General features: G+C 45.1%; 1 protein-coding gene across 1 annotated transcript; it reads left to right on the forward strand.

The window, feature by feature from the left end:
* Positions 1–1,352: 1,352 nt before the first annotated feature.
* Positions 1,353–43,728, forward strand: SUDS3 (SDS3 homolog, SIN3A corepressor complex component). Its single transcript, XM_030860398.2, has 12 exons — positions 1,353–1,638; positions 4,125–4,194; positions 6,776–6,831; positions 8,648–8,719; positions 10,808–10,827; positions 12,066–12,222; positions 20,632–20,727; positions 21,666–21,727; positions 21,889–21,910; positions 23,086–23,191; positions 37,100–37,184; positions 40,660–43,728. The coding sequence occupies exons 1-12, from the start codon at positions 1,497–1,499 to the stop codon at positions 40,756–40,758; spliced, it is 987 nt and encodes a 328-aa protein (XP_030716258.1). The 5' UTR covers positions 1,353–1,496; the 3' UTR covers positions 40,759–43,728.
* The last annotated feature ends 100,451 nt before the right edge of the window (positions 43,729–144,179 follow it).

Below are 144,179 nucleotides of genomic sequence, written 5' to 3' on the forward strand. Positions count from 1 at the left end.
TTGCAGCATTCCATTCTGAAAATTCTTGAGTTTTGTTGGGAGGAAGAATCCCTCACAAGTACAGGCAAGATTTTAATTACAACAAGGTAGAAAATAACAAATGTTAAAATAAACGGGATGAGAATATATTTTTACACTTTGAGGAGACTCTGTGGGGGCCAATTCAGAGATAAATTTGGTCACAAAGGATCTGAGAAGGAGAATACTGGGTTCCAGTCTGGCTTTTACATCTGTGTTCAAGTTTACTGTTTGTACGTTACTTTTTTTTTTCTATGGAGACTTGGGTGCAACGTAAAGAGTAGGGTTACTTTGGACAAACCATTAACCATCCCTTTTCTTGCTACACACACCAAGACAAAGGACATCCTCAATTTGTTCATTAAGCAAAGCTTATAACACCGTGTCCCCTTCTACTCAGAGATAATCACACAAATTAATTCATGCAGATATTCAACTCTCTTGTTTTCCAAGTTACCAGCTAGCACCTTCCTTTCCTGAGCCTAATTAACTTTCTGCAGGCAAATGTTCCACTTGCTCAGTTGAGAGTTGGTTAGCAAGTTATTGGATTGGGGAAAACCACCTTTTAAAAAATTTATATTCTGAGAAATATGAGGCAGCTGTACTGTAGAGGACCTGGGTCTGAGAGTCTAAACAAGGCAGCCTGGACGCCTTTTTTTTTTTTTAAAGGCAATTGACAGCTCTTTTCTTATCTGTAAAGTCGGGATAATACCGTATTGAACAAACCTACACAAAAAGAAAGGACTCCCACCGACTGGGAAAATACAGTTTTACTGACCCCAGGATGGAATATTAGCATTCTCGTTTTTATTTTAGTTCTTAATAAAGCTCTAATCAGTCAGGGGAGGAGCCACGCTCCTTTTCTTCGGGATGATTACACGAACTCTAAATGTCTAGGTTTCCCGACCTATAAATGGGATGGTTCATGTCGTTCACCTGTTTAAATTAAAGAGACCACCTCCACCTGCCAAGAGCCCTTCAAATCTTCTGCCTCACAAGTCCCTTAAAAAAAAAAAAAAAACTCTTTAGTTTTGGCTCCAGGCGACGCCTAGCGGCTGTTTTCGGAAGTGGCCTCTGAGCTTCGGGGTCCTTGCCGCGGTTGGGCCTACCCAAGGATTTGCCTAACTCCAGAGAGCCGTCTCCGCCTTTCTCCACTACCCGTTGAGGATTTTAAAGACGGCGATGAAGGAGATGGGGTTAAGGCGAAGGGGGCGTCAGGCGGCCTCTCTACTCCCTCTAGGATAGCAGAGTCAGGCGGTCCTCGGGCAGCTCCCGACCCGGAAGTCGCCGCCGGCGCGAGGTCCCCGTTGCCGAGAGCGAGCGCGCGGGGCGGAGCTTGGCGAAGACAGGGAAGGGGTAGCCGCGGCTCCGGCTCTTCGAGTTGGCGGCTCCCTCGGGCGCTGCTACGCGGACGTGGAGTCCGCAGGGCGCGCGGCCGCGGATCCCGGGTGGCACGCTCAGCTGCGGGCAGAGGCGACATGAGTGCTGCGGGGCTGTTAGCTCCAGCTCCGGCCCCGGCTGGAGCGCCGCCGGCTCCGGAGTACTACCCCGAGGAGGACGAAGAGCTGGAGAGCGCCGAGGATGACGAGCGCAGCTGCCGGGGCCGCGAGTCGGACGAAGGTACGTTTTCCCGCGGGCCGGACAACCCCGGGCGGGGATGGGACAGCAGTGGGAGGGGGTGGGGCTGCCTGGGAGAGGGGCGGGGCGACCTCTGGGGTTTGGGGGCGGCTGGAGGGGCCGCCGGGAGGAGCGCGGCTCCCGGAAGTTATCCCGACAGGTGCTGTGGAAGGCGAAGCCCTGAGGACGTTTTATCCCTACAGTTATGCGGAGAAGGGCCTTAAGAAGCTGTTGTCAGAGCTGTAGTTCCCTTTAAGATTCTGCCCCTCTTTCCCCAGCTGTCTCTGAACCTCAGGTCTTCACTGGTTGGAATGAGAAAGCCATTCATTGGGTCCACGGAGTACTCTTCTCTATTTAGTTCCTGAGAGGCTCAGAGCAAAGCCCGGTTTAGCTTTCTAGTTACCAAGGTGCCTCTCTCCCCCTACCCCGGGGAAATGCTTAAGTCAGCCCTACTTTGGGCAGTGCGGGACAGGTTGGTTAAAAGTACGAGGGCTGGAACCAGGCAAATAGAATTAGGTGTAAATTTGGCTCACTGAACCCAGCTTAATATTAGACAATTTATAATACTTAGCTTTCCGAGCCCCAGTTTCGCCAACTGCAGTGAGGCTGTCAGTAGTACCTACTTATTAGCGTAGGTGCGATAATAAAATGAGATACAGGTGTAAAGCACGTGGCTTGGTCCTTGGTCTAATATTCAGTTTTCACCATTGGGGAAACAGGCACGGGGTTGGGGGGCGGGAGATAGGGATTTGCTTAATGGTCCTCAGGTGTTGTGTTTTCAGTTCCACACTCTTTACATTATGATTACTGCCTCTGAGAGCCTGGCTTTTCAAACTGGGCTTTATAAGCTTGGTAAGTTTGAGGAACACTGGAATGGAGGAAGGAGCTGGCTGCAGGAGGAGAAAGATGAGGAAACACGAAAGGGCAAAAGAGAAGAAAAGAGGAGATAAAAAGAGACGAACATATGGGTGAACAAAATAGGGCCGTGGAATAAAAGCTAGACCAGCTGTTTGGAATCAGGAGTATGTTTTATTCATCTCAGTTCCCCAAGTGCCAAGTACTGTGGCTGGCTGGCACGTGACTGCTCTGGGTCGGCTTCTTCACTGAAGGAGGGGGAAAGGTAGGTGGAGGATTGAGTCTGCAACAACCTTTAAAAAGTCAGCTGTGGGCTTCCCTGGTGGCGCAGTGGTTGGGAGTCCGCCTGCCTGTGCAGGGGACACGGGTTCGTGCCCCGGTCCGGGAAGATCCCACATGCCGTGGAGCGGCTGGGCCCGTGAGCCATGGCCGCTGAGCCTGCGCATCCGGAGCCTGTGCTCCACAACGGGAGAGGCCACAACAGTGAGAGGCCCGCGTACCGCAAAAAAAAAAAAAAAAAAAAAAAAGTCATATGTATGTGAAGATACGAAATTGAAGAAATGAATTACAATCTGGTTAAACTACATTTGAAGACAAGGCTTAACCAGAGAATTTGAATGTGAATCACTTGTACTGTTTTTTAATGCCCACAAGGGGGAGTAGTGAAGCAAAAATTGATTTTTGTTCCCCCACCTCAAGTAGGGCTGTTGAAGTTAGGTAGACACTCCAGCCGTTTGCTTATTCTGAAAACAATGTTTACGTAGAGAATGGACTTGAGGACACGGGGAGGGGGAAGGGTAAGCTGGGACGAAGTGAGAGAGTGGCATGGATATATATACACTACCAAGTGTAAAATAGATAGCTAGTGGGAAGCAGCCGCATAGCACAGGGAGATCAGCTCGGTGCTTTGTGACCACCTAGAGGGGTGGGATAGGGAGGGTGGGAGGGAGACACAAGAGGGAGGGGATATGGGGATATATGTATATATATAGCTGATTCACTTTGTTATACAGCAGAAAGTAACACAACATTTTAAAGCAATTATACTCCAATAAAGATGTTAAAAAAATTAAAACCAATGTTTAAAGTGTTCTGAAACAGTTTCTGTTTGATCTTCTTGTCTTCTTCCCTCTCCCTTTGAAAATATTCCGGTTATTAGAGTTCCTTTAATTGTTTTGGATTCTCCTTTGTATATATGATGTAAAATCCTTTAGGGGTTCAAACTGGCATTTACCAGAAGAGAATGTACATATTAGGTTGTTTAGGAGTAGTGAGCAGGGCTTGCTGCCTGTAGTTTTCCAGTCTTAACACCCACATATCCTTTAACTGAACTGCCAGTGTTGTTTCTTCTGAAGTCGCAGCCTTGACTGTGACCACCTGTGTCTGATGCACTCTGTTCTCTGGCTGCACTTCAGATAAAGGCAGGCTCTTTGGATGAATCTGGCTGTGTACAAGTTGGAAATGGCGTTTTCTTTTCTGAAGTAATTAGATGTAATATTTTTCATTGATGGCTTCACGCAGGCCTGCATTGAGTATAAATTCATTTTATAGAAGTTTGTGAAGTGTCACTGTGTCAGGTGATACCAACTCTACGAATTACGATTTTAACAAATCTTCCCTAATTTTTTACACAGACACTGAGGATGCTAGCGAAACCGACCTGGCAAAGCATGATGAAGAAGACTATGTAGAAATGAAGGAACAGTGAGTATGGTTTTTACATTTCTTCTTTGGAATACAGAATTGACAAGGGCATCTTTAATAGTGATTTCGTATGTATGGTTTTCACGTAGTGCTTCCAAAGACCATGCATATGTGTGCAATTTCCCCCCTTTAAATTTGTCACATTTAATCAGTCTTCCTGTGATAAGAATCTTTTGAGGGAAGGCTAGAAAGAATCTGGAGGGAAATGTTCCTGGGAAATAAGGCCATGTAACAGGAGAGAACCCTTGCCTTTTTTTTTTTTTTTTAATGTGAAGACCACTGCCCAGAGGGGGGAAATGGTGTTTCACAGCTCCTTGGTTCTTAGATGGGCGTGACCCCACCTGAGCACTGACTACTAGCTGGACGGCGATGCCTGGAGAGCTCAGGGAGACCAGGATTGGAGAGCAGGGCTCCAGACTCCTCCAGTGCCCTTTCCCCTTACCCGCATCCGCACCCAGGCCTCCAGCAGAGCCACGCCTCAGAGAAACTAAAACCACTCCCTCTAATCGGAAACTTCTGGGCAAAACAGTATAACAGATCTGATAAGTATGTGTGGAATGTATTTTGAGGATCTTGATTCTGTTTTTTAAATTCTTTGCCATCAAACTGGATGATCCACATTCCTTTCCTTATAGAATGTTTTCTGTATACACGAATGTTTTGTGACCATCATCTGGATTCTGTCATCCTTTTCACGCTTTGGAATCCAAAGGGGAAGCTCAGCTAGATCTGACCAGTGCCAAATAAAGGATTGCTTTAATAACTGATGTGATTTTTCTCACAGCTTCAGCCCTGAAACTGTGCTGGCTTTTTATTTTACTTGTACTCTCTCCAGGCTTCTTACTGACTTACCTGGACCCATTTGAGATGTATTTTTACATACCTATTCTTTTTCCAAATCTGAATTTTGTTGTTGTTGTTTACTTCTTGAATCTGTTAATACTCTCTTTCAAAGACCTACTAAGAATTCAAAGACGTAGTCTGGCACACTCACTGTGGTGGAAAATTATATACGGAAAATTAAACACCATTTCCCCCCTCTGGCCAGTGGTCTTCACATTAAAAAAAAAAAAATTAAATATTGGGTTCCAAATATTGACTTCCTGTGTGCAGCTTACTCATCCTTTCCCTCTCCTATACTTGGTGTGTTTAAGTGAACGTACCCCTTAATATTTGATGGTGTAGAAAATAATTTTGATTAAAATTGAATGCTCTTTGTGATTCAAGATGAGCATTGAAAGCATCAGCATTCTCCCTAAAAGAATCAGGCCTTGAGACTTCCCTGGTGGTCCAGTGGTTAAGACTCCACTCTTCCAATGCGGGGGACCGCGGGTTCCATCCCTTGTCAGGGAAATAAGATCCCACATGCTGGGCAGCGCAGCCAAAACAAAAAACAAAAAAGGCCTTCCGTGTAATTCTGAGATTCTGCCTACTCTTCCTCAGCCTGTAGACAGACAGGTTGTGTTTGCAGCCCTTACTGGAGTGATCGAGAGGCTGCTGTGCCTGTTACCTGTTGGACTGGTTGCAAGTCCTGTTTCTGTCACTGTGAAATTGGGGTTTTTGGGTTTTTTTTTTTTTTGCGGTACGCGGGCCTCTCACTGTTGTGGCCTCTCCCGTTGTGGAGCACAGGCTCCGGATGCGCAGGCTCAGCGGCCATGGCTTACGGGCCCAGCCGCTCCGCGGCATGTGGGATCTTCTCAGACCAGGGCACAAACCCGTGTTCCCTGCATAGGCAGGCGGACTCTCAACCACTGCGCCACCAGGGAAGCCCGGGGGGTATTTTTCTGGTAGAAGCAAAAATATTGCTGAAACGTGACTGACGTGTGAAATCCACCATTCAAACAGACTTACCAGGGTATATATAATTGCCTATAATCCATTCACCGTGAGGGGGGTGAAAACATGCCAGGTTCTTTTGCTTTGTGTGTACTGTGTGTTCTTATCCCACTGGGGCTGCAAATAAATCCTGCATTTTAACTTTTGTTACTGAATTGCTGTCATTTCTCTGATCATAAAAGAGAAGTGTTTTTAAAAATGATGTGAAGGTTTATTAACGCAGTGCTTACACAGCAGTGCTGTCTATATAGAAAAATGTGCTGGAGGCATAGTCTTATTCCTTTGGAACTTATGATCTGATTGTAGAGTTGATATGAGACCTGCATTTAACGCTTTTTACGTTTTCGTGTGTATGTCACGCTTCTGAATCCCCAAGAAAATGGCTTCACACTTCCAGTCTTTCTGTGTGTGTTCTTGCCTAACTGTGTTTATCATTTATTTATTTAAACTTGCATGTCTTCGTACTTGTAGATTTTAGACTGATTCTCTAAAGGTGAGAGAACACCGGAGAATCTGCAAAGCTGGGATACCATTCAAACCACAGATCCTTGTCCCTTTCTGATCCCTTTAGCTGTGGGCACATTTTAAACCACCAGCAGACTTTAGTTTTCTCTCTCCCTGAGGGACATTAATGACATTTCCATGAAAGCCCAGGTAATTTCTGCATGTAGATTATTATTGAATTGGGTATTGGATATTTTTGTCTCTGAGTGTGGCTTTCCTTTTTTTTTTTTTTTTTTTACAGGATGTATCAGGATAAATTGGCTTCTCTCAAGAGACAGTTGCAACAACTGCAAGAAGGTTGGTGTGTGATTTAATCCTTCTTTTCTAAACATACTTCCTAATATCACACACCTTTGAAATCTGTGTATTTCACTTCTCAGTGAAGTGGGAGTGATTTAAAATTTGGTCTGGCTGATTTTAGCAGTCAGCAAAGTGGCAGTTTTCAGACTTTTGAAATCTCAGTTAAGGCCTTCTGCAGAGCAAGAACTGGAAACCGCCATGCCTAAAGCTGGCTGTTTTTAGGAGAGATGCTGTTACTAAGGATAAATATAATTGTACTGTTCTTTCTAAACGGAATGCTAACGAGCTGTGGGTCATTCTCACCGTGTTTTCTCTTTTTACTTTGTATACTACAAGTGGGTAGTGTCTTGTCCAAGGTTGTTTGCTGTCAGAGGCAGTTCAGCACTGGGTGAAGAGCACAGGCTCTCCATTCCTGTCGCGGGCTTGAATCCCACCTGCACTGCTTTCTAGAAATTTGACCTTGGGCATTTCACTGTCTCTTGCTTAATTTGTCTTCTAATCTGTGAAATGAAGAAAGTAGAGGCAGGTGAGATTGTGTGTGAGGGGCGACCAGCACCGCTGGGCACCTGGTGACAGCCCAGCGTCGGTGGCTGCTGTCAGTAACTCTTCAGCTTGCTTCTGTGGGGTCCCCGGCACTGAAACTGCTTCTCCATGAGGTACTTCCATTGCTTGGAGCAGCCCATCTTATATTGATTTCTCCTTCATAGTGAAACATGTTCCTGTGACTTGCAATCACACACCTTTGTTTTAGTTTTTCTTCCGATGGTAATGGAAGTATTGCCAGAGAAAGAAATACGTCCCACTCTAGCAGGTCTGTAAAGTGTGCCTGGCAGGGTTGAGTGGGGGATTTTGAAAAAGGTACCATTAATATAGCCCACTGGGGACTTCCTTGGTGGCGCAGTGGTTAAGAATCCGCCTGCCAATGCAGGGGATACGGGTTCGAGCCCTGGTCCGGAAAGATCCCACATGCTGCGGAGCAGCTAAGCCGGTGCGCCACAACTACTGAGCCTGCACTCTAGATCCTACGAGCCACAACTGCTGAGCCCATGCTCCACAACAAGAGAAGCCACCGCAATGTGAAACCTGTGCACCGCAACCAAGAGTAGTCCCTGCTCGCCGCAACTAGAGAAAGCCCGCGCACGGCAACGAAGACCCAACGCAGCCAAAAATAAATTAATTAATTAATAATAAAAATCCGTATATATAGCCCACTGAAGCATTGTCATCCGAAAACACTTCCCACGCTAATTGGGACCCTCATTAGTTGCTCAGGGAAGAGCCCTTTGGTCAGATGCTGTACTGAGCTGTCCAGTAATGTCACTAGCCACACGCGGCTATTTAAATTTAATTAAATAAAATTAACAGTTCACTTCCTGGCTTGCACTAGCCCCATTTCACGTGCTCATAGCCACATGTGACTCGGGGCTGTCATACTGGACAGGGCAAAATAGACCATTTCCGCCGTTGCACAGCAAGTTCTACTGGATGGCGTTGATCTAGACCTTACTGAGGGAGAGTGAGCTTTTTCCAGGAAAGGGAGGCCCGCAGACCGAAACTGGCAGCGAGTGATGAGAGTCACTGGTGGATGGGTGCAGCTTGCTTCTACTCCTCACTTGCTAGAGAGTCTTAAGGCCACTGGTTGGGGTTTCTGCTCTGCATCTTGCTTGGGAACCAAGTTACCTCTACTCACGGGTGCCTTTCCATGGTGTGTGTTTTACTCTAATGTTATTTAAAACATTCAGTGTCGGTGCTAGAAAACCAAAATGTAGAGCAGTTTGATCTTCATAGTAACTATTTTGTAAATCTCAATCAGGTACATTACAGGAATATCAGAAGAGGATGAAAAAACTAGATCAGCAGTACAAAGAGAGGATACGAAATGCAGGTGAGGCCCTCTCTTAACTGGAAATAAATCCTCGTCAAATTTTCCTCCTTTGGCTGATCATCGATTGGGACGTAATGTGGCCAGAAGAGCCATTCTCCAAAACGTGTTTCAGCTATCCCATTGTGGGGCGAGTTTGGGCGCAGAGAGACTCCAAAGCTGCACTTACGTAGGACTGTTCATCTTCTTCCCCAGTGAGTGGCCTTAGGCTGCTGTCCTTTCACTTTCTGATCCATTGACTTTCCAGCTTTCTATGGATGGAACCCTTCTTTGTTTCCTTCAGTGAGTAGATGCCCATGTCCGTCAAGGCACAGAAAAGGAGCTGCAGGGAAGGTGGGCGATAGAGCTGCTGTGGCGACCCAGCACCCCTCTCCCTGCCCCACTCTAAGTTCCTGAGGCATCTCCTCAGGCATCTTTAAAATCCTCAGCCTTCTTCCTGGAGCCCCTTTTCAGCAGGAATAGGGGGTGGTGCTGTGGAGGCTGAGGTCCCAGGTTGAGGGCTTCCTCCCATCCCTTAAGGGCTTAAGCCTTTTAGCACGCTTCTGCTCTTGGAGCCTCAGTTTCCCCATTTGGAGAGAGCGCTGCTAATATCTCGTGGAACTGGTTTGAGATGTAAGGAGGGAAAGAAAATTGATGTGAGCCATTTCTCTTAAGCGAGCACTGCAGGGTGAGTGTTGATTTGTCTTCCTGAATTCTGCTCTCAATCCTGTGCTTGGTGTCTTTCATAAACATCCCCCCCACCCCTGCCCCCAGGTGAAAATGCAGAGGGGCTCCTGAATCAGTCACACCTTGAGCTTGAAAAAGCACAGTCCGTGTGGAGCTGATCCACCTGCTCTTGTTGTGTCTGGCGTCTGGCTGCTTTGAAACAACCACCACCAGCTCCGAGAGTGCTACGTGTTGCTTGACTTGCTGGTGCAGAGGTGAAGTCTCCGAATGGTGCAGACTTCAGATATCTGGCCCGTTCACACGGGTACGGGTCTGCAGCAGTCAGGAGTGAGTGTGTTGGGCTGGGTGCACTTGGGTTCATGTGCCTCACGCTTCCCGGTGCCAAGGTGATGAGGATTTCTGGGGGTTAGAAAATAGTGAGTGGCTGGTCCGTTTTCCTCAGTTTTCTCATTGAACAGTTGATGGATGTCTAGATTCTTCATCTCGAGTTCTTGAAACGCTCAAGGTTTTATATGTGACTGTGCATATGTGCTCTTTTATGGGGTGATGGATCCATAGGCTCCTTCGGGTCTGCAAAGGAGACCATGGTTAGATGGGAACAGCACCCCCTGGAGTTACTGCTCCACCAGCAGTCTTTGTGGACCGTTTGCAGCAGCTCAGATGTCACCCAGAAAAGAAGCCGTGGACCTGTTTGGTTTCACATGCTCAGTGTGCACAGGACCTTAGAGTCGAGAGGTCGGGGAGCTGCTGAGTAAACAGGCGCTGGTCTGGCGCGCAGTGGGTGCTCAGTAAGCTGCTGATACCGGGCAGTGGATACTCTGAGGTGTCTGAGAGGGGCTTGGTGAGCGAAGGGGCCTCAGAAAAGGCCTCAGGGAGGAGGCTGCAGTAGTCTGAAACTCTGAGTTGCGGTCAGAGACTAGAGGACATTGCAGGTGGAGGCCTGGGTGTGAGCAGAGCCGCAGGAGGGCTCGGGACCTCTGCCCTCTGAAAGCTTGGGGAATGCCCTTCCTCACCACGCAGAGCCCTGTGCGAGGGGCTTTAAAAATATCCATGTTGCCTCTGCTTCTGGAGTAACTGCATTGCTCCTTCTCCCTGCCCTGCAGGACTGCTGAGGGTGTGTACTGAGTGGAAGAAGGGCTAGCTTCTAGCTCTTACTGATTTCGCCAGGGCAGTTTGGTTTCTGCTCGCTTTCACCCTTGGGCAGAGCTGCCAGAGCGCATTCTGTTCAGGGTCAGATTTTAACTAGACACGCATGCTTCTCACATCCTACCCCTTCACATATATCAGCAGCTTACTGACGGAAACATTTTCTCCTTGCAGCCGTGTTTTCAGAAAGCAATTACTGCTTCTAAATGAATCCTAACGTCACTGTCTAGAAAGGTGGCATAGCCTGGTGAATCTAATTGCATGTTTTATCTCTTTCAGAACTCTTCCTCCAGCTGGAAGTAAGTACCACGGGTCTTCTGGGCTTGCAGGCTCATTCTGAGACTGGAATCTTGCTCTCCCAACCGATCCAATGGCCTTTCCTTCCATTACCACGTAGACAGCTGGGAAGCCCCCCGGAAGCCTCCATCAGTGTTCTGTTTGACTAAAGGACATTTGGTCTCAGTTCAGAAATTCCATCTATTCGTTTGTTGGTTGGGCAGCTTCTGCTTATCACAGAGGGGCTAGGGGATACTCACACTTGACCGCTTTCTTGTCGACGCTTATCTCACGTTAAAGCCATTTGGGAGTATGTCTGAATTATAATGGCCTAATAGTTTGTTATATTGGTCCTCAAAGCAGCCTGGTCTCTGAATTGGCTCCGTTTTACAGCTGAAACCCTGGTTGGGTCGGAAAGATGGATTAAGATCTTTCACTTAGCAGACGTCTGAGTGCTGGTTGCATGTGAGGTGCGGCGCTACAGGCAGAGATGAGGGCTGGAATCTTGGGTAATGTGCTTGCTCCCGGGGGGCTGGTGTGTGTGTGGGGTGCGGCGGGGTCATAGTTTATCAAAGCCGCGTTATGAGAGACGGTGTTGGGACTGAAGTCAGTGCAACACACACGGCCACAGCCCAGGGGGTCACAGGGTCCACAGCCGTAGCCCACCAGGAGCCCCCTTGTTCTTCACTTAATGCAACAGTGAGATTTGGAAAACGGATGCGTACGCATTTATTTTACTCAGTATAATTTCAGGGTTTGGGTACCTCGGGGTTCAGGCACCTAAGAAGTGATCCTGTCCTCTCGTTGGCCTTTATCTTACTGTAAGCATCAAAAAACAATAGAGTAACTCAGGCCGTCTTGACTTGGTATCCTGTAACTATTTTAAATATAGATATTTCATCTGGAATGTACTATTTTCTTTGAAATTGTGTCTTCAAGAGGGTTTATTTACTGTTTCTGAGAAACTTACATTCTGTTTTCACATACAATCCATAAAATACAAGATGTGGAAGAGAGGAAATAGATGTGAGTCACGAGTGAGGTATGCACATAAAACCAGAAGTGTGGTTCAGTTTCACACATTTGTTGGAAAACTTGCTCCCAGACACCCTGTTTCTGAAAGTTGGTGTGTTGACTGCAGCTGTTTCTCTTCTTTCTAGTAAATGTATTTCCTCTGTGCTTGTGCACAGAGCCAGGCTTTGTGTTGGATCCCTGGCTGCCAGGGTCATGTAGCCCCAGCCTGTGTTTCTCTTTTGCTCAGACTGAACAAGTGGAAAGAAATTACATCAAAGAAAAGAAGGCGGCAGTGAAGGAATTTGAAGACAAGAAGGTTGAACTGAAAGAGAACCTGATTGCCGAGCTAGAAGAAAAGAAGAAAATGATTGAAAATGAAAAGCTAACGATGGAACTGACTGGAGGTATGAAAGCACCACAGAGCAGGGTCCTGGGAGACCCAAGGGGGACCCTGGGGGGAGGGCGGTGCTCCGGTGCTGACTCCTGTTGGTTCCTCAGCACAACAGAGTGAGCTGAAAGGAGGGTGGGCTTTCATACGGTGGGTCAGAGTTATAGCTCTGTCTTGTATTGGCTGTGTGACTTCAGTCAAGCCACTTAACCCCTCTGAGCCAATTTCCCTCTCTGTAAAATGGGGCTGATCGTATCTTATCTCACAAAACTGTGGTTAGAAATACGAGTGCCTAGTACAGGGCCTTGTACATAACAGCCGCTGGGTAAATTAAAGGGTAGATCTTTAATAGTGACTGCAACTTCTGGCTTATACTTTATTTAATGTAATTCCTGGGTCGACTGCTATTCCTATCTTGGTTATATTCACAAATTACCCTGGTCCCTCTGTGGTGGTAGGAATCCCTCTGCTTGTTTTTTTTCGTTCTACCTTCATTATGGAAAAAGCATTGTCTTCCTTTGACCCGGGTGTGAGAACAGAGGCTTTGGCTGTGTCATCTGTGCTGTTAGATCCCTTCGCCCCAGGTGTTACTGTGAACATTTCAGAAAGAGTTGTTACCATTTCAGCTGCGATAGCTAAACTGAACTGTTCTCATGTAAAGGCAGGAAAGTTACGTTAGACTCGGAGCCAGTCCCTCCCTGGCCTTCTAGGATTCAGTCATCCGCATATGGGAACTCAGCAGGTTGTAGGCAAGTTTAAGGGAGAGGCAACATGGGCTGCCTCTTCTGTTGCCATATGTAGACCAACAATGCTGAGAAGGGCACAGGATGGGAATTGGCTTGAACTAGCTATTTTGGAACTTGGCAAAATTTCTTTCCATCAGCAAATATCGCAAGGCACGTCAGTGGTGAGTTTGTCACTTGGGTATGTAAGTGACATGCCTTCGGCACACCCCAAAATTTCACTCTTATAATCATGTTCAGAAGGTCCTGGGGTTCTGGCATGTCTGATTTTTGTCGGGGTCCTTAAGAAATACATTGTTGTTATGTAAGTCCTTGGGGCTGACTTTGAAACTAAAAGTAACAGTTAAGAGCTGTATTTCCCCTTTGGTATTTCTGGTACTGTTAGCTAACATGGACCTCCCATTAACACAAACTTCTAGCTCCAGTCCCCACGATGCACCGATGATCATGTGGTTGCGTCTAAAGTAGGGGTCTGACTCTTGAAAAATCTCTCTTCTGATACACCGTCCTCATTGAAAGACTTGGCAAAAGGAATGAATTCCTTGCAGACCACTGGCAGTGGCTCAGAAATGTGTTTTGGTGAGAATGGATGCTGAAACAGCATCTTCAGAACAGCACCGTCTTATTCTTGTTGAAATGTTTTTTTAATTAAACTGCAAGCACATTGGTACCTTGTCCGGTCCCAGTCGGTGTGCCTGTTTTCTGACCTGCACACCATCTTCTCCGACGGTGGCTCCGGCTGGCATTGACGCCTCATCGCTTTCCGTTAGAGCCACCAGATGCTCAGAGCCTTCATTAGGCTGGTGGGAAATATTGTCAGTTTATAGCTGCTCCCTTTCCATCTGCGGGGAAGGCTGTCATCACCTCACCTGTGATTTGGCAGCCTAATTATTGACAAGCGATAGATGTTGTTTGGCCAGGCAATTTTACAGCTGGAATCTTAACAGGGACAGTAGGCATCCTCAGTGACTTGAGTGGCCAAACCTGCCAGGGTAGAAAAGACAAATAAATGCAGGGAAGTCATTTGTGATGCAGTAAAATAGATTACAGAAGTGCTTAAAGCTATAGCCATGGCCATTAAAGGTACCGATGTCCTTCCTCAAGCCGTTTGGTACCCTCGGTATGGAAAGCACTGCCAAGGTAATGATGGAGCGTCTAAAGAGAAGGCACTGGAGCTAGAAGGATAATGAGCGCTTCCACAGATGGTGCTGTTACGGTGTCGACTTAAAGGTCTGGTTTCCTTCCTCTCACCGAGTGACTGATTTCACTTCTGTGGATTGATGCCCAGTATCAGTGTTGCCTAGCTCTGCCCAGAAAACATACTTCCTAAAATCTCCTTCTCCAATTCAACATGAAGATCTCTTGAAAAACAAAGTGGAGTATGAGGCCGATGAGAAGCTTAAACCAGATAACACATTGGAAACAGGCGTAGCCAGTGACCTGCTCTGTCCAAACAGGATTTCCGCCTTTCCAGCCATCTGTGGGAATTGGTGGGACGTTCTCTTCACTGCCTGAACCACTGGTGGAGAACCTGGGACAGCTGGGTTGTGCAGGCAGAAAAGTGTACTGTCGGCAGAGGAAATGGGATGGATTATAGGTCGGTGATTCCCCCACCTTGAATGCGTGTGTGAGTCAGCCAGGGGTCTTGATAAAATGCAGATTCTGGTTCAGGGGGTCTCGGGTGGAGCCAGTGATCCTGCATTTCTAACCACCTCTCCGGGGCTGGTGATGCTGTTGGTCAGACCACACTTGGAGTAGTGAGATTATAGGTAGAATGACCCGAGGGTGACTTTTCTCTGCAGCTGAGGCCACGGTTCTCAGTAACCCCAGGAATCAACGAGAGCTTCATGAGCTTGAAAACGTGGGGCACTCTATCATTTTTAATTCATGTGTCCTCTTACCTTACGCCAGCCACCTTTTCTCCTTTCTGCCAACCACCCGACTAACTGCCACTTTATCTTTAAGTTTTTGCCTCACCAGGGGCATCTTTCAACCTTCAGGCCCCTGTGGAAGTTATTCATGACCTCAGTAAAGCCTGTGAGGTTCCTTTAGAAGACACTGGATTCAGGGGACTTCCCTGGTGGCGCAGTGGTTAAGAATCTGCCTGCCAGTGCAGGGGACACGGGTTCGAGCCCTGGTGCAGGAAGATCCCACATGCTGCGGAGCAACGAATCCCATGCGCTCCGTGGGAGCGCTACTGAGCCCGCGCTCTAAAGCCCACGAGCCACAACTACTGAAGCCCGCGTGCCTGGAGCCTGTACTCTGCAACAAGAGAAGCCACCGCAATGCGAAACCTGCACACCGCAACGAAGGGTAGCCCCCGCTCGCTGCAACTAGAGAAAGCCCGCGCACAGCAACGAAGACCCAATGCAGCCATAAATAAGTAAATAAATAGTTAAAAAAAAAAAGATGTTACTGGATTCATAGCGGGAGGCATGTGTAATGATAATATCAAATAGAAGCTCTGAGTGTTTACATCGAGCCGGGTATAATATAAAAATACTACAGCTGCCGCTGAAGGCTGACAGATGTGGTTGAATCCCAGCCCAGACATGAACTTGGTTCTGTGGTGGAGTTGTGCCATTTGGCAAGGACACGATAGATCCCGCTGTGGAGGTTTGGTGTAGAGGTGAGAGGAGATGGTGCCCCGAGTGGCTGGCACGCAGAGTGCACACTAAGGGCTGGGGAAGCTGTGACCTCATTGAGCTCCTGAGACTCCTGTGATGACTTGGCGGGGCAGGAGTGCAGGAAGGGAGCCATTTGCTCCAGTGCCCCAGTGAGGTGGTGCTTAAGCCAGACTTGGGCCCCAAGCGTGTTCTCTTAACCACCGCATTATACTGACTCTAAATCCTGTGGACTCATGTGGTCCAAGTGCTTCACAGAATGAGGTTGATAGGGAAGTCTCTGTCCTCGAGGAGCTCATGTCCTCATAGTTACAAGACCGAGACGGTTTCCATGCTTTCCCCAGTGTGAGGTAGTTTTGAGAGAGGGGGATCCTACATAAATGAAGGTAAAGATGTGTCGAGCTGGTTTTCACTGACTGTAAAACATCAAGAGGCACGTGTGGTTATACAGGAGCAGAGTCACCGGAACAGGTGCCCGCGAGCAGGAAGTCAAGGCGAGGAGAAGAGGCCCCGCACAAATGTCAGGGGAGGGAGGGTGGAAGAGGGGACCTGGATTTGGGGTGGGATGGGCTTGTCCCCAAGACGTTCCTTCTTGATGATGCTGTTGTGGAATCCAGGCCATTGAGCGGGGTTGAGGATGCAGAGCGGTGGGCCTTGATCAGTTCACTCTTGAAATGCACCCCTGTGTTACGGGCAGCTGTGGCCTAATGGAAATTGGTCCCTTCGTTCCTACCCTGGTTTGGTCCCCGATGACCTAACCCTGATTTTTATCCACCCCCCCCACCCCCCACTTCAGGCCCCTGTTTGTGGTCACCATGCAGCCTGGATTTGTGATGTTGCCATTAGAGTGGGGTGTCCTGGGGTTTGGTCCGGGCCTTCAGTCCAGCCCCGTGGCTCGCTGCCCCTGGTTTGGGGGTAATTGCCCATCGGCTGCAGTGTCGGCTCTGCTGAGGCTTTTCTGTCACATTCTTACTTAAAAGGATGTTCCTTTGAATCCCTGCAGCTAATTTTTTTTTTTCAGCAGCTAAACAAGTGTGAGTTTGTTTTCATGGTGCAAGTATGTTAAAGTGACGTTAAAGTGAAGCTTTTACTGCATCTGTGCCCTGTAGGCGGGTGGGCTATTGGAGTGAATGACTCTGCCTTGAGAAGCGCAGAGCCAAAAGCCAGCCAGTACCCCATAGTTGTGTGTTAAAAGGTAATTAGCGTTATCAGGACTATGTCTCCATAGGGCTGTGGCTTAGTCCTGCCTCATCCTGCGCTCCCATTTCTTAGCCAGCAGGCCCATCTGGAGAGCAGACCAGTAGGATTTACACGATTCAAGGCCACGTATACATAGTGGTGTGGAGGGGAGTTGTGCACCTGGTCTCATCGCTTGCTTGGTGTTTTCTGTCACGAATGCTCCCCTGCCTCTGGTTTAATTGTTGGACGTTCAGTTAGATTCTGCACATTTTATCCTCACTTATTCACAGGAAGCAGACCTACAATAGGCCTCTGGATTAGGGAGGCTTTCTGGTTGAAGCCAGTTGGAGATGCTTTGTGCTTGGTGCATGATGTCCGAGAGGAAGCTACTTCCTGCTGGAGTGCCTTCTCCAGGGTGGCCACACTCCAAGGTCTGAGTTTCAGTTCCAGAAGTTTGGGTTTTGTCAGTGCACCTAGATTGAGCCCTTGGGGCTCCTGACCAAACTCCCAGGAGACAGATGTTAATAAACCCAGCCTGACATATATACAATGGAATATTACTTAGCCATAAAAAATGAAATTGAGTTATTTGTAGTGAGGTGGATGGACCTAGAGTCTGTCGTACAGAATGAAGTAAGTCAGAAAAACAAATACCTTATGTTAAGACATATATATGGATTCTAAACAAAAAAAAAAAGTTCTAAAGAACCTAGGGGGCAGGACAGGAATAAAGACACATGTAGAGAATGGACTTGAGGACACGGGGAGGGGGAAGGGTAAGCTGGGACGAAGTGAGAGAGTGGCATGGACATATATACACTACCAAACGTAAAATAGATAGCTAGTGGGAAGCAGCCGCATAGCATAGGGAGATCAGCTCGGTGCTTCGTGACCGCCTAGAGGGGTGGGATAGGGAGGGTGGGAGGGAGACACAGAGGGAGGAGATATGGGGATATATGTATATGTATAGCTGATTCACTTTGTTATAAAGCAGAAACTACCACACCATTGTAAAGCAATTATACACCAATAAAGATGTTAAAAATAAATAAAAAATAAACCCAGCCTGCCAGCCTGTTTCTTCTGGTGAGAAATAGGATTTCCAGGCGCACTCAAACCCAGGTGGTCAGTACATCCCATCTTTCTATGAAAAAATCGTCCGTAGAAGCCGACCATGCATACGTGGCTGGGATTGGAACAAAGTGAGTTAAGTAGGTAATCTTACTGTGTAGTTCCGGGCTGTGATACTTACATGTTGCTCTTCCCCTCGAATCACATCCTCCACCTGGACCCCTGGCCAGGACTGCTCCCTCCTCACTCACTCTCCTGGCTGGTGATGGGGACATGCTAATTAATTTTAGCGGCTTCTTCAGAGCACCTTCCTTGTGCTGAAGTAGTCTTTTGGGTAAACTGGTGAGGTTATTACCGTGACTAGACCAATAATGTGGATTGATTTTCACCATCTCATACGGAGAATTCGATTATGCTTTCTGCTTTGTGAGTGATGGAGTTATTTTTTTCTGAGTTTTTTGGCCATGGTCAGACCAGCTTTTTCCCAAATCCTTTCAGCTCTACCTTTGCTTGCTTCCATCATGCATCTCCCACCCCCGGAGGGTAGGGCACACTTGGTGCCTTTTCTCTGGTGCTCTTTGGTCTTCCAAATTAGGTCTGAATGTTGCAAGCCTCACTGTTGACATCACTTTCCTTCAGGTGTATCACTTCTGTTCCAGCTGTTTGTGCTTTGACTTTTCAAAAAGATCTTTGTATGATTTTTTTCCTGGCTAAGAACATGATAATAAAAACTAGCATTGATTGAACTCTTATTATGCCAGGCACTATGTTGAGGGCTTCACATGTATCATCTCATGTAATCTTCACAGCACCCTGTGAGGGAAGTGTTATTGATATTTCCAGTTTATGGATGAGGAAACTTGAGACGTAAGAGTATTTACGCAGCCTGCCTTATGTCACACAGCAGCCGCAGGGATACCCACCCACCCGGCCAGTAAGAAACTGGAGAAGGGTGGCATCTCAGCATAGGGTAAGAGATGTCTTTTAGGGAGAAGGCTCCCCTTTCCCAGGGGTGGGTGCGTGTTTGTCCTCCTTCCGTCCCCACTTCTGAATACACCTTTATGAATGTTCATTAGGTCACTGGTTCTGGTCACTTTACCTCCATTCCTAGGGGAGAAAAGTCAGTATTGCCCATTTCTCTTCTGCAGAAATGCCTTTTGACTTTGTTCGCACAAACCAAGGCCTTTCGGGTCTCGGGAGTTGCCGTGGTGGACGGGCTATGTTGAATTCCCTAAGGCTGTCCTGTCTGCTCTGCACATAGGATGCGTAGTCATGAATTAACTGCATCTCATCATCAGACTTGACCTCATCTAGTTGTTCTGCAGGAAACCCCGTGCAGCCAGCCCCTCCCATGCGCCAGAACGATCGCTCGGCGTTGGGGTGGAATCCATGCATCCGCTGGGGGAGTGTCCCAGATGCTGGCGGTTGGTGGTAGGGGTTTGTACAGATGCTCTGCTTACTGGGAAGGTGGCGTGACTCCGGGAAAGCCATCACAGCAGGGGCAGTGTTGAGCTGCTCTCCGAGGATGTTGTGTAGGAGTCTCTGGGCAGAAAAGAGGAGGGTAGGCGGAGGGCAGCACACACAGGCTTGAAGGCATAGAAAGTAAGGTGCCCTTGGGTAACAGAATAGCTGAAAGCTTGCTCCCGGGCTCTCTGTGAAGGAAGGAGAAGGGAGGGAGACCGGAAGGGAGACACGGCCTTTATTCCGTAGCCAATGGCGAGCCATTGAAACATTTCATAGAAAGAGTGATGTGCTAAATGATCCGGTTCATGTCTTCCGAAGATCCCTTTGAGGGAGACAGGGTGTGATGAGGGGATGGAGTTGAGAGGCCGTTCACAGGCAGAAGTGTCATTATCTGGTGGGTCTGATGTGTGGGTGAAGAAAGACAAGTCACAGATGACAGTTGGCTCCGGCTGGGAAGGGTGGGTTGTTGGGGAGATGGCCTTGGGGCCTGAGACATGGGGAAGAAGTGGGTTCATGTGGAACCTGGAGAAGAGTGTGTGACATCATGGGGTGTGGGATGCCATGCAGCGGGGTGGGTGGGGCTGGAACTGGTGACGGGAAATTCGCCGGGATCCAGGCCGAGAACTGACTGGACCCCGCAGAGCACCAGTGTCTAAGGAGCAGGCCAGCAAGAAGAACTCCAAGGAGGCAGAGCAGGAGAGGAGAGATCTGTGTGGCCGCTGCGGGCGGCAGGCGGGGGAAAAGTGTGTGGTGAGGGGTGAGTCGAGGAGGAAGAAAGGAGGCCTTTCTCAGGAGCCCTCAGGGTATCAGTCTGGATAGTCAAGCAGTCACAAAAGGTTATAAAGTAAAATGAAAAGAGCCCAGGTTTGTAAATCTCATGTAAAAATGTTGGGCCTGAGGCCAGAGGCCTCTCAAAGGGCCTTTCATGCCGGTGGGCTCTGGTTTACCCACTCTCTGTGGGAACGGCGGGAATTAGAGAAGACCCAAAGGTTCCTTCTGATCCCAAGAGCCTACTGCTCTGTGGCCTCTTGATTTGAGGGAGGGAGAGGAAAATATCTAGATTCCAGGGAGCCAGAGAGATGCCAGCCGTGGCTGCAGTGGGAGGCTGCAGGGCGGGGCTGTGTCTCAGAGAGGGGTGTGCTCTTAGGTCAGCAGGTCTGAGTCTCCTGAGCACAGACCTCTCGAAAGTCTGATACGGTGTCTGACTCGGGCCATGTGTGGACCAGACGTCCCCGATAAAACACTTCTGATTGGGTGGCTCTGGGGCCGATATTCTTACACTGCAAATTCTTGCTGACTTCAGGTTGGAGTTGGATAGATTTACCCATTCCATTCTTGCCACAGATTCTATGGAAGTGAAACCCATCATGACCAGAAAGTTGCGGAGGCGACCAAATGATCCTGTCCCCATCCCAGACAAGAGACGAAAACCTGCTCCTGATATCCGTTGCATCAAGCCTTAATCACTTTTCTTCCTTTAGACTGTTGAATCCTTTGCTTTTCCATTCGATAGAATACACATGGCCGTGGTCCTTCAGAAATTGTCATGTTTGGCTGGAAAGCACATGTATTTATCTGGGAGGTAGGGGATGGCCATTTTATGATTGGAGTCCTCAATTGTTACTGCTTTGAGTGGGAGGAATTTATAGACAGCAGTTATTTGGAAAGGGACTCTGTGCTGGTTTTGACACTCACTGGGAGATTCATGTGCCTTAGATTTTCCCATCTGTGAAATGAGGACCGTAATACTTGGCTTTCGTACTTCAGTCAGCTATGTCCCCCAAACAGTGGATTGCAAACTGTTGTTTAATTAAAGCAAAAGATCTCAGTCGGACATCAAGAAGCCCCTTTAATCATAACAGTGGGAATGGGAAGGGGACACATGGGGGAGTGTTGTTTCCATCGTCTCGAGGAGATAATAAATAGCCATTTGTACAAAATGGTTTTATTTGTCTGCCACGAGGAAGGGGCATAACTTCACGTTCCCTTCATCTTATCAACTGAGAATTGAAGCTGTTAGGCAAGATTAATCCTGTACCTGTGTGGAAGTCTCAGATCTTTGGAACAGAAGCACTTCACAGATTGAGGATGAAGTTCTTTACTGTGGCCTGGGCGCTCACTGTTGTTGTAGTTACCTATGGAGTCTCATTTCACCTTCTTACCATAGAAGTTTGTAAGATGGGGGGGGATGTGAATTCTTTTAGATACCTGGCTCCATGACATTTAGTAGGAAGATCAAAAAGTTCCAAGAGGCAAACTGTAGAAACATGGTGGAACATACTCTAACTTTGTAGATTCTCAAACGCTGGCACCATTTTGTTTCTTTCTATTTGCTTGGCAGCCATCCTTTTCAGACACGTTCCTTTAACTCTGAACACCCCAGCTAAACTATTTGTTAACAGATGAACAGATCATGGAGGATCTGAGAACGTTAAATAAGGTACAGTTCGATTTTTTTGATTCATTTGAAAGCGTAGGCTTGATGTGGGTTTTCTGCTTTATTTTGTTCTCATTGCTACTTGTTAAATCACTTTTATACCTTTGACACCTTACGTTGTATCTGAAATGATTTTCTCTAAGATTTTTTTGTTCTTCTTACAGCTGAAGTCACCCAAGAGACCAGGTAAGTGCACGATGTTGCTGGCATTCGTGCAATCTTTTTATCACATTGTTGGAAAAGCATGCGAATACCTGACAGGAGGTTGTTGCAGTTTTCAAAAGCAAAATGTTCATCATTTGCCTAAGAGCAGTCATCATGAAAACTGGAGTGGACCTCATGTGTACCCTCCCCTGATTTATTTTTTTTTAATCCTGCTATGTTAAAGTTACTTTGTCTTTTCCTTAGGATTTATTTTAAGAGAGACATTTCCTTCTTTGTAGGCATCAGGCATAAGATTTAAGTGCACATGCATTTCTGAAAATGAAACCAGAAGGGTTTTGCAGTGTGAGTTGCTTTGTGGAGTTCAGTACGAGGCACGCTTACCCAGTGGCTTTTCGCAGCTGCTTCTGGTAACGGCCTCTCGGGCTGCTCCCAGTTCCAGCTTACAGAGGAGACCCACCCAGTGTTCGGGGTGCTTCTGTTTAGAGCAGCACTTAAGGGTCGTTGCTAGGCTGCAGAATAGAATTCTGAACTGACAAGCCTTTTTTTTTTTTTTTTTGGTTTTAAGCGCTGCGATTACTTACACATCCCTCTACCAGCCAAGTCTTGTGAAAGAAAACAAGATTCTTCTCGCTCTAGATAATTACCTTCTGAGAGCTGCCATGGTCCACAGAGACGTCCTGAGTTTCTGAAGGCCTGGTGGGGAGAGGGTTTTGTGAGTGTGTGAATTTAGATGATTTGAACCCACTGCAGTTATCAGCAGTGTGTTAGCTTGATTCCATACATGCCCAGTAACCTGCCCTGCTTTGTAATAAATATTTCTAGAAATGATTCCATTTTTATAAATTTAAAGAGATTTTTCTAGTTCTTGCCATTGGAGCTTCTGATGGTCAGTGTTGCCACAGTCCTACTCTGAGTCACCTTGGGCAAACCCCTTAGCCTGTCCGAGCCTTAGGTTTCAGCTTCCCTTCTGTGTGGTGAGGTTTCTCTTTGCCTTGCCTTCCTCACAGAGTTGCTTTAAGGATTCAGTTAGATGTGATGTACAAGAATTTTGTTGAATTCCCATTTATTACAACTGTAAGGACTTGATCATGATTGTTTCCCCCGTTTTAATAGCATTTCAGTGAAAGCATGTTAGCTGGTGGACTTGCATGCTCATGCCACACTTAGTCATTGAAATATCTCTTTGGTTCCTCCAGCATCCCCATCCTCTCCCGAACACTTGCCCGCCACACCTGCAGAGTCTCCAGCCCAGAGGTTTGAAGCTCGGATAGAAGATGGCAAACTGTACTATGATAAAAGATGGTATGTTCTTGGTAAACACAGATTACTCGTTAGAATCTCAAAAGAACCATTTGGAAATAGGGCTGGGGCTGTCTATAGTTGTTATTTCAGAGCGTGGCTGCTGCTTAACTAAAGGTAGAGGAGCATTTAGAAGTTGTCAGGAGTTTTGGATCCATACGGCTTTTTAGCTCTCTGAAGGCAGTGCTTCCCCAAAACGTGCTCTTCTGGTAGTGGCCCCCCTTCTCTCTCCATGCTGCTCTCACCATACTAGAACTTGTGGTGCCCCTGACTGGCATCAGGGCTTATGTCCCCCTCTGCCCCCTCTTAACTGCACCCCTGTGTGCTAAAATTAATAGGAGTTCTGTGGAAGAAAGGATTTTGTGGTCAGATGAGTTTGGGGGAATGGCCATGTTAGCTAAGACCAACGGGTTTCATCATTGTAGCACTCTGGGTCCTCTGATATGCTAATGTACACTGTGAATTTCTGAGATATTATTAGGTGTTGTTTATTTGACTGAGGTACCCTTTTGCATGCAACATCCTGCAGCACGAGTGTTCCAGGAAAAATAATCAGGGGAGGTGTATCCTAAAACGTTACTAGTTTAGATTGAAGACGGTTTGAAACCTTCAGACCACCAGCGTTTTCATTGGGAAGAAAATGGCAAAACAATGTGAAAAACAAATACTCATGCATTTACTCTTTCAACAAATATTTACTGTTTGCTCTGTGACTAGGCGTTCTCCTAGGTGTTAAGTCACCGGGACACTGCCACCTTTTCTTTAAATTCGAATTTCTTCCTTTTATTCATTGCCCACATGCAGGCATAGTCTCACTCAGGTTAAGTCATGGCAGACACATAATTGCGTACTGCCTTTCCACTTGTTTATATGTTTTTCTGGGTTATTGTATGATCTCTGTAATTGTCATTTATAATGGTTATATGATTTTTTTGAGTTTCAATATATTTATTTAACCCAAAATTCCAAAATTAAAGTTGTGGTTATTTTGAATGTTTTGAACTTTCTTAAAAAACCCCAACACTGTGTTAGTTGATAACCTTATAATATTGTATTTCTGAAGTTGGGAAAAAAGCTTAGAGACCTCGTGATGCCTAAAATAAATCAGTTCCACCTCTGAGGCTGCAGTGAGTTAATAACACATTGGAAGATGAAGGCTGGCTCTGTCTGTAAACCGGATCTTTTTTCTTTAACATTTTTATTGGAGTATAATTGCTTTACAATGTTGTGTCAGTTTCTGCTGTATAACAAAGTGAATCAGCTATATGCATACATATATCCCGATATCGCGTCCCTGTTGTGTCTCCCTCCCACCCTCCTTATCCCACTCCTCTAGGTGGTTGCAAAGCACCGAGCTGATCTCCCTGTGCTATGCATCTGCTTCCCACTAGCTATTTATTTTACATTTGGTAGTGTATATATGTCAGTGCTACTTTCTCACTTCATCCCAGCTTACCCTTCCCCCTCCCCATGTCCTCAAGTCCATTCTCTATGTCTGTGCCTTTATTCCTGTCCTGCTCCTAGGTTCATCCGAACCTTTTTTTTTTTTTTAGATTCCATATATATGTGTTAGCATATGGTATTTGTTTTTCTCTTTCTGACTTACTTCATTCTGTATGACAGACTCTAGGTCCATCCACCTCACTACCAATAACTCAATTTCGTTTCTTTTTATGGCTAAGTGATATTCCATTGTATATATGTGCCAAATCTTCTTTATTGTTTGATCTTTCGATGGACACTTAGGTTGCTTCCATGTCCTGGCTACTGTAAATAGAGCTGCAGTGAACATTGTGGTACATGACTCTTTTTGAATTATGGTTTTCTCAAGGTATATGCCCAGTAGTGGGATTGCTGGGTCGTATGGTAGTTCTATTTGTAGTTTTTTAAGGAGCCTCCATACTGTTCTCCATAGTGGCTGTATCAATTTACATTCCCACCAACAGTGCAAGAGGGTTCCCTTTTCTCCACACCCTCTCCAGCATTTGTTGTTTGTAGATTTTTTGATGATGGCCATTCTGACTAGTGTGAGGTGATACCTCATTGTAGTTTGGATTTGCATTTTTCTAATGGTTAGTGATGTTGAGCATCTTTTCATGTGTTTGTTGGCAATCTGTATATCTTCTTTGGAGAAATGTCTATTTAGGTCTTCTGCCTATTTTTGGCTTGGGTTGTTTGTTTTTTTGATATTGAGCTTCATGAGCTGCTTGTGTATTTTGGAGATTAATCCTTTGTCAGTTGCTTTGTTTGTAAATATTTTCTCCCATTCTAAGGGTTATCTTTTCGTCTTGTTTATGGTTTCCTTTGCTGTGCAAAAGCTTTTGAGTTTTATTAGGTCCCATTTGTTTATTTTTATTTCCATTTCTCTAGGAGGTGGATTAAAAAGGATTTTGCTGTGATTTATGTCATAGAGTGTTCTGCCTATGTTTTCCTCTAAGAGTTTGATAGTGTCTGGCCTTAAATTTAGGTCTTTAATCCATTTTGAGTTTATTTTTGTGTATGGTGTTAGGGAGTGCTCTAATTTCATTCTTTTACATGTAGCTGTCCAGTTTTCCCGGCACCACTTATTGAAGAGGCTGTCTTTCCTCCATTGTATACTCTTGCCTCCTTTATCAAAGATGAGGTGATCATATGTGCATGGGTTTATCTCTGGGCTTTCTATCCTGTTCCATTGATCTATATTTCTGTTTTTGTGCCAGTACCATACTGTCTTGATGACTGTAGCTTTGTAGTATAGTCTGAAGTCAGGGAGTCTGATTCCTCCAGCTCCGTTTTTCGTTCTCAAGATTGCTTTGGCTATTCAGGGTCTTTTGTGTTTCCATACAAATGGTGAAATGTTTTGTTCTAGTTCTGTGAAAAATGCCATTGGTAGTTTGATAGGGATTGCATTGAAACTGTAGATTGCTCTGGGTAGTAGTCATTTTCACAATGTTGATTTTTCCAATCCAAGAACATGGTATATCTCTCCAGCTGTTTGTATCATCTTTAATTTCTTTCATCAGTGTCTTATAGTTTTCTGCATACAGGTCTTTTGTCTCCTTAGGTGGGTTTATTCCTAGGTATTTTATTCTTTTTGCTGCAGTGGTAAATGGGAGTGTTTCCTTAATTTCTCTTTCAGATTCTTCATCATTAGTGTTTAGGAATGCAAGAAATTTCTGTGTATCTTTAGGATTCTCTATGTGTAGTATCATGTCATCTGCAAACAGTGACAGTTTTACTTCTACTTTTCCAATTTGGATTCCTTTTATTTCTTTTTCGTCTCTGCTGTGGCTAAAACTTCCAAAACTATGTTGAATGATAGTGGTGAAAGTGGACAACCTTGTCTTGTTCCTGATCTTAGAGGAAATGGTTTCAGTTTGTCACCATTGAGAATGATATTGGCTGTGGATTTGTCATATATGGGCTTTATTATGTTGAGGTAGGTTCCCTCTTTGCCTACTTTCTGGAGAGTTTTTATCATAAATGGGTGTTGAATTTTGTCAACAGATTTTTCTGCATCTATTGAGATGATTATGTGGTTTTTATCCTTCAGTTTGTTAGTATCACATTGATTGATTTGCGTATATTTAAGAATCCTTGCATTCCTGGGATAAACCCCACTTGATCATGGCGTATGATCCTTTTAATGTGCTGTTGGATTCTGTTTGCTAGTACTTTGTTGAGGGTTTTTTTTTTTTTTTTTTTTGCGGTACACGGGCTTCTCACTGTTGTGGCCTCTCCCATTGCGGAGCACAGCCTCCAGACGCGCAGGCTCAGTGGCCATGGCTCATGGGCCTAGCCGCTCTGCGGCATGTGGGATCTTCCTGGACCGGGGCATGAACCCGTGTCCCCTGCATCGGCAGGCGGACTCTCAACCACTGCGCCACCAGGGAAGCCCTTGTTGAGGATTTTTGCATTGATGTTCATCAGTGATATTGGCCTGTAGGTTTCTTTCTTTGTGACATCTTTGTCTCGTTTTGGTTCCAGGGTGATGATGGCCTCGTAGAATGAGTTTGGGAGTGTTCCTCCCTCTGCTGTATTTTGGAAGAGTTTGAGAAGGATAGGTGTTAGCTCTTCTCTAAATGTTTAACAGAATTCTCCTGTGAAGCCATCTGGTCCTGAGCTTTTGTTTGTTGGAAGATTTTTAATCATAGTTTCAATTTCAGTGCTTGTGATTGGTCTGTTCATATTTTCTGTTTCTTCCTGGTTCAGTCTCGGAAGCTTATGCTTTTCTAAGAATTTGTCCTATTTTTTCTAGCAGGTTTTCCATTTTATTGGCATGGAGTTGCTTGTAGTAATCTCTCATGATCCTTTGTATTTCTGCAGTGTCAGTTCCTTCTCCTTTTTCATTTCTAATTCTGTTGATCTGAGTCTTCTCCTTGTTTTTCTTGATGAGTCTGGCTAATGGTTTATCAATTTTGTTGGTCTTCTCAAAGAACCAGCTTTTAGTTTTATTGATCTTTGCTATTGTCCTTCATTTCTTTTTCACTTACTTATGATCTGATCTTTATGATTTCTTTCCTTCTGCTAACTTTGGGTTTTTTGTTCTTCTTTCTCTAATTGCTTTAAGTGTAAGGTTAAGTTGTTTGAGATTTTGCATGTTTCTTGACGTAGGATTGTATTGCTATAAACTTACCTCTTACAATTGCTTTTGCTGCATCCCATAGGTTTTGGGTTGTGTTGTTTTCATTGTCATTTGTTTCTAGGTAAGTTTTGATTTCCTCTTTGATTTCTTCAGTGATTTCTTGGTTATTTAGTAGCGTATTGTTTAGCCTCCATGTGTTTGTATTTTTTACAGCTTTTTCCGGTAATTGATATCTAGTCTCATAGCATAGTGGTCAGAAAAGATACTTGACACGATTTCAATTTTCTTAAATTTACCAAGGCTTGATTTGTGACCCAAGATATGGCCTATTCTGGAGAATGTTCCATGAGTGCTGGAGAAGAAAGTGTATTCTATTTATTTGGATGGAATGTCCTATAAATATCAATTCAATTCATCTTGTTTAATATATCATTTAAAGGTTGTAGTTTCTTATTTATTTTCATTTTGGGTGATCTGTCTGTTTGTGAAAGTGAGGTGTTAAAGTCCCCTACTATGATTGTGTTACTGTCGATTTACCCTTTTATGGCTGTTAGCATTTGCCTTATGTATTGAGGTGCTCCTATTTTGGGTGCATAAATATTTACAATTGTTATATCTTCTTGGATTAATCCCTTGATCATTGTGGAGTGTCCTTCTTTGTCTCTTGTAATAGTCTTTATTTTAAAGTCTATTTTGTCTGATATGAGAATTGCTACTCCAGCTTTCTTTTGATTTCCTTTTGCATGGAATATCTTTTTCCATCCCCTCACTTTCAGTCTGTATGTGCCCCTAGGTCTGAAGTGGGTCTCTTGTAGATAGCATATTTAGGGGTCTTGTTTCTGTATCCATTCAGCAAGCCTGTGTCTTTTGGTTGGAGTATTTAATCCATTTACATTTAAGGTAATTATCGATATGTATGTTCCTATTCCCATTTTCTTAATTGTTTTGGGTTTGTTATTGCAGGTCTTTTCCTTCTCTTGTGTTTCCTGCCTAGGGAGTTCCTTTAGCATTTGTTGTAAAGCTGGTTTGGTGGTGCTGAATTCTCTTACCTCTTAAAATAAAGATTTTAATTTCTCCATCAAATTTGAATGAGATCCTTGCTGGGTAGCGTAATCTTGGTTGTAGGTTTTTCTCCTTCATCACTTTAAATATGTCCTGCCACTCCCTTCTGGCTTGCAGAGTTTCTGCTGAAAGATCAGCTGTTAACCTTATGGGGATTCCTTTGTATGTTATTTGTTGCTTTTCCCTTGCTGCTTTTTTTTTTTTGGTGGGGGGTGGGTTCGCAGACCTCTCACTGTTGTGGCCTCTCCCGTTGTGGAGCACAGACTCTGGACGCGCAGGCTCAGCGGCCATGGCTCATGGGCCCAGCCACTCAGCGGCATGTGGAATCTTCCCAGACCGGGGCACGAACCCGTGTCCCCTGCATCGGCAGGCGGACTCTCAACCACTGCGCCACCAGGGAAGCCCTCCCTTGCTGCTTTTAATATTTTTTTATTTGTATTTAACTTTTGATAGTTTCATTAATATGTGTCTTGGCATGTTTCTCTTTGGTTTTATCCTGTATGGTACTCTCTGTGCTTCCTGGACTTGATTGATTGTATCCCTTCCCATGTTAGGGAAGTTTTCAACTATAATCTCTTCAATTATTTTCTCAGTCCCTTTCTTTTTCTCTTCTTCTTCTGGGACTCCTATAATTCGATTGTTGGTGCATTTAATGTTGCCCCAGAGGTCTCTGAGACTGTCCTCAATTCCTTTCATTCTTTTTTCTTTATTCTGCTCCCTGGCAGTTATTTCCACCATTTTATTTTCCAGGTCACTTACCCGTTCTTCTGCCTCAGTTATTCTGCTATTGATTCCTTCTAGAGTATTTTTAATGTCAGTAATTGTGTTGTTCATCACTGTTTGTTTGCTCTTTAGTTCTTCTAGATCCTTGTTAAATGTTTCTTGTATTTTCTCCATTCTGTTTCCGAGATTTTGGATCATCTTTACTATCATTACTCTGAATTCTTTTTCAGGCAGGCTGCCTATTTTGTCTTCATTTATTTAGTATTGTAGGTTTTTACCTTGCTACTTCATCTGTAACATATTTTTCTGTCGTTTCTTTTTGTTTTTTTCCTCTTTTTGATGGTGGTTCTGTATTCCTATCTTACTGGTTGTCTGGCCTGAGACGTCCAGCACTAGAGTTTACAGGCAGTTGGATAGAGCTGGTTCTTGGCGCTGAGATGAGCACCTCTGGGAGGCCTCACTCCAGTTAATATTCCCAGGGGTCTGAGGTTGTCTTTTAGTCTAGCGGTTTGGACTCGGAGCCCCCACCACAGGAGCCTGGGCCTGACCTCCAGCCTGGGAACCAAGATCTCACAAACTTTGTGGCATTGTTTAAAAAAGAAAGAAAGAAAAAAGAGGAGCAGTACAATATCAAAGAATAAGAAACAGGGCTTCCCTGGTGGCTCAGTGGTTGAGAGTCTGCCTGTCGATGCAGGGGACAGGGGTTCATGCCCCGGTCCGGGAAGATCCCACATGCTGCGGAGCAACTAGGCCCTTGAGCCATGGCTGCTGAGCTTGCGCGTCTGGAGCCTGTGCTCCGCAACGGGAGAGGCCCAACAGTGAGAGGCCCGCGTACTGCAAAAAATAAAAATAAAAAAGAATAAAAAACAAAATAAAATTAGATAAAAAAATATAGTAGGAAAAATAAAACTTTAATTGGGGCTTCCCTGGTGGCGCAGTGTTGAGAGTCTGCCTGCCGATGCAGGGGACACGGGTTCGTGCCCCGGTCCGGGAAGATCCCACATGCCGCGGAGCGGCTGAGCCCGTGAGCCATGGCCGCTGAGCCTGCGCGTCCGGAGCCTGTGCTCCGCAACGGGAGAGGCCACAACAGTGAGAGGCCCGCGTACCGCAAAAAAAACCAAAACTTTAATTGAAGCAACTGCAACAAGGTAAAATAAAACCACAGCAGGGAAAAGAAACAAAAAGGTTGGGGGGGGACAAGCCAAAAGGAGAGAACAATAACAAAGTATAAAAAATAAAATAAAATTCGAAAAATAAAAACTTTATTAAGAAAAATAAAAATATAAAAGAATCAACAACAGTGAATTAACAAGGTAAAAGAGAACCCCAATCTAAAAGAGGAAAACAGAAAAAAAAAAAAAAGTCTTGCCTAGGGGGGTGGAGTTTGGGCAGGGGTGGAACTTGGGCAGGAGTGGGCTTTAGGGTGGGGCGGGACCTAGGCCGGTGGGCGGGTGACTGTGGTCGTGGGGCGGGGCCTAGGCGGGGCAATGGTCAAGCGTGGGGGGACTCTGCTTAGGACCTGTGCAAGGGGAGAGGCTGCACGTGGAAAGGAGGGCCTCTGGAGAGTGGAGTTCTGAGTTTGGAGGTAGTGCCCTGCGGGAGGCTGTGTGGGTGGCGTTTAGGCCCAGGGCGTTGGAGGGGGTCCCCCAGTGTAGGGGTGGGGCCCTGGATGGGGGTGTGGGGAGGGGCTTGGGCTCTGTGAGGCAAGAGGGACGCCTCGAGGGCAGGGGATTAGGACCCTGCCTGCTGGGTTCCCTTGTGCCTAAGCAGACAGGGAAAGCGCTGGCCTCCCCCACCGTCTTCCCCAGGGTCTCCCTCGTCACTGGACCCCTAACCGTGGATGGGTCCCGCTGGGTGTAGGAACTCCTCCCCTCCCCCAGCCGCCCCTCAGGGGTGCTGGTCCCAGAGGTCTGGCCTTTACTTTTGTTCCCCCTTCCCTCCCTCCCACTCCTTCAGGACCCGCGTGGCTGGAGGCCGCCTCAGTGGGCAGAGGATCAGGCCCGGGATCTCAGCAGGTTCCTGGGGGCCCAAGTGGGCAAGGGGAACCTGGCCACACTCCCTTTTTTTTGTGTGTGTGTGTGTGTTATGCGGGCCTCTCACTGTTGTCGCCTCTCCCATTGCGGAGCACAGGCTCCGGACCTGCAGGCTCAGCGGCCATGGCTCACGGGCCCAGCCGCTCCACAGCATGTGGGATCTTCCCGGACTGGGGCACGAACCCATGTCCCCTGCATCGACAGGTAGACTCTCAATCACTGCGCCACCAGGGAAGCCCCCACACTCCCTTTTGATCCTCTGCCCTCCCAGTGTTCCCCCAATTTCCCCCTTGGGGCGAGGGATCCCTTCCCCTCCCCCAGCCACCCTTCAGGGGCACCAGTCCTGTCCTGCCTCCACTTCTCCTCCCCCTTCACTCCCCCCATGCCCCACGTCCTACCCAGCCCCTGGGGGTTCTTCCTGTCCGCTTAGGTGTCTGTGGTTCCCCACCGGTGTCTGGTAGGTGCTCTAGTTGTGAGGAGACGCGAATTCTGCATCCTCCTAGTCCGCCATCTTGACTCCGCCGCCTGTAACCCTGATCTTAGTGACTTCTGCCCCTGTCATTTGACGACTGTTTTTCTAAGAGGCCAGTTATGTTGTGTCCTAACATAGCTTATCAGAACACAGCACCACTAGGTGGCAGGCCCTGACAGCTCAACACCCTGAGGGGCAAAATAAAATGAAAAATGTTTCTAATAATGAAAACCAAATAACCTTTAAAGATCAAGCCCACACATAAGAACCATCTTCAAAAATGATAAGATTTATCGCTAGCATTTTTACGGATCTGTGAGCCTTAAAGCCATGTGATATTTCAAATGATGTTCGTTTTGTCATTGCGTTGCTTCTGATCTTCCTCCTTCTAAGGCTTAATCCTTAGACTTTGTGAGACATGTCTTGAGGATGAAAATGCAGTAAAATAAAATTCTTGTTTTTCTAAAGAAAGGACCCACGGTGACTGGTGTTTCATAATGTAGACAGTGGTCAGGTGGGGTGTGGTAGATCACCTAAGCATTTTGAAGGAATGTCACAATCACTGTCTTTCTCCCAGTGGCGGCAGAAATCTGTCAAGTGTCTCGGAGCATTTTACTATTTATAGTGACTTTCAAGTTGCTTACTCTCTTGTTAAATATTGAGACTGTTGTTTGCTGTGTTCTGTGTGTTTGCCATCTTTGGCCTTGGAGGTCAGGTTCATGACTCATCTGCTGAAAGGCAGGTCCCCCCCCCACCCCGCCCCCTGCATCTGGAAGGTGTTTGCCAGGAGTCCTCTACAGGACCGGCCTCTTGCGGCTCACCAGGCTCCTGATGTTTGGCTTTTGTGTCCTTGTCAGTTTGGAGGCTTTCATTCTTCCTTCTTTTCCAGCAGTTGTGGCCTGTGGCTGAGAGGTCGGCTGAATCACTTTCTGCTCTTTCCAGTGATGTGGAGTATTTTGGTGAAACAGTATTTCTGGTAAAACATGTTTCATTCAGTTTTAATGACCAGCAAAATGAGCGTGGTTCGGGCTTCCCATCTTGGCCTGAATGCTCATCAAGCTACATTTCTTTTGGAGAGATAAGCATCTTCCCTTTTCCTGGGTCTTATACTGCTTTTAAGACATTTTATATCCTGTAAGTTTTCCTCACATTTTGATTTGAACCTTATAACCTTTCTTAGAAAGTACTGCGAAAGTAGCTGAGATTTTAAAGTAACTCACTGATGGTGCCGGTGGACTGTTTTTTCTTTCCTCACTTTAAATCCAGCACTGCTGAAGTGAATTCAGTGAAGTCACCCACTTGCATGGGTGGATTTAACCCTCCGGCCTTTGCCTGACACGAGAGGTTATTAACTCAAAACAGTGACTCTTTACAGCTAGAATCAGGATTCCTTTAAGTCCTGTAGTTGTAACATGGTATTCATGGGTTTTTTTGGGGAAATGACACATTAATATCAGTACAGTAGGATACAAAATTAAATTAATTCTACCCCTTCCCTGCCCCACTTTTTGACCCACCTTCTAAAGAAATTGCTTTTTTCCATAATAGTAGCGGTGGTTCTATTTTGTCAGGTTTAACAGTAGAGGCAGAGCTTTAAGAACTTAACTGTAGGGATTCCCAGGTCAGGATTTCCATTAGTAATAAAGTCAATTTGACATTTGGGGCTTGTTCTCTGAGGCTATTTAAAGTATTTTTTTCAGTAGAGATGAGTTGTAGCTTGTAAAACAGGTTAATTGGCAAAAAAAAAAAAAAGTGATAATGTACATTTTTACTAATTTAACTTTATTTTTGTATTTTTAACATTTTTTTGTGTCTAAACATATTCTGAATCCCCCCTCCTTTTAATTAGTATTTAGAAATCGGCAAGTAAATTTGTATGTTACGGTTGTCATATACTTTTTGGTTTCATCTTGAAACCGCTGCCCCAGCATGAGCACTTTAATTTCTGAGGACTTATTTTTTTTTTCCCAGGGAATTTGGGTAATTTACTAGATTTGATATCCAGGGATAATGGTTCCCCAAGACCATTGTGTGGTGCCTGACAACCGCTGGAGGTCCAAGGGCCTCTGCTTCGCGGGGACCTGGGAATCAGCTGGTTTGGGAAACACGCTGGCGAGCTCTCCTGTGGAGCCCAGGGAGCACATGGAGCACTGCTGGGCATTCAGGCCACCACCATCCGGCGGTCCCAGAGCAGGCGGATTTGGGAGGTGGCCAGCTGTGCAGGTCCCAGACCGCTTCCCAGGGGTAGTAGGTTACATTGCGTGGTTTACTCCTGAGGTTTACTTTAAAGCCAGTCGGATGGGTTGGGGTTTGGGTGCTGAGCGCATCTGAGGGAAAATGCAGCACGTCTCAGGAGAGTTGTCCGGCTTGTCTCCCAGAGTTGTCTTTAACAGACACTAAGACATTAATTTGTGACATTAAGTTTTCTTCCTGCCCTTTGGCTACTTCGGTGTTTTTCAGTACCATGACTTATAAGAAAGTACTATTTACTTTTTGATTACAAGTAATACCTGTTTATTCTGGAAAGAAGAAGGCTATGCAATAAAAAGAATATCATTATTTTATATTTTTATAAAACTTTATATTTTTATGAAATTTTAATATACACTTAATAGAGATTTTAATATAAATTTACTAATTTTTATGTATGTGTGTATATGATACACATGTAACACGTATTATGTTGTATTACGCACACAGGGACATAATGGACGTAGTTTTTTTCTTGACTGAGCAGTATATTGACCACATTTCCACACTAGTAATATACTCCTACACCACACCCATGACCTTTCTTTATTTAGAAAGTAGTATCAGAATGACTTGAGGCTAGTTGCATGTTGTTTTGTGTTTTTATCTCTCTAATAACTCACAACCCCCATAGAATAACTGTGAATGTTCTCCCCTTCTGTTTTTTTTTTTTAAATGTTGAGCCTTCTTTTAATGTATTTATTTTAATTTTTGGCTGTGTTGGGTGTTCGTTTCTGTGCAAGGGCTCTCTCTAGTTGTGGCAAGCGGGGGCCACTCTTCATCGTGGTGCACGGGCCTCTCACTGTCGTGGCCTCTCTCGTTGCGGAGCACAGGCTTCAGACACGCAGGCTCAGTAGTTGCGGCTCACGGGCCTAGTTGCTCCACGGCATGTGGGATCTTCCCAAACCAGGACTCCAACCCATGTCCCCTGCATTGGCAGGCAGATTCTCAACCACTGCGCCACCAGGGAAGCCCTCCCCTTCTGTTTTTATTCTAACCATTACTCAAGACGTTACCATTTACATAGGTTGGTTGGCTTAGATGTGGGAGGGAAACTCAAGTTTGAGTTTTCTGTGAACTAATTGAACCTTTCTTCATGCACTTTGTTAATTCAGACCTTGTAATATTACATATTTAGCATAATGGAGGTCCTCTGACCCAGTTTACCAACTAATCCCTGGCCAAAAGCAGCTTTCAAGCTGGGTCTAAACCAATCTCGCTGTTCTAATTGAATTTATGATTTGATTTCTTTTAACGGTGTTCTCAGGAAGTAAATTGACTTGGAAACTTGAGTTTTCCGCTCCTAAGTAGCAGGTTAAAGAATGCTTAGAACCTTGACTGGAAAAAGCCCATTGTGGGAGTGAAGTACATCCTTTACTGTGATATCTTAGCAGTGGATTATTTCACTGTACCAGCAAAACAGAGTCTGTCTTCTTCCCCCACAGAAATAATGGTTAGATGCAGTGCTTTGCTGGGAGATGTGTTTTGGTGGAAGTTATATGAGTTAGTGGGTCTGTTAAGCCAACTCTTTGCAGCCAGAATGAACCAAAGGTTATCTTGACTGAACTGGGCTGGCCTAGGCCAGGGCTGCCAGCAGCAGCTCAGCTGATGTTTCCAACTCCTGTCACCCAGTAGCTGCTCCTTCCTCCTGTGGCACCTGTTACTGACTCATTTGGGCTTTGGCCCTGGCTTCCTCATTTTTCATCCTCTGCCTTGTCCCTGAACTTGTAGAAGAAGGTGAGGGTGGTCCTACACTACAGAATAGATGCAGGGACTGAAAGGGGGGAGTCTGTCTTATCTACTTCATTCAGAGCTGCTCTCCCGACTGACCAGGCCAAATTAGATACCCTTTGGTGCAAGTCTAACAGTCAGAACTTCACCTAGTTAGTACTTGCCAGGTGTGATTATTTCATATTTGTCACTGCCACTGTATTTGAAGCTCCTGACGGCAGGGACCTTGTGGCCTTCTTCACTGTCCACTCCACCCTCCAGGGTGGTCAGTGGTACACAACAAGTGGTGAATGAGTATTTGCTGAATGAGTGATCAAAGTAAGGACTGAATTTGGCTTGCCTTCTTGTTGATGACTTACTTGGACAAATAGAAAATATATAACGGGACAGTCTGTTCAAGCCCACCTGTTCATTTTGTCCACCCAACCCTCCTCAGTGTTTTGGGGTGGAGGCAGAAAGTGGGGACAGAGGTTTTACTTAAAAAATTATAATTTACTTTTTGAACTGGGTCATATAGTTCAAATAAAAAACTAAAATGCAGAGTTTTCCAGCCTTTTCCTTGGCCCCCTTTTCCACTCTGCAGTGGAACCAAGAATGTAATTTTTAGACTTAGAAGGAGATTAGGAGGTCATCTGATCTAATCCAAGGGTGGAAGCCTGTAAATTAAACCTGAAATCCAGGCTGTTCCTCAACTATAAATTAAGATTCCTTTAATTATATTTTTTGTTGTGTTTTTTTTTCTTCCCTCCTTTGTGGCCTTTTCTTTATTCCTTTTCTAAATTTGGACCCTTAACAATACTGTACATTTAAAATTTGTTAAGAGGGTAAACCTTATAGTAAATATTCTTACCACAAAAGGAAAAAAAAGCCACAAAACAGTAGTTATAATAGAGGGTGGGAGAAAACTTTGAGAGGAGGTGGATTATGTTTATGGCCTTGATGGTGATGGTTTCACAGGTATGTACTTATCCCGAAACTCATTGAGTTGTATACATTAAATACATACTACTTCTCACATGTCAGTCATACCTCAATAAAGTGGTTAAAAAAATAAATGTGTGTCTTTTTTCCCGCAGGTACCACAAGAGCCAGGCCATCTATCTGGAGTCAAAGGACAACCAGAAATTGAGTTGTGTGATCAGCTCTGTCGGAGCCAATGAGGTAAGACTGAACCTCTGTCACCCTTTAGGAAAGCAAAATGGGACAGACCTGCAGTGTGAGTGCCACCAAGAAAGTACGGTGGAATCACAGTGTTGTATGTGGGTTAGATTCTAAAGTCAGCACTTTCAGGCTGAAATTGCACATAGGCAAAATCACCCTTAAAAATTCCTTACCTTGCATGACTACAGTTTATGCGGGTTTGTGTAAGCCTTGTGGTTTTGTGAACTCCCTGCAGAGTAATTGAGTTGGGCACCACTGAGATAGACTGCAAGAAAGAACACAAGGCAAGTTGGTGTGATGTCTGTGCATTCAAATCCTGCTGCTTTTTGAGGCAGCCATCTGCTGAGGATGGGACTTGCCATTGGAGCATACTCTGTCTTTGCTCTTATTTCTCTCGAGCTTTCATGTGCACTCAGATTTGTTTCATGCTCTGAGGATCTAACAAGGCACCTGACACAGGGTCTGGCACACAGTAAGTGTTCGGTAAATGGGTGCTGGCCTGATCTGACCCACACACTACTCTTCACCTGCTGTCTCTCTAATCCGACGTGTCCTGTTGTGCTTCTGAGCAATGAGCTACCAGGCTCATACCCTTAGGGACTGGTCTCCTCCATTCTCTCTTATAGGATGGAGTCTGGTTGAAAGTCAGCTCTGAGGGTCATGCTGAAGGATGATGTGACTACCCTGTGAGTTCTCCGGCTGACCCTTCTTTAGGAGGGTGTCAGCAGTGTGTAACTGGTATTGTTAGTAGTCAAAAAACAGTTTAAAACGTTAATAGCCTGTTTGGCTTGATCTTTTATCAGTCCACAAATGTCTGCAAAGAAATTGATTTTTATGTGTCTTCCCTCTGTAACTTACTCGTGCCAGAGCATAGTAAGTCTAATGAAGCTGGATTATGAAATAACATAAGCCTATTCTATTCTCCCAGCTTCCTGAATTGAAAATGTGACAACTCAAATGTGACAACTAGTTAGCAAAATGATTGTTAACTTAGAAGTTAGGGAGAGCCTTCCAGATAAATCAATGTCATTTTCCTCTGGGCTTGCAATCTGTGTGTCACCCTAAGCCAGGTCGGAACAGGGCATCTCAGAGAGCCGCTGCCCTGGCAGGAGGCTTTGCAGTTTCACAGTGGAACACGTGTGCCTGGCCATGTGGGCTGCTGCACAGAGGGTGTGTGGCCTCCTCGTCCCTGAACCTAATTTCAGAACCCATGCGTTATTCTCTGTGACACCTCAGGACTTTTCAGGAAAACAAATGCAAGTTAGATTTTTTTCTCTCTCTCTGTTGAAGATTGTCACCCTTTGACATAATAGTTAGCGAAGTCTGACAAGGAAACGGTGACACTGAGACATGTCTCCTGGAAGGGAGAAGCCTCAGTGCGTCGGAGGCTTGCAGCGGGGAAAACATTTCTCACTTCTTGGAAGTATTCCAGCTCATTTTTTCAGGTGAAATCCTAAGTAACACTGAAGCTACTTGGCTTCTGCATAACTTGACTCTGAGCATATTCGGTGCGTGGGTCTGAGCATGTTGGTGACTAGCTATTCAGCCCTCCTTGGGGTCAGTTTTCAGTTTAAAATGGTTCTGCAAGGTCCTTTAGAGGCTCAGCTTCAGGTGAGGTCTTTATTTTTAAACAAGTGTATTTGACTTTATAGTCTCTTTGTTGTTAAATAATCCCAGTAAGGAAATAGAAACTGAGAATAGCTTTCTCTTTTTCTGAATAAGCTTTTTTTTTTTTTTTAATAAATTTATTTATTTATTTTTGGCTGCGTTTGGTCTTCGTTGTTGCGCGTGGGATTTCTCTAGTTGTGGTGAGCGGGGCTACTCTTCATTGTGGTGCACAGGCTTCGCATTGCAGTGGCTTCTCGTTGCGGAGCGTGGGCTCTAGGTGCGCAGCCTTCAGTAGTTGTGGTGTAAGGGCTTCGTTGCTCCGAGGCATGTGGGATCTTCCCGGACAAGGAAGCGAACCTATGTCCCCTGTATTGGCAGGCAGATTCTTAACCACTGTGCCACCAGGGAAGCCCTGAATAAGCTTTTTTTTTTTTTTTTTCCCGGTACGCGGGCCTCTCACTGTTGTGGCCTCTCCCGTTGCGGAGCACAGGCTCCAGATGCGCAGGCTTAGCGACCATGGCTCACGGGCCCAGCCGCTCTGCGGCATGTGGGATCTTCTCGGACTGGGGCACGAACCCGTTTCTCCTGCATCGGCAGGCGGACTCTCAACCACTGCGCCACCAGGAAAGCCCTGAATAAGCTTTTTATAAACCTGATAACTGAATGGGCAAAGGTGGAGCTGTATCTGTAAACTTGTACTTGCATATATAGGTGAGATGCAGATCTTTAAAAAATTTATGCTTTTGTCTCCATCTGGTCACGTGTTAATAACACGGATGAGAGAAGGGGTGAGAAAGTGGGGAACCAGGTAAGAAGAGCAAGGGGCTTTGATGTCAGGCGCTAGGATTCCCATTGGACAAGTGGACTCAGCCTTGCTCTTCTGTAAAATGGAGGTGATAACAGTACTTACTCCATAGGATTGTTCTGAAGATGAAGGAGCTTGGTCAGTTTGGTCAGCACAGTGTCTGGCCTCCAGTAATCTCCCCCGCAAGTGGGTCAGGTGACCGAGGTGGCAGCTCTCCTTGCCCTCCCTGGCTGCAGGGATGCCACATACTGGGTGCACTTGGCAGTTCTGGCAGGCCCCATGCTGGAAGAGCTCATTTTCAGTTCTAGGGAAGAATACATCTGCCCTGTACAGTGCCAGACATCTGATCCCATCTGTGGGAGAATGATGCGGTCAGGAGGGAAGGACTGTCTTAAGCTAATTTGGCCTTCTCAGCATCCTCATTGGGCCTTCGCTCACCCGTGGGCATTTCTTTTGTTGTTAATTTTTCTATCTTTTGCTGTTATGACCATTAGCCTTAATTGCCAGGAAACCAGAGAATTGAAAGGCTATACTATGGAAGTCCCTAGGGGCAAGGAAAGTATTTTCTAATTTGATTGTAAGTTTATGAATATATGTGTCTTGAATGTTGATAATGCTGTAGTCATACCATATCAAAAAGAGTCCTTAAGGGGACTTCCCTGGTGGTCCAGTGGTTAAGACTCCACACTCCCAGTGCAGGGGACACAGGTTTGATACCTGATCGGGGAACTAAGAGAAGAGCCCACCTGCTACACGGTGCAGTCTAAAAAAAAAAAAGTCTTTAAGATGAAGGCAAAAATGGAACTCAAGAACACCGTGGTTTCCATTTTCTTACTTAAAGGTGTAAGAGAGATGGCTGGGAGAAATGAATTCAAGGGTGATGCCTGCTCTCTGCAGTGGAGATGTGCCTTTAGAAGGCCAGAGGTCAAGGCCTGTGAATGCCTCACGGGTTGACAGGAAGAGGTTGCCAGCTGTCTGGCTACACCTAATTCATGCAAACGTTCTGATTTGCCCCTCAGGATTAGCCTCTCTCATCCTGTTCCTTTTCCATCTCCCCTGCAGATCTGGGTGAGGAAGACAAGCGACAGCACCAAGATGAGGATTTACTTGGGTCAGCTTCAGCGCGGGCTCTTCGTGATCCGCCGGAGGTCAGCGGCCTGACTTTCTCCAGTGTTGTTCTTCCCTTGACCCCTTTTCTGGAATGGTTTTTGGTTTTGTTTTGCTCTTAATAGAAAGTTTTTAACTTGGGACTTGCTACTTGCTTGGCCTTGGAAAATGGAGAACACTGTGGTGGATTCTGCAAGGCGCCCTTGTGGCCAGGCACTTCCCGCCTTTGTGTCATTCTTTCCCTGCCTCGACTTCTTCCAGTCATCCGTCACCATGAGACTATTTTACTTTCAGGAGAATTGGGAGTTTGCTTTACTGATTTCTTTGTTTTTTGCTTATACTTTGTCTTTTTTTTTTTTTTTTAAAGCCTCCTTTGAGTTTGAAGGGACGTCTCTCTTAATTATCTGTAGGTCTTGCTGTCATGAGGAGCGGGAAGGGATACCCTCCTCAGTGCATTTTCATGTTTTAAATCTGATTAGTGGATCATGTAGCTACCTTCCTTGTCAAGCCCAATTCACCATTTCCCCAGAAGCTTGGGGCAGAGATCCTAGCAGAAGGAGATTAATTCTCCTGGCTCTAAGCCTTCTCAGAGAAATGAATGCCTTGTGTAACATCTGACGTATGCCATCCATTCCACCGGCTGAAAGACAGAAAAATTCGCCCGGGAGACAACGTGCACTGCAATAAATGGGGTTGAGGGAAGGGGGCGTTTCATATCATAAAGTGCTGAAGGTTCCATATTTTAAATGTTGTTTAAAGCAAGTGGTTCATTCAAACGCATTTGTTCTAGCTCAGGCTGGAACAAGAAGCGGTCATTTTCAGAAGCTTTCGTTTGTAATTCCCTCCTCTCTCCTGCTCCCAAGTAGATGAGGTGGCACCTGCCGCCGGCTGGTGATCCGGGTTGTCTGTGGTCGGTGGGGAGGTGAGATGGTTGGTGGAGTCATCAGTGATCTGTAGACTCTCACTGGTAACTCACATCGCACTCTTCTCGCTGCTGATGCCAGTGTTGTGCCTGGCCATTCCGAACCCATGGAACCTTGTCGGCACTTCCGGGCTCCCAGGAGATCTGGCCCAGGTTGCAGACGAGGAAGGCCGTTGGCTGCCACTAAACCTGCACTCCCCCTAATGAATCCTGGTGAAACAGCCTGCCCTGCTCCCTTTCCCTCATTCCCATAATGAGAGAAATAACTCACTGGGTGATGATTTTCTTGTTTTGTTTCTAATATTCTAGTTGCCACCTTAAGATGTTTAAAGTATTTGGGGTTAGAGCAAGTATTAGCATCTCTATGGGCAATCAGTAGACCTTATACATCCTAGGAAATCTTTGTAAGTAATTCCCTTGGTCTCAAGTGATTGTCTTCGTGTTGTCTCTTGATGTACACACCCCACAGCTAGTTGTAGAGCTGTGATGACAAGTAAATCACCTTCTCCAGAGTCCTGGCTTCAACAGAGGCCAAACTCTACTGACTCAGAGTAAAGACTTGTACAGATACATTTTAGTTTTCATTTATAATCCAATTTTCCTCTCATTTTTTTCTGGTGTTGGAGTCTCATTTAGGGAACAGGACAAATGATGCTGTTTATCAAAATTGCCTGGGCGTTCTGAGTTTCTTCTCTGCCTCCCAGCCCCCCATGATTATGATATTTGCAATAGTGAACCGGATCGACAGTAAACAGGGGCTTCACCTTTTGTTTCTTCTTGGCGGCCTTTGCTGTAAGGGAGGCTCTCTCTTGATCGAATTGTCACTGTGGTGTGTGTTACCTCCCATAATATCAGGGAGCTCTTTGTTATCCCCTTGTGCCCTGTGATAGAAATTTATTTAGATATGTTTAGTGTGTGTTGCCATCGAAGGTGGTTTATTTTAATTTTTAATTTTTTTTTTTTTTTTTTAATGATTATCTTGTCTTCCTAACACTGCACCAAAGTTTGTTTTTTGGGGGAAGGATTGTATCGATAACTGCTTTTCTGCATGGATGCAGCAGCAAGTTGCCTTGTTTTCTTGCCTTGTCTGGTGGGTCCTTTGTGCTTTCATGAAGTAACTGGTGATTTGAAGACCGGGCACTTTACCCTTTTCAGTAAATTTGAGGATGTTTGAGGCCACACTTTGGCATGGTCGCAGCCCCACCGCTGCCTTCTCAGTATCCTCACAACCTTTAACAATCATGGTCTAGTGAAAATGAGGGAAACCGTAAAGTACACTTGAGACACAGCACCGTAAATTATATTCCTGATCCCGGAAGACTTGCTTTTTATTGAATCACTCCAGGGATGAAAAATCAGCAGTTCTTCCCCTCAGACAGGGCCCTGTGGTGACCTGGGGTGGAAGAGCCCCCTTGTTGGGAGATGGAGGTGCTCTTGTGATGGGCAAAATCGAACGAGAGAAGGAAAAAACAGACTGAGCTTCCTAGAATAAGAGGGGCCTGGCTTTTAGCCCGGGTGGCTGTTCTTCTTCCAAAACGTCTTTGTCTCTTCTTGGACTCCAGGGTACTGGATAAATTACCAAATTCAAACTGTTTCCTGCAAGTGGTAACTTGCATAAAGTTTGGTCCAGACAGTTCCAATCAAGCACCTATACATGTGTTAATCTGATCAAGAACCTGTATGTGTGTTACTCTGTTCAAGAAGCTGTATGTGTGTGATTCTGATCAAGAACCTTTACATGTGTTTCGTTCAAGGCATCAGCCTCAGGTATTACACACAGTGTTTGCTTTGGGTGTGGCCTAATGTTTATTTTACCTCCACTTGGGGGTTGTTGTGTGCTTCCCTCAACTCCCTCTCTAAGCCAGTGTCCTCTTGAACAGTTTCCAGATTTCTGTAGCCATACCAAAGTCAGGATGTTTTCATTCATTCATTCGGATACCAGTATTTATGGAAGTCTAACTACCTAACTTACCTTAAGTTTTGAAAAAAACCCTTCAGACTGGGGCCAGTGTAAGATCCCAGAGGCTGGTCTGCAAATCAGGCTACTTGTATTGGTGTGTGAGACCCTGCGTTTAGGACTGGGTGACTTTTCTAAGAGAAATATGGGGGGGGGGGGGATTGGTTCCATTTTTTTTTTTTTAACCTAACTTGGGGCTGGGTGGGGGGAATCCTATTTTTTACAGTATTTTTGTTTTTCTATTAACATTTCCTTTTATCGTTGGATTTTTTACTAAAATTCCTCCTGATATAAAAATTGTTTCTAATCTGGGAATTTGAAATCTTGCTACTTAATGTTGCACCATTTTTTTCCAAAGAGTTTAAACCACTATAATACCAGAACATGGCAAAAAATAATAATGATAACTTAGAGCCATTGCAAGCAGTTGGTGGGCTTTTTTTACAATAACATCATTAACTGGTACATTAAATGTTCTGAGAGGTGAATGTAACAAGTAGAGGGTTTTATTTTTTTTTTTAATGACAATAAACTTTGAAAGAGAAAACCAGCACGTAGTCTGTATATTTTTACTAAAATTATATCCATTGACTTGACAAATGATTTAAATTTATTTTAGGTTTTCCCTCCAGCAATTGGGAAGGAAGGAAGTTGGGGAAGAGGGAGGGACCTACTAGACATTTGCTCGTTATGAAGCGTGAGATATGGAGTGATGTCCAAGACTGACTCTCAGGTTTGTAAAGATCGGTCTAGGGGTGTCGACCCTTAAATGTAGCCAGCTGTCTCCTGGTTGGAGAGGATAAAAGAATCTGATTAAAAATGGAGTAAATAGGGACTTCCCTGGTGGCACAGTGGTTAAGGATCTGCCTGCCAATGCAGGAGACACGGGTCGGAGCCCTGGTCCGGGAAGATCCCACATGCCGCGGAGCAGCTAAGCCCACGAGCCACAACTACTGAAGCCCGTGCATCTTGAGCCCGTGCTCCACAACAAGAGCAGCCACTGCAGTGAGAAGCCCGCGCATAGCAATGAAGACCGAACGCAGCCAAAAAATTAAAAAAATAAAGTGAATAAAATTGACCTTAGATAGGAAAAACCTTAAGGTAAACTGGTCTGATGAAGAGGATGCTATTCATTGGGTACTCGAGAGCAGGACTTGCCAGTCTCACCAAACATCATGGTATTTCCACAGCTCCCAGCGAGTAAAGTGATAAGGCCGCTTGCTGCCACTGGGGACTGACGTCTTGTGCTTGCAACCCAGTTGTACTTGTAATACCCATTGGGAAGGGCTGCTTCATGCTTTGCATAATGGAGAGGGGCAGTCACGATCTGAATAATTTTTTATTGTAACATAACATTCATACAGAAAAGTGCACAAGTCTTAACTGTAGCAGTTGTTTTCTCAGTGTGAACACATGCACATAACCAGCATCTAGACCAAGAGACAGTGTCACCAGCGTCCATGTAACCAGCATCTAAACCAAGAGACAGAGTCACCAGCCTCCATGTAATCAGCATCTAGACCAAGAGACAGCGTCAACAGCATCCATGTAACCAGCATCTAGACCAAGAGACAGCGTCAACAGCATCCATGTAACCAGCATCTAGGCCGAGAGACAGCGTTACCAGCGTCCATGAACTCCATAGGCTTTCTTCCAGTTACCACTCCTTGCTAGGGTAACTACTAGCCCTGACAACTTTTCTCTGTTTTAATCATCTTAGCCTTCAAGCTCTTCAGGTCTATGGATCCTTCCATATTTGTTCTAGAAGAGCCAAGTCCTTGATGTAGGCTAGGGACTGCTGACCAGGAATGCAAGAGCTGGCAGCAAAGGGTGTGGCTAAGTGGGAGAGGCCAAAAAGCAGACTCAGGTCAACCATTTTGCCTTTCTGTTTGTTAACCGGGGCTTGCCCTCGACGTTAGTATCCGCCTTTAACTGAGTACTCTTTATACGTCAAATATAATCAAGCCAAAACTTAATTCTCCTTTGAAACCCAGAGGTCAGCACTGTGCCTGGTCATAGTAAGTGCTCCATGAATGTTAGCTGTCAGACAGTGTTAGTGTCAAATGATGGGCCAAGAGAGGCAGACTGGTTAGTAAGAATGGCTCCAGTTCTTGGCACTCTGCCCTTCACCTGCATCATCTCATTGAAGCCTCATGACAACCCTGGAGAGAATACACTGTTATCACCAGTTTTCGGAGGAGGAAAGAGATTCTGTTAGTCACAGAAGATGGTTCAGTAACTTTTCCAAGGTCACACACTGAGTGGCCAAGTCCACATCTTTTGGAATCTGAGCCAGCTTTCCTGCCTACTATCCTTTGCTCTCCTTTCCCAAACTCATCTGTTAAAATCACATTCAGCATTCTCACCTTTCTCTTCCAGTGCTTCCCTGGGAGTTTGCTTTTATCTGTTCTCACCTCTTGGACACACATCCAGAGCAAATTTTAGAGGTAAAAACACTCTTATTTTGTGGGACCCTTCCCCTTGCCGGATAACTCTGGGGTTCTCCCTTGGCATTAGAGTTGAGAGAGTCAAGTCCCTGGCCAAGAGATTGTTTCCTTTGAAAAGGCACAAGTATGACAGTTTCACAAAGGAAGGAACCGTTTAGAACGTGGAGAGTAATGGGTCTGGATGGAGCTGACTTTATCTCATAAGCGACGAGAGAGACTTTGGAGGGAAGCACATATCTGTATTTTTCCAACTCACTTTCTTCCTGCCTTTCCTATCGTCTGTAAAGTGAGGAGGAGAGGTAGGAGCCACTGAGAGCTGGACGTCGTGCACCATTACTGCGCTCTGGAGGTCAGTGGACCTTCCCATGTCACATCCTGTGGAGTCACCGGCTGGAAGAGCACACGGTTCTATGTCACCTGCAAGCTGCCTGCTCAGCTCCTGCCAGCAACCTGGGCAGAAGCAAGAATGGAACCAATTTCTGGTCTCTCTCACAAGTGTTAGAGACTCTCCAAGCCCCATCTTTGGGTAAGCACTTTCCTAGCTTTTAAAAAGGAGGCATATTGGGACTTCCTTGGCGGTCCAGTGGTTTAGACACTGCACTTCCATTGCAGGGGGCACAGGTTCGATCCCTGGTCCGGGAACTAAGGTTGCGCATGACACGTGGTGCTGCCAAAAAGAAAAGGCACTAGATGGAATAAACTAGAAACGTGGGCACCAGCTCACTCTTTCTGGACGTAATGGCATGGCAAGAAATATATTAGCTGTAGCAACTTTAGTGTTAACCAGAATATTTTTGCGAATAGCTATGATTTTTAAGACAAAGAGATACATATGTTTAGGAGGACCCCTAGGGGAGTGAGGTAGATAAGATACAGCATAGGTACCTAAGGTACTTAATCCCTTTACACATTTTCTCTAATCTGCGTTTGCTCAATTCCCTGAAAGATAGAAATCTATAAAATAGCAGAATTCGCTTTACAGATAGGGGAAGACCAATAATCAGAATTGTAAAGATTCTCTCCCCTGTTTCCCAGGAGCTGGAGACTTAGCAGTCTGTGTTCTGGTTTTCTGGTATCTGCTCTCTCTGTGCCGAAGGTGTGGATGGTCCAGGAGTTGAAGCAGGCAGTATTCAAGAGCCAGCTAGGAGAGCCGTGTCAGGAGGTCAAGCAGGTGCTGAGGGTGGAAGTACAGCAGCCTCAGGAATACAGGCAAGGCCCTGCAGCTGATCAAGAATCCCTCATTTCACCATTGGGTGTTTACGGAAATGCAGTGTGGCGAGCAAAGGCTTAGAAATTAGTGTTTGAATCTGGCTTTGCCGTTTAACTAGTTGTGTGGTCTTGGGCAGCGTAATCCCTCTGAATCTCAGTTCCCTCATCTGTTAAGTAATATCCACCTCGCAGGGTGATTTTGAGAATTCTGGTATTAACACATCTACTACGTACTACGTGCCAGGCATTTTACACATATTAACTAATTGAATCCTTATAATCCTGTGAGGTAGGTAGTACTGTAATCCTCCTTGTGTAGTTGAGGAAATCGAGAAACATTAGGTAATTTGCCCAAGGTCACACAGCTGGTAAATGGTGAGCCAGGATACTGAGCCCAGTGGTCTCTCTTGAGTCCCTGCTCTCGTTCACTGTGCTGTACTGTGAGGTATACATGGCATAGGACTGGACACGGAGTGCCCAGTCTACGGAGACTGGCCCTTCCATTGTCATCCTGCTGCCATCCAACTGCTCCCTATCCTTGGGTGTTAGTCTGAGTGCCAAATCCTAAGAGACCAGAGCAATTCCTGGGAAGCTAGTTGAGTGCCAACAGACTGTGAAGATAAAGCTGGTGGCTTTAGAGATCATGCTAAGCATCAGCTATAAATGGGTTGTGAATACCCAGTGTGTTGGGTTGAGAAGGATTCTGAGGCCCAAGTCTGGGTGGAGTGGGAAGTAGTAGCCTAATCATTTACTTTTGCCTGCCATGGGCAAGGGAGCTGATTTATTTGCCATCCTGATTTAGTGTGACCCCTTCATTTTGAAGAGGAAAACATCTGAGGCCCAGAGATGATAATGATTTGCCTAAGGTCATATGGGTAGCTCTGGGCAGTGCACGGTTAGAACACGGTTGGGACAATTATTTGAGTACTTACTTGCGTCAGACTCTGTGCTCGGAAGCCTGGTGGACAGCCCACTTGATGACCTGGCTAATTTGTCTCAGTGGGTTCATTTTTGCCTTTGTCTGTGCCTGCAGTAGAGGTGATGGGGCTCCTGGGTTTGTCATCCTGATTTGGCCACTCATTGACCTTGGGACATTTACTTAATATCTGTATGCTTCAGTGTTAGGGCACACTTGTCCCAGCGTGCTTGGGACTTTTCTGGGTTTAGCTCTGAAAGTCTGAGGAACCCCCTCAGATACTGGCAAACTGGGGCAGCTGGTCACTCAGTTTCCTCCGTAAAGTAGGGGTGAGAATTGCCCCTGGAGTTCCTTTGAGGATTAACTGATTTATTTTGGGTAAACCTTAGAGGTAGTGTTTGGGACATAGTAAGTCCTCAATACATGTTAGTTGTTAATTGTTCTTGTTTTCATTATTATGGGAGCCCAAGGGTCCCTGCCACAGAATGGTTTCCTGGAGAGGTTCATTCTTATCCCAGACAAGATTGGGAACCCTGCCATGATCATTTGGTCACCTGTAGCCAATTGCTTGGGATGTTTTTTCTTTTACTTGAAACAGTCAATAATCATGAGCTTGAGAATGTGATAGTCATTGCATTCAATTCAGATATTTATTATGCAGCATCTGTTGCATGTTACCTAGTGTACTAGGCTTTTTTTGGGGATTCAGAGACAGAAGCACGGTTCCATGGTTGTCAGTAATTCTAGTTCAATGTAATAGGTGTGGGGAATGGACGGGAGTGTGGGTGATGGAGAAAATAACAGCAGCTGACATTTATTGAGCATATGGTTAAGGCTTCATGTGCACCATCATTTATTATTCATTGTAATCCTGTGAGGTTGTTACTATGTATCTACATTTTACGGATTGGGAAGCTGAGGTTTTGAGAGGTGAAGAAACTCGCCTCAAGTTCAACCAACTCAATTCCAAAGCAGGTCTCACTGACCCAGAGTCTATATTCTTATTAACCATGAACGCTTTGTAATTTCTTCTGAAAGAAAAGAAAATTTGAGCTTGGCCTGAAAGCTAGGCTGGCCTTGAGCAGTGTCCGTGGCTGGGAATAGGAAATAATAAAGAGGAAATGGTTTGAGGGAAAGCACAGAGGTGGGACAGTGGGGACATGTTTAAAAACTCAAAGAAGTGTGTGTTCAACAGTCAATCTGGATGAATGTGCTTTGAACTTTAAAGCCAGTTTGCTCCCCAGCCCTGTATCTTTTTGTCCTTGCACACCTGGGGCTCACCTTCCTATCCTTTCTGTCTCTCTAGTTTTCTCCCTGGCCCAGCGTATTCCCCTCGCCTCCCCTTTTATATTGCCAGTGCAGTGGCTTGTGGCAGTCCTGCGGTGACGCTTTCCAATTTCACACTTACATGCTCCTGAAAGTATTGGTAAACTAACTCGTATGCAAAACCAATCAAGGGCAACAGCACACGTTCCTGTCAGACAGTAATTTTGTTTGACTCCCTTTTCTTGTGATTTGATCCCCCCTTCTTCCCACAAACATGGTACTTTGACCTTACCAGAAGTGGAAACTTTCAGGAATCCAAGTGTGGTGGAGCCCTGTAAGCATATGAGTAGTAGGAATGAATAAGGGCTCGTGTTGGTTGAGCACTTACTCTGTGCCCAGGCAAGTGCTAAGTACTTTCCATACGCTGTCTTATTTAATACACTCAACAACCATGAGAGGTGTGTCTTAATGATTCTCTAATTTTACAGATGAGGCAGTTGAGGCTCAGAGGAGAAAAGTGTGTTCACCTCTGCACCCCATTCATGTGTTTCCTTTTCCCATTGGCTTTCCCTATTGCTAACACAGACTGCCAAAGTATAGAGGATGCTTAGATGTCATCTGAGTCAACCCCCTCGTTTTTCACACCTGGAAACAGACATTAAGAAGGGAAGGGACTTGCCTAAGATAACACAGCCGATTATTGGTAGAGCAGGAGCTAGAATTCAGGTCTTGCAACTCTTAATCCAATGACTGAGAAAAATCCCAGTCTTAAGGCTGAAGGGCATAGACTCAAGACTTGGGTTTGAGGTTTAGCTCTGCTGCTTATGAGCTGTGTGACCTTAGGCAGGTCACATAACCTCTCTGGGCTCCAATTTCCTTATCTAGAAGGTGGAGATATTAATAGTAGCCACCTCAGAAGTTTAGTGTGAGGATTAAATTAGGTCATGCAAACAAAGCAGCCAGCCAATGACCCTCATGCTTGAAACAAACCTTCGGTTGCCCTAATGCTTTACAAAATGTATCCCACATTGCCGACTGCCCATGTTAGGGATCATTATTACTTCAGTTGTCATCTGCCCCACCTGCTTGGGTCCCATCATGACTTGAGGCTAAGCCCACAGCAACCTTGCCCAACCAAGGCAAGCCAACAGAAACCGCTAGCCACAGACCTTGCAATTCAAAACAAGCAGGTGTCCATGCCTCTTTCCTTCACCATATTAACGCCTCACTACAGGAGAGTTTGAATTGTTGCCCCTCTGGCTGTGCTGAGAAACCCAATGGACTGTGAGCCAGGGAGGAAAGGGCCTGGATCATTTTTTGTTTTTCCTCCAAATTCCCAGGGACTGGTATACTGTAGGCACACATTAAATGCTTATTGAATGAATGAATGGTTGCCTATTGCCTGATTTCTCATTGCAGCATATTAATCTCTTTCAAAGATCAAAGTAATGCACGTGCAGTTTAGAAAGTCAAAGGATTCTACAAAGTTGGCCACAAAACACAGTAGTCCCCTGTTTTCTCCTTCATTTCCCCTCCCAGAATCAACCAGCTGATTATTTTCGTATTTAACTTCTATCTGTGTCTCCTTGTTACCAATGCTAGATATTTTTGTTCTAGGCATTCTCTATTAAATTCCCACTGTGGAAGCCATCCCCTACTCCCCCAGAATATAGTTCTTTCATAATCTTGATTAGGTCAGTATTCAGTGTTTATAATAATATGACTATATAAATGCTAGTCAGAGCTGAGTCATGTTGTAAACTATGACTGCTTTTTCTTTCCTGGACAGTGTTCTCCCCAGGAGTCAATAATTATCTTGCTCTTTAAAACAGTTTTGTGTTTGTTTGCTTTTCTGTGCACTATTGTAAATTCGACCTCAAAGCCTTGACTGAGTGTCTCAGTTCCTCCCAATACATTGAGATGCGCCAGGTATTCCGTCCATTTCATCACTCTCAAAAAGCATCCTCCCTGGGGACCTCTGACCTCCACTCTGGACTGGTTGCCCTGCAGCCTGGCACACAGTGGTCCCTCGGGTCCCACTTCACCACCATCCTGGAGCTCCCCATTACCTCTCTTTGGGTTTGGATCTCCCATTTCTTGTTTCTCTTGTCTTCCTATTTCTCTGCTTCCTCCCCGATTTGGGTAAAACGCATCTTGCAGTAACTTACCAAGCGTGATTCAGAACACTTTTATTCTGTTCTCTTCATTGATGCTTTGGCTGGTATAACTACGTTTTTCATGCCCAGAATTTAGGCCTATATATTTCCAGAACTGAAAAGGCCTGCTAAGTATTTAGCACTTAACCGTATTTCAAACAGCCCCTCCCTCCCTTAACCTTCATTTCTAGAGGTTCCCTGTGCTGCTAATTCATTATTTTCAAGTTCTTCAGTGTCAAGTTTTAAAATTCAGGATTTTTTTTTTAATTTACTTTTCAGCTTCTGAAATTTGGTTGTTTCTTTTCCAATGTTTTCCATTCTGGAGGGTTTAATTCTGGCTTGGAAATCATTTTCCTTCAAGAATTTGAAGGCACTGTTGATTGCTTTCTAGCTTCCAGTGTTGCCCTTGAGAAGTCTGAAGCCATTGTGATTACTGATTATTTGACTTTTTTCCCAAGCTTTATCGTGATATAATTGATATATGACATTGTGTACAAGTTTAAGGTGTCCAACATGATTTGATATATTTGTGTATTGTGATGTGATTACCAATAAGGCTAGTTAACATATCCATCATCTTATTAGTTACCATTCTATGTGTGTGTGTGTGTGCGTGCGTGGTGAGAACTTTTAAGATTTACGATCTTAGCACCTTCTAAGCGTACAGTGCAGTATTGTTAACTGTAGTTACCCTGCTGTCCATTACATCCCCAGGCTTTACAAAATAAACTGGAGGTTTGTACCTCTGACCACCTTCACCCATTTCCCCCACCTCCTAGGCCCTGCCTCTGGCAACCACCCGTCTAGTCTATGAGTTCATCTTTTTTAGATTCCACATGTAAGTGATATCATACAGCATTTTTCTTTGTCTGACTTATTTCACTTACATAATGCCCTCAAGTTTCATTCATATTGTTGCAAATGGTAGGATTTTCTTTTTTATGGCTGAATAATATTCCATTTTGTATATATACCACATTTTCTTTCTTGTTTTACTTTACTTTTTTTTTTTTTTTTTTTTATGGCTGTGCTATGTGGCTTACGGGATCTTGGTTCCCTGACTAGGGATCAAGTCCAGGCCCATGGCAGTGAAAGCGTGGAGTCCTAACCACTGGACTGCCAGGGACTTCCCTGTACCACATTTTCTTTATCCATTCCTCTGTCAATGAACACAGGTTTTTCTCATGTCTTGGCTCTTGTGAGTAATTCTTCAGTGAACAAGGTGGGGTACAGATATCTCTTTGAGATAATGATTTCATCTTCTTTGGATATATACCCAGGAGTGAGATCGCTGGATCATATGGTAGTTCTATTTTTAATTTTTTGAGGAACCTCCATACTGTTTTCCATAGTGGCTGCACAAATTTACATTCCCATCAACACTGCACAAGGGTTCCCTTTTTTCCATATCCTGGCCAGCACTTGTTAACTCTTGTCTTTGTGCTAATAACCATTTTATAGGTGTGAGGTAATATCTCGTGGTTTTGATTTTCATTTCCTGATGATAAGTGTTGTTGAGCAGATTTTCATGTGCCTGTTGGCCATTTGTGTATCTTCTTCTTTTATTTATTTATTTATTTTTGGCTGTGTTGGGTCTTTGTTGCTGTGTGCGGGCTTTCTCTAGTTGCAGTGAGCGGGGGCTACTCTTTGTTGCGGTGCTCTGGCTTCTCATTGTGATGGCTTTTTGTTGCAGAGCACAGGCTCTAGGGCACATGGGCTTCAGTAGTTGTGGCGTGTGGGCTCATTAGTTGTGGCTCACCAGCTCTAGAGCACAGGCTCAGTAGTTGTGGCACACGGGCTTAGTTGCTCCACGGTGTGTGGGATCTTACCGGACCAGGGCTTGAGCCTGTGTCCCCTGCGTTGGCAGGCAGATTCTTAATAACTGCACCACTAGGGAAGTCCCTCCTTGGTGTTTTGAAAGTTCATGACAGTAGGCTCTGGTGTGGGCCCATTGTGCTAAGTGGTTAGTTGGCTTTTTCAATTCTGGAAACTTAGGTCCTCAAATTCTGAGAATTGAAATACACATATACATAAATATACACATACTACATACCTATTTCATGGATGTGATAGGCAGCCTCCAAGATGGCCCCAATGGTCCTCGCCTCCTGATAGTCATACCTTGTACAGTTCACTCTCATTATTGGACCAGGATTGGTCTCTGTGACCAATAGCACACAGTGGAAATAATAATTCACTTCTGAAACTGGGCTATAAAAGGCACCGTGACTTCCATTTGGCCATGCTCTCTCTTTCTCTTGGATCACTTGCTTTGGGGGAAGCCAGCTACCATGTGAAGAAGCCTTATGGGGAGTTCCGTGTGGTAAAGAACTGAGGCCTCCTGCCAATAGCCAGCTAGCAACTGAGGCTTCTGCCAACAGCCATGTGAGTGAGTCACTTTGGAAAGAATCCTCTAGCCCCAGTCCAGCCATCAGATGAGACAGCAGCCCTCGCTGACAGCTTGACTGCAACCTCTGAGGAGACCCTGAGCCAGAACTACCGCACTAAGCTGCTCCTAGATTCCTGACCTTCAGAAACTAGCTAAGAGAATAAGTGTTTGTTATAAGTTTCTGTGTGGTTGGGGTAATTTTTTTTATGCAGCAATAGGTTAATAATATAATGCATGATTTCCTCCCTTCCATTTCTTCTGTTCTTGCATTCAGTGATTCCTGTTACTTGGATAGTAGATTTCCTATAACAGTCTTTAAATTTACATTTCTTTCCTATTTTTCTTTATCTTTTTACCTTCTATTCTGGGCGATTTCCTTAACTTTATTTTCTAACCTTTCTATTGAGTTTAAGTTCTGCTCTTTCATTAAAACAAAAAATATTTTTACTAAGAGCTATTTTTGTTTTCTAATTTTTTATTCCCTCTTTTTTTTTTTTTTTTTTTAAATGTAGGACATGGTTCTGGAGTCCTTTCGTCCAGAGACCTTTAGTTTTATCTTCTCTAGAGGAGAAATCTCTGGTCTCTTGCCAGGTTGGGATCTTGGCAATCTTGCTGTATGAAGTAGGGAGACAGATCTCGGGAACTCAGAGCTTCTTAAACTGAATTTCAACCATTCCCACTGCCTTCACCTTCGTTTCTAGGGGTATCTTCCTTTCTGATTAGGTGCTGCTAATCCATGTTCCTCTGCTTTATCAACTGCTGGCTTAAGATTTTGTTCTGTTTTTTTCATCTGCATTCAGCTTCTGCAATTTGTTTTTTTCCTTGCCTGTTCTCTCAGTTCTGGTGGGTGTAAACCCTAAAACAACAACAACAAAACACCTCTGTAGTTGTCTTCATGGGATTTCATGGAAAAGAGAAAAAAAAATATGTGTATTTAACCAACCCTCTTTACCTCAGCCCTTCAGGCCTTACCTGCTCCCACCTCTCTCTGGGACCTTCTGTGACTCATTGAGCCTCTTACTCATCAAGACAATGAAAGGGACATTGGCTTTCTCACTGTCACTGTGGTTCTGAAGTCACAGTCAATGAATAACTGCAGTGGGAACATTAGCAGGTCATTTCCAAGTAATCAGTCTGTCCATACTTAACTGCATACCTGCTGGTTTGTGCCTGAAGACAGTCAGTGGCCTTTAACTGCAGACTTTAACTTCAGAGCTGAGTGTCAAGATTTAAGAGGAGGGGCCTTCCCTGGTGGCGCAGTGGTTAAGAATCCATCTGCCAATGCAGGGGACATGGGTTTGATCCCTGGTCTGGGAAGAGCCCACATGCTGCGGAGCAGCTAAGACCGTGCGCCACAACTACTGAGTCTGCGCTCTAGAGCTCGCGAGCCGCAACTACTGAAACATACACGCCTAGAGCCCATACACTGCAACGAAGAGTAGTCCCCGCTCTCCACAACTAGAGAAAGCCTGCACGCAGCAACGAAGACCCAACACAGCCAAAAATAAATAAATGTATTAAAAAAAAAAAGGTATAAGAGGAGGAATTTACATACATGTACCTTGGAGGTCCGAGTATGTGTATATAACACAATGCCAGTGGGTTTATATGCATATATGTGCACATACACACATCTCAAAAATGAGCCTTCTTGCCAAACAAAACCCAGCTTTGGACTGTGGATGAAATGAGAAGCGTGAAAAATGTTTAGCCTGAAGTTTGTTTAAATATTCATGACGTCTTCAAAGCAAAGCTTTTGGGAAGACTAAGCCACCTGGAATACAGCTGGGATAGTACAATGAGGCATCTTGAAAAAAATCAGAGTCCTATGCAGGGCTGAGAAGAATATTCAGAGGTGATCTAGCCCGGCCTCCTACTGCCTGCTGTAATAAACTATTTTGGGTAAGTCATGCTCATCATTAGCAAGATCAGATTAATATTTAGAAAGTGTAGTAGTGTTTTTTCTGTTTGAAGATAATTATATTTTGGGTTATACGACTTACTTGGGGTAACAAATTCCATTTATCGACTCCCTATCCTTCCTCATGAGATTCGGTTTTACAGACGGCAGTTATGTGGCACACGCATCATTGTTCTCCCCTTTTGTACCCATGACAGACATTACTAATCAGTATGGCCCTCGTTCTCTCTAGGTCCACATGTGAAGTCTCATGATCCTTTTCCATGCAGTGGCCACCAGCAATGGATTGGGGGTGGGGTGAGGTGAGGTGGCAGGCACACCAGATGAAACACAAAAGCCGTTTCTGGTTGGGTCTTTTATCACCAATCTCAGTTGAACGTGCTCCTGTTCACATTACTTTATCCAGAACTGATCTAGGCATGATCCATAAAGAACACACTAGAGTAGAATTTTGGCTTTGTGGCCTAAAATCACTTTAGCAGTTTTACTTGTCCTTTTGGTATCTCACCTCCCATGTTTGTCCTGGGTTTTGATTTAAATACCGGGAGTTTGTGTTTATGCAGTCAGTTTCTTGAACTGAGTAGATTACTTTTTCCTGTTACACATCATCATCTTTTTATTCTAAACCACGGGTCAGCAAACCATGAGCCACGGACCAAATCCAGCCCGCCCCCTGTTTTGTGAATAAAGTTTTATTGGAACATAGCCACACCCATAAATTTACACAACTCCAAGACTGCTTTCGCATTAAAAGGGCAGAGCTGATTAGTTGTGACAGAGAATGTCTGGCCCACAGAGCCAAAAATATTTGGCAGAAAGACTCGGTGGGCTTCCCTGGTGGTGCAGTGGATGGGAATCCGCCTGTCAACGCAGGGGAATCCGCCTGCCAATGCAGGGGACACAGGTTCGAGCTCTGGTCCGGGAAGATCCGGCATGCCACAGACCAACTAAGCCTGTGCTCCACAACTACTGAGCCTGCACTCTAGAGCCCGCAAGCCACAACTCCTGAGCCTGTGTGCCACAACTACTGAAGCCTGTGCACCTAGAACCTGTGTTCCGCAACAAGAGAAGCCATTGCAGTGAGAAACCCGCGTACCGCAACAAAGAGTAGCCCCTGCTCACCGCAACTAGAGAAAAGCCCGCGCGCAGCAACAAAGACCCAACGCAGCCAAAAATAAATAAATTTTAAAAAATAATAAAGTGCTTAGGTGGAGAAGAGTATTTAAAAAAAAAAGACTCATTGGTACCCTCTGCGGTTGCAAACTAAAATTAGCAGTGGGCGTGGAGCTGACTCCCTCAGGGTAATTGGTGGGCCGTGGAGGTGCTGGCTCCTGTCTATTACTCTAAGATGTTTTTTACCTCAATCTCCATCTTTGGAATAGGGAAGAAAAATACCTGTTTTTACATCTTCCAATGTTCTGAGTATATGAGATTTCAAGCAAGAGAACTTGCCTTGAATGGAGATTGCAAAGCAGAAGCCTGTGGGTAAGCTCCAACCCACAGGTGTGCTCTTTGGCTTACACAGTGAATTGTAAGAAATTGAATTAAACATTCTTTTTTTTGATTGAGAGATTTTTATTTTATTTTATTTTACGATACGTGGGCCTCTTACTGCCGTGGCCTCTCCCGTTGCGGAGCACAGGCTCCGGACGCGCAGGCCCAGCGGCCATGGCTCACGGGCCCAGCAGCTCCGCGACATGTGGGATCTTCCCGGACCGGGGCACGATCCCGCGTCCCCTGCATCGGCAGGCAGACTCCCAACCACTGTGCCACCAGGGAAGCCCTAATTGAGAGATTTTTGAGCGCCTCCTGAGTAGTTAGCTAACTTTGTGACTGAGTTTGTTGTCCTACGTGGACACAATGGCTGGAGTTGAGTAGAAGCTTCTCCCATTAGACAGCACACACTCTCTTGGTAACCAGTCCCCACCATGCCTATTATCTCCCCAACACTGAAGCTGTGTCAGTTACTATTTAAAACGTTCCATTTCAGTCATTTACTCTGCCCTCTGATCCTTGTAGACAGTTGAATTTGTAACTTCCACATCTAAGCAGGAGAGATTTTCAGCTGGGTGTAAGGAAGAACATCATCTACGAGATGAAGCACACTTTACAACCATTTGAACTGAATTGATAGAAAACCTTAACTCCCTAATTTTATGCATTTTAAAGGAACTTATCTTTAAATCAAGACATTTAAAATAAGAATATGTGAAAGAAAAGCTGTCTTTAGTACACACGTACATATATAATTGTGGACTGTGATGCCCACTTACTGAGGGCAAAATGTTGCCTCCGTAGAGTTATGGGGGAATTCATAATTATGTTCAAATCCTAGCTAGGCTCGCTGAGAGGTCAGCTGGTACCTTGGACAGCACCCTCCCAAGTCTTTGGGGTGAGTTTGTTCTGCAGGGGAAATACTGTATCTAGCACCCACTCTTAAAATTTCCATCTAACTCTGGACTCTTATTTTTTAAATACTTGTAACTCCTATAAAGGGGAACAGCAAATAAGAGAATGGGTAACTATCAAAACTAGAGTCTTCAGGACATTTTAATTATTTATGTACCTTTTTAAGGTTTATTTACTGCTTATTTTAAAGGCCTGAATGGTGGCAGGGGGTTATTTCTTCTTCCTGAAGGCTACATAGCATTTGCTCTTTGCTTTCTGCACTTTTCTTTCAACAATGTCTGGCACATAGTGAATGGTCAGTAATGAAAGCTTGCCCCTCCTATGGTGACATTTACAATTGCTCATCTCAGTCACAAAAAAGCAAGGTGCTAATGGGAAAGGGGTGGAGCATTTGATCCTTTTGTGGAAAGTGTGTTTTGTTTGGGCTTTCTGAAATAGGCTGCATTACTTCCCCTTGCCAACTTTGTTCACAAGCGGAATGAGTGAAATAAGGGAATCAGATCTAGCATCCTCCCCGACTCCCACTGTACACATGCACACACACTCACGCATACACAATGCATTTCAAAGTGAACTCCCCACAAAATACACAACACATTGCCCTCAACACCAGAGTCATTCCTTGAGTCTAGGTCCTTGCTCATACTTCATATTTCACGACCCATTCTTGGCAGCAAACTTCACAGCACTTAGATCTTGTGTGGCCAAGAAGAACTCTCCTTCCCCACCACGCTACATATTAATATCATTTCTCCTTCAGGCTCTTAGCACTTACTCTCTGTACTCCTCACTTGGCAGGTAATCATGCACATCTCTTGTTCTGTTATTTAAATCTGGTATTTAACCTTTCCTGTGTTGGTTTCTATATCTCTCTGCCTGGTTATATGCAAACTGCATATAAGGAAAGGTAGATATTAGCCTGGTTCCCTGTGCATAGTAAGTTTTTTATTAGTCTACCCCAGGAGCATGCCTTGAGACAAGATTCAGGTCTAGTTAGTTTATTTGGGAGGTGATCCAGTGTAAATGAGGGAGTAGGAAAGTGAGATAAGCAAAGGAAGGAAAGAGGAGGGTGTGATAGGTATTGGTTCACCGCTGTGGGCAACTGTGCACAATCCTGCTGAGGACCTTCTAAGATAGGCTGGTCCAATAGAAATATATACAACGCAAGCCGCAAATACAAGCCACATGTGTGATTTAAAGTTTTCTAGTAGCCACATAAAGAGAAACAGATGAAATTAACATTAGTAACATATTTCATTTAACTCAATATATCTTTTTGGGGTTTTTTGGCCATGCCCCAGGGCATGCAGGAACTTAGTTCTCCGACAAGGGATCAAACCCTTGCCCCCTGCAGTGGAAACATGAAGTCCTAACCACTGGACAGCCAGAGAATTCCCAAACCCAATGTATCATACATATCACTTCAGTATATAGTCAGTATAAAAATTATGTGTTGGTTGATTGAAAATCTCTGGATTCCTGCCATGGCAGCCTTTTCTCCTTCGTTTTGGTGTCAGCGTTAAGGACTGACTTGTGTGGTTACACAGGCTGAGCACTGCATCACTCTTGGGGGCAACACTCACCTAGGCTTCCATAGACTGCAGTGTACCTGGTGCCCCTAACGTGCAGTGCCCAACCTGCACAACTCCTCATGCGAGGGCTGTCAGCCTCTTACCTCTTATTACCATGCTCATCACTTTGGAGAAAGAATAAAGGATTGTTAGAGCAGACGTAATTCACTTGGGCTCAGCTACGGTATTCTTTTAAGGGTCACTAAACATTTCAAGCACCGGACACCATTTCCTTGCAAGCCAGCATCATGAGTAATCAACAGAAGCCAGCACCTCCAGGGCCCTGTAATCGCTCTGAAGGAGTCAGCTTTAACCCCACTGGGAATTTTAGCTTGCCGTCTGCGGAGGGTACCAATGAGTCTTTTTGCCAGGCTCCTTTAACAGACATGGCTTGGAAGTGGCTCACCCAGGTTGGGGCTGGAAGCTGGGAGCTCAGAGCTTCCTCTCCAGGGCTAGGCTTCCTCACTCCCTCTTTCTCTACTGGGCTTCCTCACCTCAGTCACCCGCAAGGTGTCTGGCTGCAAGAGTCAGTGAACTCTGGATGCCTAAGGTCAACCTTTCAGTCACAGGGGGCCTCTGAGTCGATTTCACTCCTCTTTCATTTGTTCCTCTGTGGTGGCAACAAACCATGCAAGTGAAATCAAACTGGCCTTATTGGTAGCATCTAGAAAGAAATATTCAAAGGCGTTTGCAGGGAGGTAATGGTGGAATTAATAGAACACAGAATTGGAAATCAACTCAGAAATCAAGCACTCCAGTCATTTCTTGTTACATATGTTGTGTAGGAGAATGGGAGAGGTTTCGGACTCATTCAGGGTTACACAGTGGGTTAGTGGCAGAGGGTTAGATTCCTTGTGGAAGAGACTGTCTTATTTACCTCCCCAGTGCATTGTGTCTGGTACACAGTATTCAGTAGATGTTTGTGGAATGAACTGATGCATTTTTATAATATCTGGATTACCTAGAGGTAAAAAATACATACATTTCCTCCCTATATATCTATGGAATGCATGTGTATTGATTTTGCAAACCCAGCATTCATTACCCTTCCTACTTATGGTACATCCCTCCCCACCACTGCGGGGAACCATATGATCCGAGTATGGCCAATCTGAGCATTCCGTTTCCCTAGCCACAGTGATTTGTTCAACGATCAACATGTGGTCCAAGCCTGAATAGTCACAGCGTATGCAAATTCAATTCTGGGGATTTGTTTTGGTCCTGCTCTCACCAGCAGGGGAGAGGCAGCCTGAGAATGAAGCCAATACAGAAGAAAGCAGAACTGAGAGCTGGAGAAAGCATTGCCAAGTTTTGGTGGTGGCATTTGACCACCAATATCTATGTGTTCCCAAAGTCTGTCCCTGGATTTTTCAGTTCTATGAGCTGGATATTCCCTTCTTTTTAAACAAAACAAAACAAAAAAACCCAGGTTTTTGTTATTTGCATCTGAAACCAAATGACAAGTAAACTAGCTTAAAGCACCAATGAAACAACCTACAGATTAGTTAGTACCTCCAACATCTCCTGTTGTTTGGATTTTCACCCTCCCATGAGCTGAGGGAAGGTGGTCCCTCCCCAGCCTAAGGGGGTAAACTTTGACGAGCCTAGCCTTGAGATAGTGATTTTATTCTCCTGGTGGATGATTGCTTTAGGCATGAGTAGGTGATGCAAACCTGGTGAAGGTAGGGAAGTTTCCTGCCTGAATTCTGGGATAGATTTTCCTCTTGGGTACAAAGAAGTAAACTGTCCTTTCCTGCCTTTGTACATGGCTCTGCAAGGATGTGATGACTGGATCTGAAGCTGTCAGCTTGAGGCCATGAAGAGACAAGTCTGAGGATAGGAACCAGAGTATTAAGGGTGATAACGCAAGGAGATGGAAGAAGCCTGTGTCCTTGGTGGTATCATTGAACTACTAAACCTCATTATTACCAGACTTAAGAATTTGAGATGTCATTATTTTTTCATTTGGCATTCTCTTACTAGCAGCCAAAAGCAAGTTGATTGGAATAACTGTGTTTTTAAAATTTGTTTTTAATTTTTTAATTTTTATTTCTTTTTGGCCGAGCCATGCGGCTTGCAGGATCTTAGTTCCCTGACCAGGGATTGAACCCTGGGCCATGGCAGTGAGAGCACCAAGTCCTAACCATCGGCCCACCAGGGAAGTCCCTGAATAAGTGTTTTGTAAGTAGAAAAGAGAAGTGAGAACTTTGGAATCTTACAGGGAAGACCCGTATGTAAAATAATTGTATGAGGAGTTGCCCTTGAAGTGGGGGTGGAGTGCTGAAACCTTGCCCACTTGGACTCCAGTATTTTCCCTTATGACAGGACCCAAGTTTCCTCTGGAATCCTGTGCCTCTGCAGAACCTAGTTTGAAGACTGGCTTGAAGGCTAACTTTTAAACTAGAACAAGATGTCTCAGCCTTGGCGCTGTAGATATTTTGGGCCATAATTCTTTGTTGTGGGGGCTGCTGTGTGCATCTAGGACGCTTAGCAGCACCCCAGGGCTCTACCCACGAGATGCCAGTAGCACTCTGTGCCTGGTCGTGACAACTGAAAATGTTTCCAGACGTTGTCCAATGTTCCTTGGGTGGAAAAAATGTCCCTAGATGAGAACTTCTAAACCAGAATTACTCACGTCTCAATTATTTTAGAACAGTAAGTTTGCTGTATTGTGAGACAGTCTTGAGGTATGATTAAAAACAAATGGGGGCTTCCCTGGTGGCGCAGTGGTTGAGAGTCCGTCTGCCGATGCAGGGGACACGGGTTCATGCCCCGGTCTGGGAGGATCCCACATGCCGCGGAGCGGCTGGGCCCGTGAGCCATGGCCGCTGAGCCTGCGCGTCCAGAGCCTGTGCTCCACAACGGGAGAGGCCACAACAGTGAGAGGCCTGCGTATCACAAAAAAAAAAAAAAAAAAAAAAAACAAATGAGGGGCCTCCCTGGTGGCGCAGTGGTTAAGAATCCGCCTGCCAATGCAGGGGACGCGGGTTAGAGCCCCGGTCCGGGAAGATCCCACATGCCGCGGAGCAACTAAGCCCGTGCGCCACAACTACTAAGCCTGCGCGCTAGAGCCCGCAAGCCACAACTGCTGAGCCCGCGAGCCACAGCTGCTGAGCCCGCGAGCCACAACTACTGAGCCCGTGAGCCACAACTACTGAAGCCCGCGCACCTAGAGCCCGTGCTCCACAACAAGAGAAGCCACCGCAATGAGAAGCCCGCGCACCGCAACCAAGAGCAGATCCCGCATGCTGCAACTAGAGAAAACCCACGCGCAGCAACAGACCCAACACAGCCAAAAATAAATAAATAAAAAAATAAAGAAATTTATAAGAAAAAACAAAAATGAATTACAGAAAATGACAGGAGATGAGGAGGATGTAGAGAAACTGGACCCCTTGTGCATTGCTGCTAGGAACGTAAAATGGTGCAGCCTCTGTGGAAAACAGTTCTGTGTCTCTTTAAAAAGTTAAGTATAGAATTACCGTATGATCCAGCAATCCTAAACTCAATTCCTAAATGTATACCCCAAAGAATTGAAAGCAGGAACTCAAACAGATATTTGTACACTAATGTTCATAGCAGCATTTTTCACAATAACTAAAAAATGGAAGCAACCCAAGTGTCCACCGGCAGACAAATGGATAAGTAAAATGTGGTCTCTGCATACAATGGGAATGTCATTCCGCTGTAAAAAGAATGAAGTTCTGCTAACATGCTACAATATGGGTGAACCTTTACAACATTATGCTAGGTGAAGTAAGCCAGACACAGAAGGACAAGTGTGATTCCACTTACATGAAATATCTAGAATAGGAAAATTCACAGAGACAGAAAACAGTAGAGGTGACCAGGGACTGGGGAGAAGGTGGGCCTAGGGAGTTACTGCTTAACGTGTACAGAGTTTCAATTTGGGGTGATGAAAAAGTTTGGAACTAGGTAGTGGTGATGGTTGTACAACATTGAGAATGTAGTTAATGCCATTGAATTGTACGCTTAAACCTGGTCACTAACCTGGTCATAAAATAGCAAACTTTACGTTACAAATACATTTTTTTTTTTACCGCAATAAGAAAGTAAACAAAAAAACTTCAAATAAGTTAAAGTCATAAGTTTTTGCCAATTTCTGTACTGTTTGGTGCAATGCATGACCAAGATGCTGTGGCCTGTGATGGAACATTTGAGGGGAAGGAGTGGGTAGGATGTGGGGACTCTGACCATTAGGGTTAGCATCTGTGGAGTTCTAAGACATCCGTTCTAGAAGTGTAGGTTCTGTTGAGTACTCGCCGTGTACTAAGCTAAGGTCTTCACACAGATCACCTCATTTAACTCTCAAAACAGCCCCGCAAAACAGTCCAGGTGCTCCTATTGCTCCCCTGTATTTGTGATTAAACCGAGGCTCAGAGAAAGGGATAGAGACCGTATTCAGTCAAACTGAGGTAGTCGGGTTCCATATGGTCCCATGCTTTTAACCATTGCACCCTCTTTTGCTGAGATTTGGAGCCAAAATCCTTACCATTGGATTAAAAAAACCTATTTTGAGTATTTACTTAGTCAAACAGTAATAAAGGAGAAGTGAAATCATTAGTGGCTCCCAAGCGGCCCTGCTCATTCTGACTATACAGTTTTTTGTGTTCTTTTTTTTAAATCTCATTACACGGAAAATGTGTTTTCCTGTGAACAATGTCAGTTAGATCAGAGAAGCACTTTTCCCAGGAGGGAGGCTGAAGTGTACGGGCATTTCCATGGGTCAGGGCGCACCTGAGATGTGAATTTCCAGGTTCCTGCCGGGGCTTAGGTGGCTATATCCACATTTTCCTGTCAGTCTTTCTGCCTTATTGGGGAGTGGATTATGGCACTTAATGATTTAATCTGCGTGACCTCTAGACAAAACATGTCTCCACTTTGCTGTCAGGAAAATGTTAATTTATTCTGCTTTTGGATCTAAAGAGGTGAATGAAGTGACTGACGAAGCAGTGTGTGTGTGTGCGCGCGCGCACGCATGCTTGCACGTGTGTGTGTGCTGATACACAAGGATCTGCGCAAAGAGAAGCAATTGTGGCTTAAATCTAGGGGTTTTAAGTGGAAAGTTCTTGAGTCTCCTTTCAAGGACTACAGCCTTCCCTTCCCCAAAATTGTATGCAGAACTTTGTGTGTAGGGCCTGATTATTTTTTTGGAGGTCGCACAACACAGTGTTCATCAGAATCTCAAAGGGGTTTTAGAGAAGGTCCGTCTGTAATTTTATGTTGCCTGTTAGCTGGCACGTCTTTCACTTTGAAGAGCCACAATCATCTTAGGTACAAGAGGTCCTTGATATTTGAGAAGCATCTTTATCTAGGTAAGGCGCTGAGCTATGGGAATTGTTATTATTTCGAGCTTGTTAAGTTTGAAGCTTGAAAAAGCCCAGCCAGATTGATATAAACTTCGGCAGGATGAATCTGAGCATGGCCATCTGCGCCTCCAGCCGGCTGTCTACTTCTCCTTCTGTTCTGCTGCTCGAGCCCCTGCCCACTTTATGTGCTCCAGGCCTGGAACCACCATGGGGAATGGAAAGACCAGACAGTTTCACTTTATTTAACTCGTGTCTGGCACATAATAGGAATTTTTTTAAAAATGGTAGTTAAAAAAAGCACACCCATCCAGATCTCTGGGAAAATTGTTACTTGTTCCGGATGTAGAACAAGGAGATTCCCATTCTTCTCTTAGGCAGAACCCAGAGACAAGCTCAGGTTTTACACATTTACGGCAAATGGAAAGCCGTCAGAATGTGAGTTTCTTTACTTAAAAAACAAACAAGGGGCTTCCCTGGTGGCGCAGTGGTTGAGAGCCCGCCTGCCGATGCAGGGGACGTGGGTTTGTACCCCGGTCCGGGAAGATCCCACATGCCACGAAGCGGCTGGGCCCGTGAGCCATGGCCGCTGAGCCTGCGCGTCCGGAGCCTGTGCTCCGCAACGGGAGAGGCCACAGCAGTGAGAGGCCCCGTGTACCGCAAAAAAAAAAAAAAAAAAAAAGTACGATTAGCTGAGTATTCAGCACATGCCATGCTCTGTCTGTGATCTTGTGCAGTATCTCCATCAGTCATCACAGCAGTCAGGGAGGTTGGTCCTCTCAAAACCATGTTAGAGACCAGGAAATTGAGGTTTACAGAGGTGAAGCAATTTGCCCACGGTCAGATCGACAGCAGGCACCAAGAGGCAGGCTCTGAAAGCCCACCGTTTCCATGATGCTGAGCCAGTTCACCTCACATTTTCTCATTTGATCAGGAAAGATTTCCTGTGTGAGAAGGACCACAACCTGGAGGTTAACAAATGGTGTATATTCCATGGACGCCTCTGTCTGTAATTCGTTTGGGATTAAGAATTCCTTCTCAAATTTTACTGTGTATACGAATCACCTGGGAATCTTATTAATATGCAAATTCTGAATCAGCAGGTGGGTGAAGCCTGGAGTGGAGCCCAGGATGCTTATTTCTAACCAGCTTCCAAGTGCTGCTGCTGCTGCTGATTCATGAACACTTTGAGTAGCCAGGAGATACGGTGTTTACAAAGGACTCGCTCATATATGACCTTATTTGATCCTCACCCAAGCCCTGTGAGGCATCCATTATTATTTCTGCCTTTGAGACGAGGACACTGAGTCTGATGAGAGATAGCTACCATTTTCAAGTGTCAGGCATTTCTAGAGACCCAGTTGCAAACAGGACAGATACGGTTCTTATTTAAAGACACTGACAGTCCAGCAAGGAAGACTCTGAATCATCAGATTGGAAAAGTTCTGAGTGCCTTTTTGAATGTTGGGTTCTGGGTGTTTCCATTCATCATAGGAGGGAGCGAAGCAGGCTCGGAGCAGGGGAAGATGATGTATTCGGTCTTGAACATTGTGCTGACATCCTGGTGTAGCTGTCTAGTAGGCAGGTCTGGGTCTGGAGTTTAAGAGAGAGACCCAGGGTAAGGGGAGTTGAGAGTTTGAGAGCCATCAATGCAGAGGTGTTAGTTGAAGTTACGAAGATTAGATTCAGGATACAGAAGAACGGGAAGCTGCCTAGAAGAGTTTAAATCGTGAAGAGCTAAGAATAGGCTCCTACAATAGGAACCTGCCTAGCCAGTGATTATGGATTGGCAGAGGAAGAGGAACCCACGAAAAAGACCAAGAAGCATCCACCAGGGAGGCAGGAGGAAAGCCACAGAAGCTAAGGGAAGAGAGAACTTCAAGGAAGGAGTGGTTCATCACTGATGATGGGATAAACCAGTATCACATGTCTTGTGATACCATGCCCCAAGAAGGGTACCACGTCTCTTCTGTAATAATATCCCTGCATGTCCGGAATCTAATCATGAGAAAGCATCAGACAAACCCAAATTGAGGGACGTTCTGCAAAACAACTGGGCTGTATTCTTCAAAAATATTTATATCTTGAAAGACTAAGGAACTGTTCTAGATAAAAGGAGACTAAGGAGACATGACAACCAAATGCAATGTATGATTCTTGATTTGATCTTAGATCAGAATAAAATCACTATAAAAGACATCATAGGGGCTTCCCTGGTGGCGCAGTGGTTGAGAGTCCGCCTGCCAATGCAGGGGACACGGGTTCGAGCCCTGGTCCAGGAAGATCCCACATGCCGAGGAGCAACTAAGCCCACGTGCTACAACTACTGAGCCTGCACTCTAGAGCCTGTGAGCCACAACTACGGAGCCCGCGTGCCTAGAGCCTGTGCTCCACAAGGAGAAGCCTCCGCAATGAGAAGACTGAGCACCGCAGTGAAGAGTGGCCTCCGCTCGCTGCTACTAGAGAAAGCCTGTGTGCAGCAGCGAAGACCCAACGCAGCCGAAAATAAAAATAAATAAATAAATAAAAAGGACATTATAGGAACACCTTACAAAATTTTAAAATAAGCTGTTAGATAAGAGTTGGCTATAAACAATGTTTGTGCCCCCCCACAATTCACATGTTAGATCCTAACCCCTGGTGTGATGATATTTGGAGGTGGGGCCTTCATGAATGGGATTAGTGTCATTATAAAAGAGACCCCAGAGGGCTCCCTTGCCCCTTCTATCATGTGAGGACACAGAGAGAAGATGACTGTCTATGAACCAGGAAGTGGGTCCTCACCAGACACTGAATCTGCCGGCACCTTGACCTTGGACTTCCGAGCTCCAGAGCTGCTAGAAATAAATACTGTTGTTTATAAGCTACTGAGTCTGTTGTATTCTGTTTTATATATATATATATATATATATATATATATAGAAGGCCAGATGGGCTAAGGCAGAAAATGTTCTTAGGAAACGTGCTGAGGTATTTGAGAGTGAAGGGTTGTAATGCCTGCAACTTACTCTTCCATAGTCCAGAAAAACAAAGGATAAACATATAAGGTGAAAAAATATTAATTGGTGAATCTGGATGAAGGAGATGTGGGTATTTACTGTACGATTCTTACAACTTCTGTATAGTTTTTTTTTTTTTTTGCGGTACGCTGGCCTCTCACTGTTGTGGCCTCTCCCGTTGCGGAGCACAGGCTCCGGACGCGCAGGCTCAGCGGCCATGGCTCACGGGCCCAGCCGCTCTGCGGCATGTGGGATCTTCCCGGACCGGGGCACGAACCCGTGTCCCCTGCATCGGCAGGTGGACTCTCAACCACTGTACCACCAGGGAAGCGCTCTGTATAGTTTTCTATAGAAAAATTTCAAAGTAAAATGGTAAAAAAGAAAGGAGTGGTATACACAGTATCAAATTCTGTGGAGAAGTCAGGTCAAGATAAAGGTCAAAAGTGTCCATTGGATTTAGCAACATGGATTTAGCTTTGAATTCATGGCACTTCAATTCTAGAAGCAAAACCATGAATGAATATATAATTTCAAATGGGAATAGGGGTTGGAAGAAAAAGAACAGAGTGTTATATGAGAGGATGACATGGATGTAATTAGTGCTTTGGTCAAACCAGTTCTAGTGGAGTGGAGGATAGAGAAGCTAGCCTACAATGGCGTGATCAGGGAGGAAGGGTTGAGGAAACAATGACGATAGATGCCTTCTTCAAGAAGCTTGGGTGAAGAGCAGGGACCTACAAAGAACAGCCTCCAGAGGGAGAGGTGGGGTCAAGGTGGAAACACAGGAGAGTCAAGGAAGGTTTGGGAGAAGTGGTTACATTTTCACAGGGTATGGAATGGTGGGCAGGGGTTTTCAGGGAGGAGTATGTGTCAGCTTCTCTACACAGGGAGCGAGGATGGGCACTGAGAAATTGATGTGTCTAGAGCACGGAATGTGTCAGGGGTGGGCGGTGGATGGAAGGGAGACAGCAGGTAGGGGTTACATTTAGAAGAAACTTGTTTTCCAGACTGAGCACCTTAGCCTTTGCCTGAAGAGGTTAAACCTCTTGTCTGATGTCTCGGCCAGAAGGTGGAGGGATTGGAAGGCCAACCCTCTTCCCAGGCTCCTCTATACAGAAGAAAATGTGTTTTATTAAGTGCTGCCACGTGCTCAAGCCAGAAGCCAAGGTACCATACTTGCCACTCCCTCTGCTCCAGCTCCCACACAGGGAAGCCTGTCTATTCTACCTTCTAAGTGGACATCTGTTTACAGTTCTCCACCTGCACTGCTCCCGCCCTGGTTCAAACACCATCATCTCTCTGCTGGTTGATCCCCCTGCTGTGGCCCTTTCTCCACTCACCAGACAACAAGCTGTTTAACAGTGTAAATCGAACCTTGTCACCCACATCTTTCCCCTCCTCAAAAACTATCCAGTGACTTTTATTTATAATTCCGGGGAAAATGTCAAGCCCTTCAGGATAACCTGTCAGGTCCTAGCTTCTGCCTCCCTCTCCAGTCTTATTTTGTTCCTCCTGCCTTTTTTTTTTTTTGTGGCTGCGGGTCTTGCGGTATCTTAGTTCCCCTACCAGGGATTGAACCTGTGCCGCCTGCAGTGGAAGCGTGGAGTCTTAACCACTGGACCGCCAGGGAAGTCCCCCTCCTGACTCTTCTTTACTTAGCTCCAACCACATAAGTTTAATGGGTTTTCAATTCTTTGATGGGACAAAGCTCTTTTCTGACTCTGGGTCATTGTCTTTCCTGCTCTTCCCTCTGCCTCTCTTTTCCCCACCCTGATCTTTTGCCTGATTAACCCTTGTATTATTTTGCTAGGGCTGCTGTAACGAAGTACCAGGGACTGAGTGGCTTAAACAACAGAAATATATTTTCTCATAGTTCTAGAGGCTAGAAGTCTGAGATGGAGCTGTCAGCATTTTGGTTTCTACCGAGGCCTCTCTCCTTGGCTTGTAGATGGCCGTTTTCTCCCTGTGTCTTCACGTGGTCTTCCCTCTGTGTGTGTCTCTGCGTCTAAATTTCCTCTTCTTGTAAGGACACCAGTCATATTGGATTAAGACCCACCCTAATGACCTCATTTTTTTTTTTTTTGTGGTACACGGGCCTCTCACTGTTGTGGCCTCTCCCGTTGCGGAGCACAGGCTCCGGACGCGCAGGCTCAGCGGCCATGGCTTACGGGCCCAGCCGCTCCGCGGCATGTGGGATCTTCCCGGACCGGGGCACGAACCCATGTCCCCTGCATCGGCAGGCGGACTCTCAACCACTGCACCACCAGGGAAGCTAATGACCTCATTTTAACCTAATTGTCTCTTTAAATACCCTATCTCCAAATATAGTCACATTCTGAGGTCCTGGGAGTTAGGGCTTCAACCTGTAAGTTTTGAGTGGACACAACTCGGCCCATAACAAGTCTTCTCATTATTTAGATTGTGGCCTACATGTCACTTCCTCAGGAAGGCATTCCCTTATTCCACTCCATCTAATCCAAATTAGATTTCCTATTATTCTTCCATTCTTATATATAGCACTTTTCTACCTCCAATACCTATTACATCTTGTAATTACATATTCATCTATTGGTCTCCAACTGGAATTTAAGTGACATGAATTCAAGGACCATATCTTCTCCAGTCACTGTCATATCCCCAGCATCTAGCATAGTTCTTGACCCATAGTAAGGAGTCAGTGCAAATTGTTGAGTGAGTGGATTAATGAAAAGTTCAGATGCTGCACAGAATCTAGCAACTTTGCATTCTGTTAAACTGAGACAAAACCGTTGAAAGGAGAGATGATTCTTACCAGTGTTTAAAGATCTGCAGAACAGGTGGTTTCACACTAACCGTCAGTAGCCCCACTGCAGCCTTTTGGCATGAAATGTGCAAACTGTGGCTGGAAATTGATTCAAGCTCAGAGGTAGGCAGCTGGGGAGAACACATTTATAAAATTATTGCTGATGTGTGCTGTGACTTAGCCCAGCATGGCACCACAGGCCAGTGTATGACCAGAACTAATGACATTGGGCTTTTTGCTTAAAAGATAAGAAAATTCAGCCGTAAGTAGGGACTCAGAGCAAATTTCATTCATTTGTTTTAGATGTTTGGATTTTGACTTGATTTGAACTGGTTTTCTAGGTGGATCCATTTACAAAACTTAATATTTGGCTTTTGTTAAGGTTTAGTGCATCAGTGCAGTTTTAGTCTAGCTTCTGGTTCATAGACAGTCTCTAGAAGAAAACTGTGAGTCTCAGGCAAGATCATCAAGTCCAAGAATCCTCTTGCTAGAAGTTCCTGGAGTATTATTTTGTCCAGTCCCCTGCCTGCAAAGGGTAGTTTGATTTGTCTGGGGCAGATTGTTCATTTGTTTTTATTTATTTAGCAAACATTTACTGAGTGTTTACTCTCTGTCAAACACTACAGTTAACAAAGGAGAATAAGGGACTTCCCTGGTGGTGCAGTAGTTAAGAATCCACCTGCCAATGCAGGGGACACAGGTTCGAGCCCTGGTCTGAGAAGATCCCACATGCCGCGGAGCAGCTAAGCCCATGCGCCACAACTACTGAGCCTGCGCTCTAGAGCCCGTGAGCCACAACTACTGAGCCTGCATGCCACAACTACTGAAGCCCACATGCCTAGAGCCGGAGCTCCGCAACAAGAGAAGCCACTGCAATGAGAAGCCTGTGCACTGCAACGAAGAGTAGCCCCCGCTCGCCGCAACTAAAGAAAGCCCACATGCAGCAACAAAGACCCAACACAGCCAAAAATAAATAAATAAATAAATAAATATATTAAAAACAAACAAACAAAAAAAAACGAAGAAGAATAAGATATAATATCCACTATCAAAGTCGCTCCTTGAGGACAAAGGCCAAATCTTAGTCTTGTTGTCTCTTACGCAGTGCCCGGTCCAGTTGTAGCAGGAACAACTGTGTGGTGACATTTGTCACTTTTTGGTGCCCAATATTAGAATCTCTGTCTGATCTTTGGAAATTGTCCCATTATACGTCTTAGCCCCCTAAGACTAGGGCCTTCCTGGTGCTGTAGGAGCTCCAAAGATGAGGTAATTGCCTTCCCAGGGTCTTCCCAGCTCGGGTGTGAGCATGTGACCTAGACTTGACCAATTAGATGTCACGTGTGTGATAGGTTGAACTGGGAGCTGTGTTACGCAGAAACGGGCCCTAGAGGATGTGTTTTGGAGAAGGCAGGAGCAGCAGCAGGCTTCTGCAGGCCAGTGGTGGGGCCAGAGGCAGCCTTCAGTGCCCAGGACCAGCAGGGACAGACGTCTGAGCTGTGGCACCCTCTGTTCAGTGGCTGCTGCAGTCTTGTCCTCTCTGAGCTGTTCTTGTCACCTGAATTTGTCAGTGGCTGCTGGTCAGCCTGCCTTTATGCCTGCCCACTTGCCAGGCCTGGCTTTCCAGCCTTCCAGGTGATTCTGTAAGCTCTCCACCATCCCTAGAACTCTGAAAGGAGCCAGAGTTGGTTTCTGTTGTTTGCAACTAGCACACCTGACTTGTGTAAATTCTTGGTTCACTAACCCAGGAATAACAGTACCTTTCTTACTTTCCCATAATTCAATTTAATTTATATTCTGAACTCTCATTATGTTGGGTGGTAGATACTTAATTGCAGTCAATTCAGGATCTCTTCTCTTCACCCATCTTTTTTTAAGCTAACATCTAAAATTAATTTTTAATATTATAAAAGCACAGAAGGGTGAGAAATAGAGGGAAAGGCCACAGATAATCCCACCATTCTAATTTTTTTTCCCCCAAAAGCTGGTGCTGTTTGTTTTTAATTTATTTATTTAACTTATTTATTTTTGACTGCGTTGGGTCTTCGTTGCTGCACGTGGGCTTTCTCTAGTTGCAGCAAGCAGGGGCTCCTCTTTGTTGTGGTGCGCGGGCTTCCCATTGCAGTGGCTTCTCTTGTTGCGGAGCACGGGCTCTAGGCATGCGGGCTTCAGTAGCTATGGCTTGCAGGCTCTAGAGCTCAGGCTCAGGAGTTGTGGCACACGGGCTTAGTTGCTCCGCGGCATGTGGGATCTTCCCGGACCAGGGCTCGAACCCGTGTCTCCTGCATTGGCAGGCGGATTCTTAACCACTGTGCCACCAAGGAAGCCCCCACCATTCTAATTTAACAACTATTATTTGCACCTTCTTTATCTTTTTCATGTGTATAAGTTTTTACAAATTTATGAATATACTTAATACAAACGATTCTTTGTGCTTCTTAACACATTTTAAACTAGTATTATTGAGGACTTCCCTGGTGGTGCAGTGGTTAAGAATCCACCTGCCAATGCAGGGGACACTGGTTTGAGCCCTGGTCTGGGAAGATCCCACAGGCCGCAGAGCAACTAAACCCATGCACCGCAACTACTGAGCCTGTGCTCTAGAGCCTGTGAGTCACAACTGCTGAGCCCGTGTGCCGCAACTACTGAAGGCTGTGCACTTTAGGGCCCGTGCTCTGCAACAAGAGAAACACTGCAATGAGAAGCCCGCGCACTGCAAAGAAGAGTAGCCCCCGGTCGCCGCAACTAGAGAGAGACCGCACGCAGCAACGAAGACCCAACGCAGCCGATAAATAAATAAATACATAAAACTGGTATTATTGGATCAACAGTTTCCTTGTGACTTCTGGCATTCAGCAATTATGAATTTTACTATAAAATTTTATTTTAGAAGTTTATTATTGGAAAATGAAAACCTATGAGAATTGAAACACTAGCACAGTGAATACCCATATGTCCCCCTTTCTATGCTAGTTCTTAATATTTTTCTGGATTTGCTTTCTCTCTCTCCCCCCTATGTACTTGTGTATTTTCCCCACTGAATTATTTGCAAATAAGTCGCAGAAGTTATGGTATTTTACCTCTTAACAGTTCAGCCTGATTTTCCTAAGTAAAAGGACTTTCTCCTACATAATTGCAATACCATTACCACAGTTAAGGAAATTCACAGTAATTTCATAATATCATCTAAAATCCAGTCCATATTCAGAACTCCCCAATTGTTCCAAGAACATCTCTTATAGCTGGGTTCTGAGAGCCTGACTCTTTCAAGTTCCAGGAGGCTTAAATAACATCGGTGTCAGGGTCGTGGGGAGAGGGTGAGGCGTGGAGTCCTCTGTGGGAGGAAGGACTGTTTCACGTGCCTGGATCCTATTTCCCCTCTTGGGTTCTTGCCGGATCCTTGCTGGCTTCTTGCGTGAACTGCTCAGAGCACAGGTTTCCAGCATTCGGATTCCAGACTGGGGTTTCTGTTGACAGCACCCCTTGGGGGACAGGTACTCCCCAGTGCCCACACTCTCTCCAGTTCCTTTCCTCTTTTATCTCATTTTGAAGGCAAGAGCTCCCTGGTCTGCTTTTTTGGGTTTATTTTCCTCTGGCCTGAGTCCCTTCAAGGTGGGTCTTTTGAAACTTAAAAGCCGTTTTTCTGCTTTCATGGTCTGACCCCATAAATAGAGAACGGCCATGGGATAATAGGACATAGTGGCGGTGGGGGGAAAGAGCATCAGTTAATCTTCCTGAATATCATCCTGGCTTATTTGTTCTGTGTAGACATTAGCACATGTATTTAGCTGTTATGCCTCAGGATGGCCATGCTGGCTGTTTAAAAATTAAAATACTTAAGAACTAGACCACTAATCCTGTTATCCTAAAAGGTAACTTTTGCTGGTGTATATTTTCTTCATCTTCCTCATATGTGTATTTTTAGATATTTATGAGTATAATTAATGAAGTGGTAAATTAACACTATACAGTGGTAAAAAGCCACTGTCCTGAGTCCCCTGTCCTCCAGGCAGCCCAGCCTCTCCCCTGGGACACTTCAGACCTTTAGCGACCAGTGGGTAGATGCCTATAAGAGCAGGGTGCCTACAGGACCCTGTCTGAATCCACTCTGATGGGCCAGTGCCAAGACTTCCAGCCCGTTGTGAAAATCCGCGTGGAGCAAATGTAAATTGGATCACACATCACACCTTGAAAGCCTTCATTGCCTTGGCTCCCTGTTTCACCCAGAAGTAAATTCCGTCTGCTTCACGGAGCACCGAAGGCCTTATAAGGTCTGGCACTTGCATCCCTCGTTAGCTTCTTCTGTGTTTCCCCACCTGCTTCCATCATGTCTCCTGCCACTCATGTCCCGGCTGCACTGAACTCATTTGTTTCTTACAGATCCAGTGCTCTCTTTGGATTCTGGGTCTTCTCACAGTTGTTCCCTCTTCCTGGAGTTGCCTCACTAATTACTACCAATTTTTAGGTGTTAGATTGAATGTCATTTCTTCTGGGAAGTGGTCCATGAACCTTCTGGCTCTGGGCTCAGGCTTCCTGTAGCTCTTCGAACTTCTTTTATGGTAGAACTTATCATAACCATTTCCTGTGATTGCTGCTGTCTTTCCTTTGGGACTTTTGAGATCCAGAAGGCTAGTGTCCTTGCTTATCTTGCTCGTCGTTTTACCCCAGGTGTCTAACATTGTATTAAATGTTCATTGGAAGAAATAATGAAATTTACATAGGCGTTCATAAATGCATGTGTGTGTATGTTTACTCACATGCACACACACATGAGAGAGTCGTCAACAGATGGGAATCAGAAAAGGGGGACGATCTGGAACCTGGCTAAAAATGGAATGATGTCCCCTCAAGTGTCCGCATGGGAGCACTGGTGTTTGTGTGTAGGAGGAGATAACCTGAAATCTAGTAGCCTGGCGAAAGGAAATTAGCAGAAGCGTTGCAGATTGGACAGGAGATTGTTTTGCACATAATTACAGATGCCTCATCACAGCATCTTAGGACCTCTTAGAGATAATAGAGAAAAACTTGGGTTGCTTATACCTTTACAGTGTGAAGAAAGCAAGCGCGAAAGAAGTAGGAAATCCATATCCTCCGTATCCCTGAGTCCCTCAGCAGAGCAGAGAGTCTCTTGTCACCGTGGGAGGCAAGGCCCTCCCTGCAGCGGGATTATGTATCTCCATGCTGTTGACTGGCTTTGGCCAATGAAATGTGGGTGGAAGAGGTGCGTGTCACTTCTGGGTGAGAGCGATAAGCATGGTTTGCTAGGTCTACTTTTCCTTCAGCTACAATGACTGTCAATGTTCCAGATGGAACTCACACGTCAGACTTGTGGTGTGAGTGACAATCCAGTCCTCTGGGGTTGTTACTGTTGCATTGCTTGCCTATCCTGACTCATATATGCAGTACTGCTGGGTCTTTGGATTTTTTTTTTTTTCCCCCCAAGAGAAGTCATAAATTCAGAATTTTTGGTGAAATACATATTTTTAAAATTTTGTAATGAATTCATATCACATATCTATAACATTTGGAGGGTAGGCCAAAAAACATGTGTGGGCCAGTGGTTTGCTGTCTCGGCTAAACACTGGTACGTTGTGATAAACAAAACAGACATACTCCTTACTTCATGGGGTGTTTCAGGAAATAAACACTAGATAAAAGAAACATAAACACAATTATTGAGTTATCCTTGCAATAAGCACTACAAAGCCAAAGTACAGGGTACAATGAGATCTCTCTGAGGGGAATTGGCCATGTGGAGAGGGTAGCAGTGGGGTTGGGTGCAGGTGACAATGGCCAGGTGAAAGGCCCTGAGAGGGGAAGTAGAAGCTCTGGCCCTCAACCTAAGTCCGAATTTGAGGAGCTGAAAGAAGTTTGAAGAGCTTGTGGCTGGAGCTCCAAGAGATAATGAATGGCTCAAGTGGTGAGGGAGTCCTTGTGGGCCATGAAGAATAGCTTGGGCCTTAGCCTAAGGGTAATAGGGAGTCACTGAACGATTCTTAGCAAGGGAATGCCATATTCTGAAGTTGTGGGACTATGATATTCATTTAATCATTTATTTTTTAAATTTGTTTGATATATCTCTGAGTGTCCACTCTGTGGCAGGTATTATGCTAGCAAGCACAGGAAATGCAAAACTAAATCCTGCCCTCAAGGAACTCATAATAAGGTTGTTAGCACATGGACACAACTATAAGTTACGGTAGAAAGTGGTGTGTGCCACCATTTATTCATTCACTTATTTATTCAACAGACATTTATCAAGCACTTCCATGTATGTATCAGGCACTTGTTGTATACATTGGGTATATGGTGAACAAGACATCATGGATCTTACAATTCAGGTCACCTCATAAGGCAAACTTTCCTCATTTATGAAGTGGGAGAAGTATTCACAACACAACAAAATTATTGTGATGTTTACATGAGAGAAAATGTGTAATATAGTGTCTGAAGATAAGCACTCTATAAAAGACAGCTTATTATTATTACTATTACTAATCTGAAGGAAGGGAAGAATTCTTAGATTAATATGATATAGAGGTATTGGATGTAGAAGAAGTCAAGCTCGGGGAAAACGAGTGGCTCCATAGAGGCTAGAACTAATCAGGAGTGACAGGGAGTGGCAGGTGTGTGTGTGTGTGTGTGTGTGTGTGTGTGTGTGTGTGTGTGTGTGTGTGTGTGTGTGTGTGTGTGTGTGTGTGTGTGTTGCGGGGGTCATTCTAGCACACCTTTGACAAGTAGAAAGATCAAGATTATGATTGACAGATAACAAGATCTTGAGCTAGGAGAGGGAAGGAGAATATGAGGAATGGTAAAGCTGATGTGTGGAGAGATTTACAGAGAACACAGGAAGTAGATAAGCAGTCATTTCCTGCCCGATCCAGGATGTGTGGTCATTTGGAGTGCATACCCATTGGCAGGATGGTTATAATCCTTTCTGAACTAATAAGGTTAAGAGGAAAAAAAAAACATTCTCAAGAGGTTTGTCATCTCTGCCAAGGTGCTGCAACATCAGACTAAGGTCAGTCAGGCAGATGAGTCAGACTGAGTCAACAGTTATTCTCTGCTTTGGAAGAGGATGCTTCAGATGATGGGGGCAGCCCTTTCAGCTGACATTGAAAGGTTGGCACTCATTTGACACTGAACAGTTCTCTCTAAGTGTTTGGTAATAAGATGGTGATAGATGCTGTGGAAAGATGACACAAGCCAGATTATAGATATATCTTGTGCACACACATGTATATACATATAATACTTGGCCAAAACACATAGAGCAGTGCTGTCCAACAGGCATACAATGACAACCACATGTATAATTAAAATTTTTCTAGTAGCCACGTTATAACAGTAAAAAAAAAATGTGAAATTAATTTTGTCACCTGTAAACTGGGTTTGCCTCTTGGTGGGTGTCCAGCCAAAAGACACAAACAAGCCAAAGATGGGGGGGGAAATAAAACTGATGGCAAACTTAGCTGCTGATCAAAAAAAAAAAAAAGAAAAGGAAACAAACAAAGATGGGGGGAAGGAAGGATTTATTTTTTAATTTTATTTCATTTTTGGGGCTGCACCACACAGCATGTAGGATCTTAGTTCCCCGGCCAGGGATTGGACCTGTGCCCTCTGCAGTGGAAGCGTGGAGTCCTAACCACGGGACCACCAGGGAAACCCAGGAAGGATTTATTATCCTTGCAGCAAGTAAGGAGGACACCAGGGATCTTTCCCCAAACACTGTCTCCCTGAACAGCAATATTGGGCAAGTTTTAAGCTAAGCGTACCTGCATATTCACGAAGGGACCTGGGTCGTCCACAGAGTACAAGCTTTAGTTGATTGAAGTCACTAAAAGGGTCAGAAGAGGTCAACATCATCATCCCTTAGATTCCAGTTATCTGGTGGTTGAGCGCTTCACGCTAATCTTTACCATTGAAACAGAACTGGGAGTCTTTACAACTGATATATTATCTTTGCTGTTGTTACTTCTCTTGCCTGATAAGTTGCCTGTTTCTGCATTCTTCTGTTCCCTTAAGGTCATTAATTACTGAGACCTGTTCAAGGGCAAGGATTGAGGCCAGCCATAGATCACAACTTGCTTAGGCCAAAAATGGCTTCTCTTATATCAAGAAAGACATGCCTGGTTTTCTTTCTCCAGGGACCCCCTACCTTATCTGCTTACAATTTTAATATTTTGTTCAACATCATACATCCAAAGTGAAATGTTATATTTTAACATGTAATCACTATAAAATTATTAGTTTTATCGTGATTCTCTTTTTTGGGTTTAGTCTTTGAAATTCCATATGTATTTTACACTTACAGCACATGTCTATTCTGGCCAACCTCATTTCAGGTGCTTAATAGCCACGTGTACCTACTGGCTACCAATATTGGACAGCACAGACTATAGAAGAGTGACTTTCAGACATTTTTGACCAGAGTAAGAAACACATACACACACACTATAAAAATTAAGCAAAGTTTTAATGAAATAATTATCATATTGTGAATCTTGCCCTCTGATATTTTCTATTTAATTTTTAAAAAAATAGTGGTCATGACCCATTAAATTGCTTTTATGACCACCTATGGGTACGGCTGACATGGAAACCATTGATATGGAAAACCTGTACTGTAAGTCCCCTACATACGAACGAGTTCCATTCTGAGAGCACGTTCGTAAGTCCAATTTGTTCACAGGTCCAACAAAGTTAGCCTAGGTACCCAACTAACACAATCGGCTATATAGTACTGTACTGTAATAGGTTTATATTACTTTTCACACAAATAATACATAAAAAACAAACAAAAAATAAAAGATTTTTAATCTTACAGTACAGTACCTTGAAAAGTACAGTAGTACAGTACAACAGCTGGCATACAGGGGCACACGTCTTTGAAATCTTGCAACTTGAAGGTATGTATGTAGGGGAGTTACTGTAGAGTTATGTCTTGAATGAGAGGTTAAAGGGATAGGCTCTAGTGTTAATGCTTAGGGCAAAAATTACCTTAAATTGCCCTGGGTCTTTACAAGGGCAAAAGGCAAGAGATAAGTTATCTTGTTTCTGTTTCTCTTTGCATTTTGCTTGTGACCTTCCTTTTTATGAGGCACTGAGGACAAATTCTAGTGTGATTGGTTTTAAGAGCTGCAGGATAAATTTTTCTCTCTTTCTCATAATTGAATTCATATAAGGTAAATGTGTGTGCATTCAAATACACTGGATACAATATATGTTCAACTGATTTATATATATATTATATTTCTTTTTATATATATATATATATTATATTTCTATACATATATAAAATCTTACAGGATTCAAGAAGTGGCTTGAGGGCCATCAGCCACTCTGAAGTTGTATGTAACTTAAACATGTTGTTTATTATCTTCCAAAAGATCTTTGTTTCAACAAAGCTAAGAAATCACATTGGTCTAGTGTGTTTATAATACTGTAGGGAAGGAAAAAAAATCCTTTCCTCTACTTCTTAGGTTCTGTTCATGGGGCCTGCAAATTAGACTGACAAAAAACAGATTAACAGGAGAAGAGGTGAACAGATTTTACTTGATGTTAATATTTTAATTCTTTTTAAAACATGCACAGAGGCCTTCTTAGAAAAGAAATGAAGACTGAAGAAGGTGGTTACATCTGGGCAGTTTATATACCATTTTAACAAAAGGCAATACATTTGTGGAGAAGTAACAAGGCAAAGGAAAAGGGGTTTGGGCTTTTAGGGGTAGTAAATTGTGGGAAGGTAAATATGTGGGGGAACTAATGGAAGATAAGTGTTATTTTAGTAAAGTTTTTTTGTAGTAAAAACCCATTTTCATGCTGAAGTTCTATCTCCAGTGATAATGGTTGTTTCACCTTCTTCTGGTATAGAAGACGGGCGGGGAAGACTTTCACAAAGGGAAATTTATGTTCTACTTTTATGTAAATGGGGGGGAGGCCTAGGAGCTCTTTCTGTGTTTGCTGCTTCTTAATTGCTTTCAACTCCAAACAATCCTTATGCCAGAGTGGCATATTTTGTGTGCCATGTTCTGATTCTCTTTAAGACACACAGGGATATCTCACTAGTCTTGCAATCTTAATTACTTGAATCAGTTCTGAAAAGCCAAAAAGAGTTAAGAAAGGTCTCTTAGGAAGCCAAATAAATGTCTTGACTACTGTCTGGGACCCATATTTGAAGCCTGTTCATTCTTCGGAAACAGTGCTAAAAAGCCCGTGACTGACCAGAAGCAAAAACTTGATAGAAGTTTTTGGGTGGTGGCAGGCTCCTTGGCAGCGGGGGTCATATTTGAAAACCATCTGAGGAAAAGGGAGAAGACAGATGCTATGGGAACAGGTTTGGGGATTCCTGACCTGGCCACAACCCCTTCCTTGGAAGCACCCCAGGATCCCTGCTGAAAGTGTGGAACCCAGGGCTCCCATGCTGATTCCAGGTGCCTTTTTTTTCCTGGTCACAGCCGACTGGACTAGAGGTTGACACCTGACTATAGTTCAGCCAAATAGAGTCTTTGTTTCTTGAGACTCTGCATAAAGGGAAATGGAAGGCAGCCATGTTGGAGCTGTTAACGGCATGGGAATGCATGGGCCAACGTTGGTATCCCGGTGAAACTGCACAACGCAGATTGGGACTTAAACCCACTGTCCTTTAATCAAGGTCACATATCTTGTCTCAGGACTTAGAGAAGCTCGAGTTCTTTATGTCTCATTGCAGAAAGAATTCAGTGAAAGACAAAGTGATAGGTAAGAAGTGGATTTATTTAGAGAGAGAACACCTTTTGTGGACATAATGTGGTCTGTCTCAAAAGGTGAAAATGGCCTTGGGAGAAACACACTCCACCAAGAGTGTGGGCCATCTCAGAAGGCAAGGGGCCCTGAAATATGGGGTGGTTAGTTTTTATGGGCTGGGTAACAAGTGGGAGGATTATTCCAACTATTTTGGGGAAGGGGCGGAGATTTCCAGGAATTGGGCCACCGGCACTTTGGGTTTTTTTTTTGGCTGCATCGGGTCTTTAGTTGCGGCACGTGGGATCTTCATTGTGGCATGTGGGATCTTTTGTTGCGGCATGCAGGCTCTTCGCTGTGGCATGCGGGCTTCTCTCTAGTTGTAGCATGTGGGTTTTCTCTCTCGTAGTGCATGGGTTCCAGAGCAGGTGAGCTCTGTAGTTGTGGTGCGCAGGCTTAGTTTCCCCGCAGCATGTGGGATCTTAGTTCCCCGACCAGGGATTGAACCCATATCCCCTGCATTTCAGGATGGATTCTTTACCACTGGACCACCAGGGAAGTCCCTCCACCGCCCACTTTTTGATCTTTGATGGTCAGCCTCAGAACTGTCATGGCGCTGGTGTCATTTAGCATGCTAATGTATTACAATGAGTGTATAATGAGGCTCGAGGTCCACTGGAAGTCCAGTCTTCCGCCATCTTGGACCTAACGGTTCTAACCAGTCTTTGTCATATCCTCAACGACTCTGTCAACCTTTTAAAGGATGTGCCCTGGGCTTCCCTGGTGGTGCAGTGGTTAAAAATCCACCTGCCAAGGCAGGGGACATGGGTTTGAGCCCTGGTCCGGGAAGATCCCACATGCTGCAGAGCAACTAAGCCCGTGCGCCACAACTACTGAGCCTGCGCTCTAGAGCCCGTGCTCCGCAACAAGAGAAGCCACCACAATGAGACTCCCACACTCTGCAACACCCGCACACCACAACAGAGTTGTGTCTGCTCACCACAAGTAGAGAAAGCCCGCGCACAGCAACTAGAGAAAGCCCGCGCACAGCAACGAAGACCCAACACAGCCGAAAAAAAAAAGGTTGTGCCCTGCCCCTTCCCTCCTGTTTCAATGGCAAACTAAAGCCCAGATGGGCTTAAGTTATGGGGCAGCAGAAGAGCAAAACTTGCAGAAGAAGCTGATTTGCAGAGCAATTTAAATTTATTTATTTATTTATGGCTGTGTTGGGTCTTCGTTGCTGCACGTGATCTTTCTTTAGTTGCGTCGAGCAGGGGCTACTCTTTGTGGCGGTGCTCAGGCTTCTCATTGCGGTGGCTTCTTTTGTTGCGGAGCACGGGCTTTAGAGCGCAGGTTCACTAGTTATGGCACGAGGGCTCTAGAGCGCAGGTTCAGTAGTTGTGGCGCACGGGCATAGTTGCTCTGCGGCCTGTGGGATCTTACCGGACCAGGGCTCGAAACTGTGTCCCCTGTATTGGCAGGCGGATTCTTAACCACTGCGCCATGAGGGAAGTCCCTGCAGAGCAATTTAAAGGGTAGAAAGAAGCCAAGAGGACAGAGCCGTATGGGCCAACAACTTTCTGGGTCCTGTGAAGGTAGCCCAGTGGCTCTTAACGGAAAATGATTTTGTCCCTCCCCTCCCCAAGGGGATATTTGGCAATGTTTGGAATCATTTTTGATTATTACAACTGGACTGGGCAAAGGGGCTGCTACTGGCAACTAGTGGGGATCTTGCAGGAGAAGCGGGGAGTGAGAGAATGGTCATGTCCAAGGTCTCTGGGGAGTTCTCGGGATGGGCCACCGAGTGAGGGTCCTTGGCTTCACACAGAAAAGAATTCAAGAGCAGCGAGCCAAAGTAAAATGAAAGCAAGTTTATTTGGAGAGAGACACATACCATAGGCGGAACTGGGACCCTCTCAGAAGGTGAGACTGCCCCGGGGGTGTGGGAGTGGTTAGTTTTTGTGGGCTTGGTAATTTCATATGCTAACAGGTAGGAGGAATATTCTGTTTGGGGGAAGGGGTTGGGATTTCCAGTTATTGGGCCACTGCCTGCTTTTTGGCCTTTTATGGTCAGCCTTGGAACTGTCATGGCGCCTGTCAGCACACTGGTGGGTGTATCATTAGTATGCTAATATATTACAATAAGCGTATAATGAGGCTCAAGGTCAACTGGAAGTCAGATCTTTTGCCATCTTGGGTGTAGCTGGTTCTAAGCGGTTTTTTTTTTTTTTTTTGTCGCATCCAGTTTTTCTCAACGGCTGTCTCCGACTCCTCATTCTTTTAGCAGTTGTGACCTGCCCGCTTCCTTCTTGTCTCAGGGAGAAGCCAGGGATGCTGTTTAAATGTTCTATCCTTTATTTTGGGGATGCAGAACAGCTTCCACAACAAAGAACAGTCCAGCCCAAAGTGTCGGTAGTGCTTAGCGGAGAATCCCTGAGGCAGCGTTATTTTTCTGTCTGGGTCCTTAAAATATATTCCACCTTTTTAATAATTTTTAAAATTTTTATTTTAGTTTTTGGCCTCATCACAGGGTATGCAGGATCTAGTTTCCCGACCAGAGTTCTAACCTGTGCCCCCTGCAGTGGGAGCGCAGAGTCTTAACCACTGGACCACCAGGGGAGTCTCTAAATTCCACCTTTTTAAACCTATCCTGAGTATATTCTCCTTCTCCCTCTCTCTCTCATAATAATACTAGCTAACATTTATTGAGTGCTTACTATGTGCTAGCACCACGTTAAGCACTTTCCAGAGATGATCACATTTAATTTTCAAAACAAACGTTATGAGGCAGGAATATTATTCACTCACTTTATAGATGGAGAAAGTGAGGCACATAGACTTGGTTATTCTGCCCAAGCTTGCCTTGAATCCAGTCGAGATCATGAATCCAGAAAGTTTGACTTCAGAGCTTAAGCTCTTAACTATTATGTATGGAAACTAAGGCCAAAAAAGTTATACATAAAAAGCAGTCATAAGAACTCAAAAGGCTAGTAGCTTTGGGAGGGGAGCATTTAATTTAGAAGTTTCAGCTTCTCAAGAGCAACGGAAAATAATGTCACCTTAGAATCCAATAATCAAAATAATTACCGTTTTTCCAGTGTTTACTGTGTTCAGTACTTCTATGCTTTGTGAAAGTGAGCTTAGGAAACTGGTTTTATTATTATCCCTATTTTACAGATGAGGAAACCAAGGTACAGAATAGTGAAGTAAATGTCACAGAGTAAGTGGCAGCTGAGATTTCATCCCAGGTGGTCGACTCAAAATCTGTGCATTTTTCCAATCATGTTAGGCTACCTTGTAGTACAAGCAAGAAGACACATTTACAGTGTCGGATGTAAGTCAACACTCTTTTATTTTATTTCATTTATTTTTTAATAAATTTATTTATTTTTGACTACATTGCATCTTCATTGCTGCGCATGGGCTTGCTCTAGTTGCGGCGAGCGGGGGCTCCTCTTCGTTGCGGTGCACGGGCTTCTCACTGCAGTGGCTTCTCTTGTTGTGGAGAACGAGCTCTAGGCGCACAGGCTCAGTAGTTGTGACACATGGGCTTAGTTGCTCCGCGGCATGTGGGATCTTCCCAGACCAGGGCTCGAACCCATGTCCCCTGCATTGGCAGGCGGATTCCTAACCACTGTGCCACCAGGGAAGCCCAAGACTCTTGTATTTTAAAAGACGTAATTTAAAAGAAGGGGCATGGGGAAGGAGAGAACAACGTGAGCAAAGATTTGAAGGTATGTTAATGCAGGTTCAAATTCAGGGTATCCATTAATGCTGCTGTGTCTGGGATGTGAGTGAAGGATGCCTTGGATGCTTGACTTAAGCCTGAAATGGTAAAGTGGAGCTAAAATGGAATCTTGGAGTCCACAGTGAAAGTTTGAAGCTTATTCTGTTGGTCCAGGAGAGCCAAAGGTTTTGGGGCAGAGGAATGAAGATTATGGTTATGTATGCTAGAAAGAGTCCCCTGTGGCAGTACAGAGTATACAGTGAGGAGGTAGAGTCCGGGAGAACTGACAGGTCAGCCTGGCCTAGAGCAGAAGGAAGGGTATGGTGAAGCTTTGAGAAGTGTTTCAGAGATAGAAATGTTTGGCTCAGCATTTGGCTGGGTTTCGTGACAAGAAAAGAAGATAAGATCCTAGATGGGGACTGTGTGGTTGGTGAATCTGGTAAACGAATACAGCAAATGGGACAAAGAAAAAATGCATTTTTTTAAAGTAAAAGCAATACAACATGACTTTTGAACATGTAGATGGAATAAAAGTCTTCAATCCCAATCCCCAGAAGTAACCCACTTTTACCTATGGTATAAAAATATGTTTTAAGAAAAATGTGTGTGTGTGTATGTGTGTGTGTGTGTGTGAGTGAGTGTATTAATCTTGGATTATATTATTCTACAACTTTTTTCCCCACAGTATATTATCTGCATCTTTCCAAACCAATTAATGTATATTTACAACATTATTGTTAATGACTATGTAGTATTCCACTGTAGAGGTGTGTGTATTAAGATTCATTTAGCCAGCTGAGTATTGATGGAAATTTGGGTTGTTTCCAGTTTTTGGGGGGGAGGGGGTTATTGTTATTGCCAACGAAGCGATAGATGTCTCTGTGTATGTCTTTGGATTTTTGTGCCAGTGAATTTATAGGATAAATTCTTCTAAATTTCCAGTCAGCCGGGTTTTTAGAAGCAATTAATGAGTTCTGCCTTGGTCAAGTTAAGGTCAAGGTGCCAAAGGCCAAAGGTCACTATGGATTCTCCCAGATCATTAGTAACACAGGTTAGGACTTGAAGAAAAGTGACAACTACAGATTGCCGAAAGCAGAGCTATGAGCACTCTAAGCCTTCATTACGATTTAAGATAATAAACTATGCTTCGAATCTAAATAAAGATATACTAGACACATTAATTATAAAAGGTTCTCAGTGTACTGTGAATGTGTGTATACAGCACATAAAAACAATTCCATCTTAAATTTATTGTAAAACTAATACATTATCTATGATAAATATTAATTAAACATCCAGATTTACCAAGTGTCAATGCCCTTCAGCTAAAGACCACCAGGAACACACTCGCAGTTGAACAAATTGGGATTAGTATTCATTGCAGTGAGCGGGGAGAGGCACTATGGGAGCTGTGGGGTATCTCAGTAAGAAGGTTTTAAAAAGGACTTAGTATGGGATTTGGACTTAGGTTGGGTGATTTGGGGAGGGTTTAAAGAACTGGGACTTTGCTCTGGACTGGATACTGGCAGGAAGTGGGAGTAATTCTATGACTGGGCATCTTAATAAATCTTATCCAAAGGGAGAAAAGGCTGATTCAGCTCATGTGGGAAATTGGTCAAGAAGCAGCAGCCCCTCATATTAGACAGGGAAGGGGAATTTTGGTCATTTTTGTTGTTTGGACGGTGTTCATGTTTGGTCTGTGTTCCATTGTCTTGCTCCCCTGTGGACTCAGAGTGGCCTTGTCTGATATTGATGTTCTGTGCAATTGTTTATCTTCAACAGGAGAACGCCAAGCCCTAGCCGTGAGTGCCAGCAGAACGGCTCATCGCAACACCAAGGCCAAGCTGACAGTAAGTACCAGCCCAGCTCCTGGGTGTCTGGGCAGCTTCTTTTCTCCTTCTCAGGAGGAAGTTTCCACTATCTTTGTTTGGCTAATCCCTACTCAGCTCAGCTCAAGGGAATTCCCTGCCAGTCCAGTGGTTAGGACTCTGTGCTTTCGCTGCTCAGCATGGCAAAAAAAAAAGAAAAAAAAAAAAAAATCTCAGCTCAAACCTCATTTCCTAATGATAGTCTTTCCTCATCCCTCCACCCTCCCTCCCCTCCCCCCAAAATAAATAGATCAGGTCTTCCTGTCACACAGTCATTAACAACTTCAGCTTCTCCTTTGCAGCGCTCATCACTATTGTCATTGCTTAATTATGCCATCAGTTATCCAATACCTGTTTCACCAGCTCACCTGTAGACCCCACGAGAGCAGGGACCATGTGTGTCTTGTTCATCTCAGTAGATGCTCATAATTAGAATTTGTTGAGTGAACAGTGAATGAGGTAGTGAAGCTTCTTGTGTGTGTGGATTGTACCTCACTCATGTCTGTATTCTAAGAGCTGTAACAGTGCATGGCGCGTAGTAGGTATTCAGTAAATATTAGTTTTACGTGTCAACTTGACCGGGCCATGGGATGCCCAAATTGCTGGCTAAATATTTTATCTGGTTATGTCTGTCGGGGTGCTTCTGGAAGAGATTAGCTTTCGAATTGGTGAACTAGGTAAAGCAGGTGGCCCTCCCCAGCATGGTGGGCCTCATCCAATCCACGGAGGGCTTGAATAGAATAAACCGGTGGAGGAAGGTTGAATTAACCCTATCTGACTATTGGAGCCGGGACATTGATCTTCTCCTGCCCTTGGCACTCCTAGATCTCAGGCCTGTGCACCTGGACTAGAATCTATACGTCAGCTCTCTGGCTCTGGGGCCTTTGAGCTACACCACTGGCTTTCCTGGGTCTTCAGCTTGCAGATGGCAGACTTCTCAGCCCCCATAATCATATGAGCCAATAACTATAATAAATCTTTCTCTCTTTCTTTTTCTTTCTCCCTTCCTTCCTTCCTCCCTCCCTCCCTCCCTCCCTCTCTCTCTCTCTCTCCCCCCTTCCTTCCTTTCTTTTTCTTTCTCTCTTTCTCTCTCTCCTATTGGTTCTTTTTGTCTCAAGAACCCTGACTGATAACGTGAATTAATGACCCAATTCTTTTCCTTTCATTTTATTCTGTCCAAAGAAATCATTCCAGTGGCTTCAAAGTTATCCCAAATAATTGAGTATGTTCGATGCAGATGTAGTTGGTGGCTCAAATGTTTAGAGTGATTAGCCAAAAAATATTTTGAAAAATATTTGACCAGAATTTTCTCCTCTTTGCCTCACACGCCTTTTTGTATCTATCAGAAGCTCTGTACAGTCTCAGGTCAAATAAAGGCCCTCAAGAAACCAGTGATGCCTATCAGAGCTCTGCACACTTCATTGGAAAGCCATAAAAACAATTACTACATCATTAAAACAGAAGCTTTGAAGCAACGTGCACAGCCTTGCCTAGTTGGGCATGAACAGTGTCCTGCATGTGCCGGTGCCTCCCTGTTGGACGCCACCTAGGAAAAGACAAAGTATTGGGAACTGAAATGTTTCCATGGCAGGTGCAAGGATGTCTGGTAAAGAAGACCTGGGTTCCACTCACACCTCCGATGCCTCTTGGGTGGCATTAACCAGACTCTCTGAGCCTCAGTGTCCCCACTGAAAAATAAGGTATTGAGGATTGATTGCATTAATGCCTTCATTCTTGTTTTTTAAATTAATTAATTACTTTTTTATCTTTGGCTGCGTTGGGTCTTTGTTGCTGCACACGGGCTTTCTCTAGTTGCGGCGAGCCGGGGCTACTCTTCGTTGCGGTGTGTGGGCTTCTCATTGCAGTGGCTTCTTTTGTTACGGAGCACAGGCTCTAGGCGCACGGGCTTAAGTAGTTGTGGCACGTGGGCTCAGTAGTTGTGGCTCGTGGGCTCTAGAGCACAGGCTTAGTAGTTGTGGTGCACGGGCTTAGTTGCTCCGCGGCATGTGGGATCTTCCCGGACCAGGGCTCGAACCTGTGTCCCCTGCATTGGCAGGCGGATTCTTAACCACTTTGCCACCACGGAAGTCCCTACCTTCATTCTTTACCCCTTGTATTAGTTTGCTAGGACTGCCTTAACAAAGTACCACAGGCTGGGTGGTTTAAACAACAGAAATTTATAATCTTACAGTTCTAGAGGCCAGAAATCTGAGATCAAGGTGTTGGCAGAGTTGATTCCTTCTGAGGGCTGTGAGGAAGAATCTGTCCCAGGCCTCTCTCCTTGGCTTATAGGTGGCATTTTCCACATTTCCTTCCCTGTGTCCTAGTCTGTGTTTAAATTGCTGCCTCTTATAGGGATACTAGTCACATTGGAGTAGGGCCTACCATAAAGACCTCATTTTAACTTGATTATCTCTGTAAAGACTCTATTTGCAAATAGTGTCACATTCTGAGATAGGACTGAATGTCACATTCTGAAGTTAGGACTTCAACATATGAATTTTAAGGAGACACAGTTCAACCAATAACAGCCTTTGCAATTCCTCCTATAAAAGAGGTGGAGTGTATTTCCCATCTTTTGTTTATTTATTTGGTTTTGTTTATTTTTAAATTTATTTTGGCTGCACCGGCTCTTAGTTGTGGCACGTGAGATCTTCCTTGTGGCACGCGGGATCTTTTAGTTGTGGCATGTGGACCTCTTAGTTGTGGCATGTGACCTCTTAGTTGTGGCATGCATGCGGGGTCTAGTTCCCCGACCAGGGATCAAACCCGGGCCTCCTGCATTGGGAGTGCTGAGTCTTATCCACTGGACCACCGAGGAAGTCCCTCCCATCTTTTAAATAATCTGTGTGGGTCTTGTGACTTGCTCTAGCCAAAGCAATGTTAGAGGCTATGCAAGCAGAGGTCTGCAAAAGTGTTTGTGCAATTGCCATGGGAAAATTTCCAGGCAATCCTGCTAGAGGAGGAGAGGCCCATGTTGTGGAGCCTGAGTTGTCCCAGGCATCCCAGCAGAGGCCATCCTAAATCAGCCAACATCAAGCCAACCCCCAGATGTGTCAGTGAGTCCAGCCAAAATCAGCAAAGCTGTGTAGATAACTTGCAGTTTCCCACAGGCTCGTGAGCAAGGCAGCAAAATCAGATGAGCCTCACCTTGGTTGGCTGAACCCCACATAAATGTTTATTGCTAAATGTTCTGGGGTTTTTGTGCTTGCTTGTTACTCAGCATCACTGGGGGGAATATATGACTGATACAGGATTGGAAGTACCTACTCACTGAGTTGTGAGGACCTGTGAGAGAGCACATAAGCATTAAATAAGTGGTAGCTATGACATCACAGTGTTTTATAAACGCTTGAGTACTGTGTAGAAGTAAAGAGTCATCAATATACAATAACAGGCTGCGGAATAATAATGATAAGAGAGTTGGCATGAACAAAACTAATGAACTGGGCCCTGGTTATAATGTATAAATATGAGCCTACACTCATGCACATAAACCATTCATGATATTATATGATGTCTGCACTGTGTGGATTCTTAGAGACCACTTATGAGAAAAATGATGCTCAGAGAGTCATATCGACTCACTGCAGGTCACGTAACTAGTAAGTGGCAGAGCTTCACTACAATTTGAGATATTTATGATTTGTCCAACGCTGGAAAACATGGTATTTTCATCATCTCTTCCTAAGGAAGCTGTTGGCTTTAAAAAACAGAGATGATCATTCATCTCTGGAAATCTTTTGTCTTTGTTTGAAGGTTGAAATGGGGGCAGAAAGGGAGATTAGGCATCCATCCATCCATCCTTCCCTCCATCCCTCCATCCAGTTATCCTCTCATTCAACAAGTAATGATCGAGACCCTACTATGCATCAGGACTGTACTAGGCACCCTGCTTCTCTCTGCTTTCCTTCCTCCTGTTGTCCCATTCTTTTTCTCACCAATGCGTCCTCCTTCATTCTCCTTTGTGAATGTTGACAAGTAGAGGTTAAAAAAAAACCTCCTTACTTGTTAAGACAAGTCTGTATAAATTGATGCTGATGGCTTTAGTTCATTTAGAATGTTAACTGCTGTGAGCACAACTTGACACACCTCAGTTTTGTTCTGCATTTTTGAAAGACCATCCAGTCTAGTGGTTGAGAGCATAGCAATAAGTGTAAATACTCCACTGTAGCTTTCCAGATGCCCAAATCAGACACTGAACATTACATGTTTCCAAAGTGCACAGTTATTTCCTACCCTTCTCCATCCACTCGTCTCTTTTCACCACTTTTTATCACCCACCATGGGTCAGGCTCTATATGACTGCACTGAACTTGTGGGTGGACACCAGTTGTGCAATGATGCACAATTATATAGAGATTATCATATGCCAACACTGTTCTACATGCTCTACGTGTATTAACTCATTTAACCTTCACAACAACCCCGTGAGGTATGTACTAGTGTTCTACAGATGAAGAAATTGAGGCACAGGGGAGTTTTTACCCAAGGTCGAATGGATGTATGAATGGTAAGTGGTAGAGCTGGGATTTGCACCCTGGCATCTGGTTCCAGAGCCTGTCTTGGATTCTGCCTCTCTAACCTTTCCTGACGTTACCACTGAAGACCATGTCCTCCTCTGGACCACTGTTGGACGATTCTGTGCTGCCAGCATTCTTAAGTGTGCCAAGTGGTAACACTGCTGCAGATGTGAAAGGAAGTGCTTTTTTTAATTCCATACATATGTATTTAAAAAAAATTTTTTTTTTCTTTTGGACACACTGCATGGCTTGCAGGATCTCAGTTCCCCGACCAGGGATTGAACCCAGGCCCACGGCAGTGAAAGCACAGAGTCCTAACCACTGGACAGCCAGGGAACTCCTGGGAAATGCTGTTTTTCAGAGTAAAACCACTACATATCCTAGCCTAGAATTTGAATCCAGGTCCCCTCCACTCACGGACTCACCTGTCAATCCCACAACCTTTCCAGTCTCACCTTTCTTCTGAAAGTGATCCTCAGGAGAACATCAGCAATTACCCACCTTTAGACTAGAAGACATCAGGGAGAGGAGGAGGAACGATGTCCAAAGACATCTCATTCAAGCCCCAGCTTCCTCATCTGTGAAATGGGAATAAGTTAACTGAATGGTATAACATTAGGCTCTGACATTTGTTGAGTGCTTCGTGTGTGTAAGCTTTGTGCCAAATGCTTTGCCATTTGCATGCTCCCATTTAATCCTTAAAGCAACATTATGAGTAAGGCAGACTCAGAGTAATTCAGTAACCTGTCCAAAGTTACACAGCTAGTAAGTACGAGGCAGAGCTTGGATTCAGAATCAGGCTGTAGAACTTCAAAGATTTCACTCTAATGCAACACCAGTGGTTCTCACTGGGTCAATACTGCCCCCTAGGGCTCTTTTCAGAAATTTGTGGGGACGATTTTGGTAGTTATGGTGATGGGGAGTTACAAAATCATGACTTTGGTATGATTTGCTTTAGAGGACCAGGCGAGCTAGACATTTAGTGATGTGTGGGGAAGATCTTTCCTGTGTCCTGCTTGACCTGCCAGTACCCTGCGAGGCCTTCGTGTAGGTGGAAAACTCATTTATTGTCATCTGAGCTTGTTTTACATATAGAGTATATTTTGCATAGTTTTAGCATGTTCTGATTTTTCTACAGTATGCATCAAGGGATGGTTGCAGTTTATTTTGCTCAAAATGTTATCCATAGTTGTATACCATTTCCAAAAAAAATCACATCACCCATGGAAACGTCGTTCAAGGTATTCGAGGAGCCAGCACCACACCCCTGAATCAGCTTGTATTTCATCTGTTATGCCCACAGCGGCTCTTTATTTATATGCCATCATCAGACTACCTCACTATGTCTTCTAGCATTTACATATGTAATTGATTTTTGAAAATGATACATTTATGTAGGTTATACTATCTCTGAATTTCATTCTGTGGTAGTATAAAGGGCACATTACAATATATTTGTTATAAAAGGGTGGGTAGAATGGATCATTGCTCCCAGTTGTTCCTTCTCTCCCATAATGGAATTACACATCAACACATTTTGCCATGTGACTTTGTAGTACTTCTCAGTAGAGTGGGTGGAGAGTATTTATGTGCTTCATTGATTTCGGTCTTAGCCATGAAATTTGCTTTGGCCAATGATACCTCGACAGAAATGGAAGTATGCCAGTCTTGAGCCCCGTGCTCAAAAGGCATCATGTGTTTTCACTCATCCTCTTGTTCTTTTGACATTTGCTGTGAGAAAATGTGTGTCCACTGCTCTGTGGAGAATGGAGAGACCCTTGGAACAGATCCGAGCCTAACCTGGAGCCAAGCTCATGGGGTCCCAGATGAGTTCAGCAGAACCACAGCCAACCACAGACTCATGAGTAAAAAACATACAGTAAGTCCCCTACCTATGAACCTTCAAGTTGTGAACTTTCAAAGACGTGAACGTGTGTTCACATGTCCAGTCGCATAAGTTAGTTGACGTGTCTGGCGTACGTTGTCACGAGTGCATCCTCTACAAGTGGTTGTGCTTTTGTGTACTTTACAGTACTGTGTAGAGTACAGTAGTACAGTATCTTTATTTCAAGCCCAGGATTTGTGAGTGAAATTGCAGCTTGCCTTCCATCTCCTATTGCTGACGATCCTTCAGCTCTACCATCTCCTACCGCCTCTCCCTCCTCCAGTCAGTAACTTCTTCTTGCCTGTTCACTTGATGCCTGCCCCTGTATGCCAGCTGTTGTACTGCACTACTGTACTTTTCAAGGTACTGTACTATAAGATTTAAAATGTCCTATTTTTTGTGTTTGTTTTTTATGTATTATTTGTGTGAAAACTATTATAACCTATTACAGTACAGTACTATATAGCTGACTGTGTTAGTTGGGTAGCTAGGCTAACTTTGTTGGACTTATGAACAAATTGGACTTATGAACGCACTCTCAGAACGGAACTCGTTTGTGTGCAGGGGACTTACTGTAAGTTTTTTTTCCTTGTAAGTCATTGAGATTTTGAGATTGTTATGCACCAGAAACTGACTGATACAAAGAGATGTTGGGTCTGATAAGATTGATAAACATTTTATTCTACTATTCCTTCTGTACGCAAAGTGGTTAGCTCAGGTCTTGGAATACACAGAGTGAATGCTTTCCAATAGGAGTTCTATTAACGTTGACGAATGGCCAGATGATATTCTGATACCATGTTAAAGGGGATTATGGACACACAGCTTTTTAAATCCTTAGGTTTAGGGACTCTGTAATTACTTTTTTTTTTTTTTTTTTGGTACGCGGGCCTCTCACTGTTGTGGCTTCTCCTGTTGCGGAGCACAGGTTCCGGATGCGCAGGCTCAGTGGCCATGGCTCACGGGCCCAGCCGCTCCGCGGCATGTGGGATCTTCCCAGACCGGGGCATGAACCCGTGTCCCCTGCATCAGCAGGTGGACTCTCAACCACTGCGCCGCCAGGGAAACCCTGCAATTACTATTGAACTCTCCGACTACCATGGTAAGTGCTGGTGCTCTGGGAGGGTGTAAATTCACCAAGTGAGCAGGTCGGAGGTAATTGATGAGTTCTCTTCTTTAAAGGGTGATCTGGCACCATGGAAGCAACAAGCATATTCAGCTTTGTGACTGTGGATTATAATTACCAAGTTATTAACCGGAGCATTATGTGAAAGATTGATGGTTCTTGCTCAGTGTAATGTGTCCTTTAAATGCTACATAATAAGTTAAATGCAAGGAATAAATAAGTTCTGTGGCTTATTTATGGGGTAATTATGGGATATTTTCAGCTCATAAACTAGGGCATCTGTAGAAACCCAATGCTGTGGAGGAGAAAGAGCCCTGAATTAGAAATAAGGAGACCTGGATTCTCTGTCACCTGCCAGCTAGTGACCTTGAACAGGTTATGTCTTTGCTGTGAGCCCCAGTTTCTTCCGTTTGGAAAATTGAGGGGTGTATGTGCATAAAAATACCCATCTCATAGAGAGGTTGTGAGGAATCATTGTCAATGACATGATTATATAAGGTGCTGAGCTCCATGCCTCACATGTATTAAGTGGTTACAAATGTTAACTATCATTATACCATCATATTTGAAATATCAGATTTGGCTCTTCTAGTAAGAGTTTTCCTATTTTATGTTTTTAGTCAATAAGAAATTGGTACAGTTTACAATAGACCATCAATGAATTCATATTAAAAAAATCCTTTAATTATCCTTCTCTGCTTAAAAAATTATCCGAGACTTGAGTAAATTCTGACACGAATAAAGGAGAAAATGTATATCATCCGTCTAACCCACCATCTAAATATAACTGTTAACATTTTAATGTGGGCTCCTAGTCTTTTTTTTTAAACCCATGTATAGAATTTCTTTTTAAAATCTGAAATTGGAATCATGCTGTACATGCTGATTTGCCACCTGCTTTTGAGATGTTTCCAATGTCGTTAAATATTCTCCTAAAACACACTTTTTAATGACTGCAGAGTAGGGTGTTCTTGAGGAACATTGTCTAAGTGGAAGAGTTATTCGCAGAAGCCTACTTAGCCCATTCACTTAAATTATACTTTCAGACGTTCTGAAATCTTCATTTCAAATTGATCTTAAACGGGCCAGGGCTCGGCTTTAAGATTTCTCTCTACCCCCTCCTTCCTCCCCAGCTGCCCCCAGGTTTTCTGCCAAGTAGTTAATGATTGTACTAGGCACTAATTCAGTAGGGGAGCTCTCAGTCTAAAATGTCGCTGGAAGGAATTGTCGTTCAAATAATCTTCCTTCCATTTCTCTGCTCAGCTGGGTTTTTTTTTAATTGGGTTCACTCTTAAAGTAAGGTCCATCTACAGGTAAGACTTCTCTACTAGCCTTCTTAAATTACCTTACTTGCTGCTAACTAGCACTTTTTCTCTGAATAACCAGAAGAAATAGTTCTTTCTGTCCCCTGTACCTCCCACAATCCTTTTGGGTGGTTTATTGTCTCCTAATGGTAGTATTTGAGTTGATTTTCGGTGATGTGTACATAAACATTAAAAAAAAATAATAGTTATGTACTTATCTTAATGTAGATTAGAAATATTACGACATGTAATATGTATATAATATATAATATATATGGTATGTAGTTTCTCATATATATGACATGTAATTTATCATATACATGTTGCAGGAAGGGGGACCCCTTCCAGGTCCCGAGAGTGGGCTCTTTCTAACACTCGGAAATGAATTATCCGAGGAGACACACGTGCTGACAAAGCAGGAGACTTTATTGGGAAGGGGCGCCCGGCTGGAGAGCAGCAGGGTAAGGGAACCCAGGAGAACTGCTCTGCCATGTGGCTTGCAGTCTCGGGTTTTACGGTAATGGGGTTAGTTTCCGGGTTGTCTCTGGCCAATCATTCTGACTCAGGGTCCTTCCTGGTGGGGCGCGCATCACTCAGCCAAGATGGATTCTAGCAAGAAGGATTCTGGGAGGTTGGCAGGACATATGGGCTGGCGTCTCCTCTCTCCTTTTGACCTTTCGCAAATTCTCCTGTTTGGTGGTAGCTTGTTGGTTCCGCATTCCTTACCAGGACCTCCTGTTGTAAGATAACTCATGCCAGTGGTTACTATTGGGTCTGGCCAGGGCAGGCAGTTTTGATCAGTGTTTCCCCAACATATATGTTATGTAATATAGTGTGTCTATATCTCTTGTAAATCAACCTCGAGATGTCATATTATTGCTTAAGGTGTGGCAGAATTTACTGAAGCACAAAATTCACTTATGTGAAGATAACATGGCAAAAGGTCAGAGATGGTATGGGAATTTTGGTAAACTTGGTGATTGCCATTTTGACAACTGTCATTTGGTATTATAGTTGACAGTGGGTAAATGTTGTCCTGGTTCAAACCACCATCATCTGCCTGGACTTCTAAAGCCCCTTCCTAACAGATCTCTCTGCTTTCACTCTTGCCCTCCTCCCATCTGTTCTCTATACAACAAAGTGATTTTTTTCAAGACAGATTGAAGAACTCTCCTCATTAATGTCTGTGAAAGACTTCCCATTGTTCTTAAAAATCAAAATCCTTAACATTTGATTCTCACAACAAGGCTGTGAATTAGGTGTTACTATTCTTTTACAGATGAGGAAGGAGAAAGAGTAAGTGACCGGCTCAAGGTCACATAGCTAATAAGTAGTAGAGGAAGGATTCAAACCCAAGTCTGGTTTTCTGTTTAAGACATCTTCCAGTGCAGGTGACTGCAAGACGCCCTTTGCCCAGTCAGTCAGAGGAAGGCAGGTATGTCAGCTGGTGGTGTTTGTTTAGGAGTCATTGAAGCAACACGACTCTGACTGGCTTAAGCAAAGGAGGGACTTTATTGGCTGAAGTAACTAAAAGGTCATCGTATGGCTGGATCCAGGTGCATTGTTCTCTCTCTCTCCATCTCTGTGTTCTGCTTTCTTTGAGTCGATCCCATTCACAGACTAGTATTCCCTTTATGGTCTTACAGTGACTGCCAGCAGTTCCCAGGAGTATGTACTTTTGTTTCATGTCTACACACAACAGGAAAAGTAGGACAGTCTTCATCCCAGCATACCCAGCAAAAGCCTCACTGAATCTCATGGGCTCACATGATTATCCTGAGCCAGTCATTTTGACCAGAGGGATTTAATGTTTAATATGCCCATTGAATTGGACCTGGGTGGTATGTTCTGACCCTGGGCTAGGGGTGGAGCCCCACCTGTAACACATTGGATGAGAACACAAAGATGGTATTCCTCAGAGATAATTCAGGATCCTTTGCTAGGAGAAGAGTGAATGGATGCAGGTTGGCAAAAACTACAGATGTCCAGCCTAGGGACATGACTGCGAGTATTAGTGTGGGCAATTCAAAGATGTGTAGAAAAGAGGAGCACTAGGTAGGAAAGGAGAGAAGTGAGTGGGTTTTGTACCTTTGGAAGGTGGCCACATGGGATGATGGTGAGTGGTTGCATGGGTGATGGTTTTGTCCCTGAGCAGAAGCAAAGCTTAGTTCCCCACTTGATCCCCATTCCTTTAAGGCTCCTGTAGTGGTCAGGTTTCACATGCTCAGGTTAAGTGCAAACAACAGTTCAGATTTAGGGGAGTGAGAGCAAGGTGGTAATCTGTTTTGTTTCCAGAGATGTTTTTTATCCCTTTAAAATGAACATTTATTGTTCTTTTCTAGTTACAGAAATAAAACATATTCATAAAAAGGGAAATACAGGAAACACTTGGTAGGCACACAATAATTACGAAGTGATTGAAGGAATAAGAATAAAAATTACCCATAATTTTGTAGCTCAGAGGTAACCTCTTTAACATTTTTTTCTGACCTTTTTCTATGCGTGTGGATATACTGGTTGTATATAATGCATATGCATACACACAGGTATTTTAAACAAAATTTGGGGCCTTACATACAGTACTCTTTAGAATTAGTCGTGTTCTTCTCCCCCCGCCCCCACTTCAGCAGTGCATCACAGACAGTTTCTGTGCATTAAATGGTTTTGAAAAACAGGAGTTTTAATGACTCCATAGTGTTCCTGTATATGTACATAGTGTAATTAATTTAACCAGTGCCCTGTTATTGGACATTGGTAGTTTGAAAATTTCCCATATTATAAATAATAAGGCAAGCATCCACATGCACAAACATCTCTATGAATTTGTCTCAAGCACAGTTTTAAAAGTTGTAATACCCGTCACCAATTTGCTGGAGGGCTTTTGTTTAAAAATGTACTTAAAATATTCTAAAGTTAGAAAAGGGTATCAGGGTAAACAGTGAAGAAATCCTAGCTGCTTCCCCTTCCACTCCCTAAAGGTACTTGCTGCTGGTAATCTCAACATATCCTTGAAGACCTTTTTCCATGTGCACCCACTTCAAGCATACACCCAGGTTTGTTTTAATGTCTTTTCCAACCTTCCTAATCCACTTTCTGTCTCTGTGGAGTTGCCTATTCTGGACATTTCATATAAATGGAATCATACACTATGTGGTCTTTTTTTTTTTTTTTTTGCGGTATGCGAGCCTCTCACTGCTGTGGCCTCTCCCACCGCGGAGCACAGGCCCCAGACGTGCAGTCTCAGTGGCCACAGCCCATGGGCCCAGCCGCTCCGCGGCATGCAGGATCCTCCCGGAACGGGGCACGAACCCGCATCCCCTGCATTGGCAGGCGGACTCTCAACCACTGTGCCACCAGGGAAGCCCCCTATGTGGTCTTTTGTCTGGTTTCTTTCCCTTGGGATAATGTTTTGAGGTTCATCTATGTTGTAGCCTGTATCAGTACTATATTCATTTTTAGGGCTGAATCATATTCCATTGCATGCTTCTACTACATTTGTTTATTCATTCATTAATGGACACTTGGGTTGTTCCCACATTTTGGCTTTTATACATAATGCTGCTATGAACATTCATGTACAAGTGGATATACTTAAGAACTGTCCCATTGGAGACGAGACTTCTTTGATGTGGGTATTGGAAAAGATGCTTTCCTGGACCACTCAGTGTTCCAGGGTGTTATAGGCTGAATTGTGTCTCCTCCCAAATCCATACGTTGAAGTCCTAACCCCAGTAACTCAGAATGTGACTGTACTTGAGATAGCATCTTTTGGAGGTAATTGAGGTTAAATGAGGTCATTAAGGTGGGCCCTCATCCAATGTGACTGTTGTTTCTCTATTTTTAAGAAGAGATTAGTACACAGGCAGGTATAGAGAGAAGACCTTGAATTTGGACTTCCAGCCTCCAGAACTGTGAGAAAAATTTCTTTTGGTTAAGCCACCCAGTCTGTGGTACTTTGTAATAGCAGCCGTAGCAAACTAAATTGACAGGCTAGGGAGGGGAAGTTCCCATAGGGACCTATTGACTCCTGCTGGTCTAGCCTGTGGAATACTTGAGTATCATTTAAAACGAGATCATCAGGTCACAAGAGGGTAATGCTGATTACAAAAGAATGTATTGCTCATGGGGGAATTTCAAGGAAAGATTGGGAAGATACTGTTTTGAGGTGGGGCGTCCTTTAAATTGTCTTAATGTATTTCACGTACTCTAGCCCTGAATTTGGCAGTGAGTGTGTGTGTGTGTATGTGTTTTCAAGACACAGGGAAAGGGTGGGAAGAAGGAGCTGAAGAAAAAGAACAGATCAGACTCCTTTCTACGTGTTGCCTTTAATAAGGGAGAATGACACAACTGGGGGTTTTTATGGCTGGGTGTCTATTCGAACTTGACTGGACACAACTCATCTTTGAAAGCCATTCTGAGTTGGCTTCAACACTCTCCCTGGAATAGCAAGAGCATCAGCAGGAGCTTTTGCAGGTCAGGCCGACTCTGTCTCCCTGACAATAAGATCATCCTAGCTGGACCCAGGTACTGCTTAACCAAGTTATATACACAATAATTTGAAGCCTCAGCACTCTGGATTTGGGAATCAGCTGAAGGAATGACAGCTGAAGGGCTGATTGATGCCTTATTTGTCTTGGGGGAGTAATGGGAAGAGTAATTGAGCACATGAGTCTTGGACAAAATTGGTATGAAGACATATAGGAGAGGATTTTTATATTCCCTGAATATGATGATGTTAAAGACTTGTCTTCATCATCTGGACAATATTTTGATATCCATTCTGGTTACTTCTGGTAAAAAATTTTATTCTATGTATAAAATGCTTCATGCAAGGGCATTTAGGGCCTTCTGAAGATCTATTTATCCACTCATCAGTAACCAACCCACCCATGTATCCATCTACCCATCCATCAGTTCACCCACCTATCCATTCACTCACCCATCTATTCACCCACATATTCACCCATCCACACATTTACTCATCCATCCATTCACCCACCTTCTTAATATCTCTTCAATCTAGTAACTTTTCTCCATCCCAGTTTTCTTCCCTGCGTGTCTGAAATAGCCCCCTCACTGGTCTCCTTGCCTCCAGCCTTTCTCATCTTGCATCTTTTGTCCACACTGCAGCCTGAATGATCTTTCTACACTTCAGTTTCCTCATCTGTAAAAGCAAGGAAATAATATTTATTTCTCTGGATTATTGTAAATGAGATCATCATTTATTCATCCAACCATGATTTATTGAGCTCCTGCTTCATGTGTCAGTCTCCACTGTAGGCACTGGAGATGCAGCAGCAAACAAGACAAGCAGGTCCTGCCCTTGGGAAGCTTTCTTCTAGTGGGAGAAGCAGGCAGTAATTGCACAATCCAACAATTACGTGATGCAATTTCAGATAATGACAAATGTTTAGAAGAAAAATGGTGATGTCCACTAAGTGCTTAGCACCATGTCTAGCACATATAGATGTTTATTTTTTAATTTTCTTTTAATTATTTTTTATGGGAGTATAGTTGCTTTACAATGTTGTGTTAGTTTCTGCTGTACAGCAGAGTGAATCAGCTATACGTATACATATATCCCCTCTTTTTTGGATTTCCTTCCCATTTAGGTCACCACAGAGCATTGAGTAGAGATCCCTGTGCTATACAGTAGGTTCTCATTAGTTATCTATTTTGTACACAGTAGTATATATATGTCAATCCCAATCTCTCAATTCATCCCCCCCTTCCCCCTCCACCCCCATATCCATACGTCTGTTCTCTATGTCTGTGCTTCTATTTCTGCTTTGCAAATAAGTTCATCTGTATCATTTTTCTAGATACCACATATAAGCGATATTATACTATATTTGTTTTTCTCTTTCTGATTTACTTCAGTCTGTATGACAGCCTCTAGGTCTGTCCACGTCTCTGCAAACTGTACAATTTCGTTCCTTTTTACGGCTGAGTAATATCGCTTTGTATATATGTACTGCATCTTCTGTATCCATTCTTCTTTTGATGGACATTTAGGTTGCTTCCATATCCTGGCTATTGTAAATAGTGCTGCAATGAGCATTGGGGTGCATGTATCTTTTTGAATTATGGTTTTCTCCGGGTATATGCCCAGGAGTGGGATTGGTGGGTCATATGGTAGTTCTGCTATTAGTGTTTTAAGGAATAGTTCTACTTTTAGTGTTTTAAGGAATAGATGTTTAATTAATGGTAGTTGTCATATTAACAGTAATTAGCATTATCATATTATCAGTCTCTCTAAAAACTTTCAACAATAATTGTGGTTTAGTTTCACAAAAACCCTATGAGGTGGTTGGGATTATTTCCCTCATTTTAGATGTGGAAACTGAGGCACAATCCCTCATTGTGTTCAAGGAAATGTCCAAACTCCTTACTTGGGTACTCAAGGCCTTTCATGATCTGACCCTGCCTATCTCTCCAGCCTCATTTCTTCCTGGCCTTGTGTCTCCTACTTTTTCACTCTCATTCTTCAAGACTCAGTTCAGTCATTACCTCCTCCAGGGAGTTTTCCGTGACCACTACTTCCCCATCCCCTGGTACCCACCTGGCAGGGTTAAGTGCTTTGCCCCGGGGTTCCCACAGTTTTCCTTTCGTGGTTCTTATCACATGGTACTGCAGTGGACTTGTCCACTCTGTCTGCTGCCTCTGAGACAATGTGAGTTCTCTGAGAGTGGGCATCTTGTCGTTTTCTCTTTAACCCCAGCACCTAGCCCAGTGCAGCCCAGTGCTGGGCATATAATAGGTGCACAATAAATGAATGCCTGAGATGTTCTATTTTAATCCTTTGTGTCTCTGGGGAAAGGCTGTTTCTCTGGGAGGTTGTTTAGATCCAAGAGGAGTTTCCTTGGGACCCAGTGTGGATTAGGAACCCCAAGAAGGGGTTCTAATTCTGACCTGTCATGAGCTGTGTGACCGACCCATAGCTAGTTAGCCTCCCTGTGCCTGTGCTAGATGACAGCAACAGATACAAGGTAGGAAGGAAAATATTTTGCAGATAAACAAGGGCCAAACAAACTGAGAGCCAGTTTGCAGCATTGACAAAAGCATATTTGGTTAGGTCTGAGTTTAATGTCTTGGCTTGACATGTTTGCCACAGAAAAAATCCTAGATTTTTCAGAATCTAAATTTATAAGCCAGAGTAGATTAAAGGATGAAAGAAAACAGCCTTCTTGTTTTGGAAGGGACCCACCTACTTGAGCTTTCTAAATAGCAGCTTCTCTACAATAATCAAGAATGCCAAGAGCATAGACTTTGCATCTAAATTGTCTGCTTTAATTCCCCTACTGCCACTCAGTGTCAGATCCTGAGCAGTTTCACCCTCTCTGGTCCTCAGTGTTACCATCTCCAAAATGAGGGAATAAAAGGTCTTGGTTCATATGCTTGTTGTGAGGATTAAATTAGAAAATAATGTATGTGAAGTGCCTGGAAGTACCTGTTTATTTGTACTTTTTTTTTTTTAAATTTTTAATTTATTTTTGGCTGCGTTGGGTCTTCATTGCAGCGTGCAGGCTTTCTCTAGTTGCACCGAGCGGGGGCTACTCTTCGTTGCGGGGTGTGCGGGCCCTAGAGCACACGGGCTTCAGTAGTTGTGGTGCGTGGGCTCAGTAGTTGTGGCACACGGGCTTAGCCGCTCCGCGGCATGTGGGATCTTCCCGGACCAGGGATCGAACCCGCGTCCCTGCAGGCGGATTCTTAACCACTGCACCACCAGGGAGGTCCCTCTTTGTACTTATTTTAATGTGGTTACTAGAAACTCCCAGATTACAAATGTGCCTTTTGTGCCTACTTTTCTACTGGACAGTGTTATTCAAGACTGGCTTCTTGGGGGCTTTGGATTCTATTTTCCTCATCTCTGTCTGTAGAATTCAGCACTTAGTCGGGGTGTGTGTGCTGAATATGTTTACATGAGGTGTTTGTCTTCACGGTGATGTTGCTGGGAAGAAGTCAGTTTGTATAACTCAGAATCATCATTTGTTTGATCTTGCCTTGGCTGTGGTTCCAGGGGAGGGACCCCTTTCCCAAAGCCTCAGGCTGAGGAGGGTGGGCTGAAGCCAATGGTGGCAACACGCTTGCTGAAGCGAAAGGGCAGCCGGGAAACCCAGATGGTGGCTCCCGGGGGACTCCTCCAGGAGAGATTTGCTTCCAGGAGGCAAAGGATTCTGGCTTCAGGAAAGAGAATCTCTTCCAGAGGAAGTCAGAGAGAGGAGATTTTGTTCCGGGAAGGAGTGTTGCCCCAGGCGCTCCTAGAAAAAAACCGGAGAAGCAACAGATGGGTAATGAATATTGGCCAGGATATGAGGGTTCCCATTCAATTAAAATATGAAATAGGGAAGAAATAGGAACAGGGTGTTTAGTGGGGGGGTTTCTGATAACTTAAAGACCGGCCTGAACGAGTGGGAAGATCAGAGTCACATTATTATCCCAGGTCGAAAAGAAATGGCCATGGATTTTTTTTTTTCCCACTTAAAAAGGTGTTTTTTTTTTTTTTTCCTTCTTAGTCCTTTTTAGGAGGTGATATTGACTCAAGTCTGACAAGTCCAGTAACCATTTATACTTGCCATTAAAAGAAATCTTTAAAATAACTCTGAAAAGTCAGGTACCAGTCTCCCTCCTGGGTTTCTTAGTTTTTAAATCTTGAAGGTTCTGTCAGGCCTCTGGGCCTGCCTAATTTCCTGCCAAATGGGTCGGAAATCTCCCTCGATGACCGGGATGGAAGGAGAGAGGAGGAGTCAGTCTACCCAGGGAGTGAACATTTACCCTGCCCCTGAGGCAATGAGGAGAGGGTCCTGAAAAGAGTGTTCAGTGACTCAGGAGGCCTTGTCCTCCTCAGGGATCCTTTGGTCCAAGGGAGAAAACCCCACTTAAACTAGTAGAGGGAAGAGGACTTACTGATAGGCCCTGGGGCATTATGGGACAAGACTGCTGTTGGGCAGCCATGTTTCTGGAGTGCTTCTCTCGTCTGTCCCATGGGCCTCTCTGCTGGGTAACTCCCTCCCCCAGGAGTGTTCTAAAGCGTCCCTGTGTGCCCCTCCCTTGATTTCGGGGTGACTGTGGCCTGCCCCAGAGCTCACACCAGGCCTGACTCTGAGATCTTTGTGGGCTTGGAACTCACCGATCTCTGATGATCACTTCTGTCTCTGTGGTAGGAGTTGAATGGGGAAAATCTGGATTTTTTTGGGGGGGCGGGTGCAAGTTGGAGAGTTCACACCTCCCACCAACTTAAAATGTGCGTAAGGTCTAAGGCCCTAGTTTTTGTAAGAAGTCCTTTATGTGGAACTAAATTTTCGTTGGGAAAATTCCTGCTGAGAGCTGTGCCCTACGGTGTGACCTCCATAAACAGACTTTTATCTTGATAGTCATTACTGTTTATTACTTCCCAATATCAGTTCTTCTCCTTCCTAACAGAACCCTAATTTTGTTTACATATTCTCCCATCCGCAGCTCCAGATCAAGGATCAGCAAGTTTTTTCAGAAAAAGGCCAGAGAGAAAATATTTTAAGCTTTGGGGGGGGTGGGGGGCATGTGACCTCTGTCACCACTAGCCGTGTGACAACTCTCTGTTGTAGACAATATGGAACTCAATGAGTATGTCTGTGTCCCAATGAAACTTTACAAAATTAGGCAGTGGGTCAAACGTGGCACATGGGTTATAGTTGGCTAACCCTGATCTAGATTAATCTAAGCCAGGGTTTCCCAGTCTCAGCACTGTTGACATTTTGGACCAGGCAATTCCTTGTTGTGGGGACTGTCCTGTGCACTATAGGATGTTTATTGACATGCCTGGCCTCTACCCACTAGATGCCAGTAGCATCCCATACCCAGTGAGATGACTATTAATGTTTCCAGACTAATAGTGTGATGACTATTAATTGCCAAATGTCCCTGGAGGCATTTCCCTGGTGACTGTTACTGGTCCAGGGGTAGTCATGTGACTCAGGTTGGTCCAAATAAACCATTAACAGGAAGAAATTATAGTCCATGATTTGGGGAGAGGTTCTGTCTCTCTCCTCTTAGACTGAAACAAGAAAGCCTTAGCACCGTAGATGGCAGAGGAGAGGGACAAGAACCTGGGTGCTTGTGGAGCAGCTGAATCAACAAGTCCCAAGACCTCCGTACCTATGGACTTCCATTGCGTGAGATGACACATTTCCTTATTGTTTTAGATGGAATTTCTCAGGGGCATTCAGGGAGGTAATTTACCAGTGTGTACAGAAGGAGTTTACTATTTTAACCTCCAGTGTGCATGTATTTATGTGCAATGGCTGGATATCAGTCATGAGGGAAAGAGGAACCAGGGGCTGTGACTGGGGGCAGATTCTCTTAGCAAGGATGTGGGTGAGGGAGGCACTGAGTGGTGTCTGAGTACCTTCATGTTTCCTTTTGGTTCCACACAGGCTTTTGTGAATGTGTCTTACCACCTGGCCCCGCAGATGTCATGGTGCGTGCGGCTTTTTTTCTGCCTGATTAGGGTTGGAGTCCTCTGTGAGCTTGTTCAGCGATATGGGTCTTGTAGAGGAGCTTAGATTGCCTGAGTGGTTACAGAGAATTTTTAAGTGGTATCTTCCTGGGAAGGAGATTTGATCAGAAAACTGTGGCAGTGTTTGGCCCAGTACATGGGCATCGGGTCCTGAATTGCAAATGTAGCGGCTCCAAAGATAGCAGAGAACCAATTTGTACTCAGTTCAAATCACAGCTCCTGTTAGGGTCACGTCCTTGTAGTCCAGCTACCCCCATCCCCTTGCTGCCCTCCCCCCACCCCTCCAATTCTTGGCTGATGCTGAAGTGGGAAAATGCATGTAGAGCAAAAATCACTAAAGAGCAAACCTCTAAGAAGGTTTCACAGTAAGCCGGTGAGTGGTGTTGGAAAGGCTACTGGACTTAGGCAGAGAGGCCCTGGCTTCAGAACTTGGCTCTGAGCTTGCTGAACCTCACTTTACTCATCTTGTAGGAACGGGTAGAATGATCTGTACCCGTAGATTGAATGAGATAATGTATGTGAAAGAATTAAATGAGGCAGGAGATCAGAGGAGAGCTGCCTGAACAGACCAGGGGTGTGACGAGTGGGTATTTCAGGCCTGCATTCTTCTCCCTCTCTCTTGGTGGTACCGAAGGGAACCACCCAAAAAATCCTAATTCCTTTTGTACTCTCGGTATTTTTCTATTGTGATTGGGGTTTCCTTAGTCTGGGCTGAGACTAGTGGGTTGTGCAGAACTTGGGTGTTTGCTGGATATCAGTGAGGATGGATGCCTCTGGGCAGTGGTCTCAGACTCAGTCATCAGGGGCCCCTTTGGTCAGTTTCCCTGGTCTCACAGGCAACCACTGGCAGTCCCAGGATACTCACGGCCCACAGCAAGAAGACATTATCACCAGCTGGTCCTCCAAAGACAAATCTGTCCAAATGGGGAGCAAAGGGGTGGGATATGGCTGTGTAAGCTACCAGCCCCAAGTCTGAAGCGCCCCCTGTCATTGATCAATTGTGTGAGCCTTGGGCAAAAGTTAACCTCTCTAAGCTTCACCGGTAAAATGGTGATAGTAATAGGCCTTTTATCATAGAATATTTGAGAGAATTGCATGCAATATATGCCTGGCACATAACGAGCATGCAGAAACTGCTAGCTTTGAGGCTTGCTCCTTCCATCTTTCCTAAAATGCTCCGACAGCTTGTTCTGGAATGAGGTCGTTATGGTGAAGGGAGGGATTGGGAAAGATGGGCCTTGAGGATAGTGGAACCGCCTGGATAAAACTTTGTGAAAGCTGGTCCCCTTGGCCGGGCTTGAGATGTCCCATCACCCGCTCCTGAGTCAACTTGGATGTTCCTCCACCTGCCTCAACCCTTCCACCCAACTCAATGCTAAGTTCTGTTGTGGATTTTCCCCAGAAGTGTCCTAAATGGAGCCTGTTTCCCCATCTGCCCTGCTGGAGAGCCTCATTGGAGCCGCTGTCATCTCTCCCCTTGTCCACTGCAGCGGCCTCCGAGCTGGTCTCGCTGTCCCAGCTCCCCACCACCCACTTCCCCCGCAGATAGAGGGGATGTTTGCAAATGTAAACAGACCACATCTCCGGCTCCTTAAACCCCCCAGCGGCTTCCCCTGCACCTAGAATAACATCCAGCATTTCCTAAGGTCTGGTGGGACATGTTCTCTGCTCACCCCCTGAGGGTGGCTAGATTCTTTTCCCATTTCGGGTCTTCATTTAGGTGTTGTCTCTGACCCATTTCAGTTAGGTGCTTCCTGTGCACTGTTGTCTTTACGGTGTTTACACCAACTGGTAATTGCGTACCTATTTGTGTGTTTATTCATTCAGTGTCTGTCTTTCCTGCTGGACCGTAAGCCTCAGGAGGGCAGGGACAGTGTCTGTCTTGTTTGCCACTCCACCTTTGTGTCTGGCACAGTGGCTGGCACATAGGAGGTACTTTGTCAATATCTGCTACAGAGAATGAATGTCACCAGGTCAGTGGTTCTGTTTTTCTTCACTTTGTGCCTTCTGAGGGGGAAAGCTCTGCATGCAGGAGCTGTGAAGCTCTCTACAACCGGCGTCCCCCTCCTGAGCAGTGAGAGGCAGGAGAGCTCAGTGGTTAAATATGTGTACTCTGGTGCCAGGCTCTCCAGGTTCAAACCTCAGCTCTGCCTCTTGTTACCTCTGTGCCATTTAGCAAACTACTTAACCTCTCTTTGACTCAGTTTCTCCCTTTGTCAAATAGGGTTAATATCAGTATCTACTTATGAGGGTGAATTAATGTTTGTGAAACCATTGGCACGGTGCCTGGTGCATCGTATGTGCTGAGTGATGGTGTCTATGACTATCCAATTAGTAAATGGGTGATTTTATACCTTTCTTTTTCTTTCTTTCTTTCTTTCTTTTTTTTTTTTTTTTAGGTCAAAATACCACTTATTTGACTCCACATTGACCATCTATTTTGTGTTCCACTCTGGGGATGCAGAAGTGATCCCATAACAGTCCCTGTTCTCATGGGGCTTACATTTCAGTGGGGAATACAGGCTTCAAAAATAATTACAGGTGGGATGAGTGAAATGAAAGAGAAATAGAGGGCGAGGAGAACAAATTTCAAGGGAATCGAAGCATCTGTGTGTGTGGAGTGGGGTCAGTGAAGTCCTACCTGAGAACATAGATCTAAGCTAGAGTAAAATCCATCCAGGAGATGGATGGGGCAGTAGGCAGTAGGGTTGGGGTGAGGGGAGAGTATGCTAAGCAGAGGGAACAGCTTGTGCAAAGGTCCTGAGGCTGTAGAGAATATGGCACATATCTAATGTGTACAAATGGGTACATAGCTGGAAAGCCTGCTTATGGAAAATAGTTGAATTTTCAGGAATCTCTCCAAGGAAGACCCTAAGATAAAGGTTTGAATGCAAGATGTTTGCATCTGGGGGGCTTCCCTGGTTGCACAGTGGTTGAGAATCCGCCTGCCAGTGCAGGGGACAGGGGTTCAATCCCTGGTCTGGGAAGATCCCACATGCCGTGGAGCATCTAAGCCTGTGCGCCACAACTACTGAGCCTGTGCTCTAGAGCCCATGAGCCACAACTACTGAGCCTGCACACTGCAACAAAGAGTAGCCCCCACGTGCCACAAGTAGAGAAAGCCCGCGTGAAGCAACGAAGACCCAACACAGCCAAAAATAAATAAATAAATAAATAAATAAAAAGATGTTTGCATCTGGGAGGCAATTCTTAATACAAGTTGAGAAATGGGAGGTGAGACAGGGAAGGGAGGTATCCAGGAAAGGATGCATTATCACGCTAGTTACCACTGTGGGCAAGTGGGGAACTTTGGGGGCCAGTGTCAAACATTCCACCCAACGAATGATGGTATTTATACACCATCTTCCATCAATGATTGTTTGAGGACTGCTCTTGGGGTGGGGGGACATTAATTCCCTGGCACTTCCATTCTGCCATGCATATGAGCAAAAGTGGGCTCCGATTGCCAGAGAAGCCATCAGGCAAATGAAAGCAGGTGCTGGCCTTTGGAAGTTGGGCCAGTATGGTAAAGGAGAGGGGATCCGGCAGGACACTAATGCATCTGCTACGTACTCCAGCTCCCTTTGGTGCTTGGAGCTGTTGGGGTCAGCCAGGATCAGCCTGTGAAGGCCCTTGTGAGCTGTTGTGAAGGATTTTGGACTCTACCCTTTGGGGAACCACTGTTGGGTTTTAAGCTGATCTTAACTTTGATCACTCTAGTCCTTGGTTGGAGAATGGACTGTTGTGGCCTGAGGAGCAAATACAGGGGGAGAGAGTTTGTGAGGCAGTCCCAGCTCTCCAGGTGAGATGATGGTCACTTAGAGCAGGCGGGGTGGGGTTGGAGAGCAGGCTGGAGAGAGGTGGAGGAGACTGAATAGACTAGATTTAGTGAGCTCTGCATCTGGGGAAGGTGGCAGCCCTTTCCCCTAATCTCTTCCTTATACTAAATTAGACGCAGGTGTCTCTGAGACTTGGCAAGTGGGGCTGTCGTTTTCCTGTGCCCCCTACCCACCACCCCTTACCTGATTAAGCTCTGTCATCTGCTGTGGTCTCGCTGCCCACTCTTCACAGTACCCTCCAGGCTGCTGGGGCCAGCATAAAATAAATAGCCCCTGCTTCCCACCTTGCCAGCTTCCCTTCTGCCTTGCCTTCCCTGCTGTGCCTGGTGAGGGCTGGCTCCAGTACCAGCTTCTGAACCAGCATTATTGTCAAGGAATGTAGAAGCAGCCAGGCCAGGGAGCAGGGGCCGGGGAGGAGTGTTCCGTTTGCCATCTGCAGCTTAAGTGAGAGCCGCGCTGATGCAAGCCAGGGCCGTCTCTGTGTGATGCGGAGAAATGCATCTCCACTGAGCTGGCAACAGGACTTCATCTCTAGGCCCATGTGGGTGTCCTGTGGGGTCACTCTCTTCTTTGAGAGTGGGGCTGGGAGGCCACATCTTGAGATGAATGGCTGTTGATAGAGGTCTCCTTTGTCCCCAGACCCAACTTTTGTGCCGGGCCCTGCTGGGTACAAAATGCTGCCGTGCTGCACTTGCAGCTCAAGAACAGTGCCAGCCCTCACCAAACATACCGCTATTGTTAAAAATCACTCTTTTAGCCATTTTAACCAGAAACACTTTGTCTGGAGTTCCAGATCTTAAGATTTCCAGAATGTAAAGGGATCTTAAGGACCGTTCATTTACCGAATATTTATTTCTGGAAAATTCCTATTTTCTTCTGGGTAAAGCCCACCTGTACCCCTATTCAGTACTCTAATCACAAGGGCATCAAGAGAGCTGTTGTTACTATAATGAGACTCGGCCTTTGGCCTTAGGTAATTGCTCCAAGGCTCTTCTCCAGACCCAAGCCGAGCCCATTAGAATACTTCCCTGGGTTTCTGGACTGAGAATAAAGAAAAGGCAGCCTGTAGTGGCTGAAATCATAACATATAGAAGATGGTGGATACCTGTTTTTCTCCCTTGAAGAAAGGGAGAGAAAGAGAAAACTGGTCAGCAGAGGGCAGAGAGAGAGAGCGGGAGGGAGGGAGGGAAGGGGCGGGAGGTATGAGTCATGAGTAGGAGGGCAAAGGTGTGTTTTGCATCTTTCTCCAGAGTTTCCTCCTGGCGTTAAGCTCCTCTTCCCCTTGTAATAGCTCACTTGGTGGCACACCTATTATTTGCTATATCTTCCTTGCTACTATACCGTGTTTCCTCCACTTCTTAAATATACCACTTTCACTCAATTCCTTGTCCAATCCAGTGGAATGGTCAAAATGCCAGCACCCCAGTTGAAGGCCCCAGCGTGCATGGGTTCCTTTTTCCCTTCAAGACCATGATGACACCAGCCAACCAAACTTATAAATGCCAATTAGTTATATTGATAAGCAATGTTTATGGGTTCCCGCAGATCAATTCATAAATATTATAAATTACAACGGTTTCTAAATGCCGTGACTAACAGCTTTGGTTGTAGTGGATTTTATCACTTTGTTGAGTACCTAATCGTCCTCGGCCTCGCTGAGTGTTTCTGTGACCTGCAACAACACAACAGTGACTCAGAGCCCAGCCGTTTCAAGGTCAGAGAGCCCGTGTTCTAGCTTCTGTCCTGGGTGACAGGGATCCTGGTATTTCACTTTTTAGTGGTTCATTCTTTTATTTTTGGTGGTGGTGAGCTGTCCTTCTCTACTAACTTAGAAAGTATCTTGTATTCTGACTTTTACCTGTTGTTTCAGAGACTCATTCATTCATCAGGTATTTATGGAGCACTTTCTACATGCCCAGCACTATGTGAATGCTGGGAATATAGTGCTGCATTGGTCAGGATAGGCTAGATTGTGCTGATGTAACAAGTTACCTTTGAAACCTCAGAAGCTTAAAGCAACAAAGGTTTGGTTTTTTTTTCCCCACTAAGCTACACATCCAGTGTGGATCAACAGAGGGTGCTCCTCCATGTAGTCACTCAGGGGCTTAGGCTGATGCAACATTACATCTCTGCAGTAGGAGAATTGATAACTGGAGAATTACTGTGCCAGCTTTTCTGTGCTTCAGCCCAGAGGGGACATGTATCACTTCTGTACTCAGCCCATGGGCCACATATTAGTCACATGGCCCCAGTTAATTTCAAAGGAGGCTGAGAAATGTGGAGAGAGCACATGGAATATTTGGTATACCTAACTGTCCTTAGAGAGCTTGCATTGTAGCCTGTGTTGTAGGAGAAGGCAGGGATCAAAGAAATTATTGCATAAATAATTGTTGAGCAATAATTGGGATGAAGCCTACAAGAGAGGATTCGGGATGCTACAAGAGTGTAAACCAGGAGACCTGATGCCTTCTGGGTGGTCTGGATGGCTTCCTAGGGAAGGGTTGTTTCAGCGGAGACCTGAGAGGCAAACAGGTTGGTTAGGTGGCGAGAGGGAGTGAGGCACCCAGCTGTTTCACAAAGACAGATCACCCCAGGTTCTACTCTCAAAGAACTTAAGAGTGTAGCTTGAGAGATAAATATATGGACTTTGTTATAAAGCAGAAACTAACACACCATTGTAAAGCAATTATACTTTAATAAACGTGTTAAAAAAAAGAAATACATGGAAATAATGACCAGTTAGCCAACAATGACAGATGGCATGGTTAGTGCTTTCGGTGCATTATCTCCCTTAATTCACCTTCCCAATAGGTTTAGAAACACACTGCCCAGCAAATATCTGGGCAGGACTTGAGCTCATGAGTGTTCCTGAAAGTTCATGCTCTTTACCACTATGTGCTGCTCCCTCCACAGTGATTGCTCAGTGACTGACCGGCTTAGCTCAGAGCTCAGTGACTGAGCTGATCTTCCTCTGCCTCTCTGATAAGTCGCTGAATCTCCCCAGGCCTCAGTTCATCATTAAAACAAGAGCATTTGGCTAGATCAGAGCTTTTAAAAAATGTTTTAATGTAGTAGAATACTTTAAAAATGCAATCCAATATATAAGGCAGGTGGGAGTCGTTAGTAGCCTAAGGAGGATCCCCAAACCTCAGCCCCACATCTTCCCATAACCTGGGGCTCCCCTGGGGGGGGTGCCTGGCCGCAAGGTTACTTTCAGCCCACAAGTCAGCTGAGTGTTCCCAGTATTATGATTAGCTGTGGTTATTTGATTAAAAGGATGGACTCCTTTCTTGTCCTTTGTGGTAGGTAGGATAAAGACCCCCCAAAGACATCCATGTCATAATCCCTGAAACCTGTGAATATGTCACCTTACATGGCAAAAGGGACTTTGCAGATAAGGTAAAGTTAAGAATCTTGAGATTGGAGGATTATATTGGAGGATCTGGGTAGGCCCAGTGTAGTCTCAAGGGTTCTTATAAGAGGGGACAGGTGAGTCAGAGAAGTAGATGTGAGGACAGAAGCAGAGGAGAGAGAGAGAGAGAGAAGTTTGAAGATGCCATGCTGCTGTTTTTGAAGACGGAGGAAAGCCTATGAGCCAAGGAATGCGGGCAGCCCCTAGAAGCCCTAGAGAAAACGGATTCTTCCCTAGTACTTGCAGAAGGAATGCAGCTCTGCCGGCACCTTGAATTTAGCACTAAAAGACTCATTTCAGACTTCAGACCTCTAGAACTGTCAGATAATAAATTTGAGTTGTTTTAAGTCACTAAGTTTGTGGTAGTTTGTTACAGCAGCAACAGGAAACTCATACATCCCTCTGAAACAGGAATCTACCCCACACCACAAATTGCTGGTTTCCGTGCTTAATGGCCAGACTGTTAATTGTAGCTACCATGTGCCAGCCACTGTGCTTAGTGCTTTATTTGTCTTATTTAATTCTCCAAACAGCCCCATGAGGAGAGACTGTCATGTCCAGTTAGTAAAGATGAGGAAACTGGGGCTCTGAGAGATTATATCACCAGCTCAAGGTCACACAGGTGAGCATCTTTGTGACCATTACTTTGAACTGTTTATCAGGTCAATTACTTATCTCCATTTCATTAAGGATTTTTCCTGAGGTTTTATATTGTCCTTTCCTTTGGAACATATTCCTCTGTTTCTTCACTTTCCTTGACTCTCTGTGTTGGGGTCTATGCATTAGATGAAACAGCCACCACTCACAGTCTTTTTGTTTGTTTGTTTAAGATTTTTTGATGTGGACCAATTTTTAAAATCTTTATTGAATTTGTTACAATATTGCTTCTGTTTTTACGTTTTGGTTTTTTGGCCCTAAGGCATGTGGCATCTCAGCTCCCTGACCAGGGATCAAACCTGCACCCCCTGCAGTGGAAGGTGAAGTCTTAACCACTGGACCGCCAGGGAAGTCCCCACGCAAAGTCTTGAAGGAGTGGCCTAGTGTAGGAGGTGGACCTATTCATTCAGCCCTGCCCCAGCTCCTGATGGTCTTTCCAACCTTTGTGATGGTCCAAGCACCTGTTTTATTTTTAATGGCTCCCAGTAGTTGAGATTGTGCCAAGATCTGTCGGTGTCCCAAAGGGCAGGATCTCAGTCAGTGCCTAGACTCAGGGTGACTGCAAGCCAGACCATCAGCAGCAGCTTTATTTTTTTTAATGATGGGATTAGTGCCTTTATTTATTTACTTTAGTTTTGGCTGCGTTGGGTCTTCGTTGCTGCACGTGGGCTTTCGTAGTTGCAGCGAGCGGGAGCTACTCTTCGTTGCGGTGCGCAGGCTTCTCATCGCGGTGGCTTCTCTTGTTGCAGAGCACGGGCTCTAGGTGCGCAGGCTTCAGTAGTTGTGGCATGCGGGCTCAGCAGTTGTGGCTCGCGGGCTCTAGCGCGCAGGCTCAGTAATTGTGGCACACGGGCTTAGTTGCTTCGCGGCATGTGGGATCTTCCGGATCAGGGATCGAACCCGTGTCCCCTGCATTGGCAGGCGGATTCTTAACCACTGTGCCACCAGGGAAGCCCCAGCAGCAGCTTTTAAAGTATGCGAGTACATACAGTCCTGTGGGACCCATGTATGTAAGCCCCATTGGTCACCAGAGCCAAGTGATGTGGAAGTGCCCCCTGGCAGCAACTGTAAAACTTGTGGTGCCAGACAAGGGCATAGGCTCCTTTCTGGGAGACACCAGTGAGCTGGAGCGAGGCAGAGGGCGAGTGCAAAGATTATGTCCACTGCTCCCTGAGAGCCCCTCTCTAGGCTCCTAGTTTTGTGCCACACCAGAGGCCTGCCATTCAGGCAGATGCTCCTGGATAAGCAAATACGCCTCCTTCTCAGAAAGTCTGGGGGCGTATTTCAGTCTGCTATCCATGCAGTGCCCTGGGGGTGGTAGCCTGCCAGCAACAGTCTATGGATCGCAAGCCCCTCTGTCCTGCAGAGCCCAGTGATCAAAGGGCATCCCTTGGGTAGTGGCGTCAAAAACCAGGGCGCCAGATGCGTGTAAAATCTCCCATCTGGGAGATGCTGGCTAGAGCGAGGCGGAGGGCGTGTGATGATGGTACCCACCAGCCTGCAGGCCCCTGGACGCGTGCCCCTCAGGTTGACACTTTAAGATTAGCAAATGAGTCTCGTTCACCTAAAGTCTGGGCACCTCTCGACCAGCTGCCTCTGTGCTGGGCCCTGGGGCAAGTGAGTCCTCGCAGGAGCCCATTAAGCACTGTTTCCCAGTTCGTTTTAGCCTTGTGGGTCTCGTGGACGTGAGCCCCATTGGTTTTCAAAGCTAGATGTTTTGGCGGTTTGTCTCTCAAGTGCAAGTCTTAAAAGTTGGGGCTCCCGATGTAGGATTCAAACCTTCCCTCCTTAGGGAGAAACTCCGGGTTTTGAGTTCCCTCCCGATTCTGGGTTGTCGCGCTGAGGGTGGGGTTCATGGTGATGCTGTACTGCAGCCTCTCCTACCTGCTTTGATGTGGGCCTTCTTTCCTTCACTGGTGCATAGGAGTTGCTCTGCCAGTTTTTAGGGTTTTTTTTCTTCCCAGAGGAAGTTGTTCATATATAACTGCAGATTTGGTGTCTGTGGGAGGAGGCGAATTCAGGTCCTCCTATGTCACCACCTTGAACTGGAATCCAAAGTCACACAGGTAGAATGTGTGTGTGTGTATGTGTGTGCATGTGTATGAGCTCTGATGCAAATCCAAATGTGTATGACTCTAAAACCATCGCTTTGTTCTTCTTCCTTTAAAAGATACCATTTCCCAAATAAATAAATAAATTAAAAAAAAAAAGATACCATTTCCATTGGGTGCTGGGAAGGCATCCAGACCCCAAGCTTGCACATAACACCTCATGCAAAGTCAGACTACAAACCCACACTAGCTGATGTAGGACGTTGGTGTCCTTATGGGTGTGTCGGTGTGTGTGGAAGGAGAATGGAGTTTTGAATGATGTTTAATTTCATCTGGGTGGCATATTCCCTGGGAAGCATGATTCTTTTCCCTGAAAATGGAGAGGAACAAATTTCCCCATTGCTCCTTAATTTTTTTCTGGGAAAATGACTGAATTCTTGTCTGTTCAGTGTTCAGAGTCCTGTATTTGAAAGGAGGAGGTGGGGAGAACTGAATGATTGCTCTTCATCTGAACACAGACCAGGCTTATTAGGAAATGCAGCAAACCAGTCTGGCTCTTGTTGAGTGTGGGGTGCCACTGTGTGACTGTTCATGGGGCTTGGCCACATATAAATAAAGTGCAGTAGATGCAAAAGTCACCAAGCCCTTTTCATATGTGCTTTGCTAATTCCTTTTGATAAGTGGGATTTAATATAATTTTTAATATTTATTAATTGTTTCTTATTATGAAAGTCATAAGTGCCCATTTTGGAATTCTGGGAAAATACAGAAAAGTATCAGTAAGGGCAGTCAACCCATATCCCACCAAATTGCGGTTAACATTTTGCAGTATTTTTTTTCTATGATTTTATCTAAATGAGATCATGTAATTTGGGGTCCAGATTTTTTCACTTAATTTTAGGTCATAGATATTTCCCATATCTTTTAAAAATCATTTCAAATCAGAAGCAGTCAGTGTAGTGGTAAAGAGCTTTGTCTCCAGCATATACAGTCTGGATTGGAATCCCAGCTCACTCCTTGCTAGCTGTGCGACTGCAGGAGGTCACTTAACCAGTGGTTCTCAATCAGGGGTGATTCTTACCCCAGTGGGCATTTGGAGATATCTTTGGTTGTTACAAATGGGGGAAGGTGAAGCTGTTACCAAATTAAGTCATATAGACCCTGCTTGGGCCCTAGCCTGGCTGAGGCTCTCTACCTTAGCGGGCGAGGGGTCTTTTTCCATTCGGGTTTGAGCAGCCAGTAATGAAACCAAAGCTGAGATCAACACAGCGCTAGCTTTATTCAGTGGCCAAAGAATGGAGAAGCGGGAACTAAGTTCACAGATCGACGTCTTGCCCACCTGGCGAGAGGGATTTAATTTTACCGAGTAAAGACGCAGGGAGGGGTGAGGCTAATGATGAGGTGGCACACGCATTAGTCTACAGGGAAGGGTCAGTGCTTTTTCAAGGGAGTGGGGTCTCGACCCCTTTTTATCCTTTTTGGTCCTAATGTCTGGTCAGGGCTGCTGGTAGTTGTGTCATTTACTATGCTAATGTAGTAAAATCAATGTATAATGAGACTCAGGGTCTGTTGGAGGTCAGATTTGTCACCATCTTGGTCCCAGCTGGTTCCATCTGTCTTTTCGTTTGTTTGTTTATAGTTTCCTTTCTTATCGCTGGACCCTTGATGTTAAACATTTCTGTTAACTCCTGCTAAAGGTGAGGGTTGAGCGAAGACTTGGGGCAGCTCTGGCAACAAAGCTACTACTGGCATCTAGTGGGTGGAGGCCAGGGATGCTGCTAAATATCCTGCAATGCACAGGTCGGCCCTCACAGCAAAGAAGGATCTGGTCCCAAATGTCAATAAAGCCGGGGTTGAGAAACCTGGACTCAATTTCTTTGAGCTTCATTTACTCCCTTTGTTAGATGGGGATGACTTGTAACCATCATAGGTTTAGTGTGAGGTTTAAATGACAATCCATTCAATGTGTTTGGCGAGTATTAGGCATGTACTAAGTGCTCAATAAATGTTACCTGTTATTATTAATTATTAATATGTTACCGACATTTGAAATATATACCAGACCCTCAGCTAAGTGCAAGAGATGTAGAACAAAGTATGACGTACACACAGTCATTGATTTTTACTTACAGGCTGTTCATTGTAAGAAACAGAAACTATTTTGGCGAGCTCAGGGAAGGGATGTACTTGAGAATCTCAGGGACACATGAAACGAAATACAGCCGGCCTTGTGCAGACCAGAACTTGGAAACCACTAGGAACAGAGCAGCCCTCTGGTTTCCCAGGGTGAACACGTTCTCTCTTCTGTTTCTAGATCCTCTTTCTCTTGCTTGGCCTTCTCTGCCTATCCATGACTCAACATGACTGCCAGCCATGACTGCTCTATATGACTTGGTAACTTCATCGTCCATCACAGACATGACAGAGAGTGAGAAACAGAGAGAGAAAAGGAAGAAGAGAAGGGAGGGGAAAGAAAGAAAGAATGAGGATCTAATTGGTCATTGGCCAGAAAAAAAGGGACTGGCTTTTTTGGGGTCATGTGTCCAGCTCTCGCCCAATCAGCTGTGACTATGGAAGGCAGGGACACTTGAAACAAATACGTCCTTCTAGACCTGTCCTACCAAATTATGGGCTCCTTCTCAGTTGAGGTGTGTGGGGCAAGAGAGAAGCCATAAAGCATGTCTGCTCCTCCCTGCTCTTAAGAGAGTTCAGCATAGTTAGGGAATATCAGTAGAGGCAACCAGGACCTGAGAAGAGGCAAAGGGAGATCTAGGATCAACTGGAGAGAGTCTTAGAATCATTCTTTTTTTTTTTTTTTTTATAAATTTATTTATTTACTTATTTATTTTGGGCTGCTTTGGGTCTCTGTTGCTGTGCGCAGGCTTTCTCTAGTTGCGGCCAGCTGGGGCCACTGTTCGTTGCAGTGCACGGGCTTCTCATTGCAGTGGCTTCTCCTGTTGCGGAGCACGGGCTCTAGGTGCATGGGCTTCAGTAGTTGTGGTGCTAGGGCTCAGTAGTTGTGGCGCACGGGCCTAGTTGCTCCGTGGCATGTGGGATCCTCCCGGACCGGGGCTCGAACCCATGTCCCCTGCACTGGCAGGCGGATTCTTAACCACTGCGCCACCAGGGAAGTCCTAGAATCATTCTTTAGTCAGAAGTGTCAAACTTGGAAGGAACCTTTGCAATCACTCAGGCTCACCCCACCCCCTGTTGGGGAAACAGGCCCAGGTCAGGAAGCTGTTTGGTGGCAGATCTCAGAGTAGAAAGCAGGGGCCGCTGGTTGTTGATTTGCTACATCATTCTTTCTTCCTTTGTTCCTGCTGTCCTTCCTGACTTAAAAAAAAAGTGGGCCCTTAAAGAAATGGCTTTGAGATCACTTTCTGCGTCTTGGGACTCCAGGAGGACTCTGGCCACTTTCCATGGGACAATTTAAGATACCAGATTTGAACGACGTCACTTTTTTCCTGTCATCTTCCTCTTCCACCTCCTCTTCCTTCCCTTCCTCCTCCCTCCCTTCCTTCCAGTGGAAGCATACTGCACACACTGACTTTAAAAGAATTTTTTTTATTGAAGTATAGTTGATTTACAATGTTGTGTTAGTTTCTGGTGTACTGCAAAGTGATTCAGTTGTATATATATATATATATCCTTTTTCAGATTCTTTTCCATTATAGTTTATTACAAGATATTGAATGTATTTCCCTGTGCTATACAGTAAGACTTCGTTGTTTCTCTATTTTATATTTAGTAGTTTGTATCTGCTAATCCCAAACTCCCAATTTATCCCGTCCCTCCCCTTTGGTAACCCGTAAGTTTGTTTTTTATGTCTGATGCACTGACTTTTTATTTAACAATACATTAGGCATGTCATCACATGCCAACAAATATAATTGTATACCATAACATTATTTTTAATTACTATATTCCCTGGTATGTTGGACCATAATTTATAAAACAAATCCCCTTCAGATGGACACACTTAGGTTGTGTCTAGCCCTTCACCATTATTTTAGAAAGTGCTCTGATGAACATCCGGGTAGGTAATTCATCATCAGGGTACATTTTTAGAAAAGGAATTGCTGGTCAAAGCCTTGATGCTTACGTACAGGCATACTTTCTAGAAGAAGACAACACCATGACTTCATTACCCAGAGCCAGGAAGTTCTTCAGCATTTGGACAGAGCTGTTGGCTGCTGCTGCCTCTGGCCAGCGTGCTGTGGCCTTATCCCAAGCAGGTGCTGCCGCAAAGGTCAGGCTTCTGAATCCCATCATTAGCCTCCCAGATCCCTGCTGCTGGGCTGAGGGGCCGGTTGAGCCAAATCCTTTTCAATAGGCAGGAACCAGAATACAGTCAGTTCCCAACCTTGGACAGTTCATCGTATATGGAGAGATCTAGGATCAACTGGAGAGAGTCTTAGAATCATTCTTTTTGGACAGTTCATCATATATGGAGAGACCTAGGTCCGGGGAAATGGTTTATTGCAGCCAGGGAAGTGGTTTATTTACAGCTCCACACTTCTTCTGGCCCCAGGTGCATTTTGCAGTTGCATTTCATCTTCTGGACCCACACCTGGACTCTCTTCTAAATACTCTCTGAACCAAGAGCAAGAGGTCAAGTGCAACAGAGATTTTATTTCTCCTGGTTTGAGATGTTCATGGACTAGGTTGGCTTTTGCAGCCTTGAGTTTGTGGCTGGGAGAAGGTAAAAGGTTCATGAGCGGTCAACTGTGAAATGCTTCGCCCACATTCAGGCCACTGGGAGAAATTACTTAGCAGTGATGTGGCCAGACCTCAAAATGGCAGGAGATGCTGACAGCAGGTGGAAGGTGGGCTTCTCTTGGTAGTTTCCATAGAGAGCTCCCCCACCTTCTAGTCAATCAATCAATCAGTTCTGTAAGTGTATACTGAGTGTTTACAAGCCCGGCATCATATAAGCACTGAGAATGCAGCACTCTAGAAGTGTCTCAGAGAAATTTCTCTGGACATGGACTCTGAGGGAGAGCATGAACATGCAGCAGGTTAAGTAGGGAGCGCTCTGGGATCAACATCTGATGAGGGAAGGGACGAAGCAGGATTGGGTAGAGGGGGCAGTTGAGCTGTGGTACAGTCTGAATGGAAGACTCAGCCAACCTGCTGGGGACTTCTGAAACTGGGTGTCCCTTTAGGGCTGTCCCAGGTCAGGGATGAGAGGACCGTCAGTCATTGGATGTGGGCAGCAGTGACCTTGGGTGAAACAGCTCTTTCCAGCTGAGGCAATCCTTGTAGGAACTCAGCAGTTGGGGGAGTAATCCTTCAGTCCTGAAGGAGCACCTGGGTGGTGCAGCAGAGTCCAACAAAGTCCTCATGGGGCTCCACGGTGTAGTGAAACATGAGTGTTCTGGTTGGCATTCATTCAAAAGCAGGGCCTGAGACAAGGACTTGGGTGTAGGTGTAGTAGTGTATTCAGGAAACAACTCAGGAAGCAAGATGAGGGAATGGGGAGGTGAGACAGGGGAGGACAAAGAGGTGCATTACTGAGCAGGCCAACATTGTAGGCAACCTTCGGAGGAACCATGGAGAATGCACTTCAAAACTGTCCCCCCAAAGGACCGGAGATATATGCCTGCTGCCGTCTGTCTCGCATTGGTTGAGGGTTGCCCCTGGGGGCGTGCACCACTCTGTACTTCTAGAAGGCACCTGTGAAGGCTGTTCCTGTGGCTTTGAGGCAGAAAACCAGAGTCAAGGGGGCATTTGATGTGTGATGTTGTCAGTGGACATGGCCTTATCCCCCATAGATGCGGCTGAAATCTGAGGTGGGTCAAGGAGGTGTGGCATGGGCCCTCATTTCCTGAGAAAAGATAGAATCTGCAACAGAACTGATGAGGAAATTAACCTTGTATGTGATAAGAGCTCTTAAAAGGGTATCTTCCCCATCCCTCTGTAATCCTTTTGTGAAGATATCCACTTTAGAAAACCACATCATCTCCTCTTAAAAGTAACTAACTAGCTAACTAAGTATTAAGCACTTAACTTGTGCCAGGCATTGTACTAAGGTCTATCGAAGTCCTTCCAAGAGTTCTTCCTTTCTTTTTCCCAACTTTCTTCAAGTCCCAAAGTCCCCTCTTCTGTCTTCTGAAGTCCCAGTAGGTGACCTTGGCTTCTACTTTGCTTCAGCGATTGGTGCCTTCACACCTGAAGTCCTTCAAGTGACCTTTTTACGTTTACACATGTCCTCACCACCATTTATTTTCTTTGCCTGCAAATTTGTATGTATGTGTATATGTATATGTGTGTGTGTGTGTGTGTGTGTGTGTATATACACACACACATATATACACACATAGATAGCTAGATTAGATAGATAGATAGTATATATACACTCTTAAAAAAAGACCCCTTCCTTGGACTTGCTCTCCTATTTGGCTGCCTTATTCCCATTCTTCTTAAAAAATATTTGCAGCCTCCATTCACCACTCACTCAATGCCAACGCCCTGCAAGTTTGCTTCCACACCCTACCCGACCCACATAGTCTGTTGAATCTGAACTTTCAGAGGCCACCAAAGATCTTGCAAAAACATTATCTATTCTCCTTCTCCACGTTTCTCAGTTTTCTTCACTCCTGCAGGATGTTCCATCTTCTCCTTTAAAAAATCCGTCCTTTCTCTACTTTTCATGACACTGTTCTGTTATCTCAATAACCTTTCTTTATTCATCTTTTTTTTTCCCCACGCTGTGTGGCTTGTGGGGTCTTAGTTCCCTGACCAGGGATTGAACCCGGGCCCCAGCAGTGGAAGTGCTGAGTCCTAACCACTGGACTGCCAGGGAATTCCCCTCATCTTTCTCTTTCAAAACTCACTTCTTGGGGCTTCCCTGGTGGCGCAGTGGTTGAGAGTCTGCCTGCCGATGCAGCAGACACGGGTTCGAGCCCTAGTCCGGGAGGATCCCACATGCCGCGCAGCAACTGGGCCCATGAGCCACAACTACTGAGCCTGCGCGTCTGGAGCCTGTGCTCCACAGCAAGAGAGGCCGCGACAGTGAGTGGCCTGCGCACCGCGATGAAGAGTGGCCCCCACTTGCCACAACTAGAGAAAGCCCTCGCACAGAAATGAAGACCCAACACAGCCAAAAATAAATAAATAATAAAAAAACCTCACTTCTTCCACTCTTCCAAGAGCAAGTTCTCTTCAAGATTTAAATGCTTATTAACTTGCTTCTTGCTAGCTACAGCAGTGGTTCTCAAGCCTGGCTGTACCTTAGACTCACCTGGGGAGTTTCTTAAAAATGCTGGTGTCCACAGAGAATTTTTTTAAATTGATTAATTAATTTTTGGCTGCGTTGGATCTTTGTTGCTGCACGTGGGCTTTCTCTAGTTGTGGCGAGCGGGGGCTACTCTTGTTGCGGTGCACGGGCTTCTCTTTGCGGTGGCTCCTCTTGTTGTGGAGCACGGGTTCTAGGCATGTGGGCTTCAGTAGCTGTGGCACGCGGGCTCAGTAGTTGTGGCTCTTGGGCTGTAGAGCGCAGGCTCAGTAGTTGTGGTGCATGGGCTTAGTTGCTCTGCGGCATGTGAGATCTTCCCGGACCAGGGGTCAAACCCCTGTCCCCTCCATTGGCAGGTGGATTCTTTTTTTTTTTTTTTAAATGTGATATTGTCTTTTTTTTCTTTACTGGAGTATAATTGCTTTACAATGGTGTGTTAGTTTGTTGCTTTATAACAAAGTGAATCAGCTATACATATACGTATATCCCCATATCTCTTCCCTCTTGCATCTCCCTCACTCCCACCCGGCATGTGGATTCTTAACCACTATGCCACCAGGGAAGTCCCCACAGAGGATTTTTAGGGCAGAGAAACTATCCTAATTGATACTACAGTGGTGGATACCTGTCATTGTACATTTGTCAAAACTAGAATGTACAACACCAGAGTGAACCCTGATGTAAACTGTGGGCTTTGGGTGATAACGATGTGTCACTGTAGGTTCATCACTGTAACCAGTGAGCCACTCCTGTAGGGGGTGGTGGTGGTGAGGTGATTCTGCGCATGGTGGGGAAGGTGGCACATGGCACTCTCTGTACTTTTTGCTTGATTTTGCTGTGAACTTACAACTGCTCTCAAGAATGAAGTCTACTGGGCTTCCCTGGTGTCTCAGTGGTTAAGAATCCACCTGCCAATTCAGAGGACACGGGTTTGAGCCTTGGTCCGGGAAGATCCCACATGTCGCGGAGCAACTAAGCCTGTGCGCCACAACTGCTGAGCCGGTGCTCTAGAGCCCGTGAGCCACAACTACTGAGCCCACGTGCCACAACTACTGAAACCTGCGCTCCTAGAGCCCATGCTCCGCAACAAGAGAAGCCACCACAATGAGAAGCCCGCGCACAGCAACAAAGAGTAGCCCCCACTCGCCGCAACTAGAGAAAGCCCGCGTGCAGCAACGAAGACCCAACACAGCCAAAAATAAATAAATAAAAAATTAATTTAAAAAATTGAAATAATTTAAAAAATGAAGTCTATTAATTAAAAATGCTGATGCCCAGGCCCCATGACCAGCGATTCTGATTTATTTGGCTCAGGTGATTCTAAGGTGCAACAAGGCTGAGAAATCCTTGGTAAGACTGTTTTCCTGAGGATCTTTCTCTCTGTCAGGATTCACTGATCACTTTGAAGCATGAAATTCCCACATTTAACTTTCCAACTCTGACCTTTTCCATGATTCCCAGGTTTACAACCTCCACTTGTATGAATGTGTCTGAGATCATATCAAACTCGACATCTTTTTCATTTTCTAGATTCCTCTTGTCGTCCCAGTTTTTGATCAGTGCACCGACCATTAGCTTGGCTGTTCAGGTTTTACAAACCTTAGAATCCCAGCATCAAGGATTCTTTGAGCTCAAATCTCTGACCTTTACCCCAAGCTGAAACGCCCTGGCCCCCTGTTCCCTGGCTCTGCTTGAAACTTTCTAACCATGGAAGCTCAGTCCTGGGCAAGGATCATCTCCTTTTCAAAAACACCTTTATTTTTTCTTATCATACAGCTGATACATGTGAATTGTAGAAAACAATATAAATTACTATTGGAAAGCATAAAGGAGAAATAAAAACCACCCGTAATACTATCACGCACCACTTACTGTTAATGTTTAGGTACCTAAAATTAAACAGAGAGAAAAAAGGTCACATTGTGAAATTTTTTTGTTATTTTTCACTTAGCATGACATCACGAATATTCCTCCATCATAAATACTCTTTCAGACCATTTAAAATAATTTTAATATTATTTTGTCTGCAAAAGTGGTCTCAAAGTCAAATACTGAAGAAGTCTGTGGCATAGAAAATAAAACTCTCCCCACTCTCTCCTGATAGATTATCCAGAGAGCAGTCTAAGGGGGTTCTCCCCACCCATTTATCTTTTTGGGACAAAGAATTTGATATTTCAAGGAGAGGATTTGTTGGCATTCCTTACGCTTATTTTCTGGATTTAAAACATTGGATCATATAATCTTCCCAGAGCCCAGGGCATCTAGAAGTTTTAACTGGCTCTTTGGGGTTACTCCACCCCTCTCTGTCACGACCTCCCTGGGGCTAACCATGCTAATAATTCCAACATGCTTTTTAATGGCTGTGGCAATCTTTCTTTTTAAGGGAGTTCTGATGGTTGGAAAGCTCTTCTTTATGTTGTGTTGAAAACTGCTTCTTGTTCCTTTTCCTCTTGGCCCCAGGCTTTCTTTATGGAGCTAGAAAAACAAAGCAAAACAAAAATAACATAAACAAAAAAGCAAACAAAGATCCAAATACTAGGACAAGCCCTAGTGTATTTTTGACCTGCATTCTTGCCTCCCACTCCACCGAGGACTGATCTTCGGCTGCCTGGGGAGGCAGGACATGTTTAAGAGCACAGCTGTGTAGCCAGACCCCCTGGGTTCCTTGAGCAAGGTTCTTAGTTCTCCGTGAGCCTCAGTTTCCTCATCTGTGAAATGGAGATCATAACAGTACCTACTTCATCGGTTGCTGTGAGTATTAAGTAAGTCATGGGCCATTTAATAGACCTTTAGACCAGGCCTGGCATGTGCTGTCATCAAGTATCCACAGCGTCTGGATTCTTGACAGAAGAGAGGAAAGTGGCAGGATTGTCAGGCTCTGAGATTCTCACCTGGAAAACTCACCTGGATGCAGGGACCCTGTTTATGTTTGTTTCTTTGACTCAGAACTCATTTTGGTGATTAGTATTGCATGTCTGCCTGTGGCTGCAGGGCCTAGAAACTGAAATTGTGAGAATGGTGAGAAATACACAGGGGGCAGACATGGGGCCAGGCAAGGGAAGGCACATAGCCAGGGTGGTGAACTCTGTGGAAGGGTGACAGAAGCAGGTGATCTGATCCGGCAGCTGCTGGCCCCAATGCTTAGTAGCTGTGAACTTGGACAAACTGTTTAAGCCTCAATTTTATTTCCATCTGCAAAGTGGGTTCGTTAATGTGTGCTGAGGAATAATAATATGCCTTACCTCGATTACTCAGCTCTTATTTGATGCTTCCAGCTTCACTCCTTTAATTCTCATAACAACCCCATGAGACAAAAATCCACATCCTTATTCTGCAGATGAGGACACTGGGGTACTGAGAGGCAGGTCACTTTCTCATATCTCCATACTCAGAAAGTGGCAGGGCTGGGATTGGAATCTAGGCAGGCTCTAGAGTCTGGGCTCTTAACCACCTCATTATGCTGATTAAATGAATAATAATAAGCCTACCGGGCTTCCCTGGTGGTACAGTGGTTAAGAATCCGCCCGCCAATGCAGAAGACACGGGTTCGAGCCCTGGTCCGGGAAGATCCCACATGCCGCAGAGCAACTAAGCCTGTGCGCCACAACTACTGAGCCCGTGCTCTGCAACAAGAGAAGCCAGCTCAATGAGAAGCCCGTGTACCGCAACGAAGAGTAGCCCGCGCTCGCCACAACTAGAGAAAGCCCGCGTGCAGCAACGAAGACCCAATGCAGCCATGAATAAATAAACAAACTAATTAATTAATTAAAATAATAATAAGCCTATCACTTACTGAGCTTCTTCTCAGGTTGCTTTCTCTTCTTTAATCCTCATAACAACCTTGATTAAATGACGGGCCCCCGAAAGTCACCCAGTATGTGTGCAAGGATGCACTTCCCTTGGGTGGGAGCCCGCTTTGCTTTAGAGCAGGGGTCCTCATTGCTGCCTGCTCATTAGTTTCATGCAGGAACTCGTCAAAAAGAACAGTGCCAGTGTTTGTGCGCTGTTTCTGTTTTGTTGTATTCATTTGTTTGTTTAATTTTTTTAGATTCCACATGTTAATGAAAACATACAGTATTTGTCTTTCTCCCTCTGACTCACTTCACTAAGCACAGTACCCTCCAGGTCCATCGATGTTGTTGCAGATGATGAAATTTCATTCTTTTTTTATAGCTGAGTAATATTCCTCTGTGTGTGTGTGTGTGTGTGTGTGTGTGTTGTGTGTGTGTGTGTATCACATCTTCTTTATCCATTCATCTGTTGACGAGCACTTAGGTTGCTTCCATATCTTGGCTGTTGTGAATGATGCTGCTGTGAACATTGGAGTGCATGTATCCTTTTGAATCAGAGAACAAACTAGTGGTTACCAGTGGGGAAAGGGGTGGGTGGCAAGATAGAGGAAAGAGATTAAGAGGTACAAACCACTAGGCATAAAATAAATAAGATACAAGGATGTAATATACAGCACAGGGAATAGAGCCAATATTTTGTAATAACTTTAAATGGAGTATAACCTATAAAAATATCGAATCACTATGTTGTACACCTGAAACTAATATAATACTGTAAATCAACTGTACTTCAAGTAAAAAAAAAAAAAATAACGATGCCAAGCCGCACACCAGAGCTTCTGATTCCGTTACCTTGGGGCATGGGGGCCCTGCATGGAGAGTTTCCAAAAGCACTCAGAGTGACTCCCGTCTGTAGGCAGGATTGAGAATGTGGTGGAGAGGGGTTTTTACCCCCCTCCAGGCACTGGCTGCTCATTAAAACCATCTGGGACCTTCTAGATTCTGAGCTCATTGGTTTGAGCATCAGCCTTACTCACTGAGCTAATTAATGCCGATTGGACCTTACTAGGTGCCAGACACTGCATTAAGTCATTGACTCCTGCAGTGACCAGCTCGTCCTGGTTTGCTGGGGATTTTCCATCCCAAGAACCAACCGCTCAGGTCAGATGTGGGCAAACCAGGATGGTTGGTCACCCTCCTTAATCCTTCCCTAAACTTTTGTTTCTGATCGACCTCATTCACTTATTTTGCAGCAAAACTCTGAGGAATGTTCTCCTGGTAAACCCATGTTGCAGGTGATGAAACTGAGGCACAGGGAGTATTGGTCACATACTTAGTAGAAAATGATCACAAAACACTACCACAACCATTATTTCATTTCCTCTCAGGGAAACCTGTAAGATTAAGGGGGATTTTTTTTGGTCCCCACTTTATAGACAGGTAGAGCAAGGTTCAGGAAGGCTAATGACTTTCCCATGGTTAGTGGCCACTGTGTTACATGGGAGATTGGATCTTCTGACTCCCAGTTCATTGCATGGCTTCTGTTATGCTGGGTAGGAGGATGGAGAATGTCCCCTTGAGGAGGCTTGAGGGTCACTGGCTCTGACACTGTCTGCAGCTGTCAGCAGATCTGGGGCCTCCCAGCCTTCCCTCCTGCAGGGCTGAGAGTCTCGCTGTGGACTCCTTCCCCCAGGTATTACAGGGTCTGTGGGTTAGAAAAGACCAAGATGACTGCCAGCAGTTGGGTGCTGTTCATTTAGAGAATCTGCCCTCAGGTCCCCGAGGCCAGTTCCGTCTGAGGACACACACGCATGCCAGGCACTGCCAGACTCTGAAAGCAGCCTCTTGCTCTCTGGGGAGAGATCTGGACATGGCTGATCAGGCTGCTGACATGTCATCCGAGGTATGGTGTAACAGGGGACATGCCGGCAGAGAGGCACATTTTTTTTTTTTTTTTTTGCGGTACGCGGGCCTCTCACTGCCGTGGCCTCTCCCGTTGCGGAGCACAGGCTCCGGACGCTCAGGCTCAGTGGTCACGGCTCACGGGCCCAGCCGCTCCGCGGCATGTGGGATCTTCCCGGACCGGGGCACGAACCCGTGTCCCCTGCATCGGCAGGCAGACTCTCAACCACTGCGCCACCAGAGAGGCACATTTGTACAAAGGATTATTTTAGCATAATCCGGTGTTATTTAGGATAAATGGGGAGAGAAATGTGAGGTATGGGTGCCTGGTTTCTCGACTCAAGGCAGCCAGCCTTTTTTTTTTTCTTTCCACCAGAAAAGTGACCAGCTGAGTGTTCCCTGGAGAGGAATGGGGCCCACCCCGCCCTGCAGCAGTTCAGCAGCCTGTTTCACAGGAAGATTTGTGTATCTGAAGCACCAGTGCAGGGATTCTCATAGTACATGAACTGATTCTAAAATGTTCAGGGACACTTAAAAATGTTCATTGTTATGTAGTTATGGTAATATAATTGGAACAACCATAATACAACTAAATAGGCAATAAAATGGAGGTTCACCAGGGCAGGGACTTCTGCTGTTTTGTTCATGGCTGTAGACTCAGCACCTAGGACAGCTGCCGGCACACAGTGGTGCCCCACGAATGAGTGAATGAATGAATGAGTCTCCCAGCACATGTGTAGCTTTACCAGAAAATGGAATTTGAACTTAGGCTTGTAGGATGGATAGGATTTAGTTAGGAAGAAATAAGTGAGGTTGTGGGGAGGGGATGATTCAGGTGGGGAACACGGCATAAGTGAAGACTAAGAGGTAGAACAAACAAGGCCCACAGAATATAAGCTAATGGTTATTGAAGGTTACTATGCACCAGTCACTCTGCGAAGCTCTTTCACATATTAACTAATTAAATCCTCATAACAGCGCTCGTGATATCTCTACTTTGCAGATGGGGAAACTGAGGCCCAGAGTGGTGAAGTGTCTTGCCCAAGGACAGGCTGTAGCTCTGATTTGTCTATTTCCAGGAGTCCTGCAAGGTCATGGTGCATTTGGAGGTCCATGGCAGGTGGAGCGCGTGTCCCAGCCAGCATGGGCCTGCTGCTGCCGCAGCTTAGGCGGTGAAGGCCCGGCGTCCTTTCTGCTCTCTGGCCTGTGGGAGCCCGCTCAGTGCACTCTGGGCCTGCTCCCTTTTTAACCCAGCTGCTGTTTTCACAGATTTCCATTTTTAGCTCCTGGGACTGGAACGCAGTGTTCAATGCACTGTAAACCTCAATGTCAGTTTGATTATACGAGAGGCGTGTGTGGGTTCCTGCTCTCCCGTTTCCATGTCTAATAATAACCCTCTGGATTCTCTTGTCCCTTTTCTTCCAAGGCCTGCAAGCATTTCATATGTCCCATTTAAGCCTCCAGTTCCCCAGGGAGGCAGCTCGTGACTATTATGTGAAAGGGCTTTGGCAACTAATCAATTCTCTTCAAACGGTAAGGGCTACAGTCATCTCTGTCTTAAATGTGGGAGAACAGAGTTATGGGAGAATAAAGAGAAATGCTAAAGGAGCTGGTATTTAATGAATTTCTACTCTGTGCATCTTATCAACCCTTGGAGGGGCATCTGTGAATTGTCCTCTTTTATGGATGAGAAAAATGGCTCAGAGAGGCTAAGTGACTGGCTCAAGGTCACATAGCTAATAATTGGTAGACTATGGATTTGACCCTGGATTTATCTCCAAGGCCTTTGGTTTCTCCATTGCATCACTAAATGGGATGTTGTGGAAATAAAGGCACAGTCAGATCCTAATTCTCTTGGCTCCCATACCAAGCCAGTCCCCTGTCCCTTTCCTTAGAGTTTCATGTAAAGAAACTATAGATCGGAAGGATTATTTCTCGTCAAGACCATCTCTCACCTTCTAAAAAATATTGAAAGTAGGAAACTAGTTGTTTGCTTTTCCTTCCATCCCATCGTTCATTCATTCATTCATTCATTCATGCATTCAGCAAGCATTTACTGTTTCCTTTTCTGTGAGCTTGAATGGGATGAAGACACAGTCCCACTGAGTCTATTTTCTCCAGGGTCTTGATTTCTACTAAAGTCCCTGTGTGACTTGGAACAAGTGACTTCACCTCCCTGAGCCCCAGTGTCCTCATCTGAAGAATGGGGATAAAAATGGCTCCTATTTCATCGGGGTTGTGTGGAGAGCAAAAAGCATTTGAGAGTCAAGGAAAGGATCAACCTCAAGGGCAGACATGTGGGCCCTGTGAGGAATGTTCGGGGAGATGTTTTTAGAGCAGAAATTGCTAGCAGAGTTCTGTGAAGACGATGACCTCCACTGTTAGGTAGTCCAAACTTACTCTATCCATGTCCCACATAATTGTTTTGGAGAGGTTGAAAAGTTAAGTTGATTCAAATCAAATAGCTTTGATTGAACACTGACTTGGTAGAGAGGCTGTGCACACCTGGATTCAAGTCCAGCTCTGCCACATGACAGCTGTGTGACTTTGGGACAGATGTACTTTTCTGGACCTCAATTTCTGCTTCTGTAGATGGGAGATGATAATGTCTGCAGCAGTCTTGTGAGGATTAGAAATGATGTGTAGGGCTTCCCTGGTGGCGCAGTGGTTGAGAGTCCGCCTGCCGATGCAAGGGACACGGGTTCGTGCCCCGGTCCGGGAAGATCCCACATGCTGGGGAGCGGGCTCGCTGAGCCTGTGCGTCCGGAGCCTGTGCTCTGCAATGGGAGAGGCCACAACAGTGAGAGGCCCGTGTACCGCAGAAAAAAAAAAAAAAAAAAAAAAGAAATGATGTGTAGAAAGTACTTAGCACAGTGCCTAGTAAATGAATGTTATTACTAACGCAGTATGGGGTACAGATTGAGACTCTGACGCCTCAAAAACTTAAAATCCATCAGTTAGGTCTTCAGGTACAGCTGGATCCAGGTGCTCACATGAGATCTTGACCTGGTCCCATTCCAAACTCCTCTCAGCTCTGCTTTCATTTGTGTTGGCTTCACTCCCAGGAGGGCCCTCTCCTCCTGGTGGTAAGATAGTGCCCAGTAGCTCAAGACTTATACACAAACCTAGTGGAACAAGACCTTCTTTTTCCCTATAGTTACAGCAAAATCTATGGTCTTGAGTCCCACTGGACCAACTTGAATTATGTGCCTATCCTTGAAGCAATCACTGAGGTCATGGGTGAACAAAATCAGTTGATTGTCCGAGTCTGGGGCATGTCTCTCCCTCAAGCTGGGATGTGAGGTCATCAGTTTTAAACAAACCACAGGGCCTAAGACTGGGAGAGGGCAGTTCATCCAAAGGAAAATCTACATTCTTTTACTAGAAGAAGGGGAATGGGTAGCAGACAGGTATGTTCTCCCAGAAGCAGACTAGAGATGAGGATTTGTGTGTAATTTATTAAGAAATGCTTATAGGAGGTACTGGTAAGGGAGTGAGGAAAGGGGAGGAAGTCAAGTGAGGGTGGGATTTGAGGTGAAGCCCCAGCCTTAACCTGATCCTATGGGGAGCTTTGGAATATAAATTAAACCTTGGAGAATGACTAACCTTGGTCATAGGAACTGGGTGTTGGTACCCATGGACTAGCCACTGGCCATGGGCTTCCCAGGGTGTGAATTCCCAGGGACTTCTGGACCTCTAAATGGGGGACACAGCAACAGCAGCTCAAGGACAGTGCTCTGAAGGTCACAGGTGTGGGGCTTCGGCAGCACACCGCACAGCAGCTCTGGGGTGTACAGGAGTGGTAGAAGGGATGCAAGGGGATCTAGGGCCCACTGTAGCGGGGCACAGTCACAGCTGTCTGGAGCAGAAGGGGGTGAAGGAGGCATGAAGGAGAGGAGGCAAGGGCAAGAATGGGTACCTGTCAGAAGATGGACAGATGAAATCGTTTTTCATCCTGGTCAGGGTCGAGGAGGAGAAACCAAGCAGCCCCCAGCACCTCTGTTGTTTTTCTGCCGCTGACCATAGCCATCATCACAGCGCCCCTAACAGTCCTCAGCAACATGCTGAGACCTCACTGTGCAGAAACAAGTGAGGAGGTGATTCAGCATGGAGCACAGGCAGCAGGGAAGCCAGAGGGGTGACCTTAGGCCCCTGCTAGATGGGTGAGGTTGGCATGAGGTTGCTGGGTCCAGAGAGCCTTGGGTACCTGCCCATGCCAAGGCTGACTCGCCAGCAGCTGGAGGTCTGGAGGTCCAGAAGTGCCTCAGGCTCATGTAGTCTCTAATTGCCTCCTCTCTGCCCATCTCTCACGCTTCCAGTGGCCCCTCTGTCCATCAGGAGCTGCCACCACCTTTGCTGCACCAGCTTTCATCCGTCACCATCTTCCCAAGCCATCTGGCATCGGGGCTTTCTGCACAGGGAGCTGAGAGGCAGTGAGGGAGAAGTAAGTGGATGCACAGGCTAAGCCAGTAGCCCCCTCCTCAGGGTCATGGCCACCGCTCTGCTAAGTGTTTTGAGGGTGGTGAGTTGGTTCAGTCCAGGGATGATAAAATAGCAGGAGTCATTTATTGAGCACCTGCTATGTGTGAGGCTCTGTGCTGAGTGCCCCACGAGCATTATCTCGTGTCATCACATCCAGCAGTCATAGAAACCCAAGGCAACCTGACTTGAGGGGAAAATAACTTTTTGGTTCACGAAATGGCAAAGTCAAGGGGGAATTATGCACAGCCTGGATCCAGGAGTTTAAATAATGTCACTGGTTTCTGTCCATCTTTCTGCTGTGCTTTCTTCTGTGTTGGCTTCACTCTCATCAGCTTCTCTGTTCCTTTCCCTTCAATGATGGCAGGTTGGCTGTCTAGCAGTTACAGGGGTGCCAGTGACCAGTTCAGCAAACCCATTGGGAAGAGAGATTCTTTTTTCAAGTGGTTCATACCATAATGGTGTCTCATTGGACCAACTTGGGTCCTATGTTAATTTGTGAACCAATCACTGTGGCCTGGGGTGGAATACTCTGAGTGGCCAGGCTTTGGTCATGTGCTCAGGGATGGAATACTCTGATTGGCTAGGCCTTGGTCATGTGCCCACATCTGGAGCTGGGGATGTGGTTAACTTAATCTGAAACATATGGACTGAGAATGAGGGAGTGGTGATTCTCCAAAAGAAAAATGTACATATTCTTACCAGAAGAGGGGGACTGAGTCCTGGAAAGGAGAGATAAAAGATGAGAGGTCTACTAAGGGTTTGTGTTATTACACTCTTTTACCAGAGTGTATTTAAAACTGAGGTTCAGACAGATGAAATAATGATCTCGAGATCATACATCTAGTGAGTGGCAGTCTGACTCCAGAGTCCGAGCTCTTGACCACTATCCTAGGGTGCTGCTTTGATGAGAGAGAAGGTGGCTCCATTCTTGGGATCTCTGAAGGGCTGCAGCATTGCCTGTAGCAATAAATATTAATTCATTTATTGGGAACAAGCCTTGGATTAGAAGTCAGGAAGCATGAGTCCCACTTCTGGGTTACCACTTGTTGGATATGTGACCTTGAACAAGAAATGTAACTCTGAACGCCAGTTTCCTCATCTGTGTACTGGACAGAATGACATGCCCTCTGCCTACTTCATAGGGTAGATAATTGGACGTGAAAATGCCTCTGCTTTTGTTGTTACTTCCGTTTGGTGTGACTTCCTCTTCAGGCCAAGTTAGGTGCCCCCTCCTCTGTGCTACTGCAATGATATATTTATGAGTCCATATTCTCCTGAGGACATGGGCAGACTTCCTCCCTCCCTCCCTCCCTTCCTCCCTCTTTCTTTCCTTCCCTCCTCCTCTCCTTCCCTTCCTTATTTCAGTGAGGATTTTTGAATACCTATTGTGTGCTAGACATCGTGCTATGTACTGGTTTCTTCATCTGATGCCTGGCCCATAGTAGGTACTGGGCAAAATTTTGTTAAACTGAACCTTCCTGTCATCCTCTCACTCTCACCAGCAGAGAATGATCCCTCGATGACCTCATGTCTTCTGCTTCTTGCTACTGTTAACCAACCACTAGGGCTGTGTCCCAACCTTCATAACACAACTAAAAAAAGTCACAATGTAGATTTTAGGGAAAATGTACTAAAAACCTCGGGAATGAGAAAGAAGAGAATCAAAGTCATCATTAAAGACTGTGCTTGGCAATTTAACTCCTAAAATGCTGTAGCAAAGCATAATACCTCTGGAGGGCTACTCCACATGTAGGCTGGCTGTTTGCATTGTGCCCTGTCTTATAACGTGTTGGTTTATGGTAAAGCTGGGTTGAGATCCTGGTGTTCTCCCTCTTGATTATCCCCCTGACATACTTCCAGTTAGGTAACTTAGCAACTCTCAGGGATTTCTGGAGGTGATTTCGCTTCCATCTTTTAGGTTCCATTAACCTAATTTTTTTTTTTTTTGTCTGAGGCAGCTGTAATGATATAGATTACTTTGAGGTTGCATCCAGAATTTTTAAAAATGCACAGGCAGGGCTTCCCTGGTGGCGCAGTGGTTGAGAGTCCGCCTGCCGATGCAGGGGACACGGGTTCGTGCCCTGGTCTGGGAAGATCCCACATGCCACGGAGCAGCTGGGCCCGTGAGCCATGGCCACTGAGCCTGTGCGTCCGGAGCCTGTGCTCCGCAATGAGAGAGGCCACAACAGTGAGAGGCCCGCGTACCACAAAAAAAAAAAAAAAAAGCACAAGGAGGAGGTACAACCAATTCAGGATGGAAGTTCTTTCTTGTGGTGGGGAGGAGGATGTAAACATATGCAACATTTATATATTGGGTAAACATTTCAGAATCAAATATGACAAAGTTTTATAAAAGCTAAATGATGAATATGCTGATATTGATTATGCCATTTCTATACTCTTTTGTAAGCTTGAAATGCTTCAAGGAAATAAAATTCTCTGATTTGTTTCTAAATGTAAAAAAAAAAAAGACTGTGCTTGGGCAGGAAGGTGATCTCATTGATAGGATTCCTGTGGAACTCGCTGGCTTGGGCAGTTTGAGGGGGCAGAGTATCTGGGAGCCCCAGTAAAACCCATGATCCTGACTGGGTACATCCCAGGAAGTTGGACTGAGCCCTAATCAAGGCACTGACAACACATGCCCTCTTGGGTCCCAGAATTGATATGGACCACTGAGTGCCTCCCACTTCCCTGCGTTTTAGTGAGAATGTCTGTAGCAGTCCACCTGGCTCACCATGGTAGGTTGGGTGTGTCGAGGGAAGATACTCCGTCTTTTTAGTCCACAGGTCTTCAGATCAAGAGAAATGGTACTTGAAGAACTGTACTTGCTGAATTTCACGCAAGAAGCCTGACCCACGCTTATGTGTGATTTAGACGACTGGATCCTGAGCTGAGCTTAATGCTTCTAGGAGAGATTTTTGGGGGTCCTTGGGAATGGGTGGGTTTGTGTTGTATGTGTATGGTTTGTGCCACAAGGGCAGACTGTAGTGGTTTTAAAACATGTCCACACATGATTTGACACTCCTCCATTCAAGAGGTGCAGTCTGTTTCCTGTCCTTTCATCTGGGAGGGCCATTGTGGCCACTGGATGAACAGAATGCAGTGGAGGTGACACTGTGTGACTTCCAAGGTTAGGTTAGAACAGAAGGGCATGCAGCCTCTGCTGCTTTCTCTTGGGATACTCAGTCTGGGAGCCTTCCTCCCCAAGTGTGGCCACCCTGCAGGTACCATGTGGAGAGACCACATCAAGAAGAAGAGGTGTTTGGGCTTCCCTGGTGGCGCAGTGGTTGAGAGTCCGCCTGCCGATGCAGGGGACACGGGTTCGTGCCCCGGTCCGGGAAGATCCCACATGCCGCGGAGCGGCTGGGCCCGTGAGCCATGGCTGCTGAGCCTGCACGTCCGGAGCCTGTGCTCCGCAATGAGAGAGGCCACAACAGTGAGAGACCAGCATACCGCAAAAAAAAAAAAAAAGAAGAAGAAGAAGAAGAAGAGGTGTTCAAAGAGCCCCAGCCGTTCCCGCCCTCAGTTATCTGAGTCTTCCCAGCCCAGGTGCCGGACATATGACTGAAGAAACCTCTGAGGTGACCCAGGACTCAGCTACAGTGATTGCAAGGGCATGAGAGATTCCCAAGCGAAAGCTGCCTGGCTGAGCCCAGCCTACCCACAGATCCAGGAGCAAAATAAAGGATTGCTATTGTTTTAGGCATTGTTTTGGGGGCTTTGTTATGCTCAATAAATAACCAGGTCCTGCTGTCAAGAGCAGTCCACTCTGGACTCCAGGGTTTTCATTCAAGCTCCTGAAACCCATTCTGCAAGTTTTAATGCTGGTGGTTTCTTGATCTTAACCTGAAAATATCAAAGGAAGATTCTCAGACAACAGCCAGGACTCATGGTCGTTGCTCACATGCTTTTTATCCTGATGTGACGTGCTGACTGCAGTATTGTGAAGGGGCAGTTGTCTACTCAGACCATGAGGAAAACCAACTAAGTTCTCCAGTCCACAGGGGATGTCCATTACATCACTGCCATCTGGTCACATGGCAATGAGATGCCTTGATTCCAGGACCCACTTCAACTTCATCAGTGTGACAATGTGCATCTTGGAATGATGATGTCAGCTGTAAAGCGGGGATAATTGTGTCTATCTGTGGGGTGGAGGAGGTCCCCATTACAGCTCCAGGCTTATGGTGAACCCTCAGTGAGCATGGCTGTCAGCACAGAGGTATATTACTACATCGACTCTGCATAAGGAAGTGGATGCAGGGTTGTGAGTCAGGCATTGAAACCCCAGGAAAAGGAAGTGTGAACCAGAGCGGAAAGGAGAAGCCTGAGGAAGTGGCTCTGCTGATGCACTGCCAGGACCTCATGAAAAGCAATGCATCAGAAATGCTTTGGTTACTCGAGTGAAAAAATCATATTAAACTTTGCATCTGGGTGTGGGGCTGCTCTAGCCGCGAAGCAGTGTCAGCTGCACTGACAAAGGGTGCAGCCTTCCCTTAGCCCCAGAAAGCCGAGAGCTGCCAGAGTGAGTGGGGCCTGTTGTGTTCTCCTGGGGCTGGTGTTTCTCCAGGACGTGGTGTTTACACATCTCAGGTGGTTCTGTGTGACAGCAGCTGTCCCTTGCTCTATCTCTGAGTGAAGCCCTCTGCTCCCAGAAGGGGGCCTTGTTTATCCAGGCTTCCTTCACTCCTCATAGACAGCCAGGAGAATTGGAGAATAAGGAAGTTGCAGGAAAGCAGCAATGGACTGTGAATTAAAAAAGAAAAAGAAAAAATTTGTAGCTGCAGAATGCTTTGGTCAAATGGAGACTTACTAGGAACCCTGCCATGGAAAGCAGATCGTTAGAGGAGCTTCTTTTTTTTAATAAATTTATTTATTTTATTTATTTTTGGCTGCGTTGGGTCTTCATTGCTGTGTGTGGGCTTTCTGTAGTTGTGGCGAGCAGGGGCTACTCTTCATTGCGGTGCGCAGGCTTCTCGTTGCGGTGGCTTCTCTTGTTGTGGAGCATGGGCTCTAGGTGCGCAGGCTTCATTAGTTGTGGCTCACGGGCTCAGTAGTTGTGGCTTGTGGGCTCTAGAGTGCAGCCTCAGTAGTCGTGGCGCACCGGCTTAGTTGCTGTGTGGCACGTGAGATCTTCCCGGACCAGGGATCGAACCCATGTCCCCTGCATTGGCAGGCGGATTCTTAACCACTGTGCCACCAGGGAAGTCCCAGGAGCTTCTTGATATTAACACTTTGGATAGCCTTTTTGCAATATCTCGTAATGCTAAATAAACATGGCACATTCTGTGACCCAGCAATTCCTCCTTCCTGGTATATCTGTAGAGAATTGCTCCTCACACTTCAGTGGGAAGCTGAAGAACCTGGGGATCTTATGAAAATGCAGATCCTGATTCAGTAGATCCCAAATGGGGCCTGAGATTTCCAGATTTCTGGCTGCCTCCCAGGTGATGCTGATGCTCGGACCACACTCTGAGTAGCAAGGCCCAAGGGAACTGCTTTCTAAACTTTCTTTTGGCTTTGCTAGTAAAAAACACATTTCAGTTGGCAATCCAGTATACACTTATCTATAATTGAAACAGAAGTTTTATGAAGCAATAGTTATCCTTGCCATGTGATGCACTCTAATATTTTGTCTTCTGCCAAAAAAAGAATAAAAAAAGCAGTGTTGACCACAAAGCCACTGAAATGATTTCATTATTCACCAGCGGGTCTCAAGCCACACTTTAAGAAACAGCTCTGGAGAAATTCTTACACACCAGGAAACAGGAAGGCCTACTGATGCATTGTTTGTAATAACAAAAAGAAATTTGGAAAAAGCAAAACAAAACAAAAGAAAAAACAACAACCCGAAAGACCTATCCACAGGAGAATGTATCAGTGCATTTGTGATGTATGGACACAGTGGAACGGTGAAAATAAATGAATTTGAACCACATGAATCAGCATGTTTCTCAAAAACAATGCTGAGTTAAAATTCAAATTGAAGGATACATGTTCTAGGACACCATTTATATATACTGTTTAGAAACAGGCAAAATAATTCGATTTGTTATTTAGGAATTCATACATATGTAGTAAAGGTATAAAAGCTCATAAGGGAATGATTAACACAAATTCAGGAGAGTGATTTCCCGTTAGGGGAGAGAGTAGACTCAGGTGGAGGTACCTTTGGGGTTTCACCAGTATTGGCACAGCTTCTTTTCCCAAGGTGGGTGATGAATCTGTGGTGCTCATTATATTGGTGTCTATCTTTTATTTTTTTTAATAGGCTAGAGGCATTTTGTAATAATTAAAATTTTAAAAAGAAAGAAAAAGAAAGGAGGAGGTGCTTGAGTTGAAATTTGTAGGGGCTTTTGTTAGTTTCCCAGGGCTGCTATAACAAATTACTAAACACTTGTTGGCTAAGGACAACTGAAATATATTCTTGCACAATTCTTTAGGCCAGAAGTCTGAAATCGAGGTGTATTTAGGGTTTGTTCTCTCTGGAGGCTCTGAGGGAGGATGTGTCCCCTGCCTCTCTCCTAGCTTCTGATGACTGCTGGCCATCCTTGCCGTTCCTTTGGTGCGAGGCTTCACCATTCCAGTCTCTGATCCCATCTTCACGTGGCCTCCTCTCTGTGTCTCCAGTCTCCCTCTCTGGTCTCTTACAAGGACACCGGTCACTGCCTAACTCCAGGCTGATCTCATTTGGAGATCCTTAACTTAATTCCTTCTGCAAAGACTCTATTTCCAAATAAGTTCACATTCACGGGTATTGGGGGTTAGGATTTGGGGCAGAGCTGGGACTCCCACCAGAGACTGCTGAACTCCAGAGCCCACGTTTTGAAATCACGGTTCTCTGCTGTCTTCCATCAATACCTCTTTAGGTCTCAATTCCCTCCTCTCTCCAATGGGAATAACAGTCCTGGCCTCATAGGGTTGTTCTTAGGGTTCAGTGAGCTGGTTTGTCTAAAGCACTTAGCATGGTGCCGGGTACAGAGTAACTAGCAGTTGTTATTATTAAGATACGGGGAGTAAGGCCTGAATCAGGGTTCCTTCCCTCCCTCCCTCAGACTGTGTGTGTTTAGCAGGGATTGTGTCTCACTCATTTTTGTTCATTTCTCTTTTTTTTTTTTTGCGGTACACGGACCTCTCACTGCTGTGGCCTCTCCCGTTGCGGAGCACAGGCTCCGGATGCGCAGGCTCAGCGGCCATGGCTCACGGGCCCAGCCGCTCCGCGGCATGTGGGATCTTCCCGGACCGGGGCACGAACCCGTGTCCCCTGCATCGGCAGGCGGACTCTCAACCACTGCACCAGCAGGGAAGCCCTGTTCATTTCATTTTTAAACCCATGTGCAGTGAGCACTTACTATGTGCCAGGCACTTTTCTAGCCCCTAAGCATGCAGCTAAGACTAAGACACAATCCCTGTCCTCAGAGTCCAGCATTTCCCCACCAAGCCCAGAACCCATAGTAGGCCCTCAAGGAAAGCCTGTGGATGAATGACTATGTGAATAAATGATGCAGAGAGCAAGTGAGTCCTCCGCCTCCCCCCCCCCGACCGCCTCCCCAAAGGTGTCTATTCAGCTGTGAGAATTGCCAAGGCTGGTCCTGGGATAATGAATTAGCACTGTCTTCCAATAAGGGTGGTTTCATCCATCTGAAGGATGAGGATAATAATATATTCTTTGCAAAACTGTTGGGTGGCTTAATCAACTAATATTTGTAAAGTGTTTCCAAAGCCACAGATGAAAAGCAAGGTAAAAACACCTGTGTTATTGGTATTGCTCACTTACTGCCCCCCTGCAGCCTGCCTTTCAGATGTATTTCTTGAAGCAGGAAGAGGTAGTGTCTAGTTTTAAGATAATTAAACCCAAATAAAAATAATCTACTCCTTGATTAGAGCCAAAACCCGCCCTTTCTCCTCTTTGCTGGGTCTCTCCATTTTCTTCATACTCAGGTGAGTTGCCTTGTTTTGCGAACACCTGCTCTTGAGACAGTAACTTTCTGTCTTTGTATCTGTCGTTTAAGGCATGTATTTCCACCAGAGTCTTTCTGGGGCTTCTCTGGGCCTATAAAATAGTTAGAAAGGCCACAAGAGCATTTGCATAACTGTTGATTTGAATATAATTTGCATAACCTATCTTGGTCTGTGCAGTTATATCTTATTTGATTTCCAAAAGCTTTGTCATTTCTGTTTATATAATCATAAAAGTGGCAAAGATCTCAGATCATATGAGGAACTCAGTCTCCCAGAGTCATTGGAGGGGTGCAAGAAAGGGACATTTGTTTAACATCTACCATGTGCTTACAAATGTGATGTCAGTAATTTAGTCCATGCTTCTCAAATTTGGCTGCACATTGGAATCACTAGGGAGCTAAAAAAATACTGACACCTGATCCGCACCCTCAGCGATTACAATGTAATTGCGAGTAACTGGGGTCGGGGTGGCAGCCTAGTGTCAGGAGCTTTAAAACCTCCCCAGGTGATTCTAAGATGCAGCAAAGATTGAGAACTACTTATTTAATCATCATTAAAAACCCATGAACGCCCCACACACAAAATGGTGAAGGTGTGGAAACTGAGACTTTGAACATCCATAATATTATTAATGTTAATAGTGGATCATGTTGATACTTGGTGTGCCAGATTCTGCTAAGCACATTGATGTTTGTGTGTATTAAATTCTTGCAATGACTTTTTGAGGCAAAGATTAATATCTCCCTTTTACAGATAAACAAATTGAGGCTCAAAATGTATGTAATCTGTCCAAAGCCCTCAAACTAGCAAGAGATCATTCACAGGAGGGAGATGACTGTGCTTGGGTTACGATTAGACTGTGTTGGGATTTGAATTTTGCTTCTAACCTCTGGTTGATGCAGAATCCAACTTGAGGCTCTTTGTCTTCTGTGTTCTTTTGGGCTTATCATAGTGCTGGGATCTTTAAAGGCACCTGGAAAATACAGAGGGTTGGCATGAAGCAATTGGGGCCAAGGAGTGGACTTTCCAGGCAGTGAGAAGCAAGACCTTTTGACCTGATAGATCAGTTCCTCCTCCCTTCCTGTCCCTTCCCTCCAGTATTTATAGAGCTCTGTGCCAAAGACACAAGACCGACAGGGGCTGTTATGTAGCATCCATCATATGTCAGCTAATACTGGAGCTTTGAATTAACCTGAAGAAGTTGGGCTGTGCATTTTTCTCCCTGTAAGATGAACTGAAGCTGTTGTGAAGAAATAGTTTCAGCACACCAAAGGGAAGAATGGTGGCTTGTTTTTATTTATTTGGGTTTTTGGTTTTTTTTTCTTCTCACCTGGGAAGTGGCAAGAGGACAGATATTTTATCACATTCATCCAGCCAGATGTGCTCCAGAATAGTGAGTCGTTGGGTGCCATGCCATTCAAATACAAAGCTACTCATTCATTCAGGACTTGTTGAGCTCCTGCCATGTGCCTAGCACTATTCTGGATGACGGGGGCATGGTAACAAGTGAGGCCAAGTCCCTCTGTCTGTGGCGACCTGAATGATGAGAAGAAATGGGCAGGTGCAGAGCCCTGAGATGGGAATGTGCTTGGTGGGTTCATGGAACAGCAGGAAGGAATGTGGCTCACAGGGGCTGAAGTGGGGAGAGGGTCAGCGAGGTGTGCAGGGCCGGATCTCACAATGCCCGGGAGCCACGAGAAGGCCTCTGAATGTTCATCTGAATGAGATGGGAAGCTGTTGGACGGTTTTAAGCAGGAAAATGACGTGATCCAACTTCCATTTTGGAAGGATCACTCTGGCTGCTGTGCGGAGGATAGGCCGTAGGGGGCAGGACTGGGAGCCTGGAGCTGATTTCGGAAGCGTTGATCCAGGTGAAAGATGGTGGTCTGAACCAGAGGGCAGCAGTGGACGTGGTAACAAGTGGTTGCACTTGGCATCTGTTTTGAACGTTGAGCCTACAGGACATGCTGTGCTGTGTGAGGAAAAAAGAGGAGTTTGCGTCTCAATGGATAAAAGGTACTATCTCCTGAGATGGGTAAGACAGAAGGAGAAGCAGTTCATATTCAACTACACGTGAAAAACATCACATATTGTATCTTCTTTTTCGCAAATTCACAGTTGCATATTAAAGGTTTTCTGATGGCCTGCAGTAAAGACATCTGCTTCACTTCGGTTAACCCAGTATTCCCCGATATGATCATGTAATTCTGTCTGTCTTTGCCCC

Source organism: Globicephala melas, chromosome 13 (assembly GCF_963455315.2).
Source record: "Globicephala melas chromosome 13, mGloMel1.2, whole genome shotgun sequence".
Lineage (NCBI taxonomy): Eukaryota > Metazoa > Chordata > Mammalia > Artiodactyla > Delphinidae > Globicephala > Globicephala melas.

What these genes read in the sequence shown, in the direction of transcription:
- SUDS3 (XM_030860398.2), top strand. Translation starts at nt 1,497, where the DNA reads ATGAGTGCTGCGGGGCTGTTAGCTCCAGCTCCGGCCCCGGCTGGAGCG. An exon ending in AGAGAGGATACGAAATGCAG is followed by an intron (nt 8,720 to 10,807) that starts GTGAGGCCCTCT and finishes TATCTCTTTCAG; the next exon opens with AACTCTTCCTCCAGCTGGAA. An exon ending in ATCTGAGAACGTTAAATAAG is followed by an intron (nt 21,728 to 21,888) that starts GTACAGTTCGAT and finishes TTCTTCTTACAG; the next exon opens with CTGAAGTCACCCAAGAGACC.